Raw genomic sequence first — 121,896 nt, forward strand, 5'->3', positions numbered from 1 at the left:
TGTGTTACTAACCTAGGAACAGAAAGCATCATTATTTGATGGGGCAGCACATGGGGTCTGAAGATAGCTTCACTGACTTACTGCACTGTAGTATTTGGGTTTTTCCCCCCACCTAGTTGAGGATCAGTCTAGTCCAACATTTCTCAAGTGTTCATAAATGTCTGTTTTAGAGTCATCTCAGAGATTAAAATTCAGAAGAGTAGATGGACTAAAGAACAGAAAAGGAAAAATAAAAATAACAGCAAATTTGAGGCACAACCAGATGAAGGAACCACATATTGAGCCTATACTAAGCCACCTACATTGGTTCATCTTGACATCAACAGCATGAAATTTGTCACTATAATGAATATAGTCTTTGGTCCCGTGAGAAGACTGAGCTATATGGTTCATATAGAAATCAAAACCATAACTGTGGCATCACTTATATTCTGTTCTTACCCACAAAACTCTTAGGTCACTATATGTGATGACTACATACAAAGTGAGTAAGTGGTTTGAGGCCTTGCTAATATGTATATCTGATCATATCAATATGTTAACATGACATTCAAAGTATGAACTACTTTAAAATAATTTAGGTGAGTTTCAGTGGTCACACAATAGACTGCTATCTGGAGATGATGGTTTAGCAAATCTTTTCCTTGCTTTTTCCTGAATGATGGGAAAGAACACCTCTTTTATGAGCACTATATAATATTTTCAACCATTTTTTCTCATCTCTTTGGGACACTGCAGGGAAACACATTAGGTCATAACTCAGTACTGGAGGAAAATTCTGATGATGAACCTAGGTTGTTCAAAGCATCTTTGACATTAATCTGCCATATGCAATCACTATGTGTGAGATTGAAGACCATATTTCAGTTTTGTGTACCAGAACACAAAACCCTATCATACACTTAATCCAAATCATTGGAGAGATAGTCCTCTCCAGAGAACAAGTGGAACAGTAGGAGTATGGACTAGGAAATTGTTATTCTAGGAAATAACAATTACCCAGTTTCTCAATTCATAGACTACTTGGTGTCATGATCAGTGACAAAAATCATTATGCATTCTCTGGATTTATTTGAGCCGGAATTATTCACATTCTTGGAAAGAAAATGTGCTTTAATACTCCAATAGCTTTTCATTTGGATTAAGTCACAAACATTCTAAATAATACCTTTGGTGTATATTCAACACTCCCTGTTTCTGTATGTAGAGGAAAAAAGGGGATTGGGAGTAGGGCATGGGGAGATAGTTATGAGAGTGCATTTCTTCAGAGACTGGGCATAGCAGTTCTTACTCTCTGTTGGCATAAAGGTGTTTGGAAACAAAAGTCAAAGTTTGCATATGAATTAACTCATCTTATGTAGATTTACTCTTTTCACAGATTTAATTTATAGGTTTAAACATTTAAAGCATAGGTTTTCTTTACTAAGATTTTCATTTATCTCTTTCTAAGATGAATTATTTTAGCCTATTCATCAATCTTGGTTCATTACTCTTGATACTTTAGCTTGTTTTATCAATCAGTTGCCATTTGACCTCACTCCTTTCTGCCATGTGAGTAAGGCATTTTCTTTGAAGTTGGAGACCCAAGAAATGGGGCACAATATTGGAGAGGGAGTATTTTTTTTCCCCATGAGTATCCTAGAAATCTAATCTTTTTTTACTTGAGGCCATGTATTTTGGTTTTAATGACTAGACTTTGATCATTACACCAAATGCCATCTCACTGATGGATATTGACTATGAAGTTAATTAAAATGAATGGGTAAAGAAGATGCCATTTATAGATACAATGGAATACTACTTGGCAATGAGGAAGAATGAAATCCTGCCATTTGCAGCAACGTGGATGGAACTGGAGGGTATTATGCTAAGTGAAGTAAGTCAGCCAGAGAAAGACAGATACCATATGTTTTCACTCATATGTGGATCTTGAGAAACTTAACAGAAGACCGTGGGGGAGGGGAAGGGGAAAAAAATTACAGAGAGGGAGGGAGGCAAACCATACGAGACTCTTAAATACAGAGAACAAACTGAGGGTTGATGGGGTGTGGAGGAGAGGGGAAAGTGAGTGATGGGCATTGAGGAGGGCACTTGTTGGGATGAGCCCTGGGTGTTGTATGGAAGCCAATTTGACAATAAATTATATTTAAAAAATAATAGGCTCTAATGGACCATAATCCCATGAGGAGACTGCAAATTTAGGGTTCAACTGACTCTTTGCCAGTCAGAGAAACAAATATTCTGGTGCCATGCTGCTGTTGTATAATCTCCAGGGCCAGTCTATTTATTTTTGCCAGTGTACCAAACTAGTCTCAGAGAGTTTTACTGTACTTTTGCTAGTATTCACTGAAAAACATGTGTGTGTGAGTGTGTGTGTGTGTGTGTGTGTGTGTGTGTGTGTGTGTGTGTGTGTCTTATTGGTACTTTTGTTTGAATTTTATTTGAATTTTATTCATCATAAAAATGAGAGTGATCTGCATACCTTTTAATTCAGGGTTAGCTCTTTTTACTTGATTTTCCCTGCAGACTGCCTGTCAGTGCTTCAAAAACATCAACAACTGATAGGTTTCTATACAGCTGCCTGGGCAGCTGTGGTAATGAAATGTGAATGTGCTTTCACAATATCTGAAGACTTCTGCTTGGCATTATAAGCAGAAAGAAAGAACTGCGTTTTAAGAAGATGTTGGCATATTCTTCAAATGTTGTTCTGAAAATGATGAAACTTAATTTATCATTCTAGGGCTGTTTTAGCTTTATTGTTCTAACAACAAGATATCCTCCCATTAAAATCCTTTGTGTGTGTGTGTGTCTCTCTCTCTTTAGGGCTCATTATAACAGAAGTCAGGAGATCTGGCTCTCAAAGACAGCACAGTAATAAGCACCAAAGGGTTGTTCTCAAAGAAATGAGATCCAATCCTGCATGGGTGAAACATTAGAGAATAGAGAAAGGCTTTTTCAGTGTTTTCTATGCATATAATCATATGATTTACCATGATTTAGAAATTATTTTCTGTAATTTTAATGAGACAGGTTATGTCTCCACTGAGTATGAGTATTACAGATTATTTTTTGCATCATATTAATCTGACCATGAAATAATTCCTTTCTAGAAAAAAGGATTTAGAGTTTACATAAAATCAATGTGGTCAGACTTTAGTGTTTTTATTATTTTCCTGAAATACACAGAGCAGATGATTTTATTTAATTTTTTTAAATGAAAATGAACAATTGCTGGTCATCCATAGAGAATCTGTGATAAATAACATTTAGAGGTACAAACTCAACAAGCTGACTCTGTCTCAGCCTAAGGCATCCCTGTGTGTGGACTGCTCTCAGACCCCAGCCAGGGAACAAGCTAGAGGCCCAATGTCACTGCTGGAAAAATACAATGTATTCCAGAGTCAGTCATTCGGGGTCCTGAGGCTGCCAAGAACACTCCACGTCAGTTGGCATAGAGAATGTTTCAGCACGGAGGAGGGGTAAGGGAAGAGCTTTCCCACCCCATCAGGGACAAAAGGAGATAGCTCTTATAAAATATAATATACAGATTTTAGAGACTCCCAATTGGGTGTCCCGTTAATGAAATATTTGTTAAGAACCATAAAGAGAGGCAGCAAATACTGTTTCACCTCAATTCGCTACAACATTTCGAAATGAACATGTACACATCTTAAAATCTTAAACTTCCACTGGAAAATTTGCCTTCAAATACAACTCAAGGGGAAACGTGGTCAAAAGCACTGTTGAGAAATACACTTCTTTAATCTTTTTCCTTTACAATAAAAATACACAGACTCTCAGGCAACATTTAACAGCATTATAGGAGAGTATTATATTTCTGCTTGCCCTAAAATGTAGTATATTTCCTCTGTATTTCTGCCTCAACGTTTTAGTCTCAAGTTTTATTCCAGGAAGGTAACCATGAAAATACCTGTCTTTTTGAGAGTGAAATTTTATACAATCATGGATTTGTCCTATTTAGGAATAACAGAAACTATTTTCTTCATTTAATATAGAGGTTTACTAATTTATCTATTTGGTTTATGTGAGTATATGCACAATATTTGAAGGTCCCCAGCCCCAATGGAAGTCACAAGTATTAACTTAAAATAATTTAGTTCATACAGGTGAATTCTATCAACAGTTATTCAAACTCAATACCAAGGGATAAACTTTGGGATAAAGAGTCAGCATAGACAGTAATGCTCTTGCTGAAAGGTCCAAGTATCTCCCTAAGCACAGAGATATAGTTAAGGAAGCTCCAGAATTTTCTTTTTAAAAAATAAAAAAAAACGAATCTTCAAGTGTAAATAACAGTGCTATATTAGTGTCAGGTGTACAGTATAATGATTCAACAATTGTATACATTTCTCAGTGCTCATCAAGATACGTGCACTCTTAATCTCTTTTGTGTATTTCACCCATCATCCCACTCACCTGCCCTCTGGTAATCACCAGTTTTTTCTCTGTATTTAAGAGTCTATTTTTTTGTTTGTCTCCTTTTTTCCTTGTTGGTTGGTTGGTTGGTTTTGTTTCTTAAATTCCACATAGTATTGAAATCATATGGTATTTATCTTCCTCTGACTGATTTATTTCACTTAGCATTATATTCACTAGCTCCATCCATGTTGTTACAAATGGCAAGATTTCATTCTTTTCTTATGGCTGAGTGATATTCCATTGTGTGTGTATATATATATATATATGTGTGTGTGTGTGTGTGTGTGTATATATGTGTGTGTGTGTATGTGTGTGTGTGTGTGTGTGTGTGTATACACACACACACACACACACCACCTCTTTATCCATTCATCTATAGATGGGCACTTGGGTTGCTTCTGTATCTTGACTATTGTAAATAATGCTGCAGTGAACATAGGGGTGCATATATCTTTTTGAATTAGTGAATCATATGCTAATTCTATTTTTAATTTTTTGAAAAAACCTCCATACTGTTTTCCACAGTGACTGTACCAATTTGTATTCCTACCAACTGTGCATGAGGGTTCCTTTTTATCCATCTCCTCACCAACACTTGTTATTTCTTGTGTTTTTGATTTTGGCCATTCTGACAGGTATAAAGTAATATCTCATTGTGGTTTTAATTTGCATTTCCCTGGTGATGAGTGATGTTCACCATCTTTTCATGTGTCTGTTAGTCATCTGTATGTCTTCTTTGGAAAAATGTTTATATAGGTTCTCTGCTCATTTTTTAATTGGATTGTTTGGTTTTGGTGTTGAGTTGTGTAAGTTCTTTATATATTTTGGATATTAACTCCTTATCAGATATACCATTTGCAAATATCTTCTCCCATTCAGTAGGTTGCCTTTTTTTCTTCATGTGAGTAAGTGGTATCAAGTATCAAATTAGAATTGGTTCATTTGGTTCAGATCAAATTTTGTACCAAACACTCTCACATGTACCTATTTTTCTAGGCATAGAGGTTGGGAATGTTGCAAAGATTATGTAAAACTAGGATCATGTTCCCAAAGAACTGATGATTGGAGGTGTGTAGGAGTGAGATCCATATAAGAAACACATTTCAGGCTGTATTCACTGGAATAGAGACCAGCTCAAGCGGCATGTATAAGATGGCATGAGATGTGTCTTCAGAAATTGGACATTCTTCACCCATATTCATTATGATTATTTTTTAGAGTCTGATGCTGAGGGCAAGGATTTTGGGTGTCATGGTTTGGGTTCCTTCAGAAGTAGACCCTGAGGCTCCAAGGGCAATTAGTTTCTCAGGAGGGATTCCAGGAAACACGTATATAAGAGTGGGAAAGGACAGGGAATGAGAGACAGCCAATAAATTGCTTCATTCATTAAGCCAGTTACTCCTCTGAGCAACTCTACCTTAATCTAGTTGGTCATCTCTGGGAAACGCTGAAATGGGCACTTCAGAGTTAGGTCTCCCTTGTATACTCTTGTCAGTCATTGGTTATAGGCTGCTTCTAGGGCTTATTAATATCCATACACTTCTGGCCTGCTGCATGCATGTAAAGAACAGGCCTTAGTAGCCAGAGAAAGCTCTCAGTTATTTGCAGCTGCTGACAGTGGTGTTTGGAAGGTGTATACAGAAATGGTGAATGCAGAGAGCTTATGGGAGGACGCTAATAGCATCTGCTACAAGAGGTCAGAGATATACGGTTCAAAGATCTTGGATCAATCTTACTTTGGCAGTAGCATGGAATAATATTTTAGACTGAGGTTAACACAGAATATAAGGCAAATGTTACAGAAAGAAGGATTTCCTTTGGAAATACATTAGGACGATGTCATTTTGTACACTGGCATACAGTTTCTCAATAGATCCAACTCCCAGGTTTATGTTAAGCATCGGAAAGAGCTGTCTCTGCAGTTGAGCAGATGAAGTGGTTGGCTTGCATTTGGGGGGTGATGTTGTATGAAAACATGCTGTCTTTAAACATTGGAATCACATTCATTCTTTGAGAAGCACATGAGACCTGAAACTGAGAAAAGAACATAACTCCTGTTTTCACAATTAATTTAGGGCATGTGCTCCTTGAGTGGAATTGTAAGTGGAATTACCTGCACTGGTTAACTTCTCTCTGTCTTTCTCTGTTGGGACTGAAGTTAAGTAAGTGCAACTTAAATATGCATAAGATGTGACTCTATTTGTATGTAAAGACCAAATGTAATGGAGTCATAAATGGTTCCACTTTATGGGCATATATTGGGAGGTGTGGTATGCTTGGGACCTGGAATGGATTACAACCACATTTGCTAGCAATCAGCTAAAGCTCTTTTGATGATTAATATGATAAATTCAGAAACTAAACAGATACAAAGAATTAGCTACCAAAAGATAAACTGCAGACTGCTTTCCAAGATAAAACACCAGGGATAAGAATGTAAACAATGCTATTTTACAATAAAATGTGGAAGAAAGCACAGGTCTTAATTCACTTCTTACTTTCTTGAACAGGGATTAGGGGAAAACAAATCAAGAGATGAGGAGTAGGAACAGAGAAAATGAGGAGAGAAAGACAATGCAAATATCCTAATCCACATGATTACACCTCATTGGCCCCGTTATCTGGAAATACATTCTAAATGGTGGTTCTCCAGGAGGTGTACTTTTCTCTCCTAACCTCCTCATAACCCCCACTGTTCTTAACTCTGGATTTTTTTTCAATCATACCTCTTTTATCTGAGTCTTTAGCTGGATTAGAGGAGTAGAGCTGAGATACTGAGATGTTGTAATGTATACCCCATAGAGCTTGAAAAGTTCGTTATGCTACTGCTGTGTCCCCAATTCCTAGCTTAATACCTGACACAGATCATGTGATCAATACACAACTATGTATGGAAAGAATAAATAGTGGATCTATTAAGGTGATTTCCTTCCTGATATCTAGTGAAACTCCCTGGTTTCCAAGTTCTATGAGTCCCATGGGAAAGACCTTGATACCTGTCCATAGGAAATGGGTTTCAGAGGTATTTAATGTGGTAGAATAACGGGGAGGGAAAGCTAAATGGAAGGTAGTGTCAGGCTCATGGAAAGAAAGGTTTGTATGAGTTAAGAGGAATGTGCTGTGATGGAAAAGTCAGCAACAGTGCTGAGAGATGGAAGGAGCATTTCTGATTCCCCAGGCATACTTCAAGGCCTCTTTTCTCTATGCTACCACCTCTTTTCACTTTAGCATGTATTAAGTGGTATTATCATTATTTTTTGTGGGTCTAGCTCTCTATTCTTACACTAATAAGTGCTCCAGATCCTAGGCTCTAGTGAGAGAGCTAACAGGACCCTTGAATTGCTTTCTACATTGTACGCAGATACTGTCCATAAACAAGTTATGGCAATCCTTTCTCACACAGCTTCTATTTTCTCATGTGCTGTGCCTTTACACCTGTTACCTCTGTTTGAGATGCCTTAGATCTGCTAGTCTGCTTGGCCAACTCCTATTCATTGTTAAATCTCAGAAGACACACTGCCCTCTATGAAGCATCTGATTAGGGCACTCTCTTCTGGTGTTCACACTGTATAGAAAGTACTCTCTGCATTGTATTGTAACACCGTGTTTGTGCCTATTTGCCCTCTGGGTTGTTAATGGGGGCTCTTTTCAGCTCTGCCTCAGTGGTCTCCATCATTCCTGTGGATTCTGTCATGACTCCAAGCCTTATGGAGAAAGAACTGTCAAGAAAGTGCTTGAGCGATCAGTTACTTGTGCCTCTAAATAGTATGCACAAAGGAGGAAGTGCTTTCAGTACTCCAGAGCTTTGGCCCTGGATTCAGAATCAAGTGTACATGTGGTCTCAGAACTTGTCTTCATTCCCTCCTCAGAAACCCCTTCTCCTGCCACCTTCAGCCCACCCCATTCTCTCTGGATATGATTTCCATGATAATTATCTTATTTCCTCTTCTCCTACCCATCAGTGGGGGTAGACAGAGGACAGAATATGGCCTGTGGACATCTGATGAAACCAGGATAATTAGTTTGTACTCAGAGATCCATGGTGGTTCCCATGTCTCTTAGTCCTTAGCTGTTAAGTCTTTAAGGACAGGCACTGGGACTTTTTATCCTTGTATCCCTAGCTCCTAGGGATTTATTAGCTGAATAAGTGGAGAAGACTACATAACTGCTTGGAGATTTCCTCCCCCCACCCCTCCAAACCTCTAGAATTTGAATGTGAACCACCTCATGTTGCAAGATGATAAACTTTAGCATCAGTGTTCAGTTTCTGACCCAGCTAACATCTGGAAGTTAGGAAACATTAATTCTATCCCTTTTCAGCCAAGATTTGGATTTATGGCCAGAAAAGAAGTACTTTAATTCCTTGAAGCATTTACCTCATCTATAAAATAAGAACTATTGCTTCCTATCACTTAAAATTGGAGGGATTTACTGACCTTAACCAAATGGTTATCTAGAATTAGCCACGTATTATACTTTGCATTCCTAGGATGTTTTATTCTTTTTTGAAACATGATCAGCCACCATATGTTATTTGATCCTTTTAGGAACACAATGAAGAAAGTGAGGCAGCTATTATAAGCTCAAGTGGTAGGTTTAAAGAAAAAAAAAAAAGAAAAGACCCAGGGAAGCCTTGTGACTTTGCATAATCTCACAGCTAGTTAATGACAGAGCTACCTCATTTTTAATATATAGACAGAACATTCAGAACATTTCTTCAGCTCTTAACATATGCCAGGGTCTCTTCTATGTATGATACATATATTAATTTATTACATCTTTATGACAACCCTCAGAAGTAGTTTGGTAGGCTGAAATTTTGTCCTGATTCTTGTCTCCTCCCTGTCTGCTTCTTCACGTCTTTGCCATGGCCTCATCGTGGGAGAAACCTATTCCTCCACTCCTTAGCTTGGCCATGTAACCTAGTTTGCCCATTTATATGTGGACCAGTGTATTCTTCCTCCTGCACTTCTGCCATTGCCATAAGAGAAGCTTGTGTGGCAAGGAGGAAGGATGCTCCAGGCATAGCTGCCCCTGTTGATGCAGAGACTTACAGTCAAAAGCAGAGCTGCTCCCGTTGATGAAAGAGAAATAAAGAACCACTCTTACCTTCAAGCCGAGCCCAGCACAGATCAGCTAGACCCCAGCCTATATGCAGATCTGTAAGAATGATTTTTCTCTAAGCTACTAAGTTTAAGAGTGGTTCCTTAGGCAGCATTATTGTGGCAATGGGCTGCTGATATACATAGGTAATATTATGTGTTATTTCTATTTAATGGATAAGGAAATTGAGGCACAGAAAGCCTAGGTAATTTGTTAAGTGTTGCTAAGTAAGCAGAGGATCTAGAATTCAAAGTCAGGCAGTCTATTTCCATAGCGGAAGTTCTTTAATTTCACGCACTGCGTTTCTAATATTCTAATGGGAGTAATTCTCAAAGGATATTTGAATTATTCAGGAATTCTGGTTTGAAAGGGGAAACACAAAAGGCAGTATAAAAAAATCTGAGAAGATTTTGAAGTTAGACATTCCCAGGTTCAAATCTCAACTCTGCCACTAACTAGCTGTGTAGCTTTGTGTAAATTATCTGATGACCCTGAATTTTAGTTTCCTAAGAAAAATAATAGTAGTGAGTATTTTTCACTTAATTAATCCCATTCATTGAACACCTATTCTGTACTAGATACTATTCTGGATACTCACAATATTGAAATAAGTAATACTTAAATAGCTATAGTCTAGAAGCAAAAACAGCTGGTATACAGTAAGACAAAGGAGATTGTAACTATATGGCACAGGACAGATAAAGACCACAGATAATGGGGTCCTAACCTTGTGTATTAGGGTGCTCCAGAGAAACAAAACCAATAGGATATATGTTACCCTATTTGTTATAAGACTTATTATAATGAACATTGTAATATTTATATATTAGTTATATTAAATATTATGTATAATATTTACAATAACTATTATAAGATTTATTATTATAAGGAATTGACTCATCTGATTGTGGAGGATAAGAAGTTCAAGACCTGTAGCCAGTAAGCTGGAAAAGAGCTGACAGTATAGTTCCACTCTGAGTTCAAAGGCCTGAGAAGCAGGAGAGCCAACAGTATAAGTTGTAGTCTGAGTCTGAGTCTGAAGGCAGGATAAGACAGATGTTCCAGCTCAGCTCAAAAACAGGCAGAGAGAATGAATTCTCCCCTATTCAGCCTTTTCATTCTATTCATGCCTTCACCAGTTTGGATGGGGCCCACCCACATTTGGGAGGGCAAGGTGCTTCATCAGTCTCCCGATATATCTGTTAATCTTAACCAGAAATATTGTGACAGACACACTCAGTATAATGTTTATCAAAAATCTAGGCATCCCTTGGCACAGTCAAGTTGACACATAAAAATTAACCATCATATGCTGATTTTGAAGGTGGTCAAGGAAGGCTTCCCAGAGGAGGTAACACAACATGCATAAAGCATTAGCCTAACATATATTAGATGCTCATTAAATTCCAGTTTTCCTTCTCGCTCTTTCAAAGGTCATAAAAAACAAATATTACTTTCTGGGCCTGCCAAGAACGTTCCAGGCCATGAACATGGGGGATTTTTTTTTCTCCTTATGTGCTGAACTAAAGAAATTCTGAGTCTCTTGCTGATGATGAGGGTCATAGGCATGGTTCATTTGTAATTGCACAACATAATTCTACCCCCCAAAAGAATGCTTTTTGATGGTGTTTTAAAAATCTCCAATTGCTTTTTACTTATGAGGTGAATTTGTGAGTTATGTTACAAGGTAATTTAACCTGACAAGACAACCATACTAAACATTCACAGACACAGTTTTGTTTCTCCCTCGAGAAGAAGCTGTTAGAGTGGAGTGGTAATCACTGTAACATGATCAGCATGGGGGAGATTGATCACACCTAGGAAAGTGACCTCGTAGAGTTTCTTTGCAAAAGGCACACCTTTCCTGTTGATTGATTACACATCAGGGTGACCATCCCTGGATGGGAAAACCCAGTGTGGTCCTTACCTTCTGCTGGCACATGCACTTTTTTTTTTGTTAGGGTTCATGAAAGATTGATGTGCAACAGCTGTGATGTAGGGTCCCAAATATTCTTGCCATGGAAATCCAGCTAGTCTTGAAAAGAGAGAGAGAAAAGGATGTGTTATCCATGAATATAAATACAATAAGCTCAATTCAAAATGGTGATTAAATTTGAATGAATCCACGAAGAGCAGTCCTCTTTAGAATTGTAGAGAAGGGGATTCAGAGGTAGTCACAGAAAAGAAGGCCACTGCCCTCTACATCCTGTCCCTGACATGCCTCAGGGTTTCTGGTGCATAGATAGTTTTCAGTTCTCAATTTTTATTCCAGAACATTACTCTCACTTTCAGACAAAATCTGTTCACGGAGGCTCACTCCATCCTTTACCCCAAACTGTCAGCGTCATCACCTGACTAACAGTTACTTCCCCTCATTCCTTGAAGAAATCAACATTGGCTTTTTAGTCTTTCTCTCCACCTTCCCGAGTAACTTCAATATACTCAAAGATAGTATATCCGTTTCAGCCTCTCTCAACTTTGGGGAACTTTACCTTCATTTCCTCACTCTAGAGCTTGGCAGCACCTGCTGTCATTCACTGCCTCAATTCTGAAATATTAATTTAAAACACTCTAATCTCTGACCACATCTTTCCATCTCTTCCTGTCTTTGTCTCTTCCTCTGTTATCATCATTAGATTTGCCCAAATTCCTAGCACTGCTAATCCATTGATCCTTTTGCTTTTCCTCTGTCAGCTCCCTCCCATGGTCACTTCTGTCCCTAGCTTAAATCCTATTGTCTATTACTTCAAGCATTTTGGGGGCAGAGGGAAGAGGGCTGTGATCTCAAATCCCTTGTCCTGTTTTCTTATGTCTCAGCCATCTGGAAAATCTTCAATTTTTGATCAATCTAATTTTTCTTTTTTCTTTCTTTTCTTTTCTCTCTTTTTCTTTCTTTCTTTCTTTCTTTCTTTCTTTCTTTCTTTCTTTCTTTCTTTCTTTCTTTCTTTCTTTCTCTCTTTCTTTCTGCCTCTTCTCCTTATCCAAGATGCTGAGCATTACTAAGAAAAAATATTCATCACACAATTCTGAAAGTTAATGCTATTTAATTGCTATTGATACCAATTAATTTCATGATCTACAAATTCAAATGGATCAATACCACCTAAAATTTCCTCTGTGGATGCCTCTTCACTTTTTCTTCCATTCTGAACACCAACTTTTCAAAATTTTTCCACTGTCTTCAAACATCCATATTTCCTGTCTCTTCCGTTCAGCAGATGACTCTGCCTCTGACTTCATAAAAAAAAAAAAGAGACTCCACTTCAAAGTTCTGCCACCTCACCGACAGACTTCCTGCAGTCAACTAGTTATTCTTTGTTCTTGTATCTTTCAGTGAAAGTAGAAAAGCAAATCCTGTTTTAAAGCCAATCCTCCATGATTCCATGCCCCTTCCCTCTCGTTTTCTTACCCAATGTATCCAATTTCTTATAATAGAAATTTCATTCTCTGATTTGTCATTTTTCCTCATTTTCCACAATAGACAATCACGAGGACCTGTCAAAACTACCACCTAAATATTTCTCAAATTCATCTCTTTTTTTTCATCCTACTGCCACTGGGTTGTTGCAATAGTCTTTTTATAACCAGCCATTTGGCCTCCAGTTGTACCTCAGTCCAATCTGTTCTTTGTATCTCAGCCAGAATGATTTTTCCAAATGCCAACATGACTTCCCAGTTTAAAATCTTTTCGTGCTCCACATTGCCTTTAAAATAAAGCTCAGAGTCTGTAAAGCAGCTTGCAAGTTTTCCATTATCTTGTAAGCTTACCTCTCTTGATTTATTTCTCATCAATGCTTACCATCTCATCTTGAAAACTAAGGTGGGAGTCAATTGAATTTCCACAGATTTGCTACACCTGGCCCTACCTCTTAGTCCTTGCACTTGCTATAGCTTTTACCTTTTTAAAACCTGTTCTTTCCTCCATTTCAGGTTTTAATTTAGTTGCTCCTCTATGAACTTTTAACCTGACCTTTCCTTCAAGACTCAGTCAGATATCCCTTTTATATTTTTCCATTGCATCTTGGATTTCCATCATTTTAATTCTTACCACACTCTATTGGCATTGTTTGTTTCTGTGCTCTACCACACTAGACAATGAGTTTGTTAAGGACAAGAGTTGTCTTTTTCACTGGGTTATCCCTAGAGGACTTGGTGCAAAGTAGAGTCTCAATAAATAGTTGTTGATGTAAGGCATTTCACTAGCACAGTGACAATTGCTATGGTTTTTCTCTTTGCTGATTGTAGAGAGGCATAGATGGTTGGAACCACCAGTTGGCAGATAATTAACTTGAAGAAATAAAGAAGAAATATGGGCAACTCATTTACCATAACATGGAAGAGAATCAAGAAATATAATCATGGCAAATTTTGAGTTCATCTTCATTTGAATATCATCTTTATTTTGAGGAGTTTTAATAGCTTCTGATATTCTATGACATTCATCTTTGTACACCTATCTTTGTTATGAATGGGATGATTCTTTACATGATTGTTTTATGGTATTGGTCTTTTTTTTTTTTGGAGGGGGATGGGTAAGGGAAGATAATCTCTTGTTTCTGAAATCATTTTATGCCAGAAAGATATTCAAATATCATGTAGTATTTTGTTTTTGTGCCAGGTGTTTAGGCTTCATTCAACAGTGGTGTTTTATTAGAAATGTACTATCACAGATAATTTCCAGGAGGGCATTTGATATGGATTATTATATGGAAAAGAAATTTTCAGATACTCATTTCTGTACTTAAACTCTTGGATAAAGTAGTAAGAGTATAGTTTGTCTAATGGGGTCATTTACAATTCTGTGCTGCAAATACTGTTGCTAAAGAGAACTTTTAGGTCTCTCATAATTCCGCGTTGTAACCACTAACTACTAGTTTTAGTCAGGTTTCACGGAGGATATTTGACAATTGAGTAATAATGAGGTTTAGTGTACATTTTATGTAACCTTCTATCAGGTAGGCCAATTAAAATGTTACATCTGAAAAAGCACATATTCTGATTTCTGCCTAGGGATGTAATACATTAACTTACATTTGGACATGCTTTTGCTTTATACCCTTCAATTAATGACATCTCCCAAATTTACTCTCTTGGGCTGGTTAGCTCTCCTCCTTAAGGCCCAATGATAATAAACCCCAAACCATGGATGTGATCCCATAAAAGACAATTGGTATTCACTGAACAGAACATAAAAGATATGTCTTGTCCATGTCCACACTTTGGCTAGCCCTTTTTCAGTTGTAGTAAAAAAAGAAAAGAAAAGAAAAGAAAGAAAGACAAAAAAACAAAAGTGAGCATGGATAGATTTTTTTTTTCTTCCAGGCCATTTTTTTCCTTCTGAAAAAAAAAAAAAAATAATAATGAAGCAAAGCAGCCTGGCCGAGAAAATTATTACTACTACCAAAACCCTTTCTTAGTTTCCTTAGACCCAGGGTTGGGTAAAGAAAAATGGACCACTCTGGCTCATAGAATCCTAGAGAACTTTATAGTTTTCATGATGACACCAGGATCACAAAAACAAGCAACATAAAACAAATTAAACCCAATTCAAAGGCAAACATTTTTTCCATAAGATATTTTCAATGATTTACTTAAATAGAAAAGAATGCAAAATTAAACAATAACTAAATGTAAAGTACAAGTAGGACAGTTATGGGAGTACTTAGGGACAGAGAAAGAGAGAGGAGGAGGAACATGATATGTCTTCTATATAGCACAGATTCTTATTATTGGGATTCAATGGTGCCATGCATTAAACTATGCCAATCAAAGAACTATAAATTACAGAGCCTAATTCCTTGGTAGGTTTTAGATCTGACCTTCAATTTTGGCCCTGTATTCTGCTTGGACTGTCATTTACACACACACACACACACACACACACACACACACACACATACATATACATACCACAGAAAACATGTCTTGAACAACAGAAATTTATTTTCACATAGTTCTGAAGGCTGGAAAGTCCACAATCAAGTTTCTGGAAGGGTTTGGTTTCTGGTGAGAGCTTTTTTTTCCTGGCTTGTAGATGACAGCTTTGTCCTTACTTGGACTTTCCTTTGAATGTTCTGAGAAAGAAAGAGAGAGAGAGAGAGAGATCTGTCTCTTTTTCTATAAGTCCACCAGTCCTTTTGGGTTAGGGTCTCACTTTTATGACCTCATTTAATCTTAATTACCTCCTTAAGTCTCTATCTCCAAATACAGTCACATTGGGGGGTTAGGGCTTCAACATATGAATTTTGGGGAGACAGACTTCAGTTCAAAGCAGGCCCTAAGAAAGACTAGGAGATATTATTAGAACTTAAGAATAAATGTACAGCCTGTTGCAATAATGGGGGAATGAATGAAGAGGGTGGAGCTCATATAAACCTATACAGATTTTGTTACTGAGTGGTTGAAATTAGAATCCCAAATCCAACTAAACCAAATTTTATTTAATTTTAATTTTAATTTTTTTTTGAGAGAGAGAATGTGTGTGTGTGTGTGTGTGTGTGTGTGCACGTGTGCATGCACAAGCAGAGGAGGGGCAGAGGAAAACAGAGGGAGAGACTCTCAAGCCCCGTGTGGGGCTTGATCTGACCACAATGGGATTATGAACTGAATGAAAATCAAGAGTTGGTTGCTTAACTGACTGAGCCACCCAGGTGCCCCTAAACCAAATTAAAAAAAAAGCAAATATATAACTGGTGAAGCCAAAGAAGGTAAATTGTGTGATGAACATAGAGATGTGCCATCTCTCCTCTTACAAGGAAGAGCTTGTCGCCAAGCTGCTGGGAATACTTTTTGCAGGCGAACTTCAGGGGTCTGCCCCTGCAGGTACTGCTTTGGCCATAGAGAGCCCGATGCCCAAGGTTACATGCTTCCCAAAGCAGGCAATACCCAAAGACTGATTGAGGAAGGATATTAAGTGATTGCCATTTCAACACAGCATGTGACAGCTCCCATGGGTCATTTTAACTCCAGAGTTCTCTGTGGCATTGGCTGAAGCTGTCTTTGGGTCCACAGCCTGGCTTCCTTCTCCTGTGTTCTATGGGTGTTAATCCGTGGCATACCACCATAAACATCCTTCACCCTATACCTCATCTCCAAATCTGTTTCCTGAAGAACATGACCTACAACAGGTTATGATCCTGCTACTTCTGACTCATCTGTTTAGAATATTTATAAAGCATAGTCAAAAGCAAAGGAATGAGATGCCTTTATGTATATTGACAACTAACTTTACAGCCTGATTCATTTGACCACCACTGTTTCCAAGGATTTCTATTGTTTGTTTTCTTTGTGTGCAAATGTGTGTATATACAATTTTTGTAAAATTGGATCATTTTATACATATCCATTTGTGTGTGTGTGTGTGAGACACACACATATATTTGTTTGGAAGGCTTTTTTTTAACTTTATTTCTTTATTTTGAGAGACATAGATAGAGAATGAGCGGGGGTAGAGAGAGAGAGGGAAAGAGAGAATCCCAAGCAGGCTCCATGCTGTCAGTGCAGAGCCCGACATGGGGCTCAATCCCACAACCCTGGGATCATGACTTGAGCTGATATAAAGAGTTGGTTGTTTAACAAACTGAGCCACCCTGGTGTGCCTGTTTGTATGTTTGCACGTATATATGTGCGTGTGTGTGTGTGTGTGTGTGTGTGTGTATATACATTCTCTAGCTTGCTTTTTGTAAGAATGTAGTATATATACAACATACAAAATATGTGTTAACTGTTTATTTTCTTAGTAAGTCTTCTCGTCAACAGCAGGCTGTTAGTAGTTCAGTTTTATATAGTCACAAGTTGTATATGGATTTCTTTTTTTTAATGTTTATTTTTGAGAGAGAGAAAAAGAGAGAAGGAGAGAGAGAGAGAGAGAGAGAGAACGAGTGGGGGAAGGACAGAGAGAGAAGGGGATAGAGGATCCAAAGCGGGCTCTGTGCTGCCAGCAGCAAGCCTGACGTGGGGCTCAAATTCACAACCTGCGAGTTCATGGCCTGAGCTGACATCAGATACTCAACCGACTGAGCCTCCCAGGTGCCCCTATGTATGGATTTCTATATGAATGCATGGGGTGGTAGGTGGATCAGTGTCCCTAACCCCAGTGTTGTTCACGGGTCAGATGTATATATTTTTAAATTTTTTTTTTCAACGTTTTTATTTATTTTTTTGGGACAGAGAGAGACAGAGCATGAACGGGGGAGGGGCAGAGAGAGAGGGAGACACAGAATCGGAAACAGGCTCCAGGCTCTGAGCCATCAGCCCAGAGCCCGACGCGGGGCTCGAACTCACGGACTGAGAGATCGTGACCTGGTTGAAGTCGGACGCTTAACCGACTGCGCCACCCAGGCGCCCCTGTATATATTTTTAACTCAGCTATTTGAAAGCTAGTTGCAGATCTCCAGATAGCTCACCCTAAAATACTTTGCCATGTATTTCCCAAGTACAATAATTTTCACTTAATAACAGCAAAGCACCACATAATTATGAAACTCCAAATATTTAATATTGTTATAGTATCTGTAATATACAATCCACCTTCAAATTTCCCCAATTGTCTCAAAATATCCTTTTTTTAAAAAAATTTGAGATCTAATAAAAAATACACTGAATTTTGCTGCTTGTCTCTTTAGTATTCTTTAATTATTTCCCCTGCACCCCTTACCCCCACCCTTTTTGGTCTTTTACGGAATTCCTATTTTCGAAGTGCCAAGTCCAGTTGTTCCATAGAGTGATATTCCATAGAGTGATATTAGATTTGCCTAAATGTTTCTTCACAATTAGTTAATATTACATAGATGGTGCATCCTTCAAGGTATATTATATAAGGAGCTATATTATGCCGATTTGTCCCATTGTTGACATTTGTATCTATCAGATTTCTTTATTGTAAAGACCCTTTTTGAAGAAGCAACTTTGAATAGAGATTTATGTACACTAAAACTCCTTACCCAGCTAAATTATTTCTTTATCTTTTACACTTCAGCTTATTTCCCCACACCATACTAAGTCACATCCCATGACAAGTGATAGGAACATTATCAAAAGATCTGGGGAAAGTGAACTTGTAAATGTGACATTCATTCTCAACTTGGAAATGTTTGTCCTTCGAAGTAGCATCCAGTAATTTTATCTTCTTATTGTGGCCTTTTGTCATTTTATGACAGTGTCTAACCAAAATACTTGGGAAATTTCCCTCATGGATCTGAGCATTCCTAACCTCTTGTCACTTTCCATATTGCTAGTATCTGTATGTGTCCTTCCCAATGTCCAGTAAATGGAAAGTAGATGAGATGAACAGCAACATTATGTAAATACTATGTATCACATGAGGGAAGAATGAAGATAAACCTTAAAAGATGAGGCACAAATCAATGCAGATTATCGCCAGATGGCCCTCACCAAAGTTAGAAAAATGAACTTTATTAGAGACCATATTGATAAGGGAAAGAATAAGGGCGGGGCACAAATGTAAGCAAATTGACTGCAAATTTCTGTGAATAGCTCGCTGGTTCCTCCCTTTTATCACTGTTTGATCCTGGACAAGTTACTTAACTAATTTCCTTAAACCTCATTTTCCTCATCTATTGAATGGGGAATAAAAACACCTAAAATGCATAATTTTTATAAGCATTAGAAATATTGGATGCTGAATTCCTAACTTTCCAGTAAGTATATGCAAATAGTATCTTTGCTAATAACCATTACTAATGAACCTTTTTTGTGGTATTTTGTGGTGGAAAACAGTCATATCAGATATTTGATTAGATTCTTGCAACCTCTCCCTCCACCATTTTACAGATAAGAAGTGGAGGGTCAGCAAGATTAGGAAAATTAACAACTTATCAAGTTACATGTTAACAAAACATTAAAGCTGGGACCCAAATCCAAGTTTTTTGATTTTTAACTAGTAGTCCTTTCACTAAACCATGTTACGCTAAGAGCGAAGCAATAGTGCTGTCTTCCTACAAGAAGAGAACGTTTATTTTTAGTTTCTCTAAAATAGGTGAATAAATAGCAGTCACATAGTTTATGCAGTGTTAATATTAATGAAAGGAAAAAATGTCAACTTCAAATTATGGAAAGTAAACCATTAAACAGAATCGCAAGAAACAATGTTTCTTAGAAACAAGACAATTATCTCAACATTTCTTCACAAGATATTATCCCCAAATATGTTTGTAAAGACCAAACCACTGTTTCCTTGTCTTTTTGAAGAGTTATAAGATGAATTTTAGGAACATGATTATTAGATGTTCTAGAACTGTTTGGCCTGAATTTGTGCTTGTTTAGCATAAATTATTCTTTGTAGTTGGCTTTGTGGACATTTTTTTATACTCAGATTAATTAATTATACAACCAATCAATTATACAACTCTTTTAATATGTAAGCTATGTGCAGGTTTATGCATATATAAGTTGGTTTATGTCTACATGATTTTGTAATCTATTGAAGGTAGGTAAATAAATACATATGTAAAAATTAAGGAAATATTTGTTGAACTCCTTATATGCCTTGTACTATGTGAGGACCCAGAGATTAATAGCAACAAAAAAAAAAAAAGACACAGTTATTGCCCTCAAAGCGATTACAGTTAGCTGGAGGGAAAAGAAAATGAATACACAATGAAATTATATTGTGTACACAAAAGAATTTCAATAAAATTTAGTTTGTAATATAGGTCAAAAATATAACAAAAACATATCATTTCAGGATTCCAGAGAATGAATTAAGGCCTTTCTTCTTTTTCTGAAAAGATCTGAAGGAAGTCAGTGAGAATTATGTACCTTTAGAACAGCTTTTTGGTTCTCTGCATCAACTACTGGGTTGAGTCATGGCCCTTTGTATGTCCCTGCCTGTAATCATGTTTCTGTAGAACTGAAATTGGTTTCTTGTAGAGTCATCAGAAATAGCTTCTATTCATATCCAAGACCCTTGGTTTTAGCTGAGGATCTTTCCTTCCATATGACTTTTGAAAGAGTTCTGTCAAATTGCATGCCATTAGCATGGTAGGGTGGACTGATTTTTTTTTTTTTTTTTTTTTTTGCATCAAGTTTTCAGTCTCCATTTGGTTGCTTTTGTCATAGAATAAAGACAGAGTAGGGGTGAAGGTGCTCAGAGAAAGTTAGGCTGATATTCAAAGACCATCAAGATATATTCTCATACTTGGACAAAGGTGGTCCCTTTAGTATGACTTTTTTCTCTGATCATCTGTTTTATTAAACAGAATCATAGGATTCCTGTATCACAGCTCTTTATGGTTTATGAAGCATTTTCATACATTATTTCATCATACAACAACCCTGCAAAATAGGATGGGCAGCCTTTTGTCCTTCTCTGACAGATGGGGAAGCTGAGAAACAGCATGTTTACTTAGATTGTTCAACATCACATGTAGAATAAAGGCCAAGCTGAGAGTAAAACCCAGTCATTTCAGGCTCCAAAATGTTTGCTGTTTTCACTCCAGCCCACCAGCTTCATGCAGGGCCATCTCAAACACTATGGTACCTTGCCCTCTGCTTTCCCTTTCTTCTATTCTCCTTTCTTTCTCTTTATCCTTTGTCTTCCTGCCCCATCTTTTCCTTCCTCCCTCCACTCTCCATTTCACATTCTTTGCCTGCCCTTCCCTTTTCTTTCATCCTCTTCTGCCTCTTTTTTATCCCTTCTGCTTGAAATTTATCACTAGACTGACACTGGCCAGCTGTGGGAAGACCCCCCTGACCAAGCTGCCCCTCTTTAGTGGCTTAGATCAGCAGGGCTCTCGATCTGAAAGAAGTATACAGAAAAGATTATATTCATTGTAAAATCATAAACCAGGGTATGTAGAATATCTGGGTTGGATGGAAATTCAATCATTTCTGGGTCTTACACTGGGCAGTTGATTTTCTTACGCCTAATATGCAAACTGTGAGGGGCAGGGGACTGGCAGCCAAGGCAGCAGAGAACACCCTCATTGGAAGAGAGCAGGAGAGAAGTTATGTGTCTTTATAAATTGACAGCTCTTGCAAGCAGTTCCCAATGTTGTTTTCTATCTGCTCCTGCCCATTTGTGGGAGAATCAGGTCAAAACAAGGCCAACTGGGAACATCTGTGTAGGAAGAATAACAAAAATTATATGTGTCTCGTATGGGACACAGATGATGTGAGAATGACTTTACTGCTGATGCTCTGTAATTACAGTCTTAGAAGAATAGCTAGGCAGTGGGAGATTGAACAGAAGTCATTCTAAGCACAGTATTCCCATTCTTCTTTTCTAAACATGAAGTAATGAACCTTCCACTTCTTCTGCCTATTTTGTTTCTCCCTCTTTAAAATAAAGCACTTGTTGAGAGTTGTATTTGAAACTATTTTTGGAAATAACTGGAGCATACAATCACTTGAGTAACATGCAGAACATTTAGTCCCCATCTCTCCAGAGCTCCCAATCATCCCTTTTGGGGTTTGCAACTCATCTACCCATCTGTGCATTTGGTCCCCAGAGATGAATGCAAAACCAAAAGAGATGAAAGTTTTTGGGAATCTTTAGGCTACTGAACATTAAAACCACTGGATCTGGAGTCAGGAAAATTCTGAATTCTGGGTCTAAGATCTGCCTTTAGTACTCTGTGACCTTGGGAAAAACACTTGCTTCTTCTGCAATTTCCTTATCTGCAAAATGAAGAGATTAGACTAGGGCAAAATCCTTTGATTTTAAGATACCATAGGAATAGTCTGTTTCCAAAGCCCTGCAATGTGGTAGGCCACTTGGGTAGATGGAAATCACTTTCTGGTTTATCTTTCATTGACTTTTACAATAGCATTATAGTAGAACAGATGTTTTTGATGTTTAATGAATGATCGATATAAATTGCCATAATAATATTGCTTTACTGTTTTCATCCTGGTTCATTAACTGTCATTAAAGATACCATGTGACTTGTATTTTGCATGTGCTGTGATGTAATCATCTAGAAGCTGTATTCTTTCCCCCACCAAAAGATTCCCAAGTCTACCATTTGAATCAATGGAGGTGTGAAATTCATTTTCAGATCATCTCTTTAGGAGATCACAAGGTCATTGGCTCTCATCAAGAACATGGATGAAGAAAACAAGATACTGGAATAGAGCAAGAGAGAGAGAAGCCAATTCCCACTGCTCCCTGAAGTTTAAATAGTTCCCCTGTGGTTTCAAGTTCAGTTCTGTTCTGCTTTTAATTTAAAACCATTCTCTACCAGGCAACTGATTTTTGCTAGTCTCTTGGGTGATTTTCTAAGACAGATTTCACTGTATTCTACCCTTGTGTGTGCACTTAGCTCCCATTAGCAGTAATGGGTGTTATGCATGTATAGCTCCCATTAACAATAATGGAAATTATATGTGTGCATCCATAAGAAAGTATGCTCCCCAATGTTGGAATTTTTTCAGGAGGAAAAGCACTCCTCATGCAGCATTTGGCTTTTGTTTTAGGCTCTCTATTGTGGTGACAATTTGTGCTGCAGAGAATGAACACTGTGTGGAAGACTGCCAGCCTCCCCATGTGCAATCTGTACAGTATTTAAAAAAATCTTCGTTTATAATTTTTTGGGTGACTAAAACAACAGTCAGACAAAACTTGTTAAAGCAGTAAAACAGATCCAGATCATTTAATAAAGGGTCAGGGAGGGAACTAAGTAAGTCCCTTAAAGGCAGGAATTCTGGTAGGTAATGTTACCTCTTTGAGAGTAACAAACATAGATTTGAACAGATGGAGAAAAATAATTCTTCAAAAATAACTGAGTGCTATTTATGCAGACCATAACAACCTTCCTCCACACTTACATGATTTAACCCAGAGAGACCATTTCTATTATAATACAGTGGTGAAAAATGGTAGGCCAGAGGTGATATTATAAAGGATTGTGAATTATCAGCATATTAATTTTGGAACAAATCATGCAAAGATAAGATATTTAACTTTAATACGAAGCCAAGAGTATGATTCATCTGCGCATCAGAATGCACTTAATATTTAAAATGTTTTTGGATTGTCAAAGTGATGGTCTAAGTATTCATCTCTTCTGTGAGTGCCTTTTGCTGAATGTCTGGTATTGTTGTTCATCTGTGACAGAAACTGGTCTGTGTCTAGACTTGGATACCCCCAGCACTGCTTGGAGACATATAAAGTCAGATTATGTGTAAGGCTTGGGCTTTGGTAGGAAGAAGAAGGCACATAAAAAGCCTTGGACTGTTTAGGAGAACAAACCTTGGGAAAGATACACCTAAGTCCAAATGATGACTCTGTCCCCTGGGAATTCGGTTTACTTCTTGGAGCCCAAGTGTCCTCATTTGTAAAATTAAGATCATAATTCTCATCTTCTAGTTGTTGTGAGGGTTAAATGAGTTCTAAAACCGCATTAGCTGAACGATTGTTAACGTATCTAGGGAGATAAGATTTGACAATACTAGAAATCAAAACATTTCATAAGCTAGATAATGTTGACCAGCTTCTAATTATCTCTAACCTATTGTGTATTTTATTTTATTTTTTATTTTTATTCTTTTAACATATGAAATTTATTGTCAAATTGGTTTCCATGCAACACCCAGTGCTCATTCCAAAAGATGCCCTCCTCAGTGCCCATCACCTATCCTCCCCTCCCTCCCATCCCCCATCAACCCTCAGTTTGTTCTCAGTTTTTAAGAGTCTCTTATGCTTTGGCTCTCTCCCACTCTAACCTCTTTTTTTTTTTTTTTCTCTTTCCCCTCCCCCATGGGTTTCTGTTAAGTTTCTCAGGATCCACATAAGAGTGAAACCATATGGTATCTGTCTTTCTCTGTATGGCTTATTTCACTTAGCATAACACTCTCCAGTTCCATCCATGTTGCTACAAAGGGCCATATTTCATTCTTTCTCATTGCCACGTAGTACTCCATTGTGTATATAAACCACAATTTCTTTATCCATTCATCAATTGATGGACATTTATGCTCTTTCCATAATTTGGCTATTGTTGAGAGTGCTGCTATAAACATTGGGGTACAAGTGCCCCTATGCATCAGTACTCCTGTATTCCTTGGGTAAATTCCTAGCTTGGGTAAATACCAGCTTGTTGAATAAAATGATGAAAACCTGCCTCCTTTAATAGGTATGGTCTCTTGCATAGGTTCAATGGAGACATAGAGAGGAGATGTCTATGGAATTCCGTCTGCTAGACAGACAGCATGTTCTGACTCAGTATCTTGGGCAAAGGATGCTGGTATGATCCCCACCTTTTCCATGAGCTCTTCGGACAGGTCAGCTGATTTTCCTGAGCCTTGGGTTTTGGATCTGTGTAAAAGGGATAATTACACTACTCTCATAGGGTTGCAGTAAAGATCAAACATAATAATATATGTCCTACTGTTTTGTGAACTAAAAATCTTTATTGTTTTAGCATGGCGTTATTGGAAAAAGGTGAGCTATTTGGGACATCATCCAAAAAGCTGTGCTCTGCTTCTGAATGCCATATGAGCTTGGGTCAGATCTCGTAACTTATCTAAGTCTTAATTTCTTCACCTGGAAAGGAAGTTGTTATTAATGATCCTGAACATCTCACCCAAGTATAAAAGTCCATGTCACTAAGGACTATATTTTTCTCTTCATGTTCCTTTCTGAGGCTTAGGATTATGTAGGTGTTCCTCCAATTTCTATGAAAATATCATAAAAGAGATTTAATGTCAGGTATTTGCTTCATTTTCTTTATCACCATTAGGCATTGTCCTACTTAGAGTGACAAATTCACCATCTAACAGTGCTCAGGTTTTCAGTTATCTTTTACTATGACAGCCTACAGTGGCTTCAAGGAACACCATTTCCCACATAATTACTACTGTTGATGTGCAACTCAGCACATTTGACAGAGGTGGCTTGCTGTTATGGCAGGAAGGGTGCCAAGTTATAGTGGAGTCCAGCCTTTCAAGTTCACATTATTCTATCCTTGGAAAACATGTCCTTCATCCCACCACTAAATGTGAGAGAGAAAACTGCTTTGCTTGTACAGAACACTCTATTTACAGAGACTCTCTGTGGAGATCATGACAGCCATGGGCTGGATTTATGGGTGAGCTGTGCTTACCAGGTTACATCTTACATCTTAGGCTGATGAAACCCACAGTTCACATTCATGTGTCTGGACTCTACAGAGTGGAGTCCACAAATTCCTCTAGGAGGCAGGCCCTGAGGTCAAGGCAAGCTGCTGCAAGCGTGGGGTGTGCCATAGTATGAGGGGATGCTGTTATTATGGAAGACGTCTCCTTCAGGGCATCACTTTTCATCCACAAAGAGAGGGGGAACTGCCTCTGCACCTGTCTCAGACCTAGTTGGGGTTGTTAAACAGCCTTGGACATGAAGCTATTGGGAGCTAGCAGTGAATATAGATAGAAAGCTATGAGGTCAGTGTCTGGGTGGGATTTAGGTGAGATAGAGTGACAGAGAGATTGCAAAGATTATCTGGAGTTCATGTTCCTTAGATTTTAATCCATTAAAGTGTTTTAGGGCTTGCCATAATAATATTTCAGTTTATAGGTCTAACTCTTTTTCATTTCTCCCCAAATGTCACCCTAAATCCCAATTAGGCAAATTTTACAGCTTGTAGTAAGTCACATTGAACTTCCTCTGTGTTGTTTTGCTCATGTGATGCCTTTGGTCTAAAGGTCTCTCCTTTGCCATCATCCATCTGATTCTTATACTTCTAAGATACAGATCAAGTCCTGCCTGGCCCATTTGGTCCTAAAAACCATACAAGCTTATCCTTTTACTGAACTATTACTATATTTTATGTTCATCAGATTTAATTGCTGATGTCAGAGTATCCTTTTTTATTTTAGCTTCTCATAACCTCTCATGAAATATTGGAAATACAGTAAGTCCACACAAATTTATTGGTGGTAAAGGTCTAAATTATTTTTAACAATATTTTTTCTCTGTAATTTAAGTGAAAGCATCTTTGATACCCAAAACTGTGTCTTTCATTTATTTTGAACTCTCTCCCTTTTAAATATGTAGAGAACCATGTAAAGAGCCTAGTATAGACCCTGGCATATACTAAACGCTCAATAAATATTAGCTTTATCAACCTTAGTTTCACTGGCTTTGTTTCTCATGGCACAGGTTGTATGTCAGCATAGACTAGATTTCAAACTTAGCCCTCCCTAAACTCATGTGCCCCACATTTTTCTCAGTGGTCTCAAGGAAGAAAGGTAACCCTATTTAACCTTTCTTGGGGTCAGTATCTCTTCTGCCTTCCCATGGCCACCATAATACTTCTTTCCACTAGTCAGTATTATTGCCAGCCTCTTCTAAATTTATTTTCCCCTTCAACCAATATGCTGACCTCTCTCCCTGTGGAATCTTCCACAGTTCATGAGCTCTTTATCCCTAACCATAGTATTACCAATTCATTAACAAAACCATTATGAATAATAATAATTTGGAAAATTTTAAATGTATTTATTTCTAAAATAATGGAAAGATCTTTCATTGATTCTTTTTCATATACTTTATAGAATGAATTCAGTCATGTGCTTAGACTTTTTTTTCTGAATGCTTCCTAGTCATTGTAATTTAATTTAATTAATTTATTTTTTAAAGTAAGCTCTACGTCCAATGTGGGGCTGGAACTCACGACCCAAGATTAAGAGTTGAATACTCCACCAACTGAGCCAGCCAAGCGCCCCTCTTAATGAATTTTAGATGTAAACAGAATAAGACAATATTTTTCTGTTTAAAGAAATGTTATTTACACCAAAAGTAGAGCATGCAAGGGCTAGTTGAAAAGAACCCAAAATAAAGAATTATATTTTCTTATTAACTCATTCTGATTGTTGAAACCAGCTTGTTCACTGGAATTGTTAGATCCATTTGGAATTCTGGCTTTGCCATTCCCTAACTAGGTGATCTTGGACAATTTGTTTAACTTTCCTGGGCCTCACCTTTCTCATAAATAGAATGGGTATAATATAGTTGCATCTACCTTATAAGGATTTCATGTTTTCTAAATTAAATAATTTTTGCAAAAGACAACACAATGTCCTGGAATATAGTAAGCATGCTTATTGCAACTCTGGAGTGATTATGTCAGCCAGGAGAAAACTGTGCTTTTTCCACACTCCATCAATAATTTCTTAGGCAGCTATCTCAGCCTGATATTGTCTGTAGCTTTGAATTCACTGGAGCTACCCTATCCACAGTCCTTTGGGAGTTGTAGAGCTGAGACTTCATTAACTAAACTATTTTCCTGATGTCTGGGGAGTTCCCTATGAAAACTGGGAAGATATGTGAGGAGCTTTGGTCAGAAACAAAATTATGAAGACAATTCATGGTGTTTGGTTTCTTAGCATTTACTTTTTCTATACCCATTGTTGAAAACTGTCATGTGCCTGGGTATATGTGTGGTAGCAGCTGTAGTTAATTCTAGGTCAGTCATTAATTCAGTTCATAGACACAGCTTCGAGCAGAATATGGTAACTGGACACCATGGTGATAAATGACAAGGGCAGTTCAGGCAAGGAATCAGGGAACTGTACCATAGAGTACTCTTGTACTCATGTATTTATTCATTCATGTATTCATCTAATATTTATTGAGGGTCTTCTATATTTTAGGCACTGGTCTAGGTGTTTGGGATATGTAAGCTAACAAAACAAAGAATGTCCTTCTTCAGTAGTTCAAGGTCTAGAAGAATAGATACACAATAAAGTGATAACTGTGGGAAGATAGAAAGTATAGAGACCTATCTCAGGCTGTGATTCATGGAACGCCCCCTTAAAGAAATGCTATTTAAGCTGTGTAGGTAATAGCTTGAGGGAATGAGGCTTGTTGCAGAGAGAGTTAAACACAGGGACTTGCAGCAGAGTGCTGAGAATCAGAGCCTGTTAGGCAGGCCAACATCTTGTCACCCCTTAAAATGGATATTTAAAAACTATTTGTTCGATATTTATTTCTTGAGGCCAGGAAGAAATTGATTTTTCTATTACAAAAAATTATATGCAAAACACATTCACTTAGTTATTCACTTCAGCTGGGTCAAAGTAGAGTCAATATTGTGGGATTATTCAGTGAAATGTTCCCCATTCTCTTTCTTTTCTTTGGTTGGTGTGTGTTTTGGACCGGAGAACTTCTTGGGAGGTGTTACTAAAAATGTAGAATTTAGATAATAAAATAAATTGCTCATCCCTGATAAATATCACCTTGTCACATATTATTTGGTGTTAGAAATTTAACTTACTGCCAACTTTCAACTGTTACTCTATGTTTTGCAGAAATACTTATTAAGTCAATATGTCTGGGGGACAAGGAGAATATTTTTATTTACATTTGGGAATGCTGATTCCTTTTTCCAAGAACAACAGCAGTGTCAATTTCACCAGTTAAACAAAACTTGGGGGACCAAGTTAGTAAGCCAAATATTTTTAATATGCTCCAGTTGGGTGAGCACCCCAGCTGGTCCAGCTCCTAATCCAGCTCTTAAACAAGTTAAGGGTGACTGGAGCATAAAGTCCAAAGGGGGGAGTGTGTGAGACAGAACTGAAAATGTAAGTAGAGTCCAGTTCTGAAGGGTCTGATACAACAGGTGAGGAGTTTGCAGTTTGTAAGAAATGTGAAACCATTGAAGGACCGTAGGGAGGGAGATGACACAGCCACATCTTTGTCTTAGAAAGTGTGAGCCAAGGCACTGGTGGGAAGCAAGACTGATAGAGGGAGATGTTGGGATAATTGAAGTAAGAAATGAAAGTAGATCTAATGAAGAAGGAGTCAGTAGGGATAGCGAGACATAGAGTTTAGGGAGTGTCTTAAAGCATGAAGCAGGGTAACCATCACTGCTACAGAAGGTATTCTGAGGTGAATCTGTTGGCAGATAACAAAGCTCCACGCCCTAGACTGGAGTTCAGGGGCAGGACTCCAGTCCGTGGTCATAGGGCACGAGTGGTAAGAGAGATGAGGCTTAAATAGGCAGGGTGTGAGAGTTTACAAACTTCCCTGATTAAAACAGGGATCTGGGAGATGGAGCTGACATAACAGGCAGAGACTTTGTTATAAAAGAAAAAGGCAAGAGAAAAACGAAGGAGACAGGGAAAGGGAAGGTAGAGTTTGGTAAGCATGTGGCTAGATGAGGGACTCAGTCTTAGGGCTTTAACTGTCACACTCCTATATCAACAGCTACCTGGAAAGAATTTGAGAGACTAGGATACTAATAGCTGATAATGGCATAATGTTTTACGTATTCAGTCTTTGCCTCCCTCCCATTCATTCTCTGCACGGCAGCCAGAATTCTTAAATAGCAGCCTGATCATTCATTGCTCTGAGTAAAACACTTCAGGGGTTTTTTGGATAAAGATCAAAAGCTTTGTTACAATTTTCACAGCCCTACATACTGTAGCCCCTGCTCACCTTCTGGACTCTCTTGGAGGTACCCTCTCCTACCTCTAGGATTCCGCTGTCAGAGTCTTTTTTCAGTTTAAAAAAAAAAAATCTAAACAACATTTTGCTTATTTGCTCCAGACATGCTGTGTGCTGTAGTTGAGAGTATTCTTCTCGTCACTTCCTTTTTAAGTTTTTGCCTAAATGCTGCTTCATCAGAAAAGTTCCTCATTTACATACTTTCACAGATACCTGCATTTTCCTTTCATAGTCCTTATAGTTGTAATTAATAATCATTTAGAAATGGTTTCTCATGTCTCTGGTCATGAGTAGACTATAAACTCCATGACAGAGAAACCATATTTGCTTTTCTATTATGGTATATCTTGGCGTTCAGCAGAGTGTCTGGCATATATCAGTTGTCAGCAATTATGTGCTAAATTACTAGTTAAATCTATGGACTATTTTCAAGCACCCAGTAGCTATGCCTTAATCTGAAGCATTGGGTTTTCTAATGGCAGCACCAGTAGTTGCTCATCAGTAACAGAGCAATAAGCATCCTCAAATGGGAATGGACCTTCCTAATACCCCTTAAACTATATTGCTTAGGCAGTTGCCTACTTTACTTCAGAAGAATGTTATCGTTGTTGGGAAAAGAGCAAGTAGATAGGAAGGACAGAAATATAACTAAACTAGCATTCTGAGAGAGAGAATGGAGGGTAGGAAATTTGGTCATCTTCTTTGAAACAGTGAAATCCCTAAATATAGATATTCCTAAGCAGAAGGAAAATGTTTAATAGGTATTTGGCCAGTGTGGATTTTTTAAAAATTTTTTGATCTATTAATTGAAATTTTGAGAAGTTTGTTTTTCTCCTTGAATTTTTCCCCTTCTCTGTCCTCCATCCAATCAGATAACCAGTTCCATACTTTCTTGCCACATAAAAGGTTTTTGGCAGGGTTTCTTGGCTTCTATTTGCCCACCGAGGATAATAGAATTTGAAAACAGAGGAAATTGGGATCGCTGTGTGAAACCAGGAGAGACAGAAAGTTCTCCAAGGAAAAAAGAGTTTTCTCTGGATCTGGGGGAGATCTGCCAGTCCTTGAACAGAGGGGATGTTCACTTCCTCCCTGGAAGCACCCGAGGGTATAGTAGGACTTCAGAGGAAATCTCCAAGTGATAAACCAGGTAGATTAGAATCATAGCCCTGTTAAAGAGTCCCCTGCCCTGTGCATGCCATGGAAAAGACACAGTGGTATGCTTGATAAGGTCATGTGGTTGTAGAAAAATCTAGCTGTTACCAATGTGGACAGATATTTAGTGATTAACGTTCTAATACCTGGTCCTGGAGACCTTAGAACCTCAGTGCAAACCTGGGTATGGGAGAAAGCCTGGAAATAATTGGGGTTGAATCTCTCACCAGCTCAGTAGGACTGGGTACTCAGAATAGAAATTAGATGATTTACAGACAACAGTGAAATGTGATTTTACTTGTTCATCCAATTAAGATTCATACCTGCCACTTTAAACAAGTGAACAATAATGAAGAAGGTATACTAGTCTTCTTTTCCTATTTTGAAAGAATAGTTCATTTTTATTTAACAATTTTAAATTTTCTAAGTTGAGTTAAATGTGCACAGTATTTTAAAGAGTTCAGTACCGGAACTACCTGCACTTAACTAACTGATATCGTCATGAGTAGACAGCGCTCAATGGTACCTTGATGATAAGAGTAATAGATAAAACCTAATTTTAATTCATTCTGATAGTCATGTCTTGCTGCACATGACGGGGGGTGGGGATGGGGTGGTGAGGGCTGCCCTCTTTATCTGAAAGAAAAAAAACTAACACTGAGCACTAGTCTTCCAACAAATAGTTGACCTATTATCAGTAAAGAGTGATTACCTCAGTGAAGCACAAAAACATTACCTTAAACAGAATAAGGCAATCAGGTATGTGTTCCCCATTACCGAAGGAAGATGCAAAGGCAATAGGTCTACAGTAAGAGTATGTTGATGATGGCAATACCAACTTGACATGGGTGGAGAATTGATGGCAAACAATTTGGAAATTTGGAAGTCAGAATGTTGACTACTTATTTATGCAATTTGTTATTGAAACAAGCGTTTCTTTTTTAATGATTTTTATTTGTGAATTATTTTACTCATTCATTCCTTTTTTTTTTCAACAATTATGAAATCTCATCGTGAGCTAGCCATTGAGCTGGGTGCCATAGGAGGTACAGAAATGAATGAGATACAGGTTAAGTCCTTGAGGTATTTTTTATTTGGGAAAGTGATAATTTGTGTGCAAGAATGACTGTAACATGGGGTGCCTGGGTGGCTGAGTCGGTAAATCATCTAACTTCAGCTCAGGTCATGATCTCGAGGTCTGTGGGTTCGAGCCCTGCATCAGACTCTATGCTCACAATTTGGAGCCTGGATTCAGATTCTGTCCTCTTCTCTCTCTGCCTCTCCGCTACTCATGCTCTGTTTCTCTGTCTCTCAAAAATAAACAAATAAAACATTTAAAAAAAAAAAAAGAATGTAACACAAGGCAAGTAATAAGTTTGTAAAAGATAGGGGAGAATGATACTCTTTCCTTCTTTTATCTCTTTCTCTCTTCTTTCCTTTTTCTTCTTTCCCCTTCCTTTCCCTTCCCTTTCTTTACCTTTCCATCAATACTTGCATACATCATGAGTACAAGTTTTGTAAATAAGTAGGAAATACCCGGTCTCTACTACCAACTCTGGGTGTGGACAGGGACAATAGAATTTAGGGAGAAGCAAAGAGAGTGGGATCTGTGAATTTATAGGGAATAATGTTTCCCAATGTAACCAGATGTGACTTTTTTCTTTTCTTTTTTTGAAGGCAAAACCACAGAGAAAAGCTGAGATAAGGCAAAATGAATAAAGGCAGGGACAGTAGTATGTTAGAGACAGCTCACATACATGAGGTATGCTTGTCAAGTATTTAGGAATTTTGTGAGCAAGATGTTAAGCTCTTAGTAGCTTGAAATCAGTATGGTGGAAATACATCTCAGAAAGAGGTGAATGCCACAGATCATGACTTAAAATGAAACAAAACAAAACCAATAAACTGCCTTACTGACTCACCAATGGAAATGACAACTCTAAAAGTTTTTTACTTTCCTAGTGGGCAACTATGGGTATTGTGTGTGTGAGCTTTAAGAGCATCTAAGGGAAGCAATAACATAACTGAAGATATACCAGAGACTGCAAAACTGTCTGTGGGTGTCCAAGGAGCAGGAAGCTTATAGAGCTGAGAAGAACAGAAAGGAGGCCCTCCACTTCTTTGATCATCAGGAGTAGGCCAAAAAACAACTAGATGAGTGGATGATGGACATTTGCATAAGGAGAATGTTCACTCCACAGGCCATGCACTGGTAGTATTTGCCATGGTGTTTCCTATCAGATAAGTTTCTTACTGCAGGCTTGATAGAAGCCATGGTGCATCCAATGGCCTATTTCTACCTTATTATTATATAATGTGGACCTGAAATATTGTAAGCAATACTTTTATTTACTTATTTAGAACTTTACACTTGTACAGACACAGTAATAAATACCTAAATGATACAGGAAGGCACAAAAACAAAAATAAAAGTTCTTGCTTTCTAGCTTCAATAAGATGCTTCAGTCTCATCCTTGTTTCTACAACTTTTAAAATGCAATCAGCCACACACCCCAGGGAACTCTAGCTCTTTTTGTGAAAAAAAATTAGCAATAAAGATCAAATCTAGGGGCTAGAAGTAAAGATTTTAGTATTTTGTATGAGGGTTGGGGGATGCAGCACATTGATGAAGCCACTTGAGTTACAGAGCAGAGAATATAATTTCTTTTTAAGGAAAAGATAATAATTTTATGAGGATTTTGAATTTAACCAAGTTCCGTTTTAGCCCTAATATGAGACTTTTAAATCTAATTTTTCTTTCTCCAGTAGTTTTAATGTAACTTATTGCCAAAAAAAGCACATTTTGTCTTGTATTTAGAAGTCTTTTCTTATTCTATTTATATCCCATGCCTTAAGCACCCTAGAATTGGCTACTTAAAGCAGCCCCTCTTATCATCATTTTAGAGGAAAAATAATATGGGAAGTAAAAGAAATTCTACCCCATTTCCTGAAAAATTATAAAGAATATATAGGCAGAAGACATCTAGTATTTCATGTGGAATTTGAAATTTTACCTAAAACTAGCCTTTAACTTCTTATTTTCATGAGTACTTTAGTCAATATGTGTATATATTTTTTTATCTCAGCTGAGGTAATGAATTTCAATGAATATATACAAGTACTATTAGCTCAATACTATTGTATGAGTCGAATTTTTCAATTAAAGAATGTCAGATTTCGTATCTAAATGAATGCCAAGAATCTGCAGAATGTTTTCAAATCTGAAAAATTCAAGTGGAAAAATTTCTGCAGGTAACACTACATGGTTTCACAGGACTCAATTCAAAATAGACAACAGCATATTGTATTCTAACGAATTTCATATTCAATATTATGCTTAAATTATATTTAAATATTCTATAATTCTTTTACTAATAATTCCAGAAAATTTTGGCCCATTCCTAATCATTTTATTTTCACATAAAATAAAAACAGAGTTTATCAAATTTTAATCACCAGAAGTTTCAATTCAAATATCCTTTCCAATACATACATACATATATACATATACATGTATATATACATAAACATATGTACACACCGTGGGGCCATGCACACATATACATACATGTTCCAAATTGGTAATTTGTATTAATTGAATAATCCTTCCAAGATAAAACCCCAGTGTCCTTATTCTGGTAAGTTGATAAATTTAGCTTTAAAAGATCCACAAGTGTAGAATATGGCTTTCCTAAAATCTTGACAGGCTGATCAGGCATTGGGCTTCTTGCTTTTGGCTTTGATTAGAAATTTGTTCTTAAGATTCTGTGATTTATTCTAAATGCTTCACCACCACAGAGATTCTCAGGAAATTAAACACTTTCAGGTTGATCTCCTCATTTTGCATGTCCAGTTAGCATCAGAACTCATTTAGGAGAGATGTTGCCATTTGAGGGCCCTATATGGTCCTACAAGTTCGTTCAAGGTCACTTTCGCAAAACACTGTGGACCTTACTTTCAGGGTTCTGGGGCAACTTGTGTTGTGTCATACCAGTATTCAACATGTGGCGCTCCCCTGCTCATTCTTCTCCCATGTTCTTAATACTAGACTTATTGATATTTTCTTAATATGATCCATTTTTAAATTGCCTTGTATATTATCCCTGTGCTCAGTATTATCCATTTGATAACCCCTCCTGAAATTGACATCTATAAGCTCATTTACAGGATGATACGTGATTCCTAACAATACTGAATTGTAATGTTAACATAAGTCATCAAAAGAGGATAATTTATTCTCATAGACATAATTGTATTTAGAAAAGATGATTCTCTTGGACTGGGCCCAACTGAGATAAGGAGGAATCTAGCAATGTGCTTGTTTTCTCTAACTCTATAAATCTGAGGGAAATAATTTTATCTTTTTTTGAATTTTTTGAATTTTTTTTTTCAGTGTCTATTCTTGAGAGAGAGAGGGACAGAGCATGAGAGGGGGAGGGGCAGAGAGACAGACTGGGAACACAGGATCTGAAGCAGGCTCCAGCCTCTGAGCTGTCAGCACAGAGCCCGACGTGGGGCTCGAACCCATGAACTGCGAGATCATGACCTAAGCCTACGACGATGCTTAACCGATTGAGCCACCCAGGTACCCCTTCTTTTATCTTTTCATTCATTTTTTTAATAGGTGATTTTTGAATCTCAATGAAAGGCTGACATTTTTAAATAGAAAAGGGGTGGATATTCCTTCTTTTAACAGAAGGTAAAAGAATCTTTTAAAACAGGAGCTGGCAAATTGCAGACAGTTGGGCCAGATATGGCCTGCAGCCTATTTTTGTATGGCTTGTGAGCTAAACATGGTTATTACATTTTTAAAGAGTTACACACACATGCGCACGTGCACACACACAAACACACACATAAGGATCATGTTCGGCCTGTAAAACCTAAAATATTTAATATCTGGTCTTTTATAGAAAATGTTTAATGACTCCTGTTTTAAAGTAGCTGTAATAAAATGATAATTTAAAATACTTTCTATGTTATAGGTACATGGGATTTTACATGGTTTAACTCACTGAAATCTCATAGGATCTTTAAGTGTATCGAGAGTTAAAATATTGTCCCCATTTTGGAGATGAGAAAACTGAGATATAAAAGGTTAATATCACATATCTTGTAAGGGCCAGAGATAATATTACACAAAGGCAGCTGGGGGCTAGAGCTTGTATTTATAACCATTATACTTCCTCTGAGTGGGATTTGACATTCGTTGTTTATTATATGTTTACTTTTTGCTTTGAGGGGTGTGCATGTGTGTGTGTGCACATGGGTATCCCACTCCTGATACCACTCTGCAGTTAGTCAAGATAGAATGGTGTTGTAATTGGAAGAACATTGTTCACACACAAGGCACAGTATACAAGTTCCTTTAAGTATATAAAAGGCATAGCTACTGCACACAAACTGACTATACGGTTCAGCAAACACAGCAATGCTATCGGTTGGTTGAGAAGATCCTCTTGCTCTTAAATCCCTGTGAAGTTGCCCGACTACTGATAATACTACTTGATCTGGGTGATGACTCTTCAGGGCACTAAGCTTGACATACAGTGGTTTTATACCTTCTTGGTCCCTTATGCCTGCTCTCTCAAGAGATTTGTGCTATGTGCCTGTCTGCCCAACATTTGAAATTACTGTAATTGGTAACACTCCCAAAGCATTCCTCAGTGCTATTGCAAGACTAGAGAGATTAAAGATAAATTTGAGACTTGCCACCCTACTGGCAGGTTAGGCTTCAGGCCTGCCTGAAGCATATCTCAGTGATAGCCAGTTTGCCTTTCTTTCTAGTAGCTTTTCTTCTCTTCCTCTTGGTCTCTCTACCTATCAACTGAGGGAGAGGTTTTGATTTCTTATGAGAAGAGCTCCTATCTCTATTGCACCTTTCTCCTGTGCATATCCTGAGTTCTGGATCCCTCAGTTATAATTTCTTTATTGATTTGATTTTACTTGCCTTTGGTTTTGAAGGTATGTGTTAAAATCTTTAGCTTACCATTATATTCTCGTCGCCTTCATAAATTTATTCCTTTTACAGTTTTATAGCATTATTTTAAGAGGACTTTGGGAGGACAGGGGAAGTATGTATGCACTGGCTCCACCATTCTGAACTAGAACTTATCAAAATTTATGTGGCAAGAAAATGCATTTGGGGATATATTGATAGGTTTCCTTCCACTTTATGCTTTATTGCATTTCTTCTCCTATATTTTGGGAACTTCCCCATCAGTCCTGAAATGATAAAAATAAGAGAATCCAAGAAGCAATTTTTGATTTTAAGTTCAAAAATCCATGTTGTAAAACAGAAAAAAATTGGACAGTTATATTATTTTCCCATCTCTAGACTAGACAGGGGATGGTAATGCAATGGGAAAGGAAAGAAAAGGGGGCCATGTGAACTGGAATCAAGAGATCCCCAAACTCTGTCCAAGCCAGAATTTTCTGTGGCTTTTTCCTGGGAGATGTCAGGGACTGGGGCTATTTCTGGATGTCATCCAGTCTCCATTCCAATGAATGGCATACATTGCCTGGATTGAACAGCTGCTAAAAGTTCTCTTTGTTCCTGCTGGTGAGGCTTACCCACTGACAGCAGTCACCAAAGTGCTTGTTTATCTTCCAGAAGGGTTGAAGCCCTGAGATCTTGTGTAGCCTTTAAATGATCCCAGTCAGTGTGAATAGCCTCACTTTCATGGCCTCAGATGATTTTAAGCCAAAATAGAGAAGAGTGTGAGGCAATGGTGGAGATGGTGTTTATCAGGCAGGGGCCTGGCAGGAAATAGTTAATACACTTAAATGAGTAATTTTAGAAGAGTTTAGTGACATTACGAAGGTTTGGACAGGTATAGGAACATCAGCAAAGGTAGCACAATATCCCGCAGCTACCAGCTACAGCACGTTTACCTTCCTAAGACCTGAAGGGTCAATGGGAGAAAGTGGCTCCCAGAACCTAGAGAGGGTTTCTGCTTAAAGCGGGTTTAAAAAAAATTTTTTTTTTCAAGCCTTTTCAAGCTTATTGGACTAATCCCTTTTTTCATGTAATATCTGTTGCCATCTTGTGGAACTTTGGGAAATGCTGGTATGGATGTACTCTCGCCTAATGAGGTAAACTAAATGATTCCTCTTGACAGTATTCCTAATTTTATGGTTCTATGAAATTTCTAGAATTGGACCTGTCATCCAAAAAGGCCAATTTAAAAAACAGCCTTAGCTAAACTTTCAGTTTCAGGGTTGTTATTCTATGCTTTATAGCTGCTCTTTATTGGAGAGTAAGGAACTGTGTCAAAGATTCATTCTTAATGAAGCAATTTTCTAATTTTATATTATCTTTTGCTTTTCATATTTACCTATGGTTTTCTGAAAACTTGTGATTTAGAGGAAAACTTAGAATATATTACTAAATACTTGGCTGTTGCGGTACTTCATATATGCCAAGATCTGAAAATATATAATAGTTTCATAAATATCTTTGAATAACAGTACTATATAGCATTAACAGAGGAAGATAATTTAGCTTTTATTTCACTGGGCATACAAAGCATGTGACTTCATGCAAAATAAATTGTGTTAAGTTCAAGTGGGAATTGAGGGTAAAGGTTTTGGCTCCTTTTGGCTTTTGTGATTAGATTCAAAATAATAATTGGTGGGAAGAGGGGAATCAAAGGCTCTTTTGGCCAAATTCTGCTAGTTATTCTTAATATCTGAATTTTCTGCAGGCAGAGTTGATTTTAAAATCCTTCAATATGTCTGTTTTGCTGTCTGTAGTCTTAACAAGAAGTTCTGCCTTTTGTAATTTTTAATTTTGTTTTCTAAATATTAAATTCCTTCCTTGCTCAGAAAGTTCATTTAAGAGGGACAATAGTCTATTACTTCACTGATACTTGTTAAGTAAGTGATATATATTTAATGTGTTGGGCATCTGGAACTCTGAGGAGAGTGGACTTTATTCTTTTTCCATTACTGTAGGAAGTAGAACATTTACTCACCTACCCTACCTAGCCCATGTGACATCTATAGGTCAAAGGGTGGAGGATTACATGGTAGTGATGAGACCAATTCTCTGACACATGGATTGCGTCTTTCATAGAGAGAAATGATCACTGTTTGAGGGTAGGACAGTATAACAGTTATGAGAAATAGTGTAAAGGTAAATATTTAAGAAACCAGCCCTGGTCAGGGAGGAGGTGCTACGAATTTTCATGATGTAACTATTTCCCTCACAACCACCTTCAAGTTACAAACATGACATCATTGAACATGGACTTGGAAAAAGATGTGCAGTCGCCACCATTACATAGGGTTTTGCCATGCAGATACAGAAAGACATACATAAACTCAAGAGCGCTGATAATAGTCAAGTACAGTTAAATAATGAGGAAGTAATATGTTTTGACTACTTATCACCTTTGTTTTCAAATAATTCATTTAATTGTAAATTAACATAATTTGATTTTTACTAATGGCTATGTTTAACAACTAATTCAAATAAGCCCTAAGAGCTTAATAATTGGCTTTTGTGAGCTAGCACCAGGTGTCTTCCATACATCATTGGATAAGAATAGAAGATTTAAAGTCAGATAGTTTTGAATTTGATTCCTTGCTCTGCCACTTACAAGCTGTGTGGCCATGTGAAATTTGTATTTCTTCTTTAAGCCTTAGTTGCCACAAATGAAAGGCTTAAGAGTAAAAATTATAACTACTTTGGATAGTTGTGAGAATTAAATAAAATTATAGCTCCTCCTCTCTTGGAAAGTAAGGGCCCCATGGCTAAAAATTTCACAAAGTCCAGAACTGTAATCACAAAGCATTTTTTTTTTTCTTTTTTAAGAGAGAAAGCTATTAAGAGGAGTATGCTCAGCTCCACCTAATGATGTAATTTGCATAATTCAATGGAAGATAGGCAGACTTCTTTAAGGATTCAGACTGTACTGTCACTGAGAATGAACATTTTTCCTTGGGTTATGTGTAGCTTTGTTCCAACAGACATTCCTTCTCCACTAAGTGGTAAGATTGCAAAGAAGATCCTACTTCTTAGAGAGTTCGCACATGCACTGCAGTGTTTTGTGAGACCTGTAGACTAAAGCTTCTTTTTTGATTTCTCCTTTACAGATTCTGTACAGGAGAAGGAAGATTCCTCCTTTACCAGATGGTAGAAGTGGGTGGAGAGTTAGTAGGTGAACCTAGAAAAGGAAGGGGGTGATTTAGGAGACAGGCATAAATCTGAGGGTGGGGAACAAGACTAAAAACTAAAACAAAGGTTAGCAGCAGCTTTATACTGATGAAATCCCTGAGGTTCAGTAAGTATTGCGATCTTTCATTATGGTCTGTTTCACTAAGAGATAATTTCTTTTAATACTGTTTAACCAAAAATGTGTGTGTATTTTTTGATTGTTTCCAATAACTTCACAGAGAATCAAACAGAAAATGAAATAGAAAGAATGTGACTCAAACAGATATTCTGAAAATAAGCTAAAATGATCAAACTACTGTAGATTGTGGCTTATCTATTCCCAAACTAAAAAGTTGCATCTATTGTTTTGTTTAAGCCATTTTTAACAAGACAGTCATTACTTACAACAGACGAGTTTCCAGACCAGATGTGTATAATGAGAACCCTTGAAAGTCACAAAGACTCCATAGAGCACAAGAAATCTATATTTACGTACTTGAATTAGAAAAAGTAAATCAATTACAAATGCCTCTACACTAATGTCTTGAATAACAGATAAGAAAGAAAGAACATTCAGTATTATTTTAAAGAGCTTAATGAAAGTAATTAGGATTATTAAATTTTTAAGTGAAAGACATTTGCCCTTCAGAGTTCACAATAAAGGCTGGCTTCTTTCAAACTGTTCAATTTGATCCATTTTTACGTGAACAGTTGGGAAATGTTAAGATTAAAAAAAGTAAGAGTGACATATCTGAAACAGTTTAAAAAGAATTAACTGTAATAATGGGAAAACATGTAAAAAATGAAATGGTAAACAAAATTGAAGAAAAGGACACCAAATATTAATTCATCTTTCTAGCTTCTAAACTGGATACAAGACACTGATTGATTAGTAATTATTAGGCCTTACTGTTTTAACAACAAAAACCTGATGAGTGTTTTCTAACTTTTTTGCTCACTGAAAGCCAACTAGATGTTGTGGCTTTAAAAAAAAAAATGAAGTGAGTTCTGGAAAATGGTAACTAACTGCTGAAAAACATTAGCAATAAATTGTATGACAATGCAGCTGTTAGGAAAGGTGGGGACAAAGGGCTGCAAACACTCTTTAAAAACTTTAATAAGTAAGCAGAATATGTGCCATGCCAGCTCATTTCTTTAATCTTGTCAGAGAAAAAGCTGCTGTGACAGTAACTGAAATTGTTGACTACCCTAGTATTTTGCAACAGCTTTGTTTTCAGATTCATCTCATAGATAAGAGTATTTTACATAATAGGGTATTTTAAACACACATGCACTTAGAGTTTCATGAAAAAATCTCATTTAGGGATGCCTGGGTGGCTCAGTCGTTTAACCGTCTGACTTCAGCTCAGGTCATGATCTTGCGGGTTCGTGAGTTCGAGCCCTGCATCGGGTTCTGTGCTGACAGCCCGGAGCCTGGAGCCTGCTTCAGATTCTGTGTCTCCCTCTCTCTCTGCCCCTTCTCTGCTCACGCCTCTCTCTCTCTCAAAAATAAATAAGCATTAAAAAATTTTTAATAAAAAAAGAATCTCAGGAAGATCATTCTATTACAAAGCTTGGCTTCTGGAATCAGATTGGGATTGTGGCTCTATCACCTAATGGCTATGCAAACTTGAGCAACTCAGCTTTGTCTTTTTCTTCTGCAAATGAGGATAGTAATTTATCTCCTTATTCAGTTGTGAGGATCAAATACACCATGGAGCTCAATATATGTTAAGTAAGTGAAAGAAAAACAATACATACAAACACCAGAATGCAGGATAGGTGAAAATTCAGCAAGGTGGAACTCTAGGAGAAACATGAACCAAAGAGAAAGGCATGATAAGAGGGCAGTGAGAAAAGATTTGGAGGAAGAATTGTTCTTAAATGAAGTCCCATATTTATGGAATTCTTCATTTCAAACTGAGGTGCAGGACACTGACTTCTCCTACTCTGTTGAAGCGTCTGAGATGAGGATGGGTGGTGAGTATGTAATTTATAAATTTCTGAGTCTGAGTCAAAATAAATTTTGATTCTTGAGTTCTTCACAACATAGCTATCCCCTTCATATGAATTCTCTCCTTGGGTGCCAGAATGACCACACAGTTATAATAAACCTCCTTCATCCTCAGAGGAAAGAGAGCCTTTCCTCCATATTCCCTCAGGCATTGGAGAGAACACTGGAAACCAACCAGCAGTCTGGGGGCTACCCTGGGACCTTTTTAGAAATGGGATATAATTGCTTCAAAATACATGACACTGGGAGCATATAGGGAGGGCACATGACTAGCCCAGTTATGGAGTGAATGTTTGTGTTTCACCATATTCATATGTTGAAATTGGAATCCTTAATGTGATGATATTTGGAGATGGGGCCTTTGGGAAGTAATTAAGTCATGAACGTAGAACCCTCACAATGGGATTGGTGTCCCGTAAGAAGAGACGGGAGAAAGCTTGCCTCCTCTATCTACTCTTTGCTATGAGAGGGTATAGTGAGAAGGCAGCCAACTGCAAACCAGTAAGTGGCATTCACTAGATACTTGATCTGCTGGCATTCTGGTCTTGGACTTCTCAGCCTCTCAAAACTGTGGGAAATATATTTGTGTTGTTCAAGAACCTGGTCTATGGTATCTTGTTACTGCAGCCTGGACTGACAAAAGTCTCTTTCTTGTCCAGAGCCTATATTAGGAAAGCAGTCCCCCCTACCCCCACCCCCACCCAAGGAATGACCTGTCCTCAAACTACTCCCACCAACAATAATAACAAAATGACAACTAATATGATCAAGACATGATTATGTGCCAACCCCAGGGTTAACCATTTTAGATTCGTCTTCTGGCTCCACAGATACTGCTCCCTCCTTTTCTCTGGGCAGCCTCCTCTGGCACAGAGTGAGAAAGTGGAAGGTTTATATGCCTTCCTGAGTTTTCCACTTGGACGATTTTCCTCAGCAACGTATGCTCCTCTCAAAATGCCTACATCTCCTGAGCCGCCATCACCATTTTTGTTGGTGAATTTTTTGAACACTTACTATGTGCCAGGCACTGTTCTAAGTGTTTGAAGCACATGGATGAACAACAACAACAACAACAAAACATTGCAAGTGAAGTTTTGATTTGGTATATATTTGGTAGATACTTTCTATGTATTTTTTTTTATCTTGGCCAAATTTATAACCTCCCACATTCACATCTGTTCTGGCTTGGTATTAAATTATACATTGATGTTATTTCTCATATTGCCTTTTAATGGAAACATGTCTAATCAGAATAAATACAGTTATAACTACTAGTAGCTTCTGTGTATAAGACATCAGATTTCAGGTATGAATATGCTTTAAATATTTCTTAGATTATATAACCCTGTTACACAGACATGACATACTCTATGGTTCACTGGAGACTTGCTCTATTTAAGGTTCAACTAATGCTACTTGGAAGCATGCAATGATTCTGAATGTTATATTTTGTCTAATGCTCTGTTCTTACCAGTGACCATTACTTTCAGGTTAGTGGACTCTTGCCCTCCAGGCAAAAGTTAAAAAAAAACCACTGTTGGTTTATACATTGCTCTAGGCTCATCCCAGAGAAATCTGGAAAATTGTAATTTTCTTAATCAGGTTAAAAAAAAAAACACGTAAGCAGAAATAGCATGGTGATGGTTAATTATAAAACCTATATTGCTATTAAAAATGTCTCCATCAGAGTTTCAGAAAGCAGGGCAAATAACTGAGAGAAAGAAAAACAGGACCATGAAATTAGCCAAGTGGACCTAACTTTGCAGTTGAGATAATCCTGCTAAGTTCCTTGTATTGTGGCTGTACTCGGTATAAGAAATAATTAGGATCTCACATGTGAAAACCTTTGCAGACTCTTGGAATCCACAGGGGACATGGGCTGCAGAGCTATAGATCAGGGAAATGTGTATACATATCTTGTCTTGAACTCAGCAAAAGATTTGATAAAGTGCTTCCAGATTGTTGTCACTAAGTTGGAAAGCTGGAAAAATGTGAGTGGAATGGGGCGTAGTTAAGTGACTGCACAACCACACTCGCATAGACTATATGACTATGGATGTTCAGTAAGTGTCTGTGGAGCTAAATTGAAATGAACTGATCTGTGCTCATCTGTGTGGAGCGCCACGGCGATGTATGCTGCGTCACGCTAACCACCGTTCTGTTCCAGGTGTTGATCGCGGATGCGTGAGGGCTTCAGGGGCCACCTTGTAGACCACCTGTCTTCAGTCATGTTGTTTTATCAAGGGATTCTTAAATAGTTTCTGATAATTGAAAAAGCATTGGCATTGGACACAGAACTGTGTTTGATTATTTGTGCCCATTAATGACTAGTTTATAAATTGGGGCAAATTACTTAACCTATCTGTATTAGTTTTCCATTGCTGCATAACAGATGACCACAAACTTAGTGGCTTCCAACAACACACATTTATTATCACTTAGTTTTTGTGGGTCAGGAATGTGGGCATGGAATAGTTGATCCCCGGGTTAGGTGCCTCATAAGGCTGTAATAAAGGATTCAGCAAGGGCTGGGTTCTTATCAATGCTTACCTGGAGAAGGGTTCATTGCCATGCTCCCTCAGGTTGTCATAAACTGTGTACAAATTATTTGTATCTATTTGTAGAAAGGGGCTTGGTATAAACCTCATAATTATAAGTGGGTATTTTACCTACATGAATATTTGATATGACATTCAGAAGTCCTGTGGGATGTGGGTCAGTATTACATTACACAAGATTGTCCTGTGCATTTTTTGTCTCCACTCAAGAACAACAACAACAACAAAACATTGCAAGTGAAGTTAAATACCATTAAATACCACTAATTACCATTAGTGTCTCCTGTGCATTATGATAACCAGAAATACTCCACAATTTTGAAAACACCTCTTGTGGGTGATACTGCCCTCTTGCAAGTCACTGGGTGAGAGGTTTGAAATATCATTTCTAACAAAAAAAATGTGAATTTTGTGACAGAGATCCATATAAACACATTCACTAATTTATTTAACAAATTCTTATTGAGTACCTCCATGTGGAAGACACTCTTCTAGATGTTGTCTTATTCATGCAGGGAACAAGACAGCATCTTTCCTTCTCTCATGGAACTAATGTAAAACAATAGAAGGGATCTTGAGAATGGGTATTGATCACTTTTCAAGTTTTATATTCTTGAAAATATAGAACTTATCAGTTACCTGAACTCTGTTTCTTTTTTTAATTTTTAAATTAAAAAAAATTTTTTTTGAGAGAGAGAAAGCACAAAGGGTGGAGAGGGGCAGGGAGGGAGGAAGGGAGAGAGACAGAGAGAAAGAGAGAGAGAGAGAGAGAGAGAGAGAGAGAGAGAGAGAGAATCTTCAGCAGGCTCCAAACTCAATGCAGAGCCCAATGTGGGGCCAACCCCATGACACTGGGATCATGACCTGAGCTGAAATCAGGAGTTGGATGTTCAACCCAACTCAGCTGAGTCACCCAGGCGCCTCTGAACTCTCTCTTCTTTTACTCCTTGTTCAAAGTTCAATTAAGTTTATCAAACAATGTTCTATGCAGAACTGTTATGCCTACTATACGATATATTTCTTCAAAAGATAGCCACACACTTCCTTTCCATGATTTTTTTCCTGTCTTTTGCCACATGAATTTTCTTTTCCAATCACTTGAACCACTGACTAGTCTGTGAACCACTCTTCAACTCTTCCACTTCTGTGGCTCCCTTTACACTATTATCATGGTCTGGAATGCTCTGTACTGTCTTCACATTTTCATCTGTCAAAATTGTATTCTTTTTTAGAGACCTTCCATGAAGTCTTTTTGAGTCACCAAAACAAAGGTGATGGATAATGTATCCCACTTTTAAGTTACTATATTACCACTTTTAACAAGCCTTTGTTCTCTTGGGCTTGGATAGGCCCGGAGACATAGCAGGAAGCAAATGCATATTTGCTTAAATAAAGGAAAGAAGAAAGAAAAGAAAAAAGAAAAGAAAAGAAAAGAAAAGAAAAAAGAAAAAAGAAAAGAAAAAAGAATTCTGACTTGTAGTATGGTTATTTGTACATTTGACTAATCAAATGTAATCCAACTTCATCCCATTTTTAAGCACTTTGAAGATAGGCTCTCTTAGTTTTTAGTTTCCTCAGAGCCAAGTACAGTGTTGTATACTTATAGTTTATTCATTTCTCAGGAAGCAACTGAATGCCTATAGTCTACTAGAAAGTGTACAGGTGCTGGGGTTGAGTGCCTTGGTTCTGGAATTAGAGAAGCTGGGTTTAAGTGCTACACCTTCCACTTATTGACTGACATTAGGTAAGTTCCCGAGAATCTAAAGCTTTTTACTTCCTCATCTGTAAAATAATAACAGTGGTCACTGTGGTGGTGATGATGATGTTGATGATGACGGCTGATGTATTGTGTACTGGGCACTCTATCAGGAATTAGCATCAAAAACTAACACCTGGGGGCGCCTGGGTGGCTTGGTCGGTTAAGCATCCGACTTCGGCTCAGGTCACGATCTCGCGGTCCGTGAGTTCGAGCCCCGCGTCGGGCTCTGGGTTGACAGCTCAGAGCCTGGAGCCTGTTTCAGATTCTGTGTCTCCCTCTCTCTCTCTGGCCCTCCCCCGTTCATGCTCTGTCTCTCTCTGTCTCAAAAATAAATAAACGTTAAAAAAAAAATTAAAAAAAAAAAACTAACACCTGGCATCAGACTGATCAGGGTTCACATCCCAGCTCCATTGCTTACTATTTGGGTGACCCTAAACAAATTAATTACTATCACTAAGCCTGAGTTTCTTCAATTGTCACTTGATTAAATGGAGATAAACATGCTAGTGCCTTCCATTGTTCGCAGAATAAAATTCAAATTTTAAAAAATGGCCGAAAGCCCAGACCTACATGATCTGACTCCTATCTACCCATATAAACTCATTCTAACCTCTCATTTGCTTACTTTACAGTGGTCTGTTCTCTATTTTTCAAAAAATCCAAGCACCTTTCCACTTGAGTCCTTTGCGGTGCCATATGGCAGGCACATTGCCATGTTTATTCAAATTCACCTCTTCACAAAAGTCTTTACCGCCCACCTTATCTAAAGTAACCCTCTGTTCCGCATCTCCCTCATCATGTACTCATTCTCTCTGACTTATTTGTCAAAAACAATACATTATTTATTATAATTACCTTATTAGCTTTTTTTGGGGGAGGGGTCCCATTGTTTGCTTGTTTATAGCTGATTTCCTCTACCAGAATATAAGCTTCATCAAGGTGGGCCAGAGTGTGTGTTGTTTGCTAATCTAGTTCTAGTGGCTGGCACAGTACTCAACCCAATTGGGTGCTCCGAAAATAGAACTGTATGCATAAGTGAAAAAATAAGTACTTCATAGGTTGTTAAGAAGGTTAAATGTGCAGTACCTGGCAGAAAATAAGTGATGAATTGGTATTGGTAGCATTATTGTTACCAAAGATACTGATATACAGATGGGCTTTTGTAAAGATTGCAAGCTAGATAAGAAGACATAGGTGAATAATAAGCCAAGTACTATAGACCAAGTACTGCACGAATGGGGCTTTTTGTGATATAGGCACATGCAGATATGCTCAGGAAATATTTGCTGAACTGTTGCTTTAATGTGAATGTTCTTAAAGAGCACGGCCCAAGAATAAGTGCAGCATGAGAATAGAGGGTGGAGTGAATACCAATCCTTCTAGTTAGTTTTAACATTTTGTAACTTTGGAGGTAACGGCCACCTATCCAAGGTAGAGTGATCCAGTATAGGCAAGGGCTGTGTTCTCTATGTGTTGACTTTATCAACTGCTCCGTCCTAGTTACTTAATATTTATCATATCCTGGTGTAGATTATGTTTATACTTTCACGACCTTTTCACTCCTCCTGCTGGCTATCGAACAGGTATTTATGAGGATTTATTTATGCCCATAATCTCCCCAAGGCATCTCTAACATTGCACATTAAATTCATTCAGGTGAAGTCATGTCCCTGCTATACAACTATAACTTCAAGAAGTCCTCCAGCTTCCCCTTCTAACCTATTTGCTGCTCCTAATTTTCTCCTATGTAGACATTTTGGGACTGCTACCTCCCTCTTTACTCTGCTTATGCCCTAAAATCACTCTCCCCAATTCTATAGATTATACATTTATCTTCAGAGAATGTTCTATATCTGCATAACTTCTCCCCTCAACAGCTTTTAGTAATTACAAGTTTATTCTTAGGAAACACATTTCCTCCCATTAGAAATTCTTCAGAGCACAGTTGTGGAGATAAGACTGACCTCTCCAATTTTATGATTAGAACCACAATGTTTCCATGTTGATAAATTATAGATAAAGCAAGGCAGTTTCTTTTCCCACCAGGATTTCTGCTAGGGAATACTAAAACTGCCAAACAGTAAGAGACAGACAACACGATTGTTTTTTCTTGGTTGATTTTTCACATCAGGGATATGCACTAGCAGAAGTTGAAATAAGAGCATTAATTTTATTTTAAATTAAGGAAATACAAAAAGCAAGATCTTAGTGTTATGTAGAAAAGATATCATTGTTAAGGATGGCTCTGATGGGTCATCTCTGAGTAATTTCAGTTTGTTGATTTTGTAGACACACAAGTTCAAAGATCAGATAACGCCCATCAAGTTTGATGAGACACTAATGACAGTTACCCTTCCGGCAATACTATCACTGAACTTATTAAGAGTAGCAAAGAGGGGGCGCCTGGGTGGCGCAGTCGGTTAGGTGTCCGACTTCAGCCAGGTCACGATCTTGCGGTCCGTGAGTTCGAGCCCCGCGTCAGGCTCTGGGCTGATGGCTCAGAGCCTGGAGCCTGTTTCTGATTCTGTGTCTCCCTCTCTCTCTGCCCCTCCCCCGTTCATGCTCTGTCTCTCTCTGTCCCAAAAATAAATAAACGTTGAAAAAAAAAATTTTTTTTTTTAAAAAAAAAAAAAAAAGAGTAGCAAAGAGTCTGTCACTGAGCCTCTCTGAGGGCAGAGCAGACCCCTGGTAGGAAAACAGGGAGAGAAGGGACTGTGACTGGGTGGATGGATAATGATTACAGTTGACTAACTTTTAGAAGGAACAAGATCAACAACAACACTTTGCCTCTTCAGATTATAAGGCAATAGATTTCCTGTGAGTAACATTTGCAGAGAATCTCTCTGCCCTAATCTATAAAAAGAAGCTTAACATAAAATCCCACACAAAAATTAATGTGTGCTGCTAGAAGATATTTCAGGGTGGTAGTGGTCATTGTTATAAACAACAACAATAATAATAATTACAACAGTGTATGGGACAGAGAACATGTATATAATAGCAACATAAAAATAGACAATGTCAGAGAAAGTAAAGAGCTAATGATGATAGCTAAGAATTATTCAGCACCTATGAATGTTTTTATGCTTATTGTATCTATTCATACAATAAACTAAGAAGATAATAAGCAAATAGCAGAGTTGAAGTTTGAAACAAGAGCAGTTTGGCTTCAGGGCCTGTGTTCTTAACTTCTGTACTGTATCATTCTGTTCCATTCTATATTACATAATATAACATGACATGACATAGCATAGCATAACATAACATAACGACATAACAACACAACATAACATAACGTGGCTTCTCTTGCACCTTGTATTGTAGTTGTCTGTGGTCCTATTCATATGTGTATTTTTACCAGTAAACTCCATAAAAATGGGGACTGGGTCTGTGTAGTTTACCAGAGTTCCCAAAAGCTAGCCTAGTGCTAAGTACATAAGTGCCAAAAAATATTTATTGAATGACCAGTGTCAACCAGCAAAACTGGGACAAATTAGGCACTTTTAGACTTAAATACTGAAGGAGGAAATGCATCTGTACTTTGAGAAACTCAAATCCCCCTCATTTTCTACTATTGTGCGCCATAACATTAGAAAGTAAGATTAACAAGGACATTGCCAACGGCAGGCAGAAGGCGGTGGACTCAGATGAGAAAAAGGAGCGAAGAGTTTTCTCAAAGGCTTTTACTATGTGCCCATCAATTTCTGAAAAGGCTTGGGATATAGCTCTGCATGACAGAAGTTAAATTTAGGGGAAGGCTCCTTAAATCCTGAAAATGTGTTCCATTTTAATTACAATTTTATTTATAAGAGTATAATCAACTACACAGAGACATGAAGTAAAAATTCCTCTTGGATCTTAGTCCCCCATACTCTTCTGCTAAAGAAAAAGTTGTTCAGTATAGATTAGAACAACAAACTTATGTTATTTATAGGCTTTCTGTCTAGGACACCACTGGAAGAAGCACATTATCACCCAAACATTCCAAAATCTCACCAATCTATAGGTATGAATGAGGTGAATTATATCAATACTTAGGCTTTTCCTTTCTAAGCTGATGTAGGAGTGTCAGTGCCTTTCAAAGTTCCACCATCACACAAATATTTTTGGAAATCCAAAAGAGTTTTTTATATAATTTTATAAATTAGTATATGTGTCTATTATGCCATTTCATTTTCATTTCTACTATAGTCACAAAGGGCCCTGCTGATTCATTCCAGTTCTGATGCTCTGAATCTTCATGGCACTATTAAATTTAGCAGTCTCCTATGAAGGCAAAATATTCATATACAAGGTTATTAGGGTTTGGTTCTGAAATGTTAAGCTACTTAGGGAGAGATCCTCTCTCTTTTCTCACTGATGATTCTTTGTCTCCTTGGAGTGTATATAGCCACTGGGGCAGCCAGATTAGGGTGAAATTTTATTATCTGCCACCTCATCGAATCCTCAAACCCTGTTGTGAAATTGCCATTCTAGATTCCTTTTTCCCTTGGTATGAATTCTTTCTCAGGGGCTTTGCCATATTTCTGTGCCATCTGGCAACATTACTTTCTCCCTCTCCCAAAAAAAAATATGTCTGTGTATATAAATCTGAATTACTCTCACCATGTTGTGAATCAACCCCCATGTAAATCAGTGAATACAAATAATGTGTAGGATGCCATCTAACTCCATATGACAGTTATGTCTGACTGTGAGCCTTGGCTCAGCTGTGACCTCATCATGTAAGATACTGTAATAAATTTTGTTCGTAAGTCCCAAGATATGTCTATCAATAGCAAGAACTTCCCTAGAGATCATATTCACTTATTCATTGCAATCCTCTTTTTTTTTTTTTTGAAGAGAAAAGTATTTGGGGACTGTATTAGTCATGGTTCTTTTTATATATATATATGTATATATATATACATATATATGTATGTATATATATATACATATAAAATATATGTAAATATATAAATATATATACAATATATATACATATACATATATTTTATATATATATACATATATATGTGTGTGTGTGTGCGTGTGTATATATATATATTTTATATATATATATATATATATAAAATATATATATATAATAAGAAATTGGCTCATGTAGTATGAAGGCTGAGAAGTCCCAAGATATGCAGTTGGCAAACTGGAGACTCAGGAGAGCCAATGGTGCACTTCTAGTCCAAATGCCAGCAGATTTGAGGCCCAGAAAGAGCCAATGTTTCAATTTGAATTTAGAGGCAGGAAAAAACAGATACTACAGCTTGAAGACAGTCAGTCAGGAGGAGTTTCTTCCTACTCAAAGGAAGGTCAGCCTTTTTGTTATATTCAACTCTTCAGCTAATTAGGTCAGGCTCACCTCTTTTAGGGAGGGCAATCTGTTTTATTCAGTATACAGATTCAAATGTATATCTCATCTAAAAACACTCTCACAGACACACTCAAAATAATGTTTGACCAAGTATCTGGGAACCCATGGCCCAGTCAAGTTGATAAATATAGTGAACCATCACAGGGATCTTATTCTCTGATTCCCATCTTCATAAAATGTGTTTACCTACTAAATTGCTCTAGGCCTAGATAGAAGGTAATCAAGTCCCCAAAAAGCTAGGAAAATTGAATCTTAGGCTTTGGAAAAAATGTAGAATGGAGCTATAGCATAGAATCTCTTATATATAATTATCAAAAAACTCAGCTAAAAAATAGTCTCTACCAACTACCAACAAGAAAAGGGAAATAGTATAATATCAAACATTTCAGAAAGGCAGCAGCTATAGAAGGAAACAGAAGATTCTGGAGTGGAACAGTCCTGTCTCCATCACCAAGAAGACATTTGGGAATGTTAACAGAATTCTGAGAATTCTCATTAGTTCTTCTAAATCTAGAGAGAATAAAATTAGGAGTATATACTTATGTTTTTCTTTCTCAAACTGGTTGACAGTATGAAACCATAGAAATGAACAAGTGCTTATTTTCTCTGAAAGAAGTTGCATTTTTTAGGTCAAAGTTAGGTTACAAATGACAGAAAACTGAACATAGTACCTAATTAAGATATACATGCAGTTCCTTCTTACATAAATGTCTGAGTAGGTGACCCTGGGCTGGGTTATACTGCTGTCAACTCTGGGCAACCGGAGGCTTCTTTTGTGATCCACTACGTGTTGTTTTTGACCATGTAAAAGAAGATGACACTCACATTCCAAGCAGTGGGATGGAGAAAAGTACAAGCATGCTGTCTCTTATGGAAGGTCCCTGAAAGCTTTTACACACTTTACTTGCATCCTATCAGCCAGAAATTGGTGACTACACTCAACTGCAAGGGAGATACAAATATGTAGTTTTTATTCTGATAAGCAGTGAGCACACCTTATGAGTAGGAGTTCTATTATGAAAAACTGAATGGATATTGGAGAGAAGCAATCCTAATACTGATTTTAAGGACCAACTTGAAGTCTGAGATTATCCCCTTGGGAGTGGCATATTTTTGCACAATTACAGGAATTTAGCTCCATTATAGGGCATTTAACAAATTCAAGAAGAATAGAAACCCTGGATTATAGAAGAGACTGCCGATTAGTTTATGCCAATTTTGATCTCTTTACCTTACCCTTTCTGCCATGTTGTCAGGTCCAGAAAATGTGCATGGAACATAAACACTATAACACCTCAAAGAGTAAACAAACTGATATTAAAAAAGGGAATCAGAAATTTATTTATACTATAGAAAAGAAAAGAAAATTAGAGAATTGGGATAAAACTGCTCAAGGATGAATAAATGGAAAAAAGTGGCTTGGCACACCTATCTAAGTAAGCGACCTTTAAAAACTTTTTTTTTTTTTTAATTTACAATGCAAAAGACAAAACCCAGCTTTGAAGAAAAAAATACCTAAGGAACAGATGAAATTCTGAAATCACAAGAGATTTATGCTATGAGAAAATTTAAGAACATAACTAAATAAAACAAGAAATTAAAGAGGAGAAGACAGAACAGCAGAATGAGATTAGAAGGGAGGTTTCAGGGGCACCTGGGTAGCTGTCGGTTAAGTGTCCAACTCTTGATTTAGGCTCAGGTCATGATCTCACGGTTCATGAGATTGAGCCCTGCATTGGGCTTCACACTGACAGTGCAGAGCCTGCTTAGGATTCTCTCTCTCCTTCTGTATCTGTTCCTCCTCCTCTTGTTCTCTCTCTCTCCCTCAAAATAAATAAATAAATTTAAAAAAAAGGGTGGGAGGTTGCATCTAAAGGAGACAAAGTAAAGGTCAAAATAATATTATTTGGAACGATCAAAGATGTCAGACAAAAACTTAGAAGATATCAGTTATTAATGATATATATGTATTACAATAAATGAATGCAAATAATTCAAGGTTAGATGCCCAATTGCATTTCCATCTCAAACATGACCAAAAAAGTTTTGCGGGCTGTGCATCATATATATCATCAGATTGTGGAGATTATTCCAGCTCTCCAAACAAAAACGTTTATTTTTCACAGTAAATTTAATTCCTTTTTTTTTTCTTTTTCTTTTTCTTTTTTTTTTCAAATCATCCAAGACTGAAGAAACAAGTGTGGAGTGTGAAAATAGCATGCAGCATTTGACATTTTAAAATTTGTTTTCTACTAGTTCCCTACAAAGAATAGCCTGCTCCAGTGCTGGCCTGAGATTTGGACCACAACAAATGCTCAGCGTAGCAAGGTGAATACCTCGCAGCCTAGACAGTTGGCAATTTACTCAAGTCTTCTCGTTAGCGTTTGTTCCACCCACTCCCTCCTCTGCCGGTTTCCTTGAGAATGCTATGAAAGTCAGGGAAGACACACATGTATGTATGGCTTTGAGAAGCGGTTTACATTTTTCTACTTGCATGAACTATATTTATCTAAACGAAAACTTGGCTTGGAAAGGTATTTGTATTATGGCTAGGTCTGTTTGTCTACATGTCTTTAATTTATGCAGTATATGTTAATTACTTTTTTAATGTGAAAATATTTTGACATTGCTTTTTCTCATTTCTTTGACTTCTTGAATAATTTTATCGTGAGGCTGCCTCTGAAGCACATCTGCTCTCTGGGCTTCTAGCCTTTTATTCAGTGCGCATACCCTTCAGCACTGGTGCTCAAGCCTCTTGTTCATGAAATCTTAAAACATTTTTAGCAAATTGGAATATTATTACAGAGGTGACTGTAGGCAATCTCATTTTTGAAGGTTAATTCTGGATAATCACCCCATCTAGACATTCAAAAAAAGTAAAGATACACATTTAGACTAATCAAATTTGGACTCTTCATGTCCCAAGAACAAAACAAGGTACTTAGTTCTGAGCTGAGGCAGGTCATTCAACAAAATTGGATCTACCTGACCCTCTCAGAAGCTATATAATGTGTTTTATCTGTTGCCAAAGGATGATCAAAAAGATGCAATTGTTCTTTACATGAAGGGAAGCACCATGTGAATTCAGATATAACACTTCTTACCTGCTCTACTCTTAAAACCTAAGAAATGTCCATGAGGAAGGAGACATGTATTTGTGAACTTGGGGAAGAGATTCGGGAAGGTCTCATCTCTTCCACTTAAATACACTCACAAGCTTTCTAAAATCAAACGCCACAACCTAGAGAGTGCCCACCCCAGAGATGAATCCCCTCCCCTGTCACTGTGCAGTGCACACATCACGTTCCTTATCATTATCCTCTTCTGACAAAGCATCTTTCTAATGGGTCATTTAAGTAACTGAAGAGAAGACAAACACATAGTTCAGAAAGGCTCTTGTTGACTAATCACTTTTCCACACAGGCGATAAAATTTTATGGTTTTTTAAGTTGGTATTTCTGAAACATCTTGTTAAAAGTTACTATTAGGAAATGTTCACAGGTACAATAGGAATATTCCTTGCTGTTGCTAGCTTGATATCTGGCCTATCAAAGAATTTAGAAAAAAAGAAAAAAAAAGTAGAACTGCAGTGCAGATTTTTCTCAGGGTATGTTGAAGCAGCCTTTGCTATAGCTGTGAGATTTTAAAAAGTATTTTCCAAGACATCTATCTTATACAGACAAGACTATTTTAAATTGGACTCATTAAATCATTTGTTGTCACAGCCAACAGCCGTGTGGAGGCTAGTTAACAAATGAAAAATGAGCCTTTCTAACTTGTTTACTTTATATGGATGCTTTCTTTATTTCATTTCCCCCCCTCTGGTAGCACATTGACTTAGGGGATCTTGTTACAGTACTGCCTGACAAAAATTAAAAATGTGAAGGCTGAAAATACTATAGACATTACACCCCAGTTCACATAAAATACTGGTGAAGGGCTTCCCTCTGATAGTGGTACCCAGGCCTATCTACTATTTCAAGGAAGGGAACCAATTAAAATCTCATTTACTTTGTTGAAAGGTAACATAGAATTACTCGAGAAACACAAAACTCTTGGCACAGAAAGAAAAAAAAATAATGATCCTAAGTTCATCTCTGAGTTTTTCCTTGGCGCTCCTATTCTGCCAGCTCAAGATTGTTTCAACAATATAGGTTAAAGTATCTTTGTTAATTTATCCACTCATTCATTCACTCCTTCACTCCTTCACTCATTCATTCATTCAATTGCTCATCCATCTGCTTCTAAATGCTGCAGTGGATGGAAGACGTCCCTTACTAGTTGGTTAGCAAGCAATGTTTTTCATTGCTGTTTGGTATAAATTAATCTTAATTTAATTTCAGTTTATAAATATTCTCTTCTTGGCCAATAGTTAAAAAAATTTTTTTTCATGCTATTGCTTTTTTAGTGATGGCCTTAAAAATATGTTTATTTGTATATTCTTTTGGTTTCATTTTTCATTGAGGAGCTATTTTTAAGGTTTCCTTATTTTTGTTTATTTCCTAGTAGCTTTTACTGGATGTGTTGTCAAGTAGTAAGTGAAGTAGAATGGTATTTTCTGATCAGTTCTGTGCAATACTCTGTGTCTCAGAGCTTACAATAGGAAAATGTTGATGATGAAAAAGAACTTTGGGAATAGGTGAGTCAATGTTTGAACCGTCAATTTCACTTCCATCAATTTTCTTACTTGTAACATGGAGAGGACAGGCCCATTAGGAGTTACACTGAAGAGAAAATTAAATATATCTAGGGTTCTTTGCACCAACTAGACACTCAATAAATGAAAACTTAAACAAACAAACAACAAACAAATCAAAATTCTTTTGAATGATCAAGTGGTATCCAATTTTCTGCCTGGTATCTACCCTGGGTCCCTTTAACTGCTTCAGCTTTCTCCTATGTGAAGAATGATTAGATTCAACTGTATCTTATGCAAATATTTGTATTTTTTTTGTATATATATATATATTAATGTTTATTTATTATTGAGAGAGACAGAATGTGAGCGGGGGAGGGGCAGAGTGAGAGGGAGACACAGAATCTGAAGCAGGCTCCAGGCTCTGAGCTGTCACCACAGAACCCGACATGGGGATCGAACCCAAGAGCCATGAGATCATGACCTGAGCCAAAGTCGGACGCATACACGACTGAGCCACTCAGGTGCCCCTGCAAATATTTGTATTTTAAAAAGAGTTCAAATCAGTTTAGGTTTTTGAGGTAATTGGTATTACTTGAGAATTGGGTGCTTACTGATATTTGCAGTAAAACCCAATTTAGGATTATCTGCATTTCCATTACTATGATACACATTTTTTTTCCATTTATTTCATTGTCATGAATAACAATGTTAAATAAGCACAAACCTCACAACAACCCTAGAGATAGCAATTTAAAATACTCCTACAATTTAATTTATTCGTATTTGTTATTCCTCTGCTCTGTGGTCCTGTGGCCAGTTTGCTTCATAGAATATTACAGAAAGCACATGTGAACTAATTCCTCAAGTTATTGTATTTCCTTCATATTTCCCATTAACTCATATATTCTATACTTTATTCACTTGGTAGTTCCCCCATTTTTGCAAAATGTTATCTTCCTTAACTTCCTTTCCTATTTCTCTGGTTTCCAAGTTTGAGTTAGATATAACTCATCCGTAGTCTTGTATTCACTCCCTCAGTAAATTGGTACTGAACGCCTACCATGTGCCAGGCCTTCCTGGTGCTGAGCAAGCAATAAATAAAACATAGTCCCTAACCTCTTGGAAGTTACATTTTAGTGGCACGCAGAGAAAGGCCAATGATTATTGTATAAGCAGATAAACAATCTGAATTGAAATAGTGAAGAGTGCTGTAAAGAAAATAAAGGATGGCAATGGGAAAAGGACTTGGCAGAGAAGTAGTAGTAGTAGTAGTAGTAGTAGTAGTAGTAGTAGAAGAAGGGCAATTATTTCAGCCAAGATGATCAGGAAAGGATTGCCAGAAGTGGGACCTAACAATGAGATAGGAACAGTATTATAGGCATAAGAGTATCAAGTTGAAAGGCCCCGAGATGGGAACGGGTTTGGCATTGGAAGCATTAAGTGAAGGTTAGTGTTGCCGGGGGGAGTTGGATAAGGGAGAGCATGGCAGGAGTGATGTTGAAGAGGTAGGTAAGAGTCAGGTCATGTAGGGCCTGTCATGTGGCAAGGTGTTTAGATTTTTCTTTTTCTAAAGGCAATGAAAAGACATTGTGGTGTATGAAGCAGAAAAATGGACTGATTTGATTTGTGCTTTCGGAAGATCATTTTGGCTGTTGTGTGGAGAGTAGACTGGAGATTGTGAGGTTATAAGTGTTGAGGCAGGGAGACTAGTTTGGAGCCTACTGCAGTAGTACAGGTGATAAGTAATGGTGGCTTGGACTAGGGTTTTAGGAACGAAGTTATAAGAAATAGGCCTGGGAAAGATCTGGGCGGCAGTACCAAGAAGACTTGCCGATATGTTGGATGTGAGAAGTGATGAAGAGAGTGCTGTCTTGTTGGATTTAGCACCTGAGAGACTGAAACCTACAGAGCAATTGTCATGTGGTACTGTCATCCCTGTATATCACCTGATGCTCTCCTGAAGAGCCTGGAACATCCTTGAAAAACAGTAACCCTTACTATTTATCTTTGGACTACCAGTACCATTACATAGGTCCTGTTGAGTAAGTATTTGTGGAATGAATGGAAGACATAGAGGTAAATCTAAAATTATTCGACTTGACAGAATAATTGCTGCTGTGTTAAAAACCACAGGGCATGTGGTGCAGTATCAGAGTAAAGGATACAGCGGTGCCTGAGTGTCTCAGTCGGTTAAGCGTCCGACTTCAGCTCAGGTCATGATCTCCCGGTCTGTGAGTTCGAGCCCCAGGTCGGGCTCTATGCTGACACCTCAGAGCCTGGAGTGTGTTTCAGCTTCTGTGTTTTCCTCTCTCTCTCTGCCCCTCCCCCGCTCACACTCTGTCTCTCTCTTGAAAATAAACAATAAAATGTATTAAAAAAAAAGAATAAAGGATATGACTTCTTGGCAACACACTTTATAGAATATGATTCACACAAGCAAATTTGTAGTCCAGAAAGAAACTGGAAGTATTTACGGGTGAGAAGTGAGTATAAAATACATTTATGGATAGAAAAATATATACCTTCCTATCTGAATGATAAAAGTTCACAAATAGATAAGTTGCAGGTCCTTCTCTAATTGCTTAAAAGAAAATATAACTACTTTAAACTTTAAGCTGTTGTTTGTGATATCAGAGAGATATCTGTATCAATGAGAACACTTTTGGACACAACTGACCTAAGCCCAAACCCCAATAGTTCAGGTAGAGAGAATACTTACTGGCTCATAAAACATAAAAAACGGGATAAGGTCTATCTTGGAAAATGGATTCAACAGAGTTTGTTTGTTTGTTTGTTTATTTATTTCAACACAGTTTAAATGAGGTTACCAGGGGTTCCTTTTCCTTATTTTATAGCTATGTTCTTTACTTTTGCTTTAGTTTCATTCTCAAATGGGTACAAGAAGGCAACATCTACTCACATCTTCCGATTTTCAGTGAGACAAAGAGACTTTCAACAGTGGAACAAATGTCTTGAGCCTGGCTCTCATTGGTTCACTTTATTTTATTTATTTATCTATTTTTAATTTGAGAGAGAGAGAGAAAGAGAATGCATGCAAGCAGGGGAGAGGGACATAAGGAGAGACAGAATCATAAGCAGGTTGCATGCTCAGTGCAGAACCCAATATGGGGTTCGATCCCACAATCCTGGGATCATGACCTGGGCTGAAATCAAGAGGCTGATGCTCATCTGACTGGGTCACCCAGGTGCCCCTCATTGGTTCACTTTTGATCATATGCCCAGCCCTAAACCAATCTGTGTGGCAGAGGAGAAGTGGTTCCTCAAAGGATCTTGGGATACTATTGGGAATAAGAAATGGAAAATGGCAGAATGAATAAGAATGTTTTCTGTCAATTTTTAAGTATGTGTGTGTGGCTTCATTATTTTTTTTTAAAGTAGATGATATTTATAGGTACATTAGGCTTTCAGCTTCAAGAATGTAAAGACCTTCCATTATTTTTGTGTCCCTGGGACTTACTATGTCCACTCTAAAGTAGGCACTCAATAATACTTGTTGAATGAATGAGTAAAAATGAGATGTTCCTTGGCTTTATAGAAATCTTTGCTGGACTTTGCTATAGACTTGTGTGATGAAACAAAATAAGAATTTCTGTGCATGTGTATAAATAGTTGGGAAAAATTATCCATAGATCATCAAAATAATGCAAAGAAGAAATTGTTAGATTCAATTACAGTATCCTGAAAAGGTTTTACAAGTTGAGATTTTGGCCTGCATTTTAAAATTTGGATTCTTTTTTGATCTCTTTCACCTTTTAGGTATAAAATAAACACCATATTTCCTATGGCATTTCAGAGAACTGAACTTGATAATTCTGGCAGTGCTATTTTGCTCTTTCAAGACATTCAACAGCAAGCACATATGTGTCTGACTAAATGTCACTGTGCTTAAGATTTCTATAATTTGGATTTAGAAGCTGGTGAAGGGAGAAGGAAGATAGAACTTTTTAGTTCCTTATTATTCTGTCCCATGATGTTTCTTTGTTCATTTGATTCTAATGATTCCAACAGGAGTTGAAACAAAAACAAGGATTGGCCTACCATGGGTTAATTACTTAGTAGAAGGGCTATTTCTTGAGTCTGACAGTGGGGAATGGGTCAGAAAAGACTAATTAGACAAGCTTCAAGTTCTAGAGAAATGCTAGTGGAACAGGTGAAAATCAACTGGTGATAATTGAGGGGCTAATTATCCTCCACCTAGCAATTGGCCACCAGGTGTTCTGTAGCACATAAAAGAGGGACTGACAGAGCAACAGAGGCTGTTTGTTTTTTTTTCTTTTTCCTAGAGAAATGAGGAGAGTGGGGGAAAAGCACACACACACACACAAAACCCCCAAGGACTTTGAAATCTATAAAATGGTGTTTCTTATATTTTTTCACTTGTTCTTTCCTGCTGCATTGGGTAGAAAACTGGACCAAGGATATGTGCTTGTGTTTTGTTTTATTTGCTTTTTAAAGAACTAGTGCCCCTTCTAGACTGTATACCTATGAGGAATTTCAGTGTTCAGTATACATAGACATATATCCTTATCATTAAGTTTATGGTAACAATCTATATGGCACATTTATTGGATGGAAAGTTTACTGGAATTTAGAAAGGCCATTATTAATAACAGAATGGAAACCCATCAGTCTGAAAGAAAAAAATAAAGTAGCTTTATTTCTCCTTGCAGCTTTCTTTCTCCTCTCTTTCTTCCTTACCCCGATCTTTTAAAGGTCCCTAGAATCAAAATCACAATGAGATACCACCTCACACATGTCTGAATAGCTAAAATGAACAACTCAGGAAACAACAGATGTTGGTGAGGATGCTGAGAAAGGAGAACACTTTTGCACTGCTGGTGGGAATGCAAACTGGTGCAGCCACTGTGGAAAACAGTATGGAGGTTCCTAAAAAAATTAAAAATAGAGCTACTCAATGACTTAGCAATTGCACTATTAGGTATGTATCCAAAGGATACAAAAGTGCTGATTCAAAGGGGCATATGCATCCCAATGTTTATAGCAGTCAACAATAGCCAAATTATGGAAAGAGCCCAAATGTCCATTGACTGATGAGCAGATAAAGAAGATGTGGTGTGTATACATACATACATACATACATACATACACACACACACACACACACACACACACACACACACACACACACGAATATTACTCGGTGATCAAAAAGAATGAAATCTTGCCATTTGCAACAACGTGGATGGAATTAGAATTTACTATGCTAAATGAAAAAGAGAAAGATAAATATGATTTCACTCAATGTGGAATTTAAGAAACAAAACAGATAAACATAGGGAAAGGGAAGGAAAAATAAGATAAAAACAGAGAGGGAGGCAAACCATAAGAGACTCTTAAATACAGAGAACAAACTGAGGGTTGCTGGAGGGGTGTTGGGTAGGAGGATGTGCTAAATGGGCGATGGGCATTAAGGAGGGCACTTGTTGGGATGAGCACTGGGTGTTATATGTAAATATAACTAAATTCTACTCCTGAAGTCATTATTGCACTATATGTTAACTAACTTGGATTTAAATTTTAAAATGTAGAAAGAAAAAATAAATTAAAAAAAAAGAATTTGCAAATAAATAAATAAATAACCCTAGAGCCTAGGAAAGGTCAGGGAAGAAACTTCAACCTCTGCCTAGGGCCTATATTCTCTCTCTAATATTTCTCTATTCCTACACAACTGAACTCCTTGGAATTGATTTCTTTCCCTCCATTTTTTTTTCTAAGAGAAAATAATTTATTTTTTAGATGAATGTAGGGAATGAGGATTTTCTTTTTTAAATGTTTATTTATTTTTGAGAGAGAGAGACAGAGCACAAGCAGGGGAGGGGCAGAGAGAGAGGGAGACACAGAATCTAAAAAGCAGGCTTTAGGTTTCAAGCTGTTAGCACATAGCCCGACATCGGGCCAGAACTCATGAACCGTAAGATCATGACCTGAGCCAAAATCAGATGCTTAACTGACTGAACCACCCAGGTGCCCTGGGAATGAGGATTTTCTTAAGGCCTCTCACCTCTTTCTCTCAAGGGGAAACTTCCAGATTCCAATTTGTCATCCTAAATCCAGAGAACTTAATTTACTTTAAAAACTCACGTTCATTTTAGGTGCTAGAAAACCCTACCATAACTGACTTTGATGAATGTAACTTTTCAGAACAATGGCCATGCCTGATTAAAGGAAGACCCATTCTTAAATAAGTCCTGAAAAATCAAGAAACTTTATTCTTGACCTCTGGCCATATTGATTAGGGAGTTCTTAACAGACCTGTGTATCTGATTTCCCTACCCTCAGCAGGTCCTCAAAACTGAGAGCATTATACAGGGAGGAGGAGAATAGAAATAATACAAAAATACATATGTCTTCACAAGTAAGCCTGAATTTGATGGAGAAACAGCAAGGAAGGAAGATGGAGAGCCAAAATGAATGAGACTATATTCTCTTCATGGCCTGGATGTTGTGAATAATTATCCTGAATAAAGGAATACTGAATTGTTTTCAGCAGCTTCTGATTAAGGAAGCCATATACCTCCTAAAAGCTTTTGAACCAAAAAAAAAAAAAGTTAAAGATTTGACTTATTAAGAAATAAGCTTCGGGGCGCCTGGGTGGCGCAGTCGGTTGAGCGTTCGACTTCAGCCAGGTCACGATCTCCCGGTCCGTGAGTTCGAGCCCCGCGTCAGGCTCTGGGCTGATGGCTCAGAGCCTGGAGCCTGTTTCCGATTCTGTGTCTCCCTCTCTCTCTGCCCCTCCCCCGTTCATGGTCTGTCTCTCTCTCTGTCCCAAAAATAAATAAATGTTGAAAAAAAAATTAAAAAAAAAAAAAAAAGAAGTAAGCTTCAGTTATGTGGGTAATTATCTACTCTGGGCTATTTTGGCCTTGTTTTACACCATTCAAACTAGGCACTACTGTAGAGCAAAGCCTTTTTCTTTTTTCTTTTTAAAGTAAGTTGCCCCATATAGAATCATCAAAGGTTTATCACTTTCTAAAAGCTGAATGAAGGATCAGATAACATTTGTATTATAAAATAGATTACTTTTTCATTTTTCTGTGTTTAATATGTATGTAGAAATTAGACATTAAAGATCAGAGAAAGACTACAATCGCCTTTTTCTTTTATTGTGCAAGTACCTGTCTAAGAAGTCCCCAGACTTAGAACTAGGCATTAGGAGAAGCATCTGTGGAGCAGGGAGTCATGGGGATGAAAGGTTATAGATAAGAGAACTCTGAGTGTGGATTTTAATCCACTTGGGAAACTGTCAGCAGCATAATTAGAAGAATAACCTGCATGGGGACCATGCCGAATGCAGCTGCTATAACCACAACCTATGACAATTTAGAAAATCCATCTTTTTTAGCCTTAAAATAAAAGCTTTTCCCACCTCCAGGACTGTCTGGAGAGTATGTCCTCTGTAAACTCTGCATGAAGACTGATTTGAGATTACTGAAAGAAGCATACAGCATATTTCATTGGGGATACATTTCCAAATTAGAACAGCTTTTCTCTTAAAGTGTTTTATCTTGTTAACTCTTCAGTGGTTTGAAGTTCTTGGTTTTGTATGGTGTGTGTGTTCCCTTTTTTTTTTTTTTTGAAAGCATACTTAGCCAAAGTCTAAATTCTTTGGGAAGAAAAGTCAGGATGGCCTGATTTAGTCAGTGCCAATAGCCATCAATTTCCAGGAGAAAAGATAGGGGAATAAATAAATCAGCCGAGTACCACGCTAAAACAGCTAGACAGGCCAAACCATCTATTACCCAGAAAACCAACACATACAGAATAGAAGGAATGGAGAGAAAGAGGGGACTATAGATTCTAAGCCAAAGTAGTAAATTTTATAAACACTGTAAGCTTTCAGGAGAACGCCTGATGTTTTCATTAGGTAAGTGTTGTTATTGTTTGCAAGTAACAAAAATTCACTGAAGCTAGTAAGGCAAAATAATTGATATATTCATTTGTGACTTTGGATGTTCTTCAACTTCTTCCTTCCTTTACAATTGATAGCCAGGCTCTTTTTTTTTTTAATGTAGTTATTTCCCTCTCTCCTTTATTTACTTTTCAGTTTTATTGAGATATAATTGACATACGTCACTGCATGAATTTCAGGTGTATAACATAAAGGTGTGACTTACATCTATTGTGAACTGCTTACCACAATAAGTTTAGTTAACACTCATCATCTCATATAGACACAATAAAAAGAAATGGGGGAAAAAAGTTATTTTCTCCTTGTGATGAGAACTCTTAGGATTTATTCTCTGAATGACTTCCCTATAAATCAAACTATGGTAGTAGCTATACCCATCATGCTGCACATTGCGTCTCTAGTACTTATTTATCTTGTAACTGGAAGCTTGTACCTTTTGGCCACCTTCTGCCAGTTTCCCCTCCCCCCCCCCCCCCCCCACAACCTCTGGTTACGACAAATCTGATTTCTCTTTCTATGAATTTGGGTTTTTTCCCCTGTATTGTTTTGTTTTTTAGATTCTACATGTAAGTGGGATCATATAGTATTTGTCTTTCTCTGACTTATTTCACTTAGCACAAAGCCCTCAAGGTCCATCCATGTCATCACAAATGGCACAATATCCTCATTTTTTGTGGCTGAATAATATTCCATTGTATCTGTGTATATACATATACATAACACAACTTCTTTATTCATTCATCTACCAATGGACACTAAGTTTGTTTCCTTGGCTTGGCTACTGTAAATATTGCTGGATAGCTGGGCTCTTTATATTTCATATCTTCGGAGTGATTTGCAGGTTCTAGATTAGAAGTTGCTTGAAGGCACTAGCTCTTTCTATCCTTTATGAAAGCCTAAACTTCTTGAACAGATTAGGATAGAAAAAGGAATGCTCTTATGAGACTTTAGAAGGGAGAGGGTGAAGGCAAGGGCAGGGCTTTGTTCCTCTCTCAGTTCAGTGAAAGGATGGCCTTTGTAGGTCCTGTTGGTAGCAGGGTATTGCTCAGTGCTTATGACAGTGACATCAGAAGGGGTATAACCTCAGAGGGGATGGAACCGTGGCCACTGCTAAAGCCTAGACCTAAGGCACAAGATCCTCCAGCAGCACTAAATTTTCATACAAACTAAGTCCAGCAAGATAGCAGTGAGCCTTCAGATCCCAAGAGACCTTGAGGACTGAGATGATGTGTATCGAGCACGAATTCCTGCTGACTAATGGCCCCTTACTGGAGGAGGATTCCTGGACATTGGTGTTGCCCAAGACCCTTGAACCTTTACAGAGCACTTTGGGTGGGTGTGAGAGTAGAAGTAATAACCAATGAGGTGCAGTTCCAGCCAGTATGGTGGGATGAGGACTGGGAGATAAATTTAAGCAGACTTAGAAAAGTAAATAAAATTTGATATTTTTCATAGTTTACAGACCAAGATTTAGACCCACTGTACTTAGGAAGAAGTGAAAATTTTATCTTAAGTGTAAAATTATCTTGTGATCCTTGCTTATATCCACATACCTACCTCCTTCTACCACCCTCCTTGCTTACTGTACTCTAGCCAGGCTGATTAGTCCCCCGTCTGCCTGCTCCTTTATACCTGAGGATCTTTCTGTTTAAACCTCCTTTTGCCTGAAAGATGCTCCTTCAAATATTTGCATGACTGGCTTCTCCTCACCCTTCAGATCTTACCTTAAATGTCATTTCCTAGCAGAGGTTATCCCTGATCATGCTAAATAAAAAGATCCTTCTCTCAAACACACTTCTATGGCAAAACAGTTATTTTCAATTACCCTGCTTTATATTCCTTTTTAGGAAATATCATAAACCAGATAAATAGATATATAGAAAAATAGATAGGCAGACAAACAGATAATGTATTATTTTTCTTGACCTGCCATACCAAACACCACAGACCGAGTGGCTTAACAACAGAAATGTATTTTCTCATATTTCTGGAGGCCAGAAGCCCAAAGTCAAGGCATTGGCAGGCTTAATTTCTTCTGAAGCTTCTCTTGTTGGCTTCCAGAGGGCTCTCTCTTGCTATGTCACATAGTCTTTTCTCTGTGTGTCTTAATTTCATCTTCTTATAAGGACACATGTCATACTGGATTAGACATCTTGGCCTACCCATTCAGCCTACTTTTCCTTAATTACTTTTTTAAAGGCCTCTAAATTCTGAGGTACTAGGGATTAGAACTTCAACACATGAGTTTTGAGGGGATACAATTCAGCCTGTGATAGATAGATAGATAGATAGATAGATAGATAGATAGATAGATTATAGAATCTTAGTAACTTATTTTGCTGGAGAGAGATACTCGTCTGGCTGTGGGCCTAAGGGAAGAGGTCTGGGGCCCTCCTACTTGCCCTAATCCTTACTTTCCTACCTTCAGAGACACCTGGCATCTTTAATTCCTAAGACATGTGATGCAAATAGCATGAATCAGTTTGCTTCTTTTGATTTTCTATAGCCCACCTTTACTTCTTTCCTCTACCAGTCACTTAAGAAACCATAAAAAACCTCAAATCATATTCAGTTATTAGCCATACAGCTGTTTCTCATGTTCTGAAATATTGTTGGCATTTCTTACTGGCTGTTCTTTTTTCCCTTATTCACTTTGTTATTTTGATTTTATACATTTTTTTTCTTCCTTTATAATCATTCTAGTAGGGTTTCATGATGGTGTGGAGATAATCTGCAGATTTAATGCTTCATGGTTAATTTAATCTAGAATCTGCTGTATCACTTTTAGCTTTGTTTAACATGACTTTAAGGTCCTGGGGCACCTGGGTGGCTCAGTCAGTTAAGCGTCCAAATTCTTGATTTCGGGTTAGGCCATGATCCTGTGGTTCGGGAGTTTAAGCTCCGCATTGAGCTCTGGGCTTACAGTGTGGAACTGCTTGGGACTCTCTCTCTCTTTCCCTCTCTCTACCCCTCCCCTGTTCATGTGCACTTTCTCTCTCTCAAAATAAATAAATAAACTTAAAAAAAATGACTTTAAGATCCTAAAACCTGGTTCCAAATCCTGGTGAGATCCTTATTATTAATTGTGCAAAAGTTCTATTCTTGGTGATCAACATGTTTATTTTTATAGAATTACATAAGAGGGAATATTACCTAGGAAATTACAAACATTATATCTAACATTGGTTATAGTTACTATGGATTTGGTGAAATTTTTATGTATAAACCTGGGTCAATATATAACAAAATGGTACCACATCACACAGTAGCATTTAGATCATTTAAAAAAAGATTATCTGGCCCAATGTAGCTTTTGATTTCAGTTCTCATTACTTGCCTAGACAAACCTTACATATAGTCCAATCAGATCGTCTGCTTATTCTCCCACCATGGCTCAGATATTTCAGCTTGGATGCTTTTGTTTAGTGTATTTCTTCCTTCTAGATAATTTTAAATGATGATTCATCTTCATTTGTTAAAGTCCTTTCCATTTTTCAATGCCCACTTCAAAAGTCATCTTTCTTGATGCTCTTACCTAGATGTTCTGCCTCTCCTTTGAATTTAATATTTCTACTTCTCTTCTGACCCTTACTTGACTCTAGTCAACTTGTGAGTGAACTTGGCATATCATTCTTACTACTCTAAAAGCATCTAGAAAACAAAGTTCTGGCCAATTCTTCATGAGTGCCTATGTCACTACTTTGCATTTAGTAAGAGCTCAATAAAATCCATTGATTTGAACAGAACTCCCAGGTCGCAGTAACTTTAGTTGAAAATTAATGGGAAATATAAACTTATTTAAATAGTAATCTCTATGAAATAATTAGAAAGCGAAATCTGCTTTTAATACTATCATGTATCCTCCTGCCAAATTAAAACCCAACCAAAGCCTAAATCCAAAATCACACTTAATTTTCATGTTACGTAGGTAATGTGGGGATTTTTGTTTTTGTTTTTGTTTTGTTTTGTACTTATAGAAATTAGGGCAGTGTCTTGAAAAACTGATTACATAGAGTTATAAGAAAGGGTGTTAGGATAAATTTAATACGGGCTTAAAGATCTGTCAGTCTGTTAGGTACAAAAGACGTAAGGAGTATCTTTGGCTGTTATTAGAATAACAGAAATGAAGAAGACATGAGTTTAAAAGATATTCCTGCTAAAGCAGAAATGGGAGCAGAGATCAGTAGTTTAAGAAGGGAAAGGAGCACAACTAAGCAGATGATACATCTAGTAGTTTTTCCCCAAGAGGTTTTGAGTATAAAGAAGTGGCTCTACCAATGTACTAAAAGCCCTTCAGGGAATCATGAAGCTTCGGTGCATTGATCTGTGCCACGGAATGGGAAATTCAGAGGAGTGAAGATAGGTCGGCCTCAATAATTTCAGAAAACTTTGACTCCTCGAAACCAACACACATTTCAATATAACAAATAGTATAATTTTTCAATGTTGTACAGCATTAGTGAGTTACAGCCAAGGATTTTCTCATCTTGCTTGTTCCACGGTTATGTCATCAGGGACAGAAACAGGGCAAATTTTCTTTTTCCACATTCTGTACACATGACCAAGCAATGGCATGTCACGAGGAAGATGAAAATACAGGAAGATATAGGAATAGGCGTTTTATTTTTTAATTTTTTTTTTCAACGTTTATTTATTTTTGGGACAGAGAGAGAAAGAGCATGAACGGGGGAGGGGCAGAGAGAGAGGGAGACACAGAATCGGAAGCAGGCTCCAGGCTCTGAGCCATCAGCCCAGAGCCCGACGCGGGGCTCGAACTCACGGACCGCGAGATCGTGACCTGGCTGAAGTCGGACACTTAACCGACTGCGCCACCCAGGCGCCCCAGGAATAGGCGTTTTTAAATATTAAGCAAAAGGAGTACCCGGTACTGTGTCATAGATAGTACAACTATCTGCTCAGCAAATGAGTTCAAGTTTAATTCCTCAATCTAGTCAGGGGTGCTTATTAAGTGTTAATTGGTAGTTCTAAGCTGATATGAAAGAAGTTATAAGTAATCAAAATACCTTTTCCTGTATTGTTGAAGTTAGCAAATCGTGCTGCCAACATAGCTCCACAGCATGTTAGAACAGGTTATGACATCAAATAACTCATAGTTGCTCATTATGCATAGGAGGCCTAGTGCACAGATTTTTGAAGTCTTTTTGTCCAGTGCCCAAAGCTAATTAGTGGAAAAACAAGGACTAAAATTCTAGTCACCCCTGTTTTGGGTTCACTTGGTCTTTTTCTACTCATCACACTGCAGGGGTGTGATGAGTAGAGAAAACAAGGCAGGGTTATTGAGCAATAGATGTAGAAACTATTCTGATCATTTACCATAAAGCACTTTGAAGCCTCATTTCTTTTTTTTAATCAGGAGAATCTATAAGATTCTCTAATCATCTTTAGGTGTGGTGCCGTGTATTTATATTCAGCTAAAAAGAACGAGTCATAACTGTATGCCTTCATTCATTCACTTGACCAGCATTTACTATGTTCCTACTATGTGCTAGTCTCAGCAAAATCTATTGTTGCAGTTCATTGAGAATATCCTTAACAGTGGTGGGTTTTTATAATAACTTATTTTTTTAGAGAGACAGAGAAGAAGGGCAGAAGTAGAGGGAAAGAGAGAATCTTAAGCATGCTGCACATCCAGCACAGAACTCAATGCAGGGCTCTGCAAGGGGCTCCATGAGATCATGACCTGAGCTGAAATCAAGAGTCCTATGCTTTTTCGACTGAGCCACCCAGGCACCCCAACAGAGGTGGGTTTTTGATACAAACAAGTGCATTCAGAGAGTTTAAGGGGAAATAAATAGGGTTTATAAAGTACATGTCCCTGTTTTCCTTAAGACCTTTACATGTAGTACCCAAACTATTTTCTTTGATAGCTATAAAGAGTTCCTTTAACTTCAGTCAGTCATTTGAACACCAATCCCTTAATTCCAGAACTGTTGAAAATATAGATAAATCATCTCACATTTCAGCCTTTCACCTGGTAAGTATGTAGCGCAGTCATATTGTTATGAACAAAGATATGGGGAAACAGGACTGGTCCATTATTACAGATAAGATCTTCTGGTTTTTAAGGAATAATGTTCGAAACATAATGTTATATAAAAGTGAAGTAATCTTAATAGCTGTTTAACTCTCGGGGCGCCTGGGTGGCGCAGTCGGTTAAGCGTCCGACTTCAGCCAGGTCACGATCTTGCGGTCCGTGAGTTCGAGCCCCGCGTCAGGCTCTGGGCTGATGGCTCAGAGCCTGGAGCCTGTTTCCGATTCTGTGTCTCCCTCTCTCTCTGCCCCTCCCCCGTTCATACTCTGTCTCTCTCTGTCCCAAAAATAAATAAACGTTGAAAAAAAAAATTAAAAAAAAAAATAGCTGTTTAACTCTCTTGCTGGAACTTGGTTATTGGGCAGCAGTAAGGAGTTTTGGGGGGCATTTGTAGTGGATTTCTTTTTATAGCTTTCATGATTATTAGGCAAAAGTATGTCATGAGAATAGTAAAGCCATGCCTTTTGCTTTCTGAGCAGGTCTCTGTAAGCAATTTAATATGGTTCACCGAGAGAGGGTATGGTAGCTAGTCCATGTTAAGCCTAAACAAACTGCAGTAGAAATTGAAATGGTTGTTCCTGGCTCAATTCATGCCCCTGGATTAAACTGAAATATTACCCATGTCATGTAGGGATATTGAAGAGAGTTGTAATTCTGTTGGTTTCAACTAGGTACTGCCAGCAGTAACTGCCATATGAAAAACAGTGAAAATACATTTCCCGAAGAATTATTAGTAAAAGGTGAAACTCCAACAAGGAGTGCAATTCAAAATAGTAATAAAATAAAGAATAAGGAAAATTATTTGCTATCTAGAAGAGTAAAATTATGGAAAGCTGTCATCAGTGAAATTACCCTCCTCATAGAATTACAGAATTGTTTAGATTTCTCTTACCGCTGCTGTTGAGTAAGCTAAGTTTACATTGTTTCCAGAGATACACACATTATATTATTTATTTCCATAACTGGTAAAATTCCAGCATCATAAATAACTTTCCCACAGCCTGTGTGGTTTTATTTAGTGTGTACATATTAATGCCTTAAATTACATTTCTATAGCACATTCAATGAGCATACTAATAAAATCACAGCCGCTTCAGTGACCTTGAGACTGAACCTCAGTCCTTCACCTACAGAATTTTAAAAATACAGACATAGAGGAGGCACAGGGAAGATGCATAAGTAATTGTGGATTCAAAGCATATGTTTATCTCTGGGAGTATTTGCTCCTCAAATGTTGTTAATATTTAAATATACATTTTCGAAAGCAGCCATTCTCTAATAATAACTCTTGCAACCAGCCTAAAATTTTGCAGCCTGCCAATCTTCCAGTTAGACCCCTTAACTGTGTTGGTCTCTATAATAGTAATTGTCAATTTGACAATCCCTCTAATCACCACAGCACTTTGCAGGTATTAGCCAGGAAATTTCCCGTAACTCCTCTGAGCTGTAGCTCTCTGCCTTCTTAAAGGAGGGACAAATGAGCATAAGTGACTTGTTCTAGAACTGCAAAGAAGAGTGAAAGACAGGTCTGGGATTAAAATTCTGGGATCAGCAACTATTAAAATCAACCTTCTGGTATCAGCAAAGCCATTTATGGATTTTGGTTCTCTCATGAAAAGTGAAGCATAGAGACATGAACATATTCAAGACTATCCAGTCAAGTGTATTCATACTTTGCTTCTGCCCACATAAGTCTAGGTTTCCTAATTTGTAAGGTTGAGATTACAGTGAAAAGTAAAACGGGACGAACAAAAACTCTAAAGTAACAAGAAGTTTTTGAAATACTATTACAACCTGGAGTGATCCCAAAGCTCACTACTGCTCAGCCCTCAGAAAATACTTGAGAAAAATCTCATCTCTGAGAATGCTACTACTGAGGACATTTCGGGAAGGACAGTATAGACTTTGTGGTTATCAAACAACTAAGCATTATGCCTGTTATCCCTTACCTTTTTTTTTTTAAGCTGTAATGTTACCATCATATTTAAAAAAAGTAAGCAGACAAAGGGTACCTTGGTAGCTCAGTCGGTTAAACACCTGACTTTGGCTCAGGTCATGATCTTCTGGTTCATGAGTTCGAGCACTGTGTCAGGCTCTGTGTTGATAGCTCAGAGCCGGGAGCCTGTTTCAGATTTTGTGTTTCCCTCTCTCTCTGCCCCTCTCCCGCTCACACTCTGTTTCTCTCTCTCTCTCTCTCAAAAATAAAAAACATTAAAATTTTTTTTTTAAAAAAGTAAGCAGACAAAAAGTACTTTTTGGATGGTTGGTTTTATACTATCTGCCATTTTGAGGAAAAATTAAAATGAGAAAGTATATTTTTAGAAATTATTTACATTCTACAGAATATCTTTACATTCTACAATAAAATATTTTTATTAAAATTAGATCAATATGTTTTTTTCTCATAATGGTAGTATATACTTATAAAACAGTTCAAACCAGTATCATTGAACACTATGAAAATCAGAAAATTAAGATTTGGTTACAATTTACTTAAAGTAGAGGAGAGGATAGAAATCTAAAAACAAAACAAAACAAAACAGAAAATCTATCTATTAGGATAAAACCAGAGGAAGTGGAAGAAAAAGGAGACATGACTAATTAACATTCTAGGCAATTATTAGTGTGCTCTACTTCCTGGAATATTCTAAACCATAAGCTCACTGAATATTTCAGACCTACAAAGGTAGTGAGATTATCTTTTAATATGATGTCTTCATTTAATACTGCATTTCCTTGATTCTAAGACCCACATTTTTTTCCACATTTTAACATCACTGAAATTGAAATGCATCCTACAATCAAAAGTATCTCATTATTGCTGTTGGCTAATGTTTCCAAATTTCTATTAAGTATTCATGCTTGGGATTCATTAATGAAAAATCAGAATTTAAGAGAATTTTCAGGAATTCCCTGAACTATGTTATTCTGCATTTTTCACAACACACTATTTATGTGTTTTAAATAATGAGTGACCATGGTAATAAACAGTGGATTGTTTTTCTATGATAGGGTTATACTGAGAATTTCAGAGGTTTACTATTTAAAAACAGTGAGAAAATGCACAGTTTGTAGATAACCCATAAATCTGCCTGATATAAACATCATAATAAGACACATTTATGAAGTTAAATAAAAGTTATTTAAAGAGTTTGCTAACCATTTAATATTTAAAAGTTCTTATTCTTAAAATGAAAATTTTAAATATAAAACATGAATTGACCCATCTGATACTCTTGATCTTTGTTTTGTAACAAATATTCCGGATGTTAAAAACATTTCTTCCATTTCAATCAAATCAATATCAGTTGATGAGCTGCTGTTGATTTGATTGAATTAAGAGTGTATTCGAAGCAACCTCAACTTCTTCAAGTTTGTTAAGGTACGTGCTGCTTCATATTAACAACCACAAAAATGAAGGAGTACTATTTTTTCAACTTGCCTTGATTTTGATGTTGGTATCAATATTGCTTTTGCTATTTCATATCTTAGATCCGTTTCCAATTTCATTTCGTAGTATTCCACAACAATATTCTCAGCATCCTTTTTTGTATCTCTTTTGTTAAAATATTTACAAAGAAGTGTACTGATACCAGATATCCAAACACTACAAAATGCCAGTGAACATTGCTGGGAAGTATTAGAATAACATAACATTTGAGTTTCCCAGCAGGGAAAACAGTACTATACAGAGTCATAGTCGAAATTGCTGCTTTAAGGACTCAAATTTGTTAATTCATGGAATACTGCTCATCAAATTTTTGTGACTATACAATGTTTATAAACTTAATAGTTATTTTATTTGCAAGATTTTTTTCACTATTAGCTGCAGAAACAGCTATAAATTCACATACAACATAGCAACAACTGCAAGCAAGAAATGATTGATTAGTAATGTCTCTCCATTGATTGTTAAGCTTTAATTTTCACAGGAAAATTATAATATTTGTCCTGTTTTCTCTATTGATTTTTGTGACAAGATTTTTGATTCAGAAACATGTATAAATTTCCTGAGGATTTTCCATGTGGAAATGCTACTGCCAACCAGACAGCAGTTAGGATACAGTTGTTACTTGTACATTTGTAAATGTCAGTATATTGAGAATCAAAATTTACAGAATGAGTGTCAGCAGCTTAGAAGAAAACCTCAGAGATAATATAGAACACTTTTTAAAATCTTTAACGGGTTTCAAGGGAAAGGTAGAAGAGGGGATGTATCAAAAATGTTTAACACTGTTTCTTGAGTTTCAAAAGCAAACTAGTTCTGCATAATTGCAAAGCCTATTTAAAAGCCCAGTGACAAAGCCTTTAGTTCTCTGAGCATTTTTCTTTCTTTGAACTGCTATATCAACAATAATTTTAATGGCATACAAGATGTTATATATAGTGAAGAGAAAAATGGACATCAAATAACTCAGAGTCAAAAAGTGATTCCAAAGAATTGGAGTCTGTAAGTGAAGGTATTTTAGGGCTCTAACCAATTTAGTTAGCTTAAATTTTCCTTTTTACATAGGCATATAATAAGTGATTAAGTTGTATGTAATTAAGTCTGAGGTCTCCTCATAAGTATTAAGTAGGATTTCAAAGTGATAAGAAAGTATTTCTTAATAGTTTAATTTGTAGTGTTTTTTATTGGTACATAACATAATAATACATGTTATAATCAGTGATATCTCAGATTGGATAAAACAATATAGATGCAGGAACTGAGGCTGAGAGCTTACATGACTTCTCAAACACATCTGATGTTTTGCCAAATGTGCATACAGGATTTAAAACTGTATATATATATTTACATATATTTATATATATTTAAAGGGGCGCCTGGGTGGCTCAGTTGGTTGAGTATCTGACTTCGGCTCAGGTCATGATCTTGCAGTTTGTGGGTTCGAGCCCTGCGTCGGGCTCTGTGCTGATAGCTCAGAGCCTGGAGCCTGCTTCAGATTCTGTGTCTCCTTCTCTCTCTGTCCCTCCCCTGCTCATGCTCTGTCTCTCTCTCTCTCTCTCTCTCTCTCTCAAAAATAAATAAATGCAAAAAAAATATAAAACAATTAATTCTAACGTTTTTTGGCCTAACTATATTGATACACATAGATTAAGTACAATAATTTTAACTCTTGAATAGTATTACATCCAATGAATATCCCACAATTTACCAAATTCCGTACTGATGAGCTTTTCCAATGTTTATTACTAACGATGCTGCAGTAAGCATCTATATTAGTTAAGGCAAACTTAGGTGCTCTAATTACAAATCCCCAAATATATGATGGCTCAAACATCATAGGACTTTATTCCTAGCTCCCAGACAGACCAAAATGCACATTCTTGATTGGTGAAGGTCCTCCTCCAAGGAGGAGGGCCCAGGTTCTTCCATCTTAAGAGTCCACTCTTTTTTATCTTATGGCTTTCAAAGTCTCGGCTTGTTTGCTTCAAGCCAGTGGAAGAAGAAAAAGCATGAGGATTATTATTTGGCTGTTTTTTATGGGACAGATCTGGATGTATTGCACATTAATTCTACTCACCTCTTGCTAGAATTCAGTTACAGGGCCACAACTAATGATAATGAGGTTAGAAAATGTAGTCTAACTGTATGGCCAGGAAAAGGAGGATATAAGTTTGGTGAAGTGCTATCACTTCCTGCCACAAAATGCGTTATGTATGTCTCCTTGTGCCCACTTATGAGAGTCCATCAAGGACATATGCCTATATGTGGAACTGTTGTGGGTCTTAGTGAATAAATCTGACACTTGATTAAACATCAGTCACTATAAGTGTTTTACTGTTCTCACATCTTAATCAATTCTTGAGATTATCAGTTTAAAACAATATTTGCAAGGTGATAACTGCCAAGGAGTATCTAAGAATTGTTTTAATTTGCATTCTTTTAATTAATAGTAATATTGAGAATCTTTTCATGATTATTGGTCACTCAAGTGGCTTTCTTCTATAAACTCCCTACTTCTATCTTTTGCTCACTTTTCTATTATCTTTTACTTTTGAGTAGTATTTGTTCTTCATATATTGTATAACTAATTTTTTTAATGTTTATTTCTGAGAGAGAGAGAGAGAGAGAGAGAGAGCGCATGAGTGGGGGAGAGGCAGAGAGAGAGAGAGAGAGAGAGAGAGAGAGAGAGACAGAACCTGAAGTAGGCTCCAGGCCCTGAGCTGTCAGCACAGAGCCTGATGTGGGGCTCGAACTCATGAACCATGAGACCATGACCTGAGCTGAAGTCGGGCACTTAACTGAGCCACCCAGACACCCCTGTCCTTTCTATATTCTAGATAATAATTCTTTGATGGTTATTTTCATTGCAAACATATTCTCCCAGTTGTGGCTTATATTTCCATTGTGTTTATGCCTCTTGACATATAGAAGTTAATTTTAATGTACTTAAATTTATCCTTTCCTTTATCTTTTATCATTTTCTGTGTTTTTTTTTTTAAGTTTATTTATTTTGGGACAGAGAGAGTGAGAGAGAGACACAAGCAGAGAGAGAGCGGGAAAGAGAGAGAATCCCAAGCAGGTTCCTCATGGTCAGTGCAGAGCCCGATGTGGGGCTCGAACTCCCAAATCTGAGATGAGCCACCCAGGTGCCCCATTTTCTGTGTCTTATTTTAAAAAATTCTTTCTTCCCCTGATATTATTAACATATTTGTCTACATGTTTTTATCTAAATATAAGTGTTATATTGCATTTAACGCTTTGTTTTTTTTTATATTTAGCTTTAAATGCAATACAACATTTATTTGTAGATAAGTACAAGATAATGATCTAACTTTATTCCATCTGGATGGCCAATTGTCTCAGCACCACTTTTGAGTTTTCCTTTCTTTCTCATTTGTAATTATATTTGTATGATATATGATCTCCCATATATATCGTGGTCTATTTCTATGTTCTATTCCATTGCAACCAAACTTTAATTTTCTGATTTTTATAGTGTTCAATGATATTAAGCTGTTTTATAAATATATATTACATTCATAATAAAAAACACATTAATCTAATTTTTAGTCTAAAAATTTTAAGGTAGAACATAAATATATTCTGTAGAATGTAAATAACTTGGAAAATAAACTGTTTTCTTATCTTCAGCTTCTAGAGTCAGCAAGAGATCCTCAAATTAAGATGGAGTTCCAAGGCAAAGATTAAATGTGTATCACCTGGTAACATAGGCTAAACTGAGGAAGCCGAGTCAAACCTATGTGAAGACCCTTCTAGAAAGCATAAACTTGTAGTCTCATGGAAGCCTGATGGGCCCAAAAATCTGATTACATGAAGAGGCAGGTCTAAAAAGGAGTCATGAGTGTGGCTTTGACCAGTGGAGTTGAGTCGCTTCAAATTTATAGATAATCCATAAAGTTCTGAAGAAAGAACCAGTCTGAACTAAAAGAAACAGAGGCTGTTGGGGGTTTGAAAAGGACTTTAGGCCTTCAAATTTCTACAATCAAGAAGCAGGCTGCGAAGACAGCCCAGCAATCAAAAGAGAACATATTTTCCAAAGGCTTCATCAGGAGTGGACAATGAGGATGATGGATAGTGGTGTAGCTCATAGCAGATACAACCAAAGTCTGGGTAATAACCAACTAGAGATGCACTTCTGAAGCATCGGGCGGATCAGAACCAGTGCTTGATCAACAGATATACCCCGTCCCAAAGTATGGTGGGTTGGCAGCATTTGATCAGTTGGATTTTCAGAATTGCTATTGGAGCAACGGCCGCTGTGTGATTAGCCTCTACCATTTGTATACTGGGTACACTGGGTGGGACGGAGGGGAGGAGGTTCAGGGTTACTTTTTTTTTTTTTTCCTAATTGACCTACTGTACTCTTTTATTGTCTTTATTTTTTAAATTTTTATTTTTGAGAGAGACAGAGAGCACAAGTAGGGAAGGGGCAAAGAGAGAGCAGGAAAGAGGATCTGAAGTGGGCTCCACACTGATAGCAGAGAGCCTGATGCAGGGTTCGAACCCACAAACCATGAGACCATGACCTGAGCTGAAGTCAGACACTCAATCAACCAAGCCACCCAGGCTCCCTAACTTTTTTTTTTTTTTTTTTTTTTAAGTTCATAGGTCTCTGGATTAAGAGAAATTGCACTTGGACTTTATATAGAACATAAGAACCTCAACCTTGAGCCTGGCACCATGATTACATTAGACATTTTAGAGTCCTAAAGTAAGAGTGCTGTGGTAGTTTGAATATTCAGCCCCTGTTCTTCATTTCTGGTAACATGCCTCATCATGGGTAAAGCACATTTCCTTACTTTGACTCTGTGCTTGGCCATGTGACATTTCCACTTGACCATTTTTTCTTCCATTTTCATTTTATCCTTCATCTCTAATAAGCAAAACCCAAATGCTTTCTTTGAGACCTGCCCTCTTAGAAGGTCAGGTGCTTGGGGAAATGTGCATATTTAATCATCTACCCAGGCACACATAATTTACTCACGCCAAAAATATTACCATTTGATGCTATAAGAAAATTCTTAAAGGCAACATTGTGCAGTAAAATTAAATGTAATATTTCAAAATGTAGTATTTCATTCAGATAAGAACCAACAGAAGGCTGGACTGTGTCCTCCGCTATCATGGAGCAAGAAGAAATGGCTTGCTACCTGATGAGAGTTAAATGCACCACAAACCCAGAAATTTTTAAAGTGTGATTCAGGACTACAAGTATTTTCAACTCCATTTCAGTGGATACTGATATTTAAACTGGGAGTTCACTGTGACAACTACAGCAAAGCACTATTAGGTTACACACATCTGTACTTGTTCAGATAAATGCACTCACCAAACTCCCTAATTCCCTTTAGAAGGATAAAGAAGCCCATTAATGGAAACTCATCACTGACCAGGATGAAACTGGTTATCATTTGTCAAGGACAGTTTATAACATACCCCGTGGTACCTACAGCTATTTGACATGCTTGTGGTATTTCAGACTGTGGAATATATTTTCTAGTCTGAAATCCAAGTAAAATGAAGGGCAAAATCAGGCTTTCCTTTCATTATTTCATTTTTCTCCAAATTTTCCCTGTAATTTCCTGTAATTTCCCTGTAATCATAGTCTGGAACTATTTTTGCAGAATGTTTTCTAGGACAAAGATATGGATAAGGACATCAACCCTATAAGGGTCAAGTTTAATTAATTTTGACCAAAAGTTCAGAGGGAGAGAGAAGAAAAGAAAGAGGAGAATCAGAGGAAGAGGGAAGGAGGCCTTAAGGCCTGGGAGAGGGCAAGATAGGGGAGGGGTTGGGGGTAGGGGAAATCAGCTCAGGGAGGAGGGAGAGGGACAGAGTGAGCAAAGGGAGACTAGAACCACATTAGAAAATGAGGGCTAATTTCTCCTGAAATCTCCTGGAAAGAGCAAAGAAGGAGCTGTCTCAGTCTCTGCCTGATGGAAAAGACTTAATTAAAAATTTTAAAGCCGCTGAAAGTGCTGTTTTGTTGGCATATTAGCTGTTTCAATGTTAATGGCGCTTTTGAATTTTAAATACAGACGTTTTGTCCCTAGTTCAGAAACTCTGGAAAAGGGATACGTTTTTGAAAGTTCAAACAGGAAACACCTCAGAGATTGGGGTCTAAAATTTTGACCGTGTGTGGGGAACAGCATAATAATTTCATCTTACCTGCCAGTGCTCACCAACTGATCTATTCAGAGTGCCATGCAGAGAGGACCACTGCCACTGCTGGGTTTGGTAGGCTTGACATGTGCCATTCAGATCACTCTTCAAGGAAGGACTTTTTGCCCCAGCTGTTGGGAGAGCAGTCAGCAGATGTCCTCCATCATTTAAGTGCTTCAGGGTCCGCCTCAGCTGCAGAGAATCATTTCTATTTTTTTTAATTATTTTTTTAATGTTTATTATTTATTTTTGAGAGAGAGAGCGCGCCCGCACGCACGAGACAGAGTGCAAGCAGGGGAGGAGCAGAGAGAGAGAGGGAGACACAGAATGCGAGGCAGGCTCTAGGCTCTGAGCTGTCAGCACAGAGCCCAAGGACTCAGGGCCCGGACTCACGAACCGCGAGATCATGACCTGAGCCAAAGCTGGACGCTTAACCAGCAGAGCCACTCAGGTGCCCAAAGAATCATTTCAATCAAGGTCATGCCCCTGCCAAGGTGGCCTGCATCCAGTGATTAATCATGGTGAAGATGTGAAGATCCAGCCATTTTTGGCCCACAGCAGAACAACTCTGATGGGTGTATGCTCCAGAGATTGCAAGAGCTTTGTCTGAGGGTTTATCAGGCCTGCATCACATTCCATTTTTCCCTCTGCCTGATCCTGTTTCCTCCCCCCCCACCCCCAACTTCCACAGTGTTGGTCCCTAATCACTGTCCTGTACCCACACTCCATCTGTGTCAGTGTCTGATTGCAGAGAACCCAGACTACAACCCTTGGTTCAGGGAAATGCATGTTGTAATTGATGTATGATGTCTGCCGTGGGTGAGGATAAACACACTTTTGCCAGGCTGTTCATTAAGTCTCAAACCATCAGGGCAGAAGAATCAGTAACTTTCTGGGCCTGAGAGTCAACATCAAAGGGAACATTGGAATCTGGTGGGGAAAACCCCAGATTCAACCATTAATTCATAAAGCACTTATTGATATTAGCTCTATACTGGGGAGAACTAGTAGTGCATAGAAAAAAAATTAAAACATAATTTAATAGAGACTACTCGAAACTCCTTGAAGAAGTCGTGGAAGTCCAGAAAACAAAGAGAAAAGCTTGCTGAGAGAAGTTGGAAAGAAGAAACGATGTGTATTTTCCTATTGCAGAGAGAACATGACAGGCCTCTTCAAGTATGGAAGGTGGAAAGTACTGGGGCAGCGAGTCAGGGAGCATGGCCTGCTTGGGGAAGGGCGGTGGGGTAGGATGATGAAGTGGCGGGTGAGTGAAGGTTGGAGAGGGTCAGGTGGGGAGGCAGAATATGAGACTAGAACATCTGGTTATTGCCAGTTGGGGAAGGTCTTTTCTGCCTTGCTCAGGAGTTTGGACTTTATCCAACAGCCAGTGGGCACTTTTGGAAAAGAAACTGTGTTTCTGTTACGGGTGTGTTAATGTCTTGGACAGATGTTAGGCTTTTCTTTTGTTGTTCTGGATTCTAATACTGTTTGTCCTTTGGATTAGTTTACACCTCCGTGGGCCCTTTATCCCCTCAAGAGAGTGAGTGTTTCAGGTGTTCCTCATTTAGGAAAGGCATTCCTCAGAACAATTGGAGAAGGAATTTCTATTTCTCTCTGGGTTTTTCTTAGTCTTGGGCCTGAATCTTAATGAGGCTTACTGTGCTTGGGGCCACTGCAGAATCCTGGGGTGTTAGGCAGGGCTGGGAGAAGTTCTCTGACATGGAGAAGCAGTCTAGGAAAAAGCAGAGGGGGGCCACAAACTACAGATGAGTCAAATATGACTTGTGAAATCAGATTTCTCAATCAACTTCCTTTTTGTTGTCCTGGAGCTTTAAAGCAATTGTGTGTAACAGTGTGTGTCTGGGCTGGACTGGAGGTATCTCCCTGGTGTGCCAGCAAGTGGAATTAGGAAACACCCTCCTGGAAGTCCTCCAACCACTCTGGGCAGGCTGTCTCCTTAACTGTGATAGCATGCTCAGGGACACAAACAGATGTCCAGCCACATTCCCTGATTTGTCTAGGTCTCAGGAGCCTCATAAGAAAGCCCATAAACTCATCCACAATTAAGAGTTTATTACAGATACAGCTGACAGACCCAGTAAGAGGGTGAGAGGGAGAAAGGATGGCTCAGAGAAGGGGGAGCACTCTCCAAGAGTATGAATGCAGGAAAATCACCAGGATCCTTGGCAGAAACAACTCATAAGTGTAAGCTGAGGGGTAGGTTCAACAGCAGGGCTAAATGTGGCAAAGGAGCAGTCATTCTGATGGAGCATGAGGCTGTACTCTGTTCACACCACTTCTCCCTAGGGGAGCATAAGGCTCCCTGGGAGGGAGGGTGCTAGGTGATAAGACTGATAGGATTATTACCCAAGCAGTTATGCCAGAAAACCTCATCAAAAAGACCTGGACTAGAGAAGTAATAAATACACCCAGCCAGAGAGACAAATGTCGTCCAGAGACAGAGAGGCAAAGGGTGGAGGAGCTCAATGGTTTCATCCAGGAGAAGATGCTAATCTATGACAGAGACTTGACAGTGAAGAGTGAGGGAGATGTAGGTGGTAATATTAATAGGACCCTGTGGCATTAAACTTGAGGAGTGAATGAGACGGGATCTGATGGTACTTCTGTGACTCTTTAGGTAGACAATGATATGACAATTTAGTGAGGGATGCAGGTAAAAGGACTGGAATAAGGAAAAATAAGAAGAAGAATGAGTTTGATCTGGAAAGTTTTCATATGTTGGAGTATGTTGTTTGATTGTCTGGTAAAGTGGGTGGGAAAAACAGCAGGCAGTTGAGTAACTTGGATTAGGAACACTTAAGAGATGTGGCAGATGAAGAATTAATATTGAAGGTGGTTAAGAATAGAAGCCTGGAAAATACCATATGTAAGGAACAATTAGCGGCAGTGGGATGAAGAAGATGCAGAGAATGTGTGGCAAAAAATATAGGGGGAAACGGGGGAGCTCTAGGAATGGGTATTTCATGGAGTTTTGTGGGGATTGATGCCATCCTGGAGACATATCACATTGGAAAGAGGAAATAGTAAGGATGAGGTCACCACTTTGAGATCAGGTGTTCAATTCAGAAAGACCAAAAGAAGATGTGGCCTGTGAAACTGTTAACCTGTGGTCCTATAGCTGGGGAAAGCCACTCAGAACATCAAGTATCACATGTGAGGATACTAACTTGGTAGCCATGTGACCTAACGTAGTGTACCACAGAGACAAGATGCTAAGAGTCTGCTCTCAGAGGACATGGACCAAAGGGAAGTCTAATGCTAACAAGCAAATGTAATTATTAACAGAGAGGGAGTAAAATCAATGTCACTCAGTTACCTCCCCCACTGTCTCCCCTTGTTCATTCTCTGTATTTGGCTCTTATCTGTGCCCAAGGGAGCTGCCTCAGAATCTGGAGAGAGTAGACCTGGCACCACACAGGTATATGTAGTTTGGAAAACCATTTCCCACAAGATTTTATCATGTACCCTCATGGTTGAGAAACTCCTGCTTTAGATCTGTGATTCAACCATTTCTAAGATACCAGGTTTAAGAAGTTTTATAACAGTTGAGGAACCCAAGTGGCCACCTAGTAAAGGCTGTAGTGTCTAGGTAGGAACTACCTTGACATGGTCATCAGCGCTCCAACTATCCAGCATCATTTAGGAAGGGCTGTGCAACTGATGGGCACACTGTCTATCCAAGATTATTCTTTGATTCAAATGTATTTGTAGCTGAAGAGAAGTACCAGCTACCTCTCCAAACCTGCCTTAGATATGCCACACTTGGGGGGAACACTTGGAAGTCTTGCTTCATGCTTGTGCCCACTCCACACCCCCTGCCCTGCCCCACTGCCCCTTTCTTGGGTGGGCTCCAGGAACTCTAGTTACTCCACAAAAATGCCACAACTGAGTATAGCACTGAAGAATCACTTTCTGCCTCCCTTCACAGGGTAGATTTGTCATCTTTCCTTAAAATTGAGGAAATAAATCAATGCCATATTTTTCTTGTTTTATCATGCACATGATAAGGAGGAAAACAGGATTTACTGAGGAAGAACCTGCAAATATTTGTTGTTTATAATGTGGAAAACTAAAGTAAGCCAGCAGAGACGATCTTGGCTCTAATAGTCCCTGAATAACATTCAGTTTTCTTGGAAATGGTGTTTAACTGATCTGGTTTTCAAACTGCGCAAAAGCAGAATTAATTAATATTTTCCTCATTTTTTAAATTATGGCTTTGTTTTCCAACACAAATGAGACATTTGAATCTATTAATAAGTAAAACTACAAATGTTATTCTTAGCATAAACTAGGCAAAACTGAAGCTCTTTTATAAAAGATGCTACTTAAAGATGCAAGAGAGCTGCCTGATAAAATCAATCAAAATAAGTCCAGAAGTGTTTCTTCTTGAGAAAAAAAATAATATAATTGGTAATTATAGAGCCAGAATAGAAGAGAATAGCTACTCTTTAAATAGTTGATTAAGGCTCAATGAGTTTCTCTATGGTGTTTTGAAAAAAAAGGGACTATTTAGTAAGTAAAGGCAGAAGACCTTCTGAGATAAACAAATGGAATTAAGTAAAGACGTTTTCTCATTTATATCCAGGGTGGAAAAGTTTCATCCTTTCTGCCACTCACATTACAAATTAGTTTCATTAAAGAACTGAAATAAATATACTATTTGCAAAGATTTCATGTTTCAGATAAGTGTTTTTTTCCCAAAGATCACATTTTTTTTTTCTTTTGGTTTGTTTGAAGTTACAATAAATGAATTCTTGAAAATTCTCTGCTATAATTTCTTACGATGTTTCTTTTATTCATTTATTCTGCAAAGATTTACTGAGCATCCACAATGTTCTAGGCACTATGTTCAACACTCTAAGCAAGCAACCCCCCCATTTTAATTTTGTGTTATGCAAAGAGTTGAGTGAAAACATGTTTTCTCTCATAATAATACAAGGATACAACTTCCTTTTATCTCTTTTCATGCTGAAATTTTTTGGCATAAACATATTTTCACTTTTGACAAAAGAAAATTAGTTTAATTCTCACCACTGACAACAAATCTAAAGGCAGCTTTTTAAGTTCTTGTCTTAAGTTTGATTATTATTTGCTTTGCTATGCAGGGTGCACAGCACTAAAAGGGAACATACCGATCTTCCTTTCTTCTTACTACCCTTTACACTATTCTTACCGCTCTTCTTCCTAGAACCTTTGCTCAGAACTCTTATCTGACTAAAAACAAGCAAATAACTTTACTGACAGACATAGACAGGGTCTAGTTAAATATGTTAATTTCTGCTGACAGCAGCTATGGCAGAGTTCACTTTAACTGTGGCCTTCTTGGACCACTGGAGACCACCAAATACTGATTTCAGTCTTACTTAACTGACAGAAAAACTAAATTTCCCAATCAACCAAGCAAACCAACAAATGAACTAACGAATAAAGGGGTCCTGAGACCCACCTGGGGATGGCATAGCTGATGAGTGGAAGAAGCCTGAATAGGGAGTGGGTTGGAGAAGATAGCAAATCTCTTGTTAGAATCAGATTTTTCAGATCAGTAGTGGAAATATGTTGATAATTTCTTAATATGGTTGCAACTGATAAGGCTGAAATATGAATGGAGGGGTGTGGAAGAGTGCACTTTCAGTGGTCTTTGTAATGAGATTCTGACCTCAACTTCCTTATATTCATTTTCTTCCCTCCCTGTTTGTCTCCCTCCCTTCCTTATTCTCATTTACTGACAAAACAATATTATTCCTACTTCATGAATATGAGAAGCTTCTCTGTAGGATTGTCTCAAGGTTTTAGACAGTTGTTAATAAACTTGCCCTCAAAGGAGTCAGAGTGAGTTTAGTGGTTAAAAGCATGCCCACAATAGTGGGCATTCAGTGTTTGCTTAATAAATGAGTAAATGGATGAATGAATGAATGATCTAGAAGTTCAAATAAATTTCTTCTTCTGTGCCAAGGCTGATTGGTAGGATTCAGGAAGAATTAATAGGGTACATATATACTTGGCTGCAACAATCAATCTGCTATGTCTGTCTAGCCAGGGCATAGGCACAGGGTGTGGCAGCATGAGGGCTACTGATGCATTGACGTAGGCCTTGGCCCTTAACCTATCAATGGGAGAAATCAGAAGTTGGAATTATGATGATGGCATTTTCTTCTGGTCCTCTTGCTCTTCCTTAGAAGGGACAAGTAATCTCATCACATTCACCTTGGAAGGACTGGCATCAGAGAAAGTTGTGTTCGTCACACTCTAAAGCCCAATTATGCAGACCATGAGCACTACTTTTCTCCTCTCTTTCAGGCTCAGTAAAACAAATGTTCCTCTTTAACTCTCCCCATTATTTTTTAGCTCCCATTTTATTCAGATACAGAAACAACTTACTTTCGATTTGCTATTTGACAGGTTTTACTCTATTAAACTAGATCGGATTTACCAGTAGACATTTTAGAAAATAAAATTGGAGATTCCATTACAGAAACTGATTCACAGTCCTCAGCATGGTACCAAGTATTTGTATTTGGAAAAGTCCATAAATGTTTCTGAGACATAGCTTTAGTTGAGAACTATTAGTATACAAAAGGATTTTTTATTAGCTGTATTTGAATTGTGGCTTCAGATATTGTCACTCGTGGATCCTTAGTTTTTTCATCTTTAAAATGAGAATATCACACTGTGGTAATCAGAGATAATACCAAATATTAATAATTAATATTTGTGTCCCTAAAGAGATGTTGTAAGGAAGACATCATTCTAAATCTGAAGGGATTAGAGGGATTGGGGAAAATATAATATTATTAACAATATTAACACTCTTAAATTTATAAAGTGCGACTGGGTTTACTCAGAATGATCATGGAATTAGATATTGTAATTAACTTACTTCTCTGGGCTAGCCAGAAAATAAATTTTGATTGAATTCTGCTTGCTGAAAATATTCCTAAAACCTAATAGTCTTTTCTGCCTTAAAAAATCAAGTATGGTGCACATAATTGAGTCAATTTTGATAATTCCAGTACCACCGTGTTAGCATTCAGAACTGAAACATTTCATTGTATAGCCGTATTCAGATATTCAGGATCTGTCTGGGAGGTTGTTTTACTGTTTTTCGTTTGGTTCTTGTTTTCAGTATAAACCATTGTTTAACCCATTCCTGGTTGCCTCAGTCATCGTGAGGCTGCAGTGTTGTGCAAGAATAGTCCTGTGCAAGAACATCTGTTATCAACCTTAGATAACTCCCTCCTTGATTCGGAGCTTTTAAATTCTATCCCCAGCCAAAAAGTGAAAACAAATAGGACTGGTCCTTTGATATGTGTTAGCACTTTGGGCTTTGTTCTAGGGAGGACAGGAGTAAAGAGACTGAATTTCCTTGCTATTCTAAGCCATGTGCTTTCAACACTACTGGGAGGCCGTTATTTATGCTCCAAACACTAAAACAGTCACCCTCTTAGAAGGATACTTGCCTCTCTGAGTTCTCACGAAGACAAAGTGTGTTAACATTTGTAAAAGCACAGAAGGGCTTGGTCACTGTCTATCTTGTTTACCAATCTATCCCTAATGCCTAGAAGAGTCCTTAAAATATTTGCTGAGTGAATGAATAAATGTTATTCTTTCTTCCTCATCATTGGGATCACCACAGCACTTTCATTCTATTTGTCTAAAGGCATTTATCATATTCTACACTATGGTCTTTGTGTATTAGCATAGGACTCGTATATCACAACTTTGCTCCTCCACAGAACATAACGTAGTATGTGACACATTAACTCAATGGATGCATGATGAATGAATGCATGTTGTAAGTAGACCCAACTACTTAAATAATATATGTACTAAATGTTCATGTTAGTTTTCTAAGCTCTGTTGACTAGAAACAGAAATGCCCCATCCAAAATCTTCTGAGTGTATTTAGCAGAAAGAGAATTACTGACAGTATTTTATATATTTTTTGTTGGATGACACTGCTTGGTGTTTAAACTCTTAACACATCTGGTGACTGTTTTAAACATACACACACACACACACACACACACACACACACACAATGTATATATATACACACACACACACACATATATATCAATTATATATATTTGTTTTAATGATATTTAAAGTCATACAAATATGTAAGACCTATTGTGATAGAATATTTTTGAGAATTTAAAGTTAAACAGTGTAGTTCTTTCTTTTTGCAGAATGCTGCCAGCATTAGGCTCAATGGGAAAGAAGGGGACCTTGGGTTGATTCCTTATTTTTAGCCTCTGTTAGATGATTGTAATTCATTGTTTGTTAGGTTACCAGAGGGTATACTTCATCAACTCTGATGCATTTAGCATGCAGCTGCTTTGTGTCTCATGAGATCCAGGCTGTCTCAACCTACCACTCCTCCTGAAATCTCCCCACTGCCTCCCAAAGAAGTAGTATGTCAATATTATGCTTTTATTGATAGCCACACAATTCACGTTCCACTTCTTTCCTTAAACTTTTTTCATTATGTGATTTTATCTGCTGGCTTAGACCTTTCATGCTAGCCATTTGTTTTGCCCCCAAGTATCTGGCCTTTAAAAATATAATGCAGCTTACTGGCTTATTGAATAAGAGATATATGGCTGTGCTTATGGTCAAGCATGACTGTGCTTACACACTAAGTCTTACTGAAATGCCTCGGCTTCCTCAATACTGTGCTAATTCTCATAATGAATTCCCATTGTTATGTGATCATTAACTGTGTACTGCATTAAACCAGTTGGTTAAGCTTGGGGCACCTGGGTGCCTCAGTCAGTAGAGCATGTGACTCTTGATCTTGGGGTCACGAGTTCGAGCCCCATGTTGGGTGTAGAGATTACTTAAAAAAATAAGATACCTTCACCCCCCATACTATAACCTAATACTCAGACCATTAATTTTCAGATGCAGAGTTATTTTGAAGTGATAATTATTGTAAATAAAGAAGAAACAATACATGTAAAATATCTAGTTTTCAGGAAGATTTGATCCTACCTCATATCATATTTTTACTCACAAACTAAAGATTAATGGCTTAGAAAGCATTCTTGTAAAATGTGAGTTCACTATTGATGAGGCGATTGTAAAGAGAAGGCAATTAGTTTTAGCCAATCTAGAGAACATGCTTTAAATGCAGTCAATGAGTAGAAAATGGGTAATGTTTGAAACTTACCAATGTATGCTTTTACATTATTTTACCTGAGTATTAGGGAAAAGTTTTCAGGTGATTAAAAATTTAGGGAAAAGTTGCTGTCCTTCAAAGGTATAAATGGAACTCATAAGTTTGATATTTTTAAAATACTGACTATAAATTTCTCATCAAAAACGATACCAGACTATATAGTTATAATATGGTGAGATAGGCATAACTACAAGAATTTTTTAAAGGAGCTAGAAGTCAGAATGAGAGGACTACAGGTTAATCAGCTTTTACTAGGATATAATCTTCCAATTAGGACTTTAGTGCCATTAATAATAGTGTGTTGTAGTACTTATTACAATGAATGGTAAAGGTTTCTCTGCCCATTTCCTCCCCATTAAACCTTGAGCTCCTTTGATAGACTGGACTATCATATTCATCATTGTATCTGCAGCACCTAACCTAGTACCTAGTATAGGGAAGGTTTGCAATAATTTTTAATTAATTAATTAGGTACTTAATATTTAATTAATCAAATATAACGAGAGCTAAACTATAATTATGAAAATTAACTTATAACTGTATTAAGAGGGAAGTAAAATTAAGAGTTAAAGCTGATCTGTGCACCATAGTTAACATTAGACAGGGTCTTTTAAATTATGGATTCGATTTTGGAATAGAATTTTAAGAATAGTATTGAAAAACTTGATAGGTTACAAAGAAGATAACGTCACTCACTATTTGGAGAGATGTGAGGCTTGTATTCTGATCAAGTTATCCAAAAGATTAAGCAAATTCCCATGGCATTTTGCTGTATGGATTTATAAAAGGGCAAGACTCATAATCCCAAGACTTCAGATATTTGTCTATTTAGTTGTCCTCAAGGTTAGTTTTTAAGGAGATTTAAAAATAATGATACTACTTTCCATATTGGTTAGGATAGGGTTAGCCTTCAAGTAATGAAGACTTGACCTCCCACCCCCAATCTGAGCCCAAAAAATGGCTTAAATAAGACAGACCTTTATTTTTCTCTCACGTACATGTGTTTACATAACAAAAGCTTAGCTTCCATTTTCAGTAGAGATCTAGGTTCTTTTTTGCTGTTTTAACATCGTTAACATGTTGATTATGATTTAAAGTGGCTGATCAAGTCAGTTATTATATTTACATTCCAGGAAATAAGAAGAAAAAGACAAGAAGAGCCCCCAATTTTTTTTCTTTAAGGAGACTTTTTGGAATTTGCACATAGAAGTTCTGCACATATTTTATTGCTTGGGTTCTCTTTCCGTTAATGAGGAAGATGTTCAGCTACATATTGAAAGGCAACCTGTCATTTCTATGACATGATTTAAACAAAAACAAAAACAAAAACAAAAAAACCCAAAAACATATGCTCATGGTAAAAACAAAAGAAAACAAGCAAACAAACAAACCACAAGAAACAAAACATGCAAACAGTGTAGGATACAGGTGCAAAGTTGAAATTTCCCTGCCTCTCACTTTAATGGAATTTGTTATTGTAGTCTGCTTACACATTTTCAATACCCACTCTTCCTAAGTGTTCCTCACTATCATCCTCATTTTTCTAAAGAAGAAAAGAATAAGCCCTATATTTTGTAGTTTTTCTTTTAGCCGGGGAACAGATGTATGGATTTAGTCTACACCAACTGAAAGCATCTATGTGAAACTTTGATTTAGAATTGAATTATGTGGGGAAAGAGGTAGGCATCAGATTACCCATTTGCTGGAGCAGATTGTGGCAAGGCTTCATGGTTCTGGAGTGAAGATCTGTGGTGTATTCCCTGATGCAGTACTGGAAATACCCACAAGTGTATTTTACATGTGTTTCTGGCAGTGAGGTTCTGGAGCTGGCAGCCATGGGTGTAGCTTTTTGATTTGGCTGGTCCTTGGTTGTGGCAGAAGCAGTGGCTTTATTAGTTGGCCATTCCTATGATGTGTGTCTTTTATGGTGAGAGTCTTTTATGGATCTTCTGCCTAGGGACTCTATCTTCAGCTTCTGCAGTGCTCCTACAGATTTGAAACTTGCTGTCGAGTCTTTCCTGATCAGATTCTCCATCTTCTTTATGACCTACCTCTTCCCCCACCAAGATGATCACTATCCTGAATAAGGTGTTTATCATTCCAATGCATTTACATTTTTTAACCTTATATCTCCTTAAATACATTGTAAATATATTATTGTTTTTATTTTTTAAAATTTACATCCAAATTAGTTAGCATATAGTGCAAAAATGATTTCAGGAGTAGATTGCTTAGTGCCCCTTACCCATTTAGCCCATCCCCCTTCTCACAACCCCTCCCATAACCCTCAGTTTGTTCTCCATATTTATGAGTCTCTTCTGTTTTGTCCCCCTCCCTGTTTTTATATTATTTTTGTTTCACTTCCCTTATGTTCATCTGTTTTGTCTCTTATGATTTTTGTCTTTCTCTGACTAATTTCACCTAGCAGAATATCCTCCAGTTCTGTCCACATAGTTGCAAATGGCAAGATTTCATTCTTTTTGATTGCTGAGTAATACTCCATTGTATATATGTACCACCTTTTCTTTATCCACTCATCCATCGATTGACATTTGGGCTCTTTCCATGCTTTGGCTATTGTTGATAGTGCTGCTATAAATATGGGGGTGCATGTGTTCCTTCGAAACAGCACACCTGTATCCTGTGGGTAAATGCCTAGTAGTGCAATTGCTGGGTCATAGGGTAGTTCCATTTTTAGTTTTTTGAGGAACCTCCATACTGGTTTCCAGAGTGGCTGCACCAGCTTGCGTTCCCACCAACAATGCAAAAGAGATCCTCTTTCTCTGCATCCTTGCCAACATCTGTTGTTGCCTGAGTTGTTCATGTTAGCCATTCTGACAGCTGTCAGGTGGTATCTCATTGTGGTTTTGATTTGTATTTCCCTGATGATGAGTGATGTTGAGCATTTTTTCATGTGTTGGTTGGCCATCTGAATGTCTTCTTTGGAGAAGTGTCTATTCATGTCTTTTGCCCATTTCTTCACTGGATAATTTGTTTTTTGGGTGTTGACTTTGATAAGTTCTTTATAGATTTTGGATACTAACCCTTTATCTGATACGTCGTTTGCAAATATCTTCTCCCCTTCTGTCAGTTGCGTTTTAGTTTTGCTGATTGTTTCCTTCACTGTGTAGAAGTTTTTTTATTTTGATGAGGTCCCAGTAGTTCATTTTTGCTTTTGTTTCCCTTGCCACCAGAAGGGAGTTGAGTTGAGTCAGAAATTGTTGCGGGCAAGATCAAAGAGGTTTTGCCTGCTTTCCCCTGGAGGATTTTGATAGCTTCCTGTCTTACATTTAGGTCTTTCATCCATTTTGAGTTTACTTTTGTGTGTGGTGTAAGAAAGTGGTCCAGGTTCATTCTTCTGCATGTCGCTGTCCAGTTTTCCCAGCACCACTTGCTGAAGAGACTGTCTTTATTCCATTGGATATTCTTTCCTGCTTTGTCAAAGATTAGTTGGCTATACATTTGTGGGTCCATTTCTGGGTTCTCTATTCTGTTCCATTGATCTGAGTGTCTGTTGTTGTGCCAATACCATAATGTCTTGATGATTACAGCTTTGTAGTATAGCTTGAAGTCTGGGATTGTGATGCCTCCTGCTTTGGTTTTCTTTTTCAAGATCGCTTTGGCTATTCGGGGTTTTTTCTGGTTCCATAAAAATTTTAGGATTATTTTTTCTAGTTCTGAGAAGAATCTTGGTGTTACTTCGATAGGGATTGCATTAAATATGTAGATTGTTTTGGGTAGTATCGACATTCTAACAATATTTGTTGTTCTTATCCAGGAGCATGGAATCTTTTTTCCATTTTTTTGTGTCTTCTTCAATTTCTTTCATAAGCTAAGTTTTCAGTGTAGAGATGTTTCACCTCTTTGCTTAGACTTATTCCTAGGTATTTTATGGTTTTTTGTGCAACTGTAAATAGGACTGATTCCTTGATTTCTCTTACATTGTCTATCCTATACATTGTTGGTGCATAGGAATGCAACCAATTTCTGTGCATTGATTTTATATCCTGAAACTGTGCTTAATTCATGGATAAGTTCTAGCAGTTTTTTGGTGGAATCTTTTGGGTTTTCCATATAGAGTATCATGTCATCTGTGAAGAGTGAAAGTTTGACCTCCTCCTGGCCGATTTGAATGCCTTTTATTTCTTTGTGTTGTCTGAATGCAGAGGCTAAGACTTCCAATACTATGTTGAATAACAGTGGCGAGAGTGGACATTCCTGTCTTGTTCCTGACCTTAGGGGGAAAGCTCTTAGTTTTTCCCCATTGAGTATGACATTAGCGTTGGGTTGTTCATATATGGCTTTTATGATCTCGAGGTATCTCTATCCCTACTTTCTTGAGGGTATTTATCAAGAAAGGATGCTGTATTTTGTCAAATGCTTTCTCTGCATCTATTGAGAGGATCATATGGTTCTTGTCCTTTCTTTTATTGATGTGATAAATCACATTAATTGTTTTGTGGATATTGAACCAGCCCTGCATCCCAGATATAAATCCCACTTGGTCGTGGTGAATAATTTTTTTAATGTATTGTTGGAGCCGGTTGGCTAATATCTTGTTGAGGATTTTTGCATCCATGTTTATCATGGAAATTGATCTATAGTTCTCCTTTTTAGTGGGGTCTCTGTCTGGTTTTGGAATCAAGGTAATGCTGGCTTCATAGAAAGAGTTTGGAAGTTTTCCTTCTGTTTCTATTTTTTGGAACAGCTTCAAGAGAATAGGTGTTAACTCTTCCTTAAATGTTTGGTAGAATTCCCGTGGAAAGCCATCTGGCCCTGGACTCTTGTTTTTTGGCAGATTTTTGATTACTAATTTGATTTCCTTACTGGTTATGGGTCTGTTCAAATTTTCTATTTCTTCTTGTTTCAGTTTTGGTAGTATATATATTTCTAGGAATTTGTCCATCTCTTCCAGATTGCCCATTTTATTGGCATATAATTTCTCATAATGTTCTCTTATCATTGTTTTTATTTCTGCTGTGTTGGTTGTGATCTCTCCTCTTTTGTTCTTGATTTTATTTATTTGGGTCCTTTCCTTTTTCTTTTTGATCAGACTGGCTAGTGGTTTATCAATTTTGTTAACTCTCAAAAAACCAACTTCTGTTCTACTGTTTTGGTTTTGGTTTTTTTGTTTTGTTTTTTTGTGTTTTTGGTTTCGATAGCATTAATTTCTGCTCTAATCTTTATTATTTCCTGTCTTCTGCTGGTTTGGGATTTTATTTGCTGTTTTTTTTCCAGCTCCTTAAGGCATAAGGTTAGGTTGTGTATCTGAGATCTTTCTTCCTTCTTTAGGAAGGCCTGGATTGCTATATACTTTCCTCTTAGGACCACCTTTGCTGTGTCCCAGAGGTTTTGGGTTGTGGTGTTATAATTTTCATTGACTTCCATATACTTTTTAATTTCCTTTTTAACTGCTTCGTTAGCCCATTCATTCTTTAGTAGGATGTTCTGCAGTCTCCAAGTATTTGTTACCTTTCCAAATTTTTTCTTGTGGTTGATTTCGAGTTTCATAATGTTGTGGTCTGAAAATATGCACAGTATGGTCTCAATCTTTTTGTACTTACTTAGGGCTGATTTGTGTCCCAGTATATGGTCTGTTCTGGAGAATGTTCCATGTGCACTGGAGAAAAACATATATTCTGCTGCTTTAGGATGAAATGTTCTGAATATATCTGTTAAGTCCATCTGGCTCAGTGTGTCATTCAAAGCCATTGTTTCCTTGTTGATGATTTGATTAGGTGATCTGTCCATTGCTGTGAGTGGGGTGTTGAAGTCTCCTACTATTATGGCATTACTATCGATGAGTTTATGTTTGTGATTAATTGATTTATATATTTTGTGCTTCCACATTTGGCACATAAATATTTACAATTGTTAGTTCTTCTTGGTGCATAGACCCCTTGATTATGATATAATGCCCTTCTGCATCTCTTGACACAGTCTTTATTTTAAAGTCTAAATTGTCTGATATAAGTATGGCTACTCAGGCTTTCTTTTCTTGACCATTAGCAAAATAGATGGTTCTCCATACCCTTATTTTCAATCTCAAGGTGTCTTTAGGTCTAAAGTGGGTCTCTTGTAAACAGCAGATAGATGGATCTTGTTTTCTTATCCATTCTGTTTCCCTATGTCTTTTGATTGGAGCATTGAGTCCATTGACGTTTAGAGTGAGTACTAAAAGATATGAATTTATTGCCATTATGATGCTTGTAGAGTTGGCGTTTCTGGTGGTGTTCTCTGGTCCTTTCTAATCTTTGTTGCTTTTGGTATATATATATATATATATATATATATATATATATATATATGTATTTTTTTTCATCTTTTCTCCCCTCAGAAAGTTCCCCTTAAGATTTCTTGCAGGGCTGGTTTAGTGGTCACAGACTCCTTTAATTTGTGTTTGTCTGGGAAACTTTTTATCTCTCCTTTCATTTTGAATGACAGTGTGCTGGATAAAGAATTATTGGCTGCATATTTTTCTGATTCAGCACACTGAATATATCCTGCCACTCCTTTCTGACCTGCCAAGTTTCTGTGGATAGGTCTGTTGCAAACCTGATCTGTCTTCCCTTGTAGGTTATGTACTTTTTTCCCTTTGCTGCTTTCATGATTCTCTCCTTGCCTGAGTATTTTGTGAATTTGACTATGATATATGTTGTTGATGGTCGGTTTTTATTGAATCTAATGGGGGTCCTCTGTGCTTCCTGGATTTTGATGTCTGTGTCTTTCCCCAGGTTAGGAAAGTTTTCTGCTATGATTTGCTCACATAACCCTTCTACCCCTATTTCTCTCTCTTCCTCCTTTGGGACCCCTGTGATTCTGATGTTGTTCTTTTAATGAGTCACTGATTTCTCTAGTTCTTAAATCGTGCTCTTTTGCCTTAATCTCCCTCTTTTATTCTGCTTCATTATTCTCTATAAGTTTGTCCTCTCTATCACTTATTCTCTGTTCTGCCTCATCCATCCTTGCTGCCACTGCATCCATCCGTGATTGCAGCTGAGTTATAACATTTTAAATTTCATTTAAATTTAAATTTAAAGCTACTTTTTACTTCTTTTATCTCTGCAGAAAGGGATTCTAATCTATTTTCGACTCCAGCTAGTATTCTTATTATTGTGATTCTAAATTCTGGTTCAGACATCTTGCTTGTATCTGTGTTGATTAAATCCCTGGCTGTCGTTTCTTTGTGCTCTTTCTTTTGGGGTGAATTCCTTTGTTTTGTCATTTTGAAGGGAGAAAAGCAATTAATGAGGTAGAAAAATTGAAATTAAAAAAAGTTAAAATAAAAAAAATTTAAAATTAAGAATTAAACACACACACACACACACAAATCAAATAGATGATGCTAGATCCTAGGTGTGTTTTGGTTGGGTGTTGAAGTGGTTTGACAGATTAGAGAAAAAAAGGGGGGGGAAGGAAGTCGTCTGAGAATTTGAAAAAATGAATACACTGAAGAAGACTAAAATGAGATGACAGAGTAAAATGGAATTTGAAAAAATATACACAAAAGTAAAGAATATAGTAGAAAAAAATTAAAAATATTTTTAATAAAAATTAAAAATAAATATGAACTTTTTCTTTTTCTATATTCAAGAAAAAAGAAAAGAAATGAAAAAGAGAAAAAAGAAAAGAAAAAAAAGAAAGAAAAAAAGGAAATCGTTTGAAAATTTGAAAAAGTGAATACCCTGTAGTAAACTAAAATAAAATGATGGAAGTAAAATAGAATTTGAAAAAATTTACATAAAAGCAAAAATATAGTAAAAATTTTAAATAAAAATATTTGAGTAGAAATTGCAAATAAAAATGAAGTTTTTCTCTTTCTGCATTCAAGAAAAAGAAAAGAAACAAAAAAGAGAAAAAAGATAATGAAATAAAAAGGAAATTGTTTGAAAATTTCAAAAGGTGAATACACTGAAGTAGACTAAAATAAAATGATGGAAGTAAAATAGAATTTGAAAAAATTTACACAAAAGTAAAAAATATAGTAATAAAAATTAAAGAAAAATATTGTTAATAAAAATTGAAAATAAAAATGAATTTTTTCTCTTTCTGTATTCAAGAAAAAGAAAAGAAGTGTAAAAGAGAAAAAGAAAAAGAAAAGAAGGAAAGAAATATGAATAGATGAACCTGCTAACAGATTCAAGTAGGACTGGAATTACTTCATTTTCCCCTATGTCAGTCTAGGTAGTGTTTTATGGTACATAGGTGGTGACACTTGTGTTCTTGAACAGCGAAGTTGGCCCAGTTGGGCAGGGCTCCGTGTGATGGCTCCGCTCTCCACTAGATGGTGCTGCTAGCCTACTGGGGTGGAGTTTTGTGGGGCTCCTAGGTGCGAATGTGCATGTGTGGGAACGGTGAAAATGGCGCCCCCCAGCTACCCAGTCTGTTCTCCCGATCAGCAATCGTGCACCCATCCTCTGTCTTCAGCTTTCATCCACTCCATGCTTTTTCACTCTCTGTGACCAGGCCCCAGACAGTACCTCTCTCCTGAGTTTTGTCTCAGATGCGGCTGCTTTTCCCAGCCTCTTACTTTCTGAAGGACTGCGGCTTTGACACGTTCTGCCCCTCTGCGGGAGGGTCTCACTGAGCAACGGCCGAATGAGCAATGGCTGAATGTCGGCTGCACCCAGGAACGCTTGCTGGACCCTGCTGCTGCCAGTGCCCTGAGACTGTGGCCAGGTGCCAGCCCGCCCCAGAAAAAAGTTCGCGAGACAGTGTAACAGCAGCGTTTCAGGGATAATGGAAAATCACAACACACATCTGGCATCAGGCTTCACCCTTAACGACCTTGTTCCAGCACCAGTGAATGTGGCCATTTTCTGGGGTCTGCTGGGACAAGGTGGCTTCAACAGTCTCTACCAAATGTCCTTCCAGCAGTGGAACCGCTTTTCCCCCGTGTGGCCCAAGAACCTCCCAGATCCCACTCTGTTCCTGGGGATTCGCCCTTCCCACCAGAGCACCGCCAGGTATGGAGCTGTGGAGTTGCAGACTTCTCTCCCCTTGTTTACAGCCTTAATGGAATTTAAACCCTCTCCTTTCTCCTTTCTCCCTTTTTAGTTTAGTCCCTGCGGCTGTTTCCAATTTTCCACTTTCTCTCCAGCTGCTTTTGGGGAGGGGTGCTTTTCCCATATTCTCCCCCCCACCAGTCTCCATTCCCTACCCTCAGTGGCTTCTCGCTCCCCAAATTCACCTCTCCGCACCGTGTACCTGCTGAATTCTGTGGTTCAGGTTGTGCAGATTGTTGTGTTAATCCTCCAGTCAGTTTTTTATCTGTGTAGGATGGTTTAGTCTTGGTCTGGCTGTATTTCATGGACGCGAAACACACAAAAAACTTCCATGCTGTTCCACCATCTTGTCTCCTCATGTAGCTCATTATTTTTTTATATGGATTTATTTATATATGGATGACATCATTCTTTAAGTATTCTTCTATAGCTTTATCCACCTCACAGTATGTTCATGAGATTCCTCCGTATTGATTTATGTAACTTTGGTTCATTCAGTTGCACTCTTGCATAGCATTATGTAAATTTATCACAATACATCTATCTAACTCCTTTTAATGGAAAATTTAGTTTTGCCTTTATAAATAGTCCTGCTGAGAATTCACTTTTGTTTTTTTTAAATATATGTCCACTTATGTTTACAAGCAAGAGTTTATTCAGGGTGTATATCTAGGAGTAAAGTTGCTGGATTAGGGTAGTTACATCTTCACCTTTATTAGTTATTGCCAAAGTTTTCTTCAAGATGGTCTTATGGGTTTGTATTCTTACCAACAATATGCAGGTGTTAGCTTTTATCCACATCTTTGCCAGCACTCAATATTGTTAGAATTCTTAGTTTTTACCAATACAACAGTTGTGAAAAGTATTTTATTGTACTTTTAATTGGCGTTTTCCTATCACTGAGATAAATCATCTTTTAATAGGCTTATTGGCCATTTGAGATAAACCTTTGGGAAATTCCTCATTTGTATCCTTTTCCTATTTTTTATTGGATTGATGCATAAGAGTGTATATATATGTATATATATATTCTGGATAATGTATATATATGTGTGTGTGTGTGTATATATATATATATACACATATGTATATATATGTATATATATATATTCTGGATACTAATCCTTTCTCAGTTAAATGTGTTGCAAATATTTTGTCCCAAGTCTGGGACTTGCCTTTTTATTTTTAAATGATCTTTTCTGACTAACAAAAATTTTTAAATGATTGTGTTATCAAATTTGTCATTTTTTATGATATTGTGTCTAGCTTTTTAAAAGTTTCTCTTTTGAAGTCACAAAAATATCTCCCTTATCACCCCCTAAAATTTTAGAATTTTGCCTCTCACATTGAGGTGGTGTATTGGTACAATCAGGAAAGAAGAACCACTAGGAATGATGTAGAATAGGAATTTATTTAGAGACTTGACCTTCTGTCACTGTGGAATCTGGTAAAAAGTCTTGTTTGTGTTGTTGTTTTCTGCATTTGGTACTGATCCTACTAATCCTGCATTTGCTACTGATCCTCCCAGAGTACCCAGTAGGGAAGGAGTGACAGATGTGAACTTTGGAGAGGTAGCATAACCGGAACTATGCAGAACAAGCCGTAGCCTGCCTTTTTTCTCATTGGGCATCATTAGCCTCTCCCCATTTTCAAGCCACTAACTTGCAGCTGAGGAGATCCTGCACCTGGCTGCCACTGTTGTCACAGCTACAATGGCACCTGATCCAGGATATGGAAAATCTTAAGGAAGATATCCTATTGGAGCTCAAGAATATGTGGACTTCTGTTACTGCCTATGCCAACAAGGTCAGCCACCAAATTGCAAAAATGTGTAGTAGCCATGGTAGGGCCTGGCCTACCTTGACTTTCTGAGAGTAAATATGGCTCCTACTCTCTTCCTCCTCTCAAATCTCAAGCAAGTTTCTCTGGTGACCAAACTTAACCACTAAACTGCAGAGAAAGTAATTCCAGGAAACACAGTTCAGTTTAGCCAAGTTGACTGGTTACAAAGATTGGTACAATCAGGGAAACAGAACCACTAGGGATGACATAGAATAGAAGTATATTTAGGGACTTGGCTTTCGGTCACTGTGGAATCTAGTAAAAAGTCCATTTTTGGTTGTATTTTCTTCATCTGCTGATCCTAAACTCATAGAATTTATTTTGTGTATTCTATGGAGTGGCAATTCAAGTCTAATTTTTTCCATGTGGATAACCCCAGCCCCGTGTGTTGAATACTCCATTTTATCCCCTATTGATTTGCAACACTGATTTTGTAATACATTAAATTTCATTATATATTTTGTTCTGGAATATTTATTTTGTTTCATTACTATTTGTTGATTTCTGTGTTACTGCCTCACAGTTGTAATTACTGTGGCTTTATGATAAGTCTTAATATCTATGGTAAAATAAGCCACCGTCTTATTCATTTTCATTCGGAGTATTTAGTTTGACCTTTTGCTATTACATACAAATTTTAGAATCACTTTGGGATTTTCATTGTAATTGTTTTAAGTTTATATATTAATTTGACATCTTCATGATATTGAGCCATTTGGTATATAAACATGATGTAGCACTACAAATATTTAGTCTTTCTTTAATGCTTTCAATAGTTTTGTAATTTTCTCCTTTAAATTCATGCACATATTTATTCCTAAATACTTTTATTTATTTTTTTAAGTGTATTTATTTATTTTGAGGGAAAGAGAACATGGGAGGGGCAGAGAGAGAGGGAGAGACAGAATCCCAAGCACTCTTCACACTGTCAGCACAGAGCCCAATGTGGGGCTTGAACTCATGAAGCATGAGATCATGACCTGAGCTGAAACTAAGGGTCAAAAGCTTAACCAACTCAGCCACCCAGGCACCCCAAGTCCTAAATACCTTTAAAATGCTGTTGTTGTTGGAATAATATCTTTTAAAATGATATTTTAAAAGTTTTGTTCATAATCTATGGAAATGCAATTGATTTATGTATATTGATCTCGTATCTAGGAGTTTTCTGAACTTTTCATTAATTCTAATAATTTACCTATAGACACTCTTGGGCTTCCTATATATATCACTAACATGTCTGTAAATAAAGGCTGTCTTAGTTCTTCTGTAAATTATTATTCTTAAATGCAAATGAATTATGATAAATATATTTATATTATAAAATATATATCACATATCACATATAAGCATAAATAAAGATAAATATTATTCTTTCATCTTTATATATCCCAGACTTCAGTATAATGTTAAATAGAAGTTTTGGTGATTACATCAATGTTCGATAAGAACTGGCTTTGCTTTAATCATGGTTATGATTAAAAAATCCTACCTGTAATCTATTTGCACAATTGCTTAATGTTTTTAAAGGGTAATATTTTAAACCAAAACAGCTACAATATTTTTGTGTGAAAGGCACCGATATTTATACTTGGATAGTTGCCATTTTTTGCAGCTACAAAGCTTTACATTTACAAAATATATTTTCTTTCAAAATAAATATAATTCTTTCTTTGATGTATTTCATATCACATATGTCTCTGAGATAATAAACATTTTGCAAACAATTTACAATAGAGTCCATCTCTACTGCACCTACTGAAAGTATTACACTGATATGAAAATCAGTAATATTTTGATAGTTTGCAAATGTTACAGTATTTGCAACTAAAAATACTACATGTTTTATATAAAACTATATGATGCTTGAAGTTTGGGCTTGTTAAATTGTTCATGGTTCACACAGTACTTCCTTTTAAGTTTTAAGCATCCCTTTGAAAATATGGCATGCTGACCCTCTTTGTATCTAGAGATGCAATTAAAAATAATGGCCTAAATATTCAAGTAGTAGAGAATGTTGGCAATTTGACACTGAGGCTATTCATTTGACCTTCTTTTGTGGCTTGCAGGCATGCAGTTTGTTTTTAAATGGATGGCATGTTAAAGATCTGTAGTCATGTCATTTTTTTCCCTGACAATTAGTAAGATATAGAAGGAGAAAACTTTTATAAAGAGAGATTCCAACTAGGCTACTACCCACAGATCAATAACATCAAGTGTTTCCATAATATAAATATGCTCCCAGCCTATCTCTAGGGATTGAAGAGAGATCAGCTTTGTATAAACAGGTTTTTCATTTGATGAGTAGACAATAGATGAAGAAAAAAAAAGTGTGCTGTGGTTCTTCATGGAGTGTCTCTGGGATTTGAAAATGATTTACAGATACAACCAATTAAAAGACAAGCTAGTTAAATATCCCATAATCTGTATCTCTGGAAAATTCTGTATTGCATCTCAATTTTTAAAAAATCAGGGAGGTCTTCTCTGACTATCCATATGAAGTTAAATACCCCATTTTTATTCTCATAATATTTTTCTTTGGTGGAGTGTATCATGTTTTTTAATTGAAAATAAATATGATTTGTTTAATTTCTGATCATCTGGATAATTGTTAGCTCTATGAGGTCAGAAACATATCTATCTTTTAAACTAATGTAACCCCAGAAACTACCACAGTGGCTATTTAATAAATATAATGACTTAATGAATAAATGGTGAAAAACTAACTACTGTTATTTCTTAAGAAGGAAATATTATCTAATTGCCTTTAATTGCAACAACACAAAATTTTGGACTAACCTAGACATGAAAAGAATATCTTGGATGAATATTGGGCAGCTCGTAGAATTAAAAGAAATAGTGAGGCAACAATCAGAAAAGTTTTAGGAGTCTAGGATGCGGAAACCCATGGACAGTCTCCAAAAGGCACTGCAGTCATAGTCAATCAAACATTTTTAGTTTTAATGTCATTTTAAGAGGATTAAAATTCTAGGGAAAGAATAGAAAAAAAATTTATTTCTTTGAGAAACTAAGAGAATCAAAGAGAAATTCAGTCTCTGTCTCTCTGTTTCTTACCCCTCACTTTCCTCCCGACCCCACTGTGTGTGTGTGCATGTGTCTCCCTCCTTCTCTTTCCTTTATTTTATATGTACTCACATACTTAAGGTTTTCCCTGCTTTTTATTGTTTCTTTTTTTAAAAAAAAAAGTTTATTTAATTAGAGAGAGAGTGAGAGAGCATGAGTGGGGGTAGGGCAGAGAGAGAGGGAGAGGGGGAATCCCAAGCAGCCTCCGCACTGTCAGAGCAGAGCCCCACAGGGAGGTGAACTCACAAACCGCAAGATCATAACCTGATCTGAAATCATGACCTGAGCTGAAACCAAGAGTCAGATGCTTAACTGACTGAGCCACCCAGGCACCCCATTATTCCTTGTTTTTGATTTAAGTTATCTGTTGAAATTTCCTTTCAGCCTGAAGGACTTCTTTAGTTTTGCTTTGTTTTGTTTTGGTTTATTTCAAATTTGTCAGTAATGAATTCTCTCAGTTTTGTTTATATGGGAATGGTCATTATTTTAGTTACATTTGTAACAACAGTTTTGCCTAGAATAGTTTTGATCTAGAATTCTTGATTAACTGTTTTTTCCCCAGCACTTTAAATTACACCACTGTCTTCCAGTCTCCTTTGTTTCTGAGGAAGAATGAGCTTTTAATTATGTTGCTGCTCCCTTGTATATAATATTTTCTTTGTCTTTGTTTTTCAGCAGTTTAAATATGATATGTCTAGGTGTATACCTCTCTGTGTTTATTAAACTTGGGATTCAGGGGACTACTAAAACTAATAAGCATTTATAGCAAGATTGAAGGATACAAAGGTAACATACAAAGGTCAATTACTTTCCAATATACTAACAATGAACAAATGGAAATTTGTTGAAATTAAAAATACAGTATCATTGGGGTGCCCACATGGTTCAGTTGGTTGAGTGTCTAACTGTTGATTTTGGCTCAGGTCATGATCTCATGGTTTGTGGGTTCGAGCCCAGTGTTGGGCTCTGTGCTGACAGCGTGGAACCTGCTTGGGATTCTCTCTCTCTCTTTCTCTCTCTCTCTCTCTCTCTCAAAATAAATAAATAAACATTAAAAATGCAATATCATTTATATTCACACCACCAAAAATGAAATAGGTATAAGTCTAACAAAATATGTACAAGATCTATATACAGAAAACTAAAAAATATGATAAAAGAAATCAAAGAAGAACTTAAATAAATGAAATGTATGATGTTCATGGATAGGAAGACTCAATATTATAAAGATGTTTGCTCTTTCTGACTTGATCTAGAGACTCAACACAATCTCAATCAAAATTCCACCAGGTGATTTCATGGATATCTACGAGTAGATTTTAAATGTTATATGGAGAGGCAAAAGATCCAGATAGCCAACACAATATTTAAGGGGAAGAGCAAAATTGGAGAACTGACACTATCCAACTCTACGACTGTAAGGAAAAACTGTTTCTCCCTATTCACGACTCATCAGCACTTCTGATACCACATGTGTGGGCATCTCAATTCTTTGCTGACACAAACTGAATGTCCTACAATTCAATTCAAATCTAACATTGTCCACCTGGAATAAGCATCATATCCCACTGTTTAAGTGCTCAGTCCCATAAGATAGCCCCCTCCCTCAACTTCAGATGCCCATCACAAGTCCAGGTTATCACCTGTGCTTCTGATTGACCAGCTATAAATTGGAGGTTCCCATGACCCCCTTTTCAGGTTTGATAATATGCTAGAATGGCTCATGGAACTCAGGAAACAGCTTACTTACTAATTATTGGTTTATTGCAAAAGGATACAACTCAGGAACAGTGGCTAGAAAAGATGCACAGGGCAGGATGTGGGCAGGGGCATGAAGCTTCCATGCCCTCGTCAGGCATGCTATCCTTTCAGTACCTCCACATGTTCATGAACTTGGAAGCTCTCTGAACCCTGTAGTTCAGGGATTTTTATAGAGGCTTTATACATAGGCCTCACTGCTTTCAAGCATACCTCAGAGACATTGAGGGTTTGGTTACAGACCACTAAGTAAAGCGAATACTTCAATAAAGTGAGTCAAATGAATTTTTTGGTTTCCCAGTACATACAAAAGTTATTCCTACACTATACTGTAGTCTATCAAGTGTGCAGCAGCCTTATGTCTTAAAGATGTACATAATTTAAAAATTGTTTCTTGCTAACAAAATGTTAACCATCACCAGGGCTTTCAGCAAGTCATAATCACTGATCATAAATCACCATAACAAATATAATGTTAACGAAAAAAATTGGACTATTGTGAGAATTACCAAAATGTAACGCAGAGACATGATGAGCAAATAATGTTGCAAAGAGGATGCTGATAGACTTGCCACAAATCTTTAATTTATGGAAAATGCAGTATCTGTACAATGAGATAAAACAAAGCCCAATAAAATGAGATGTTCCTGTAAATCACTGGCCATTGGTGATTAATTCAATCTCCAGCCTCTTCTCTCCCACTTTCTAAGCTGGGAGTTGGGGCTGGAAGTCCCAACCTTCTAATCACAGGTATTGTTCCTTGGGAACCGGCTCCTTATCCTTATGGGCTTTCCAAAAGTCATCTCATTAACGTAAACTCAGGTATGGTTGAAAGAGACTTCTTACGAATAACATTCCTTTCACCTTACTGCTCATTAAAAAAAATTTTTTTAATGTTTATTTATTTTTGAGAGAAACAGAGCATGAGTGCGAGAGGGGCAGAGAGAGGGAGACACAGAATCCAAAGCAGATTCCAGGATCTAAGCTGTCAGCAGAGAGCCCAACGTGGGGATCCAACCCATGAACCATGAAATCATGACCTGGGCTAAAATCAGACACTTAACCTACTGAGCCACCCAGGTTCTCCCTATCTTACTGCTGTTATCACTTAGGAAATGCTAAAGATTTTAGAAGCTCTGGGTCAGGAATGGGGATGAGAACCAAATATACACTTCTTATTATAAATCACACTATCACAAAGATTTACCATAAAACTATATTAATAAAGACAGTATGGTATTTGTGAAAGAATAGACAAGGTATCGATGGAACAGAATAGAGAGCCAAGCAATTGACCGACATAAATATAGTCAACTGGCTTTTGACAAAGGAACACGACAGCAAATTGGAGACCAGATATTCTCTTCAACAAATGGTGCTGGAATAACTCAACATCACATACAGAAAATGAATTCAGACACCTTTCACGAAAATTAACTCAAAATTGATCATAGACCTGAATGTGAAATATAAAACTAAAGAACTCCTAGAAGATAGTGGAAGAGAAAATCTAGATAACCTTGGGCATGGTGATGACTTTTTAGCACAACACCGAAATCATGAAATAATTGATAATCTGGAATTGTGCTTTGCAAAAGACATTCTTAAGAGAATGAGAAGACAAACCATGGACTGGGAGAAAAGTCATCACACCTCCACAAATTATTCTTCAGACACTTTACATATTTACTAAAATTCTTCTCAAAGTCCACTCTCAATTGTACCAAGTACTACAATCAGAATTTAGTTCCCTAGTACCACATAACAAGATGCTCCGTAATTTAGCAGCTTAAAAACAATACTGATGTTGCATTTTTCAGCCAACATGTGCACAGAGATGCACATTGGGTCCCTCAGATAGTGTTGTCCTATGGCTGAAAGATAATATTTAAATAGCCTTTGAAGCAGCTGGATAAACATTAGTCACAGAAATATATGTACAATGTATTATTTCTAGATCTATTTTGTCCAACTGTATTCATAGGAAGCAAGTCAGAGAAATGTACAAAGTATAATGTGTGCATTTTTTTTAAAACCCAGAAGCTATAGAGAAATGAAGGATTATTCATCACTGCAATTCATAACTGCAAAGACATTTTTAAACTGGTGAATTCTCTACTCTGTTACCACGGATATTAAGTGATTTGTTGATTGAGTCCTATTTATATTTGCTGGACAGCTGAAAGGAAAGTAAGACTATTTTATTAAAAACATTCTGTTGTTTACTAAAAGGAGTAACAAAGGTTCAACAAAGCTATTGTCATTTTGAATTTGGGTGTGATGGATGAGGGCAATGGTGGGACAGGAGGGGGAAGGAATCTCTTAGAAATTGCTGGCGATTTTTAGTAATATAAATGATGTGCAACTAATCTAATTTAATTAAATTTAGAATCATAACAGACCCCTTTGAAGAGCTAGTGAAATGCATTTCTTTTGTATATCTCCTGACTGTTGAAATGCAGTACATTAAAATGAATAAGAACAATAGACAGTTTCGACTAATCTCATCTGCAACTCCATCTGATCCAATGAGAAGATTTTAATTAGAGCTGGACTTCATTCAAAAAGAGGAACTATTGTAACAAGCCATAATTAAGTTGATTTCTTCCCATAGAGCATAGGTCGTACATTCACTTTTTAAAACATTGTGTTTGGTTCTCTAATGTCTTTAATATTTCTGTTTATATTCATAATAAATTATGGATTTTCTTTTTTTCTATGCAGGCATTATTCACTCACCTCAGCGATGGTCTGCCCAGTAATATTTCATCTTTAGAAACTTTTGGAGACCTTCCCTTCCTGAATCATTCTCATTTTTAATCATACGAATACATAAGAAACCATGTTGCAAAAGTCCTATTATACAATTTCACCACTGATATACAACAAATATGCACTACGTTTCTGTTTTCTTTCACCAAAAATAAAAATAATTAACCATGAATGTAACTTATTAGCCTAATTTACTTGAGAATGTACAGTCCACACACACACATACACAAAGCATCATATATGCTGCAGTGGTAGCTGTTTGAAGGCCTGAAGTATAAATACAGAGAAGAAAATCTGATATATATTTATACATGGTATGCATTTATGCCTGAGATGTTCTAGCAAATTCTCATAGAATAACAAAGCAATTTGTTCAAACGATGACTGCTAATTAAAACAGTTTTGTCCAAAGACACAAATAAATGATGCAATAATAGCTCCTAGTGATCGAAATGACAGTGCTTTTCATAATTACTTGGCTAGGTAGGGGGTCAGTACTCCATGGTCTCACAAAGGAAATTGTTGGTTGTTTACCCTTTTCTTTCTTCTATTCTCATGTTCTTTTTAAAAGCCTGAAGCCAAAAAACTTTTTATGACAATTGTTTTTATTTCAAGAACTCTGAGGCATTTTTTTTTCTAAGATTTGATTTTCAAGTAATCTCTACACAAAATGTGGGGCTCAAACCCACAACCCCGAGATCGAGAGTCACATGCTCTAAACTGAGCCAGCCAGGGACCCTTATTTCAAGAACACTGATTTTTTAAAAATATTTTTTGTTATTTATTTTTGAGAAGGAGAGACAGAATGCAAGTGAGGGAGGTGCAGAGAGAGAGGGAGACCGAGTCTAAAACAGGTTCCAGGCTCTGAGCTGTCAGCACAGAGTCCGATGCGGGGCTTAGACTCACCGAACTGTGAGATCATGACCTGAGCCAAAGTCGAGTGCTTAACCAACTGAGCCACCTGACTGCCCCAAGAACTCTGTGTTTTTAATTATTTAAATTAACTTTTGAGTCTATAAAATAATACTTATAAAATATATGTATAAAAGACAATACATATATACCCATCAAATAGTTTTCAGAAAAATTATTTTGCCATTTACTTGGCAGTCTCCTGTATGTTCTCTCAAATCTTAATCTTTTTCCTCTACCACTGTTCTGAATTTTGCATTTGCAATACCCTTCCTTTCCTTTAGTTTTATTCTCTACTTTTACCCCTATACAATATACAATATTTACTTTTGAATGTCTTTTATAACTTAGTCATACTTTGTATATTTGCCTTTAATTGACTTTTTTTCTGGTCAATCTTGTGTTTCTAAAACTTATCTATGTTTTTGCATGTAGCTGCAATTTATTATTTTTTACTTATTATTTTAATTGCTACATAATCTTGTAACATATGAATATCCTAACATTTATTTATTCATTTTACTTCAGTGGGTATTTTGTTTGTTTACAATTTTCTGCTACTACAATGTTGCTATTATATTCTTGAACAGTTGCCTGGGGCATATGTGTATAAGTTTGTTTAAGATATAAAACAAAGTGAAATTGCTGTATCACAGTTTAGGAATATTGCCTTTATTAAATGATGTTAAATTATTTTCTAAAGTGGTTGTACTTTTTAACTTAGGCCAATTTTTCTGGAATGAAATGTGAATTCATTGGAGATTTAATTTCTAGTTCCCTAATTCTTAATAAGATTGAGCATGGTTTATGTTTATTGAATGTTCAGGTTTCTTCTGCTTCATGTTCTTCAAGTCTTTTATCTTTATGCCCTTCCTTTTTTTTCCCTCCATGATTTAAAAATGACATATTCTGTATAAAAATTTTTTGTCAGTTAGAGTTTTCAATTAGCAGATCATATTAATAGTTTTAATTTTCATTCGGTTTATACTAACTTTCTTAAATAGAAGTTTTTATTTTAATTTAGTTAAATCTATCAATTCCTTTCCTTTCAAATTGAACTTGATGTCTTATTTTTTTTTTTTTTAATTTTTTTTTTTTTCAATGTTTATTTATTTTTGGGACAGAGAGAGACAGAGCATGAACGGGGGAGGGGCAGAGAGAGAGGGAGACACAGAATCGGAAACAGGCTCCAGGCTCTGAGCCATCAGCCCAGAGCCCGACGCGGGGCTCGAACTCACGGACCGCGAGATCGTGACCTGGCTGAAGTCGGACGCTTAACCGACTGCGCCACCCAGGCGCCCCTGAACTTGATGTCTTATTTAAGAGGTCCACCTCTACCCAAAGGATTTTATATATTGTTTTCCCAAAATTTTATTTTTACTTTTACTATTTAGGGCTTTAATTATATGAAATTGATTTTCATTATGGTGTAGGGTAGGAAAACAACCTATTTTTTTTTTCATTGATGCAGATTTGCCACAACACTATTAAATGAGTAAACCATTCTTTCCCTCTGATATAGAGGGACAATTCCGTCTCACTCAAGTGTATATAATTATGACTTGATTTCTTGGTTCTTTATTTTGTTCTATTGGTAATTTTCTATTCCTAAACAGTACTACAATGTTTTAATTACAATAAATTCATAAGTCTTAGCATATGGAAAGAGGAATATCCTTTTATCTTTACTTTCAAAGTGTCTGGACTATTCTTGGCTATTTGTTTTCATATACAAAATAGCTAGTTAAAATCCCATAAAATAAGCATAATACAATTCTGATTAGAATAGCAGTGATTCCTTGGGTCAATATGTAGAGAATTAACATCTGTGTAATATTGAATCTCCCCATTTATGAAGAGGCATATTTACCATTTATTTTCTATTTTTCAATATAGGTGTAATAGTCCTAAATGCTTATGCATGTAACAGAACTTCAAAATAAATGAAGCAGAAATTGATAGAGGTGAATGAAGAAATAGGCAAGTTGAAAGCAGTGGTTGAAGATATCAGTGCCTCTCTCTCAATAATTGATATAGCAAGTTGATAGAAAATCAGTAAGGACAGAGAAGATTTGAACAAAGCTATCAACTAAACTGACCTAATTTTTATCTTTAGACTATTACATTCTACATGAGCAGACTATAGACCCTTTTGAACTGTACAAAGACCACTTATTAAGTCACATCACATTCTGGACCACAAAACAAGGGTCAATAAGTTTTTAACATATTCAAGTCACTCAAAATATGCTTTCTGACAACAATGAAATTAAATTTAAAATATTCAATAGAAAGATTTCTGGAAAATTCCCAAGTATTTGCAATTGAAAAACACACATCTAAATAAGCAATGGATCAATGAAGAAATAAAAATAGAAATTAGAAATTATTTTGATCTGAATACAAATAAAAACAATATATCTTACTTGGTGAGATGTCATTAAACTGTACTTAAGGGCAAGTTTATAGCTTAAGACTAAATTTATAACACTTCTAGACAAAACATAGGAGAAAAAATTTTTGTCTTTGCCTTAGGCCAAGATTTCTTAGGTATGACAACAAAAATGTAAATCATAATCTATAAAAGAACAAATTAATAAATTGGGCTTTATCCAAATTGAAATCTGAAAATTCGAAAGTCACTAAGAATGAAAAGAAAAACCATAGACTGGGAGGAAATATTTACAAATCATGCATTTCCTGAAGGACTGCATCTAGAATTTATGATAATCTCTCAAAACTCCTTCATAAGGAAAAAAAAAAGCCAAATGTGGGCAAAAGATTTGAACAGGCACTTCATCAAAGGACAAGCAGGTGTACTTTTTTTGTCTTCTGTTTTTTACTTAATGCATACTTATTTTACTTATTTTTACTTATTTTTTTTAAATTCAAGTTAGTTAACATAGAGTGGAGTATTGGTTTCTGGAATAGAACCCAGTGATTCACCACTTACATATAATGCCCAACAAGTGCCCTCCTTAATGCCCATCACCCATTTAGCCCATCCCCCCACTTCCATCCCCTCCAACAACCCTCAGTTTGTTCTTTTCTTTAAGAGTCTCTTATTATTTGGCCCCATCTCTGTTTTTATCTTATTTTTTCTCCCTTTCCCTATGTTCATCTGTTTTGTTTCTTAAATTCCATACATGAGTGAAATCATATGATATTTGTCTTTCTCTGACTGACTTATTTCGCTTAGTGTAATACCCACTAGTTCCATCCATGTTGTTGCAAATGGCAATATTTCTTTTTTTTTTTTTATTGCTGAGTAATAATCCATTGTGTGTGTGTGTGTGTGTGTGTGTGTGTGTGTGTGTTTATCTTTAACCATTCATCTTCTTTAACCATTCATCAGTCGGTGCACATTTGTGCTCTTTCACAAGTTGGCTGTTTCAAAATTTGATAGTTGATAGCACTACTATAAACATTGGGGTGCATGTGCCCCTTTGAATCAGCACTTTTGTATCCTTTGGATAAATACCTAATAGTGCAATTGCTGGGTCATAGGGTAGTTCTATTTCTAATTTTTTGAGGACAGGAATATTTTGTTTTCTTTTGCTTTACTTTATTGCACTTTACAGATGCTGCATTATTATAAATTGAAGGTTTGTGGCAACTCTACATGAAGTAAGTGTATTGGCTCCACTTTTCCAATGACATTTGCTCAATTTGTGTCTCTGTGCTGCAGTTCAGTAATTCTCACCATACTTCAAACTTATTCAATATTATTATACTTGTTATGGTTATCTGTGATCAGTAGTTAAAACTTGCTGAAAGATCAGATGCTGTTTTGCATTTGTTAGCAATAAAATATTTAAAAACTTTTTTTTAATGTTTATTTTTGAGATACAGGGAGAGACACAGTGTGAGTGGTGGAGGGGCAAAGAGAGAGGAAGGCACAGAATCTGAAGCAGGCACCAGGCACTATGATGCTAACACAGAGACCAACATGGGGCTCAAACTCATGAGTCCTGAGATCATGACCTGAGCCTAAGTTGGACGCTTAACCAACCAAGCCACCCAGGCATCCCAGCAATAAAGTATTTTTAAATTAAGATTTATACATTGTTTTTTTTAGAGAAGATACTATTGCACATTTAATAGATGACAGCATAGTGTAAACATAACTTTTATATGTACTAGGAAATGAAAGCATTTATTGATTTATTGTTGTATTGTGATATTCACTTTATCGTGGTGCTTTGGAACTGAACCTGCAATATCTCTGATGTATGCCTGTATATAAATGGGAAATACAAGGAAATACCACAATGAGATGTTATATCACTATGTATATTTTAGAGTAAATTTAAAAAGACTGATTATGCCAGTTCTTGTCAAAATTCTAGAGCATCTAGGACACTCAACTTTTGCTGCTTCGACAATCATTTACTGAAATGATATCTCCCATTTTAATTGAGGATTTTTCTTGTAATATGCTGCTTTACATTTATTAGGTTATGTTATTGGGTGCATAATATTTAATTTTTTATCATGTAATGTTCTCTTTTTACTAATTTTTGTCTTAAGGTCTACCTTATCTGATATTAATTGCTGCATCAGCTTTTTAAATTTGGCATTTCCTTTGTTTTTATTTTATCCTTTTATGTTGAGCAGGCATGTATTCCCATATTTGGAATGTACTTGTAGACAGTGTAGAGCAGAATTTTAAAATACAGCTTGAAAATTCTTATATTTTTATGGGAACATTTAGTCAATTTGCATTTTTTCCTAATAAATCATAATTTAATATCTAACATAGTATAGTATGCTTTTCATTGTTCCTTTTGTCATCTTTTTCTCCATTCTTGCCTTAGAGAAAATAGATCTTTTTCTCATCTCAATTTCTTTTGTTTAGAAATTTTTACATATCGAATTAACTTATCAAAATTGGAGAATAAATATTTCTTTTTATTTTAAATAGTACCAGGTCCATAGAACACTTATTTTTAATAAATTTAACTTATTTTAAAATTAATTTTTATTTGATTTTTCAAAAATTAGATGATATTTCAAGTCACTTATTAGAGATGTGACAGATGTCCCCACCCATAATTTGATTTAATTTCAAATTTTCAAACATTGTCCTTTTTTTCTTTTCTTATCTTTCCCTTTTTTCTCTAATCTATCAAGCTCCTTTCAACCACCAGACAAGAACACACCTAAAATCTAGCATCTTTTATTTGATTTTTTGTGTTGTCTTTAATTTTTTAAATTTAAGTTTTTTACCTTATTAATTCCTTTTCTTTCTTCAAAATAATGACACAAGGAATTCACCCAAAAAGAAAGAACAGGAAGAAATGACAGCCAGGGACTTAATGAATGAACACAGATACAAGCAAGATGTCTGAACCAGAATTTAGAATCACAATAATAAGAATACTAGCTGGGGGTGAAAACAGATTAGAATCCCTTTCTGTGGAGTAAAACCTAGTCAGGATGAAATAAAAAATGCTATATCTGAGCTACAATCTCGAATGGATGCCACAGTGGCAAGGATGGATGAGGTAGAGCTGCGAATCAGCAATGTAGAGGACAAACTTAGAGAATAATGAAGCAGAAAAAAAGAGGGACACTAAGGCAAAAGAGCATGATTTAAGAATTAGAGAAATCAGTGACTCATAAAAAGAAACAACATCAGAATCATAGGGGTCCCAGAAGATGAAAAGAGAGAAATAGGGGTAGAAGGGTTATGTGAGCAAATCATAGCAGAAAACTTTGCTAACCTGGGGAAAGACAGACATCAAAATCCAGGAAGCACAGAGGACTCCCATTAGATTCAACAAAAACCGACCATTAACAAGGCATATCATAGTCAAATTCACAAAATACTCAGGCAAAGAGAGAATCATGAAAGCAGCAAGGGAAAAAAAGTCCTTCACCTACAAGGAAAGACAGATCAAGTTTACAGCAGACCTATCCACAGAAATTTGGCAGGCCAGAAAGGAGTGGCAATTCAATGTGCTGAATCGGAAAAATATGCAGCCAACAACTCTATCCAGCAAGGCTGTCATTCAAAATGGAAGGAGAGATAAAAAGTTTCCCAGACAAACAAAATTAAAGGAGTTCATGACCACTAAACGAGCCCTACAAGAAATTTTCAGGGGGCTCTCTGAGGGGAGAAAAGACAAAAAAAAAAAAAAAAAAAAAAAAAAAAGACCACAAATAACAAAGACTAGAAAGGACCAGAGATCACCACCAGAAAGTCCAACTCTACAGACAACATAATGGCAATAAATTCGTGTCTTCCAGTACTTACTCTAAATGTCAATGGACTAAATGTTCCAATCAAAAGACATAGGGTAACAGAATGGGTAAGAAAACAGGATCCATCTATATACTGTTTACAAGAGACCCACTTTAGACCTAAAGACACCTTCAGATTGAAAAGTAAGGGGATGGAGAACCATCTATCAAGATAATGGCACCAAAAGAAAGCTGGAGTAGCCATACTTATATCAGACAATCTAAACTTTAAAATAAAGACTTTAACAAAAGATGAAGAAGGGGATTATATCATAATTAAGGGGTCTATCCACAAAGAAGATATAACAATTCTAAACATTTATGCTATAAATGTGGGACCCCCAAATACATAAATCAATTAATCACAAACATAAAGAAACTCGTTGATAATAATACCATAATAGTAGGGAACTTCAACACCCCACTTACAACAATGGACAGATCATCTAACAGAAAATCAACAAGGAAACAATGGCTTTGAATGACACCCTGGACCCGATGGACTTAACAGATATATTCAGAACATTTCATCCTAAAGCAGCAGAATACACATTCTTCTCCAGTGCACATGGAATGTTGTCCAGAATAGATCACATACTGGGACACAAATCAGCCCTCACAAGTACAAAAAGACTGAGATCATACAGTGCATATTTTCAGACCACAATGCTATGAAATTCAAAATCAACTACAAGAAAAAATGTGGAAAGATAGCAAATACTTGGAGACTAAACACCATCCTACTAAACAATGAATGGACTAACCAAGAAATTAAAGAGGAAATTAAAAAGTACATGCGAGCCAATGAAAATGATAATAGCACAGTCCGAAACCTCTGGGACGCAGGAAAGTCCATCATAAGAGGGAAGTATATAGCAATCCAGGCCTTCCTAAAGAAGGAAGAAAGGTCACAGATACACAACCTAACCTTACACCTTATAGAGCCGGAAAAAGACAGGGAATAATAAAGATTAGAGCAGAAATCAATGCTATTAAAACAACAACAATAACAACAACAAAAACAGTAGAACAGATCAATGAAACTAGAAGCTGATTCTTTGAAAGAATTAACAAAATTGATAAACACCTAGCCAGTTTGATCAAAAAGAAAAAGGTAAGTACCCAAATAAATGAAATCAAGAATGAAAGAGGAGAGATCACAACCAACACAGCAGGAATGCAAACAATAATAAGAGAACATTACAAGCAATTATATGCCAATAAAGGGGGCAATCTGGAAGAAATGGAAAAATTCCTAGAAACATATAAACTACCAAAACTGAAACAGAAAAAAATAGAAAATTTGAACAGACTCACAACCAATAAAGAAATAGAATTAGTAATCAAAAATTTCCCAGAAAACAAGAGTCCAGGGCCAGATGGCTTCCCAAAGAAATTCTACCAAACATTTAAAGAAGAATTAACACCTTTTCTCTTGAAGCTGTTTCAAAAAATAGAAATGGAAGGAAAACTTCCAAATTCTTTCTATGAAGAATTGATTCCAAAACCAGTCAAAGACCCCAGTAAAAAGGAGAACTATAGACCAATTTCCCTGATGAACATGGATGCAAAAATCCTCAACAAGATACTAGTCAACAAGATCCAGCAATACATTAAAAAATTATTCACCACTACCAAGTGGGATTTATACCTGGGATGCAAGGCTGGTTCAGTATCCGCAAAACAATCAATGTGATACATCACATCAATAAAATAAAGGACAAGAACCACATGATCCTCTCAATAGATGCAGAGAAAGCATTTGACAAAATACAGCATCCTTTCTTGATAAAAACCCTCAAGTAAGTAGGGATAAAAGGATCATACCTCAAAATCATGAAAGTTATATATGAAAGACCCAATGCTCATATCATACTCAATGGGGAAAAACTGAGAGTTTTCCCCTAAGGTCAGGAACAAGACAGGGATGTCCACTCTTGCCACTGTTATTGAACATAGTATTGGAAGTCTTAGCCTTAGCAATCAGATAACACAAAGAAATAAAAGGCATCCAAATTGGCCAGAAGGGGGCCAAACTTTCACTCTTCACAGATGACATATTACTTTACATGAAAAACCCAAAACATTCCACCAAAAAAACTGCTAGAACTTATCCATGAATTCAGCATAGTTTCAGGATATAAAATCAATGCACAGAAATCGGTTGCATTCCTATACACCAATCATGAAGCAACAGAAAGAGAAATCAAGGAATGAGACCATTTACAATTGCACCAAAAACCATAACATAGGAATAAATCTAAGCAAAGAGGTGAAAAATCTATACATTGAAAACTTAGAAAACTTATGAAAGAAATTGAAGAAGACGCAAAAAATGGGAAAAGATTCCATGCTCCTGGATAGGAAGAGCAAATATTGTTAAAATGTCGATACTACCCAAAACAATCTACATATTCAATGCAATGCCTATCAAAATAACACCAACATTTCACAGAGTTGGAACAAACAATCCTAAAATTTGTATGGAACCAGAAAAGACACCGAATAGCCAAAGCGATCTTAAAAAAGAAAACCAAAGCAGAGGCATCACAATCCCAGACTTCAAGCTATACTACAAAGCTGTAGTATCAGGACAGTATGGTACTGGCACAAGAACAGATCAATGGAACAGAATAGAGAACCCAGAAATGGACCCACAAACATATGGCCAACTAATCTTTGACAAAGCAGGAAAAAATATCCAATGGAATAAAGACAGTCTCTTCAGCAAATGGTGCTGGGAAAACTGGACAGTGACATACAGAAAAATGAACCTGGATCACTTTCTTATACCATACACAAAAATAAACTCAAAATGGATGAAAGACCTAAAGGTAAGACAGGAAGCCATCAAAATCCTAGAGAAGAAAGCAGGCAAAACCTCTTTTATCTTGCCCGCAGCAACTTCTTACTCAACACGTCTCTGGAGGCAAGGGAAACAAAAGCAAAAATGAACTACTGAGACCTCATCAAAATAAAAAGCTTCTGCCCAGCAAAGGAAACAATCAGCAAAACTAAAAGACAACCGACAAAATGGAAGAAGATATTTGCAAATGACATATAAGATGAAGGGTTGGTATCCAAAATCTATAGAGAACTTACCAAATTCAACACCCAAAAAATAAATAATCCAGTGAAGAAATGGGCAAAAGACATGAATAGACACTTCTCCGAAGAAGACATCCAGATGGCCACCGACACATGACAAAAATGCTCAACATCACTCATCATCAGGCAAACACAAATCAAAACCACAATGAGATACCACCTGACACCTGTCAGAATGGCTAACATTAACAAGTCAGGCAACAACAGATGTTGGCGAGGATGTGGAGAAAGAGGATCTCTTTTGCATTGTTGGTGGGAATGCAAGCTGGTGCAGCCACTATGGAAAACAGTATGGAGGTTCCTCAAAAAACTAAAAATACAACTATCCTACAACCCAGCAATTACACTACTAGGCATTTATCCACGGGATACGGGTGTGCTGTTTCAAAGCAGCACATGCACCCCCATGTTTATAGCAGCACTATCAACAATAGCTGAAGTATGGAAAGAGCCCAAATGTCCATCGATGGATGAATGGATAAAGAAGATGTGGTATATGCATAAAATGAAGTATCATTCGGGAATCAAAAAGAATGAAATCTTGCCATTTGCAATTCTGTGGTTGGAACTAGAGGGTATTATGCTAAATGAAATTAGTCAGAGAAAGACAAATATATCACTTCACTCGTATGATGATTTAAGATACAATACAGATGAACATAAGGAGGGGAAACAAAAATAATATAAAAACAGGGAGGGGGACAAAACATAAGAGACTCTTAAATATAAAGAACAAACAGAGAGCTACTGGAGAGATTGTAGGAGAGGGGATGGGCTAAATGGGTAAGGGGCACTGAGGAATCTACTGAAATTATTGCACCATGTGCTAACTAACTTGGATGTAAATTTAAAAAAATAATAAATTATAGAAAGTAAAAAAAAAAAAATAAATGTCAATATTGGTGACACTGCACGTAAGTCAAGAGGGTGTGTAAAAGTTTGTTACTCATTTAATGAGGTTTTGTGGAGAGAGTAGGACAAAGCTCCTAAGCTGGTTCCCAAAGTCTTGAGAGTTCAGGTGAGGGAAACCAAGTAGGCTTTTATTTGCAGTTTTGGACTGGGGTAAGGGTTTTTGTGTACTGGCCAGGGTTCATGTGATTTGAATTTTTTGCCAGTTCCAAAGGAAGAAACAAACGTACTTTCTTATCAGACTGCCTGATACAGGCAGGAAAAAGGAGAAAAGAGAAAAGAGAAAGGGGCTTGAAAGATGTGAGCAGTGAAGCATCAAAAATGGAGTCAGACTCTTTGTTACAATTTATCCTTGATATTTGACTGATGACTAAAATGTGCCATGTTTCATTTAATTGAATTTGATCTCATTTAAGTAAGACATTACAGTGCTTTATGAGGCCTGTAGCCTGAAACTAGTAAGAATGTTGAAAGTTCTATTGAATTCTTTGTTGAAGAGCCCCGCGTCATATATTTTGAGAAAAGAAATATGTGCCTTGGTCACTATCAATATTGTCTGGAACTCCACAGGAGATAAGGAGTGAAGCCTTATCTGAGAGAAGCCTTGTACTGTGGCTTTAGCATGTGCAGAGATATGTGTAACCTTAATTTATATTTTGAATATCTGTGAAGCAAGAGATACCCAGATTTCTTTATTCCAAATGGGAAATCTTGAATAAGGAATTGTTGCTTCCATTAGACTTAACCAGACCCAGGAGTCAGTAAAAATGTACTGATGAGGATCACTGTTGGCCAAGGCATCCCATGTTAAGATTGCCGAATAAGTTTAGCCAGTTTTGCTAATTCCTGAGTTCCATTCTCAGTCTGGAACATGCAGTTAAAGGATAAGAGGCAGTAACTCTCCATAGAACTCCATCTTGTGTAACAGTGGCTCTACGAACGTTATATAAACTCCCTTAGATGCTATCCAAAAGATACCAAGGGGCTTGTCAGGAAGCTAAGGATAGCAGAAGAGGGATGACTTCTGCCATCACTGTGGCATTTGGCAAGGGAATAAGAAGAAGACAATACCCCTCCCCACCAGCGCCCCACAGGTGACACAAGCAAGAGTCCAGATTTGGTTCCATCTCATAAGAAGGAGACTTTAATGATCATGCTGAGCTCGTGGGGCACTGCTTCCACCATCCAAAGCATCATCCACATATGGAAAGTCATAGGCTCGTGTCCTGTAAAGCCTCTGTTTTCAGGAAAACTCAGTGTGTAGCCAGCAATTGCCACTTTAATGGATGTACAATGAGGCCACAGAGGGCAATTTCTTGCACTGGAAGCCCATGTGCACCTTATGGCCATCATGGGTAGACCAGGGACTACAGGAGGATTGAAAGGAGGTTGCAAAGCTCCTAGAGTGCAGAAGGCTTTAGGGTACACTAATGGATGTGCCTATTGTATTGCAGTTTGGACAGATTCTAGAAACTTTTGTTGTAGAAGTTACCATTCATAGTGGACTATGTGTAACATAGTATTAAGTAATATTTGTAAACTGGGAGTATGTTGTCTCCAGAACCCAAAGAAAAGACTTGGACTTGTTTTGGTTATCCTAGTTAGAAGCTATTCCTTCTTTACTTCCCTTCGCTATTGTCTGCTCAGCTCAGGACACCCTGCCACTGCAGCTGCCCATGTTCCCCATATGTCTGGGCTCACTGTGAGGCAAGATGCTGCTCATTGAGAATGTGGTCTCACTCTGAGGAACAACAGTCTGGGACTACAGCCATGAAAGAGTTGCAGTAGCACTCTGGTCTGGGCCCTCGTTTTGCTTGGCTCCCATACAACCAGTCAGGCATCAGGAAAACACCAAGAACAAAGGGATCCTGAATTTTCTCAAGTACGTCTCATCAGGCAGGTGAGTTTGAGCCCAACTTCAGGGTCTTTGATAACTGCCAGACAAATGTGCACAGATGCACCAGATCTTTCCCTTCCTTCAGAAGGCCCGGGGCTCCTGACTGACCCTGACTGCATCACCTGATCTCCAGTGAGAAGAAACAATGTCCTCTGGAACTTTAAGAAGTTCCTGGTTGGACCAGACAGTGTGTCTGTGCAAAGGTATAGCCACCACTTTCCAACCATCAACGCGGAACTGGATATTGAAGCCCTGGTTCACCAGGCTCCCCACTGTACTTAGGGTTTCCCTCCTAATCCTGCTGGTTTGCAGGCACAGCACCTCTGTGAGGAGTGTGGGTGAAGGGGAGGGTTCATCCAAGGGGATGAAACATCCAATGTTTCCTCTAGTCTGCGTGGAGAAATGGTTGATGTCCAGGAAAATCCTCCAACACAAGCACTGGTCCTGTCTATCCCAGTCTCCTCCGGGCAGACCAAGTAAACAGAGCCTAGTGTCACAGACACAAACGAACAAAACATCATGGGTACTGAGATAGCCAATAGCTGTTTTTTGACAGAGTAAGAGATGGAGCAATTTTCAGGAATTTACCTGAAGTGGTGGGGCCTTGTACTAAGTATGGGACAACAACCTGTTTCCTGTTCATGAACCTGTTTATGAGTATTTATATGTCCTGAATGAGTGTAAGACATGAATCACCTTGGAGAAGGATGTCATCAGTGTCATGGCATACCTGTACTCCTGAAGAAAGTTAGATGCCTTTAGGGTGGTACCTGCAAAGATTTTGTATGATCCTGGGGATGCTGAGATAGCCTGTGGGTAGCCAGGAAAGCATGTATCCTTGTGTCTCCTAGAAGATGAAGGCAACTGCATCTGAAAGGCTATTGAAATAGACACAGAACATATTAGCCAAATCTATGACTACAAAGTATTTACCACTTGCTGATTGAG

At 37.1% G+C, this 121,896-nt stretch overlaps 2 long non-coding RNA genes across 2 annotated transcripts; both read left to right on the forward strand.

The window, feature by feature from the left end:
* The first annotated feature begins 40,300 nt into the window (after positions 1–40,300).
* On the forward strand, positions 40,301–78,432 carry LOC123598063. Its single transcript, XR_006712377.1, has 4 exons — positions 40,301–40,368; positions 46,436–46,557; positions 54,200–54,271; positions 77,685–78,432. It is a non-coding gene; the product is annotated as an uncharacterized LOC123598063 (long non-coding RNA).
* A 19,899-nt stretch (positions 78,433–98,331) lies between these two features.
* Positions 98,332–108,053, forward strand: LOC123598065. Its single transcript, XR_006712378.1, has 3 exons — positions 98,332–98,384; positions 99,952–100,229; positions 107,829–108,053. It is a non-coding gene; the product is annotated as an uncharacterized LOC123598065 (long non-coding RNA).
* The last annotated feature ends 13,843 nt before the right edge of the window (positions 108,054–121,896 follow it).

The sequence above is a fragment of the Leopardus geoffroyi genome, chromosome C1 (assembly GCF_018350155.1).
Source record: "Leopardus geoffroyi isolate Oge1 chromosome C1, O.geoffroyi_Oge1_pat1.0, whole genome shotgun sequence".
Classification (NCBI taxonomy): Eukaryota; Metazoa; Chordata; class Mammalia; order Carnivora; family Felidae; genus Leopardus; species Leopardus geoffroyi.